The sequence below is a fragment of the Tachyglossus aculeatus genome, chromosome 6 (assembly GCF_015852505.1).
Source record: "Tachyglossus aculeatus isolate mTacAcu1 chromosome 6, mTacAcu1.pri, whole genome shotgun sequence".
NCBI classification, from domain to species: domain Eukaryota; kingdom Metazoa; phylum Chordata; class Mammalia; order Monotremata; family Tachyglossidae; genus Tachyglossus; species Tachyglossus aculeatus.
The window spans coordinates 21,459,993-21,598,314 of record NC_052071.1 but is presented as its reverse complement, the minus strand read 5'-3'; the positions used below and the strand labels follow the sequence as shown (position 1 = coordinate 21,598,314).

The following is a 138,322-nucleotide window of genomic DNA, read 5'->3' as shown; positions in this document are numbered from 1 at the left end:
GGAACTGAGGCCCAGAGAAGTGAAGTGGCTTGCCCGGAGTCACCCAGGTGACAAGTGGCGGAGCTGGGATTTGAACCCATGACCTCGGACTCCAAAGCCCGGGCTCTTTCCACTGTGCCACGCTACTTCTCGTAATAGAGACTCTCCCAAGCGCTTAGTACAGTGCGCTGCACGCAGTAAGCGCTCAGTAGATATGATTAGTTGATTGCATTGCGGCCCAGTGGAAAGAGCCCAGGCTTGGGAGTCAGAGGTCATAATAGCGGCCCTGCCACTTGCCAGCTGTGTGACCGTGGGCAAGTCACTTCACTTCTCTGGGCCTCAGTTCCCTCATCTGGAAAATGGGGATTAAGATTGTGAGCCCCATGTGGGACAACCTGATCACCTTGTATCCTCCTCAGCGCTTACTTAGAACAGTGCTTTGCACATAGTAAGCGCTTAACAAATGCCATTATTATTATTATTGTTTCGTTTTGGTCCGTCTCCCCCCTTCTAGATTGTGAGTCCGTTGTTGGGTAGGGACCGTCTCTCTACGTTGTCAATTTGTACTTTGCATAGTAATCGCTTAACAAATGCCATTATTATTATCGCTTCGTTTTGGTCCGTCTCCCCCCTTCTAGACTGTGAGCCCGTTGTTGGGTAGGGACTGTCTCTCAACGTAACCGATTTGTACTTCCCAAGCGCTTAGTCCAGTGCTCTGCACACAGTAAGTGCTCAATAAATACGATTGAATAAATGAATGACCCAAATGGGCCCAGAACTCAAACAAGGAATGTGCCTACCAACTTGGTTGATTGTACTCTTCCAAGCGCTTAGTACAGTGCTCTGCCCACATTAAGTGCTCAGTAAATATGGTTAATTGATTGATTACCCAAATGGGCCCAGAAATCAAACAGCGGATGAGGAACGTGCCTACCAACTTAGTTTAGTGTATTCTTCCAAATGCTTAGTGCAGCGCTCTGCCCACAGTAAACGCTCAATAAATACCATTGATGATGATGATGATGACTATAAAGGGATACGTTTCTAAGTTTGGAAATCCTGTCCACTTGATGCAGCAGGTATCAGCGGAGGGCCCGGTCCCCATCTCCCTACAGCCCGGCCGGTGAATCCGCCCACTCTTCCAGATCACCCGGCCATGACACTCTTCATGGTGGCTGTGGAGATCTGGTCACTCGCCGCAGAGGAGAAGGAACACTCAATCGAGGACTTACTATGTGCAGAGCGCTGCATTAAGCGCTTGGGAGAATTGGCAGACACGTTCCCTGCCCATAATGAGCCTATATCAGTGGGGAGCCTCCCCACAGCGCTGGGTAAACCGCTTAGGGGCAGGTGGAAGGAAGGGACCTAAATGCTTCAGACCTAAACATCTCGTGGCTCAGTGGAAAGAGCCCGGGCTTTGGAGTCGGAGGTCATGGGTTCGAATCCCAGCTCCGCCACATGTCTGCTGTGTGACCCTGGGCAAATCACTTAACTTCTCGGAGCCTCAGTTACCTCATCTGTAAACTGGGGATGAAGACTTTGAGCCCCACGTGGGACAACCTGATCACCTTGTATCCCCCCCCCAGCGCTTAGAACAGTGCTTTGTACATAGTAAGAGCTCAACAAATGCCATTATTATTATTATTATTATCAAAACCCAAAGAGAAACAGCCAAGCACCAGAAGATGGGGCAGTGTGGCCTAAGGCTGCTCATTCCACGGCAGGGCAAGCAGCTTTTCATGTAGTGGGTGAGTAGCTCTAGCAGGGCAATCCCCCACACACCCTGCCGACGGGAGGACAAAGATCATCCCAGCTTTCAGGTCTTCGCCGGGGCTGAGTCTGAACTTTCTCACGCCCTTTCGCTCTTCCCCTGAAGCCCTCCCACCTCACCCCTACCCAATCTGCTCCATATGTTTGTACATATTTATTACTCTATTTATTTATTTTACTTGTACATATCTATTCTATTTATTTTATTTTGTTCGTATGTTTGGTTTTGTTCTCTGTCTCCCCCTTTTAGACTGTGAGCCCACTGTTGGGTAGGGACTGTCTCTATATGTTGCCAATTTGTACTTCCCAAGCGCTTAGTACAGTGCTCTGCACATAGTAAGCGCTCAATAAATACGATTGATTGATTGATTGATCTGCTCAGGGTACCTGGGGGTACCCCAGAGAAGGGCCGGGGGGTCGTAGCTTTGGACCCCACCACGCGGCAGAAGCCCCCACGGGGCACCCGAGTACTTCAACTTTGGAGTCGGGATCTGGACTACTCCTCTCCCCCTCGTCCCCCTCTCCATCCCCCCATCTTACCTCCTTCCCTTCCCCACAGCACCTGTATATATGTATATATGGTTGTACATATTTATTACTCTATTTATTTATTTATTTATTTATTTTACTTGTACATTTCTATCCTATTTATTTTATTTTGTTGGTACGTTTGGTTCTGTTCTCTGTCTCCCCCTTCTAGACTGTGAGCCCACTGTTGGGTAGGGACTGTCTCTATGTGTTGCCAATTTGTACTTCCCAAGCGCTTAGTACAGTGCTCTGCACATAGTAAGCGCTCAATAAATACAATTGATTGATTGATTGATTGATTCAGTCAGCGCTCTGCACACTGAAAGCGCTTAATAAATAGCATCGACGGGGATGATCTGAGCCTGTGGCAATGAGGCTGGGTTGCTTCTGCAGCTACAGCGGCCCCAGATAGGGCCGGCGGAGCTGACTGGAAAGCAGACAACTCGAGGCACAAGTGGCGTGGACAGCTGCTGGAGGCCCCGTGGCTCTGCCTCCATCCTGTCATGGGCAGGTCGGGTCAGGTGAACGAAGAGGAATGGCTCAGGACAGCTCTGATGAGACAGGAACCACTCACGCTCAGCCCTGGGGCCTGGCAAGAGCAAGGAAAGCAGAGGTGAAGGAGCAGGGGCAATATGTGAGTAGCCCTTTTTCCTTTTCTTTCTCTTCTTCCCTTTATCTCTCTCATCTCCCCCGCCTCTTCCAAGTCCCATCCCCAAGTTCACCTCCATGCTCACAGTGAAAAATTGGCACCCTTGGTGTACAAGGGGAGAACAGGACTGGAGAATGATAATATTTATTAAGCACTTACTACATGCAAAGCACTGGTTCTAAGCGCTGGGGAGGTTACAAGGTGATCAGGTTGTCCCATAAGGGGCTCACAATCTTAATCCCCATATTAGATGAGGGAACTGAGGCCCAGAGAAGTCAAATGACTTGCCCAAAGTCACACAGCTGACAGGTGGCAGAGGTGGCATTTGAACCCACGACCTCTGACTCCAAAGCCCGTGCTGTTTCCACTGAGCCACGGTGAAAGAGAGGAAACAGAAGGAAAGACAGAAAAGGCTACAGAATGAGAAGTACATTATAATTGTAAGCTGGGCCAAGGACTGTTGGTTTCAGTTAGGAATCTCCCCCCCCAAAAAAAGCTGGCTAATACGGGTACCAAAGAGCACAGCAGCTGCTTAAGGAGACTGTCTGCTCAGTTATGATGCTCTAGGGTAGCTCAGTGGAAAGAGCAAAGCACTAGCGAGTCAGGAGATGCAGGTTAGAGTCCCGGCTCCACCAATGAGCTCCTGTTTAAAACCTTGGGCAAGTCACTGAACCTCTCTGGGCTCTTCTTTCCTCATCTGTAATACTGAGGATGAGATTGTGAGCCCTGTCTGGGTCAGAGGCTGGATCCTCTCATCACCTTATATCTACTCCCACACTCGGCAGTCTTCGATAAATGACATTCTCACACAGCGATCACGTTAGCTGTAAATGGGTCCTACATCTAATACCTCTCCAAGCACTGCAAAATACGCTGCACCCTTGCCTACCTGTTGACTCGCTCAATGCATTCCATGCCCCAGCGGGAACACGACTGGCAGGGACGAGAGAGTGCAAGTAGGCTGCACAAACCACCGTCCCTATAAACCGATCCCTTCGGGTAGGTTCGGTCCCCAAACTTCGGGACTGAGGTTCGTCCGTCACTCTCAATGGGAGAACGCATCCGTTTCTGCTAGTACTTTGAGAGTTTTATAGCTGCGGCCCGAGTATTCACCATTTCACCTCGTAGGACGGTAACCCTTAAAAACGGCAGGCTAGCCCTTACGGTTCGATTTTTCCAGACCTGCCCTAGTCCCCGTGCCGGTTCATCCTGTCCGATTCTCCCGCTTACGCTTTTCTTATCTGTAAACGGGCAATCTGCCCTTCTTCGGAGTCCACCCGCAACTACCGAAGGGGACGTAACGTAATAATAGGATTGGGATGGTCTGGTGGATTGGGGAGTCAAAGCTGCCAGTTAAGCCGCGATGACCAAGAAGCACTCGATGCTTCGGCGCTTCCTTTTACCGGAGAAGGGCTGGCTTTCTGACTCGGAACGATGGGCCGAGAAGGGGGCCACGTACATACACCCCGGGGGACTTTAGTCTGCTTCAGCACCGCTAAACGCCGCCATACGGTGCGAGCACCCCACCGGCTGAGGTGAAGCCAGCCATTCTGGTGTGGATTCCTTCACGCGGCCCCCACCCCAAAGCACCGGCAGCTTTGGCTCCTTTCCCTCTTCCTCAGGAGCCGCAGACGGGGGGGGCTGCCTCTTCATCACCCCTGGCCGGCGGTTCTAACACCTTCGAGGCCATAGTTTAGGGCGCCGCATCCCGCCCGGGCTCTGAGTTCCCAGGGTGAGTTCCTTGGATTGGAAACCCGGGGCGGTTTCCCGAAAATGGGTTTATTGGCTAACGGGAAAAAAAGGCTCTCAAGTGAAGGGTCCGGGCCCCCCGCCGGGGCCGTCTGAGGGCCCCGGCTCCCACGGGCCCCGTCCCTCGGATTGGAAACCCGAGGCGGTTTTCCGGAAACGGGTTTATTGGCGAAGGGGAAACAAGGGCTCTCAAGCGAAGGATTCGGGTCCCCCACCGGGGCCGTCCAAGGGCCCCGTCACTCGGATCGGAAACCCGAGGCAGTTTTCTGAAAACGGGTTTATCGGCGAATGGGAAAACAAGGGTCTCAAGTGAAGGGTCCGGACCCCCGGCCGGGGCCGTCCGAGGGCCCTGTCCCTTGGATCGGAAACCCGAGGCGGTTTTCCGAAAACAGGTTTATTGGCGAATGGGAAAAAAAAGGCTCTCAAGTTAAGGGTCCGGGCCCTTAGCTAGGGCTGTCTGAGGGCCCTGGCTCCCCAGGGCCCCATCCCTCGGATCGGAAACCTGAGGCGGTTTTCCGAAAACGGGTTTATTGGTGAAGGGGTAAAAAAAGGGTCTCAAGCAAAGGGTCCGGACCCCTCGCCGGGGCCGTCCGAGGGCCCCGTCGCTCGGATCGGAAACCCGAGGTGGTTTTCCGAAAACGGGTTTATCGGCGAAGGGGAAACAAGGGCTCTCAAGCGAAGGGCCTGGGCCCCGTCCCTCAGATCGGAAACCCGAGGCGGTTTTCCGAAAACGGTTTCATCGGCGAAGGGGGAAAAGAGGGTCTCAAGCGAAGGGTCCGGGGGGCCCCCCGGCGGGGCCGTCCGAGGGGCCCGGCTCCCCCCGGGCCCGGCGCTTCTCCAGCTTGGCGATCAGCTCCTTGGCCGGGTTGAAGACGCCGTTGGTCTGCCGGTCGCAGACGTAGCAGCGCTGGGAGGCGCGGTAGTGGCCCAAGGCGCAGGCCTCGCAGAAGTAGTGGCGGCACTTGGTGACCACGGGGTCACGGAAGGGCCGGCGGCAGATGAAGCACTTGAAGGGCAGGCGGTCGTCGCCGTCGTCGCCGTCGTCGTCGTCGTCGTCGCTGGGCACGCGGTAGTCCCGGTCGTCGTCGAGGCCGTAGCGGCCCTCGTCCAGCTCGCGCTCGATCTGCCACCCGTGCTTGTAGTCGGAGCGGTCGTGCAGGAACTTGCAGCTGTCGCCGAAGCCGCAGAAGCCGGTCTCCTTGTAGTCCTTGCAGATGTCGGGCTGGTAGTCCCAGCGGACGGTGGCCCGCAGGTGGTCCGGGGCGCGGATGGGGCCCTTGCGCCCCATGCCGGAGGCGGCGTTGCCCGCGGACGTGTCCTTGGGCGGGACGAAGCGCGGGTAGCCGTTGAGGCCGCGGTAGATGCCGTCGGGCTCCTTGCCGCGCAGCTCCTCCCGGATCCGCTGGCCGCGCTCGAAGACGGCCCGCGCGTCGCGCTCCTTGTCCGTGTCCAGCTCGTAGCGGGCCGTGGCCCCCATGTCCTCGGGGCCCGCGGGCTTGGCGGACCGGGTGGAGCGGTACGACACCCCCAGCCCCGCCGATGGCGGCGGCTCCTCCTCCTCCTCCTCGTCGTCGTCGTCGTCGTCGTGGTGACGGCGGCCCGCGGCGGCCCAGGCCCTCGCCCGGGTGCGCTGGATCATGGGGTTGGGCCCCGCCGGGCGCTTCTGCCGCCGGACCACGGCGCTCCCCTCCTCCTCCTCCTCCTCCTCCTCGTCCTGGTGGTCGTCCTGGTCGTCGTCGTCGGGGGCTCGGCGCTTCCTGCGGCCCGCGGGGCCCTTCCGCCCGGGCTTCTTGAAGAGGAAGGTGCAGACCGGGGCGGCCGGGGCGTCCGCCATCGCCTTCGGGGCTCGGCTTCTCACCCGAGGAGTCCCCTTCGGAGGCCCGTTGAGGCGACAATCGGAAGTGACCCCGTTTCCGCCCCAATAGACATGGCGGCGGCGCAGGCGCAGTGGGTACCCGCTGAGGCCCCCTGCGACAACCGGAAGTGCCCCGTTTCCGCCCCAATAAACATGGCGGCCTCGCGCGGCGGCGCAGGCGCAGCGGGTACACGCTGAGGCCCCAGCGCCAACCGGAAATGCCCGTTTCCGCCCCAATAAACATGGCGGCCGAGCTGGGGGAATGGCCTCAAGCGGCGGCGCAGGCGCAGTGGGTTCCCGCTAAGCCCCCCCCACCCGCGCCAACCGGAAGTGCCCCTGTTTTCGCCCCAGTAAACATGGCGGCCGACCAGCGGGCGGCCTCAAGCGGCGGCGCAGGCGCAGTGGGTGCCCGCTGAGGCGCCTTCAGAGGCCCGCTAAGGCCCAAGCACCAACCAGAAGTGCCCCGTTTCCGCCCCAATAAACATGGCGGCCGAGCCGGGGGCGGCCTCACGCGGAGGCGCAGGCGCAGTGGGTGCCCTCTGAGGCGCCTTCAGAGGCCCGCTAAGGCCTAGCACCAACCAGAAGTGACTCCGTTTTCGCCCCAATAAACATGGCGGCCGAGCCGGGGGCGGCCTCTCGCCTGTCCCGTCATCGACCCCCGGGCCTGGAGTGCCCTCCCTCTGCCCATCCGCCAGGCTGGCTCTCTTCCTCCCTTCAAGGCCCTACTGAGAGCTCACCTCCTCCAGGAGGCCTTCCCAGACTGAGCCCCCTCCTTCCTCTCCCCCTCGTCCCCCTCTCCGTCCCCCTCATCTTACCTCCTTCCCTTCCCCACAGCACCTGTATACATGTATATATGTTTGTACATATTTATTACTCTATTTATCTTGTACCTAGCTATTCTATTTATTTTATTTTGTTAGTACGTTTGGTTTCGTTCTCTGTCTCCCCCTTCTAGACTGTGAGCCCACTGTTGGGTAGGGACTGTCTCTCTATGTTGCCAACTTGTACTTCCCAAGCGCTTAGTACAGTGCTCTGCACATAGTAAGCGCTCAATAAATATGATGATGACTGTCTCTATATGTTGCCAACCTGTACTTCCCAAGCGCTTATACAGTGCTCTGCACACAGTAAGCGCTCAATAAATGCGATTGATTGACTGCGGCGGCCTCCCGCGGCGGCGCAGGCGCAGTGGGCGCCCGCTGAGGCCCCAGCGCCAACCGGAAGTGCCCCCGTTTCCGCCCCCAACAAGCATGGCGGCCGAGGCGTGGGGCGGCCTGACGCGGCGGCGCAGGCGCAGTGGGTGCCTGGACCGACCCGGGTGACCTCGGCGGCCTTCTGCAGGCCGCTCGGCTCGGCTCGGCTCGGCCCGGCCCGGTTCGTCCGCGATGTGGTTTGAAATCTTACCCGGTTTCTCGGTGATGGCCGCCTGCCTGACCGTGCCCGGCGTGGCCACCGCCTACATCCAGAAGTACTCCAACGGGGGCAAGGTAACTCGGGGCCCTCGACCGCACGGCGGACGCTTCATTCAATCAGCCGTATCTATTAATGATAACAATAATAATAATTATAATGACATTTATTAATCGCCTACTATGTGCCAAGCACTGATCTAACCGCCGGGGAGGTTCCAAGGTGATCGGGTTGTCCCACGGGGGGCTCACAGTCTTCACCCCCGTTTGACAGATGAGGGAACTGAGGCCCAGAGAATAATAATAATGGTATTTATTAAGCGCTTACTACGTGCCAAGCACTGTTCTAAGCGCTGGGGAGGTTACAAGGTGATCAGGTTGTCCCACGGGGGGCTCACAGTCTTCACCCCCGTTTGACAGATGAGGGAACTGAGGCACAGAGAATGATAATAATGGCATTTATTAAGCGCTTAGTATGTGCCAAGCACTGTTCTAACAGCTGGGGAGGTTCCAAGGTGATCGGGTTTTCCCACGGGGCGCTCACAGTCTTCACCCCCGTTTGACAGCTGAGGGAACTGAGGCCCAGAGAATAATAATAATGGTATTTATTAAGCGCTTACTACGTGCCAAGCACTGTTCTAAGCGTTGGGGAGGCTACAAGGTGATCAGGTTGTCCCACGGGGGGCTCACAGTCTTCACCCCCGTTTGACAGGTGAGGGAACTGAGGCCCAGAGAATGATAATAATGGCATTTATTAAGCGCTTACTACGTGCCAAGCACTGTTCTAAGCACTGGGGAGGTTACAAGGTGATCAGGTTTTCCCACGGGGGGGTCACACTCTTAATCCCCATTTTACAGATGAGGGAACTGAGGCCCAGAGAATAATAATAATAATGATAATAATGGCATTTATTAAGCGCTTACTATGTGCCAAGCACTGTTCTAAGCACCAGGGAGGTTACAAGGTGATCGGGTTGTCCCACGGGGGGCTCACAGTCTTAACCCCCATTTGACAGACGAGGTCACTGAGGCCCAGAGAAGTGACTTGCCCCAAATCACCCGGCTGACAATCGGCGGAGCCGGGATTTGAACCCATGACCTCTGACTCCAAAGCCCGGGCTGTTTCCAGTGAGCCGTCTATTGAGCGCTTACTGTGTGCGGAGCACTGGACTAAGCGCTTGGGAAGTCCAAGTTGGCAACATGTAGAGACGGTCCCTACCCAACAGCGGGCTCACACAATCTAGAAGGGGGAGCACTCCATCCCTACCCCATCCTCCCATCCCTGCCAGCTCTGTCCCGCCTAGGCTTGATCGGTCAACCAGGCAGGAAGCCTTCCCAGACTGAGCCCCCTCCTTCCTCTCCCCCCTCCATTCATTCAAGCATTCATTCAATCGTATTTATTGAACGCTTACTGTGTGCAGAGCACTGGACTAAGCGCTTGGGAAGTACAAGTTGAATCCCCCCCACCTTACCTCCTTCCCTTCCCCACAGCACCTGTATATACGTTTGTTTATTACTCTATTTTACTTGTACATATTTATTCTGTTCATTTTATTTTGTTAATGTGTTTTGTTCTCTGTCTCCCCCTTCTAGGCTGTGAGCCCACTGTTGGGTAGGGACCGTTTCTATATGTTGCCAACTTGGACTTCCCAAGTGCTTAGTCCAGTGCTCTGCACACAGTAAGCGCTCAATAAATACGAATGAATGAATGAACCTGTCAGGAAAGCGGCGTTGCCTAGTGGGGAGAGCTCGGGCCTGAGCTTCTCAATAACTTGGCCTCTAACCCCATCCGCTCCCATTTGCCGGCCTCGTGTAAGCCACTTCGCTTCTCCGGGCCTCCCTTACCTCATCTGCCAAATGGGGATGATGAGGATGCCGTTGGTTAAGCGCTTACTACACGCCAAACACCATTCTAAGCACTGGCGGGGATACGAGGTCATCAGGTTGACCCACGCGGGGCTCGCGGTCATTCATTCAATCGTATTTGAGCGCTTACTGTGTGCGGAGCACTGGACTAAGCGCTTGGGAAGTCCAAGTTGGCAACATAGAGAGACGGTCCCTACCCAACAACGGGCTCAGAGGCTAGAAGGGGGAGACAGACAACAAAACAAAACATATTAACAAAACTAAATAGTAAATATGTACAAGTAAAATAGAGTAATAAATCTGTACAAACATATATACAGGTGCTGTGGGGAGGGGAAGGAGGTATGGCGGGGTTGGGGGGGATGGGGAGGGGGTGTTGTGCAGATGAGATAACTGAGGCCCGGAGAAGTGAAGTGACTTACCCAAGGTCACACGGCAGACAAGCGGCGGAGCGGGAATTAGAACCCACGAACTCTGACTCCCGAGCCCGGGCTCTTGCCACTGAGGCATGCTGCTTCTCTGCGTGAAGACCGTGAGGCCTATGTGGGACATGGGCTGGTTCCGACCTCGTTAGCTTGTATCCATAATAATAATAATGATAGCATTTATTAAGCACTTACTATGTGCAGAGCACTGTTCTAAGCGCCGGGGAGGATACAAGGTGATCAGGTTGTCCCACGGGGGTAACTGAGGCCCAGAGAAGTGAAGTGACTTGCCCAAAGTCACACAGCTGACAAGTGGCGGAGCAGGGATTTGAACCCCTGATCTCTGACTCTAAAGCCCATGCTCTTTCCACTGAGCCACGCTGCTCTTACCCGGCGCTTTAATATAGGGCCTGGCACATAACATCTTCACAAATGTAAAAAAAAATTACTGCCTGCTTCCCGCGTGCGAAACACTGTACTAAGCGCTTGGGAGAGTGCGCTATAACCGTTGGGAGGCACGTTCCCTGCCCTCAACCAGCTAGTCTCAACCTCGAGCCCCTCCAGTTTAGCACGTTGGCTCTGGCCTGCCCCGAGGCGGCTCTGGGCCACACCAGCTTTTTTCCATCATTTTTCTCCTTCTGAGTGACCGATATGGCCGCTTGCTTTCATTTACAGCAAAAGAGGTTTGCCCGCCACCGCTACGCTTGGGCTCTGATGGAGAGGGACAGGCGGATTTCCGGAGTTAACCGTTACTATGTTTCCAAGGTAAGCTCTGCTGTGCAAGCGCTTAGTACAGTGCTCTGCACACAGTAAGCGCTCAGTAAATACGAGTGAATGAGTCCGCCCAAGTTGGGGTGGAAGTTCCGTTCTTCAAGTTGTCTTTGGGTTCTCGTTTGAATGGGTTTAATTTGCCATGACTGATGTGAAAGCCTTTTTAATTGTAGACTGTGGCCCAGACTATGAGTGGAAACGTGGCATAATGAAAAGCGTGGGCCAGCGAAGCAGGGCACTGGGGTTCCAAACCCAGTCAGCTGCTGTGAGACCATGGCCAAGTCACCTAACTTTCCTGTGGCTCAGTTTCCTCATCTGTCAAATGGGGATTCAGTACCTGTTCTCCATCCTACTTAGTGAGCCCTATGTGGGACAGGGGTTGTGCCAGGCCTGATTATCTTATTCCATGCTTAGTATAATTCTTTGCACTAAGCAAATGCCACAATCATTATTGTCATTATGGGTCCCAAGATGGCCTTGTCAGACATACATTCACGGGTGAATTTGACCTTTATTGGCACCTTCAGGTACTTTTTTTTTTTAATAGTATTTGTTAAGTGCTGCTGTAGATACAAATTACTCAGGTTGTACGCAACACCTGTCCCATATAGGGCTCACAGCCGTAATCCCCATTTTACAGATGAGGTGACTGAGCCACAAAGAAGTTAAATGACTTGCCCAAGGTCACCCAGCAGATTTTACTCCAAAGATCTAATTATTGAATCCCGTAAGTGGCAGAGCCAGGATTAGGAACCAGGTCGTTTTGAATTACCAATCGTATTTATTGAGCGCTTACTATGTGCAGAGCACTGTACTAAGCGTTTTGAATCTCAGGTCCCAGTTCTCTCCACTAGGCCACGGCTGATTCTTTATTTAGGACAACTCTATACATCTGTCGATTAACTTTTGGCTTAATTGGACCACGCTGGGTGTTTTTGTAGTTGACTACTTTACATGTGTGTTATATATTGTTGGTATCCTTAGTTTTGATTGATTCATATTACTAATCTTGTCAATAGTTAACTACATCTTATCTTTGTTTAGAGTCACTTGCCTACCCAGAGTGCAAAAGTCCTCATTTTTAATGTTTATGTTCAAATTATTTTCCCATTCGCCAGAAGAGCAACACTTATCTAATACCAAAAGACCGGTTATAGGGGTTCGCATTACGAAAGATCGTTTCAAAGCTATGCGGCTTCTTCCTGAGGCCAAGTGGAACTATTTTATATTTTTTTTATAATGCATAATAGACTTCTCCTTTAAAATTTAAGTGTCTCAACGATTACTGGAAGTCTAAGTGTAGACGAACAGTGGTAAAACCCCAGGGAATTTTTTAATGTAAAGAGATGGAGGGACCTTCTCTTACTGGAGATGTGTAAGGTAAATATATGAATGTAAATGGCTGCGGTTGTGGACAGCCTGCCATTGGGTCACTGTGACAAGAGAGGTTTCTGGCCGAGAAACCTTTATCAGTATGTTTGGTTTTGTCTCCCCCTTTTAGACTGTGAGCCCACTGTTGGGTGGGGACTGTCTCTATATGTTGCCAGTTTGTACTTCCCAAGCGCTTAGTACAGTGCTCTGCACACAGTAAGCGCTCAATAAATACGATTGATGATGATGATGATGAGTCAGGGATGGGAAGGGAGGCCTGACAGGCTGCTTTGTTTGGAGGGCAGTTGGACCCTACATCCCTAACAGCCATCAAGCAGGGGGTCTCCGGGTACAAGAGTGGGTGCCTCATCGCAAACCCTCACCGCTACGCAAAAGCAGCCGACGCACACGGCTGTTGGCGTTCCTTTCCCCTCTTAACCATCGGTGTCCCAACGATGCTCTCCTGAAAGGAAGCCCGGCTACGTTCACGGACAAAGTCTGCAAGACTTTCATCACTTACAGTTGCACTCGTGGCTGCAGTGTGACACTGTAAGCGGTACTAAGCGAAATGAAGTGAAGCTGTGATCGCTCTGGCGGGATGGGCTAGATCCTGGCGAGAGGTTGGGCATTTGCAGGCTTTTCCTATGTCACTGACTTACTGCTTGATGTTGAGACGTGAGACGTTGCCCGTTTGTGCCCTCAAATGCTTGTGGGAGCTGAATCCTGGAACTCTTCAGCACTGAGGATCTGGCATTCCTGAGAATTTAGCACGTCCCAAAGAATCACTGGGAAAATCATTATTCACCACCGTTCTGGCCAAGTGACGACGCGCGCTGCATGGGACTAGAAAGAAAAAGTATCGTCTTGTGCCACTGAAAAGAATGGAATCCTCACTTTCCCCTTTTAAACTGTTTTTCAGGGTTTGGAGAACATTGATTAAGAAACCAGCCTCCCGAGTTCTGCTCGACCACATGTCTGTCAAAAGTCAACCCGGTGCATTGTACAGTACTCCTTAAATAAAAATAAAACCACATACATTCACCTAGACAAGTCTTTTTCTTCCTCTCCACTTTTCAATCCTTAAATACCATAGAAAGAATCCACTACATAGAGCACTGCGTGCAGCTAGAAAACTTAGAAGAATTAGGGAGTCATTTCCCAGATGTAGGTGTTTTTGAAATCACAGGAAAAAATCAAGGTGTCTTGAAAAGAGTTGGCAGAAGCTACAACAAAACTAATCCTGGTTTGATTACTTTTCGAAAGGGCTTTACCACTCTTCACATTAGAATTCAAATTACTTGGCTGTGAGAGCTGCAAGTATAAAATGGTCAAACTCATTTCGCCCCGACTGTATTCAAAATGAGGGATTATTTCTCGGAGGGAAAATAAGTGGAGTGATGATTATTTCAAGATCTAACTTTTCAAAATACCTTTATCGGTCACTTTAGTGTTTTCCTTTAAGAACATCGTATTTGTAAGCGGGGGAGACACGTGGATGGTTCACAGCACATAAACTCCTTGAAAATAAGGGACTTCTTATGTTCTAAACAGTGCATATGACTCTACATGCCCTTTGTATATGAAGGTAATGCTAACGACGGCAGGAGCTTATTGAAGAACATGGTTGAATACCTTGCCCATTGGGTTCTTACACGTTAAATCTTCTGGAGTAAAGCAGCAGTCGGTACCACTTCATTCACATAACTCAGGGTGATAACTAAATGTCACTGAAAGTAGGCAAATGAAATTATCCAATGTACAGGTAGAACTGTGAAGACAGTGACCCTCCAGCTGAACCTCTTGGCACCACAAGTGGCATCAGGATCTATAAAAAAGAAAATGTGATGTATCAAGTTTTATGAAGTCTCTTCTTACCCACCCCCGTAAGTCATTTTCAAAGGCAGCTCGATCCATCTGAGGTGGAACTTTAGGCCTGAGTGAAATATTTGCTCGCTGCAGGCAGGGAAACCCTGTTGGGACTCATCAAAAATACTGCTTACTCCCCTCTGGTCTCATTATCCCTTCTGTGACTCTGGAATCACAGCGACGTCAAAGATCCAGTACCGTTCAAGAGAAGTCTGAGCAGGACAGGATAAGCTTTTAAGAGGGTGTTGAGCAGAGTGGGTTCCCAGTTCTAGGTCTCTGTGGTACAGGAGTTTTGGACAAACGTGGGGCATTGGGGAAGATTGGTCCAGACCTTGCCAGTAGATGGGTGTGGGGCAAGAATATATAAGACTCTAAAAAAAAACATGATCATACAGTCCTCTGCTTCTGAACGTTGTGGGAGCTAATAGGTAAAATGGAGTAAGGTAATGACTTTTAGGTGGGCAATGGAAGTTGGAGAAGAAATAAATGACTGCCACAGGTTCCTTGGGTTTACCAGTGGCTGAACTGGCCTTGGTTCCTACACCTCCACACCTCCCTCTGGCTCCTCTTCTGCCAGGCTGGCTCTGCCTCTAAGGGGCCTAGTTTAAATGAATGAAATCATGTATTTATGCCTGCACAGATTTTTAAAAATTTTTTTATGGTATTTAAGCACTTAACTACGAACAGTAAGAGCTCAATAAATCCCATTCATTCATTCATTCAATAGTATTTATTGAGCACTTTGTGCAGAGCACTGTGCTTGGAAAGTACCATTTGGTGATACGTGCCAGGCACCGTATTAAGCGCTGGGGTAGATACAAGAAAATCAAGATACAAGATTTCCCTTCTAGTCTGTGAGCCCACTATTGGGTCGGGACCGTCTCTCTATGTTGCCAACTTGGACTTCCCAAGCGCTTAGTACAGTGCTCGGCACACAGTAAGCGCTCAATAAATACGAATGAATCAATCAATCAATCAATCGTATTTATTGAGCGCTTACTATGTGCAGAGCACTGTACTAAGCGCTTGGGAAGTACAAATTGGCATCACATAGAGACAGTCCCTACCCAACAGTGGGCTCACAGTCTAAAAGGGGGAGACAGAGAACAGAACCAAACATACCAACAAAATAAAATAAGTAGGATAGGAATGTACAAGTAAAATAAATAAATAAATAAATAAATAAATAGAGTAATAAATATGTACAACCATATATACATATATACAGGTGCTGTGGGGAAGGGAAGGAGGTAAGACGGGGGGATGGAGAGGGGGACGAGGGGGAGAGGAAAGAAGGGGCTCAATGAATGAATGAATGATCAGGTTTGGACACACTTCGTGTCCCACACGGGGTGCTCAGTCTTAATCCCCATTTTACAGATGAGGTAACTGAAGCACAGAGAGGTGACTTACCCAAGGTCACACTGACTGCAGACAAGTGGCAGAGCCTGGATTAGAACCCAGGTCCTCTGACTCCCAAGCCTGTGGTCTTTACACTAGGTCGTGGTATTCTAATGGCTGAATGAAGTCAATATATATTCACTAATTTGCTTCCTTTCTGAACCATCTCTTGGGAGGCTGTTTCTCTGGAAAAAGCCGTACATACCTGCTGTGAAATTAGGACTACTTGAGCCTTTTATCTTTAAGCGAGTCTGGGAGGTTTTGAAATAAATAGACTACGTTGACAACTATCCTGCTGCTACTTGAAAACCTTTTTTACTGTAGTGGCCCAACAGTTGTTAAAAACTAAAAGGAATGTGTATATCCCAGCTGACTTTCTTGCACCTTCCTCAGCTTCGATGGGAATGAAATGTCTTCTGGGCTCAACAGATGCCGCTGATGATAATGATAAATACAATCAATCAATCGATGGTATTTGAGTGCTTACTGTGTGCAGAGCACTGTACTAAGCACTTGGGAGAGTTGGAAGACACATTCCCTACCCACAACAAGTCTACAGTCTAGACCAATCCATAGGACGCCTTTATTATCCGTTTTTCTATATGCCAAAAAGAGGAAAGTGATCTGTTTATACGGAAACACCGTTTTGGTTTCCCTTTGGTAATGACCGGGTTAGGACCAGTGGAAATCGGGAGCCCTTACTTCTCTGCCCTCATTGGCATGGCGAGGAAAAGGTACGTTACGGAACGGTTGATATACACACCTTTTGGAAGGTATCTGGATTTTATCCTGAGCCAGTAGACGGAACATTCCTGAGCCACAGTTGCGCTAAATAACAAAAACGTAAGTTAAGACTTGCTCGGAACGGTAATTCTCTCTCCAGCCAGAATTAAATGTTACCTAGATCAAGTTATTCTGACTTCGGGGAAGCAGGGGTTTTTCTTTCCCACAGTACTTTGAGTTAAAGGGTGAATAAATACACCGGCCTCTGTGATGGAAGGTCCTAGGTTCTGAGTGGCCCTGACAGCGCAGACCCATTTCCTTTGGGTGACGGGTGTCTTCAAGGTGATCAATCAATGATTTGGAAACATCCAACACTGACTGCCAATTAAGCCTTGGTTACAGAGGGACCTTAAACGAAAACAGAAGTGAGTCCAGCCTGCTGCCTCCGGGGTTACCACAGTCAACCTGGTGAGCAGAGCACCGAACTTGGGTTCACTCCAAGGACGGCGGTTGGGGCTAAAGGCAATGTGCTTGGTTCCCTCTGGCTCTGGGACACCGCTTCCTTATTTGAGGACTCCAAAACGTCACGCAAGACTGCACTGTGGTAAGCCTGTGTGCCCGGACCAGGCTCCGAAAAAAACTGAAAATGCAATCCACAGCCCCAGTGCTCTCCTGCAGCCGCTGCCAGCCCCCGAGGAGGACGGATGGCAATTTTGCAGAGCTGACATATTCAGCGGGGCTATCCGGCAAGGCTGAATTCTGCAAATTGCCACCCAGGATTTCCAAGTGCTTTACAAGCGCACTCCTGCCTGCCTTCTTTCCATTTGGCAGAAGGGGAAAACTAAATCCAAGGAAGTAAAAGGACCCCCAAGAGGCGTCGGGACGAGGAATAAGAATTCTGTCCCTGAGCCCACTGTTGGGGACTGTCTCTATGTGTTCCCAACTTGTACTTCCCAAGCACTTAGTACAGTGCTCTGCACACAGCAAGCGCTCAATAAGTACGATTGATGATGATAAGGCCATGTTTCCTTTTCAACAGAAATATCTTCATTAATCGATTGTATTTATTGAGCGCTTACTGTGTGCACAACACCGTGATAACTGCTTGGGAGAGTACGATGTAACAGAGTTTCTAGGCACGTTCCCTGACTACAACAAGCGTAGTCTAGAGAAGACCTCTAGCAAGCCTCCCTCCAATATACGTGTTTTTCTTTGGAACAAAATGACTGAAGTTCAAAAACCATTTCTTTTTTTCTTCAGTAATGGAAATCTCCGTGACACCAGGACTTCCAACCCCGAGGAACATATGGAAGACTAGGAATCTCTGGTTAACGGGCTACGGTTGGAGAGATAGAGCTCGTTTCCTTAAGAAAGCGTCCAGTCTACCACCATAAGTCTAGGGTTGCCTGTCTCTGACCCACATAGTAAGCGTTCAATAAATACCACTGATTGACTTCCCTTGTTGAAGCTCAGGACTCTGTTTCTCCCTCAGCTCGATGGCTGGCTATTGGGACACTCATATTCCTGGGGCCTGCCCTGATTCACGTGACCAGTCAGTCCTTTCAACAGTGGTCTTCAGCGAGTGCTTACTCTGTACTAAGAGCTTGGGAAAGTCCTTGAAGGTGAAGAGCACAACCAAGGGACCTGTCCCACCCTCCCTATTTAAAGGAAAGCGACCCCTCCAAAGAAGACACTTACACAAATGTCACATTGGCCGGGCACTCGGATCCAGTGTATAACCAGGAAAAGGTGGTGGCGGAGGTTTTGATCTCCGTGTTGGAATGAGTTATTGCGCCTTGGGAATTTTCAGACCACTGCACATAAATGTAAAGAAATCCTGAGAGAGAACCAATCACCTTGGGTTTTTGAGAGAGAGGGGACAGAATCAGCAGAAGCAGCTTGGCTTCTGCTTGGCTGAACAGCGTGGCTCAGTGGAAGGAGCCCGGGCTTTGGAGTCAGAGGTCATGGGTTCAAATTCCAGCTCCGCTGTCAGCTGTGTGACTTTGGGCAAGTCACTTCACTTCTCTGGGCCTCAGTTACCTCATCTGTAAAATGGGGATTAAAAACTGTGAGCCCCCCGTGGGACAACCTGATCACCTTGTAACCTCCCCAGTGCTTAGAACAGTGCTTTGCACATAGTAAGTGCTTAATAAATGCCATCATCAATCAGCTGAATAAAGGCTTCGGTACCCACGGTGTTGGTGAGAAGCAGCATTTCCTAGTGGACAGAGCATGGGCCTGGGAGCCAAAGGGACCTGGGTTCTAATCCTGGCTCTGCCACGTGTCTTTTATGTGACCTCACGTGAGTCACTTAACTTCTTTGTGCCTCAGTTACCTCATCTGTAAAATGGGGATTAAGACAGTGAGCCCCATGGGTGATATGGACTGTGGCCAACCTGATTAGCTTGTATCTACCGCAGCGCTTGTGCTTAGCAGTTACTTCAACCAAACAAAAAACCTCAGGGTGAGTGAACATCACCTCTGCTTCTAGCACTCGCCACAGATGAGAAATTGTGAAACAAATTATCACCACTAGAAACCATCCTGCTGACTGGAAGACCTAATACTAATCGAATGGTTTTCTTGAAAAAATGAAAGATGGGGTGGTTGGGTGGCATCTGGCCTAATAGTCTTTTCAATCTCTCTTTTAGTCTCCGATGTGATTTCCAGAGCCTCAGACACCACCAGATAAGCCATTACGGAAGAGGGACACCTGAAATGATTATCCGATTTTTCAATCAGCACTTTACTGAGCAATTACTTGATGCAGAGCACTGTATGGGAAAGAGAGGGTATGACTAAGTCGTACTCTATTACTCTATTAGGGTAGAGTACTCTATTACTCTATTTATTTATTACTCTATTTATTTATTACTCTATTTATTTATTACTCTATTTATTTATTTATTTTACTTGTACCTATCTATTCTATTTATTTTATTTTGTTAGTATGTTTGGTTTTGTTCTCTGTCTCCCCCTTCTAGACTGTGAGCCCACTGTTGGGCTGTCTCTATATGTTGCCAGCTTGTACTTCCCAAGCGCTTAGTACAGTGCTCTGCACACAGTAAGCGCTCAATAAATACGATTGATTAAGTAGACCTGATCCTTGACTTCAGAGAGTGACAATTTTGCTTTCCCATTTAAATAGATTTGGGGATTACCTATGCTAGTCATTGAGCACTTACAAGATGATAAGTTTTTGGGGTAGAAACAAGTTAATCAAGCCAGACTGTCCCTCTGCCACATGGGGCTCATAATCTAAGAAGTACGGGGAGGGGGTATTTTAACCCCATTTCTGAGATGAGGAAACAGAGACCCAGAGAGGGTAAGTGACTTGCTCAAAGACACACAGCAGGTCTGGAACCCGAGACGCCTGACTCCCTATCCCACGCTCTTCCATTTAGCCTTGCTGCCAGGATCAGTGTTTGAGCTAATCAGCGCTCATGTCTTGAAAGTCTAATATATGACCTTAGCTATGGCCCTAGAGAAGTTTATATAGGAAGGAGAACAGCAACACGTCAGCCGTGCAGGTAAGCCTCATGGCGTTCTCTCCTGGACCCGTCCCCCTCCATTTCAAACTTGGCTGGAGCTTAAGAAAAGCACATTCCCTTGGCAACTATCTCGGACAATCCTGGTATTTACCTGCTTTGCAACAGGCGGTTAAAGCATGTGACCCTTCGGGGTTTCCAAACTGTCAATATCAATGCAACGAATTTGTTTTTCCTTCTTGGCCCAGTTATTCCGCTGAGGGACAGAGACCAAAGCGGCCCCCGCGCTGCCCCCCACTTCCGGCCGGCTTACCTCTAGGAACTTGGTGCCTGCGGGCGGGTGCTGCCAGGTGCCCACGGCGGCAGAGGAGTCTTCTGCTTGTGCCATCAACAGCAGTCCCTTGTACCCAGGACCCACGATCCTAACTGCAATCCATCAACGGTATTTATTAATGGGAGACCTCTTACCCTCCCTCCCTCTACAGTCATTCCTTCCCCACCCCAGGACCCTAGGAACCAGGGGGTCGATCCAAGCCGCGGGACTCGGCAGCGGCTGCCGAGGCGGGCCACGGCACTGCAGAACTGGACAGAGAAGGGGCCGCTGCCATAGCCTGAGTGGAAAGGGGCCGGACCAGCTGAAAATCGGACTGTCGGGTATAAAGCCGGAAGAATGGGCTTCCGACTCCAGGCCGGTACCGGCAATCCTGGACCTGCGGATCCGGGTTCTGGAGGCTGGCTCCATCGCTCTCCTTTGCCACATCCTCTCCTACGACCCTTCCCTTTCCCTATGGGGATAGGTAGCCATGTCCCTCCACGATCCCTCCAGTGGCTGAGATGTGTGTCTAGCTCAGTTGACCATTTGTTTCTCTTGACTTTGTTTGGGAAATGGATTTGTCACCACATCACCCAAGGGAGCGGTATTTTATAAACGTCAGGGACCGCCCTACCTAAAGTGGGAGGCCTGATCGCCTTCTTTTTTTTACAGGCCCCTTCCGATCAGCGTTCACACACGACCTATTTCCAGACAGATCCTCAAAGCACACTTTTCTAAGAGCCCTTCCCTAACGCCTTCTCCCACCGTCTCTTTAAGATCGGGTGGGGATGGGTGATGTCCGGCCCCCTTTTTCAGGTGGAGAAAACAAGGCACGGGCCATGGCAAGCCATTTGCCCCAGGTGATCCAACCTCTGAGGAACAGATAGAGAAGCAGCACAGCTCAGTGGAAGGAGGTCATGGGTTCAAATCCCGGCTCCGCCACTTGTCAGCTGTGTGACTTTGGGCAAGTCACTTAACTTCTCTGTGCCTCAGTTGCCTCATCTGGAAAATGGGGATTAAGTCTGTGAGCCCCACGTGGGACAACTTGATTACCTTGTCTCTACCCCAGCGCTTAGAACAGTGCTTTGCACATAGTAAGCGCTTAATAAATGCCATCATCATCATCAACAGGGGTGGGAATGGGGACCCGCATAACCTGACTCCTGGCCTAAAATCCCTAATGCACTCTCCCCTGCTGCTTCCCTCACACATCCCCTCAAGGAAAGAGTCAGGCTTACCATGGATGGACTTCCATGGCGTGTAGGAGGTCTCCTGGACCTCGATCCGGAAGGGGGACGGAGTGGACTGGGGCAGGGTATTGTTATGCACCGGCTGCATATCCTCGCAGGTAGACGGGGGTGTCCCGGTGCCCCAGGAAAATCACGGTTCCCAGGGCCGGGTGGAAAATCACGGTTCCCAGGGCCGACAAAACCAAGAACAGCCAGGAGCCCCCAAGAACCATGGCTGGGAGGAGGAAGTGGCAGCGACGGCTGGGAATGCGCTCACCTGTCCAGGGGCAGATCTTGAAAGAGACTTTCTTCCAGAGTTCATATATCTCTCTACTGTAGAAGGAGGGGCCTGGCCCAGCATACACATCACCTGGCTCCTCCTTTTTCTCCTCTGCCCTCCCCAGCACGCAGGCGGCGAGCTACGTTGGGGGGCTTGGGGTGCACCTCTGAATAAGACCTTCCCACAGGGAGCACTTCCTCCAGGCAGCTCAAAGGGCTTGTCAGCAGTGAGTTTCCCTGGAGGAAGGAAAAGCATACAAGGAATTGAGAAAATTGCCCAGGGCTGGGTGGAGAGCAACAAAAAATCTGTTCCTCTAAGCTAAAGTGAGGCTTCAAAGTTTCTGCCTTGTCAGTAGCTGGTGGGTGATCTTTCAACACAATGTAAAACATCCCCCTTGCCACTTGCTTTCTTAATCTGAAGTGCATTCGGGACTCCATCTCCTAAATCACCCCCATCTTCTCCTCCTAGTCTGACTCCTCTCCCCTACCTGAATTATCTCTTATGCCCACTCATTCATAATTTCACATACAGTGACTTTCAGTTCAGCTCCTTAAGAACAGCACAGTCAGGTCTTTAAGAATCCAGTTAAGGATCTGCTATTCATTTTCAGCTCCCTTTTGTGCTGTAAATATAATTGGAAAATATTGTATGTATAATTAGGATGCTTTGGTGAGCTTAGTCCCTATTTAGGAGACCATAAAACTACACTCTCAGTGCAGAGTAAGGATGAATATACTTCATTTTCAAAGATGATGCTACAAACAGTGAGGCACTGTCATGTCAATTTCTCAAGCTACGTACTGCTGGTTTCTGCTATTGGGAGCACTATGAAAATAGCTCCTTAAACCTTTTTTTCCTCTGTCTCTGTGATCAAAGGAAAGATCGTTCTCAAATTCTTCACATTGCTCTTTTCAATGTTAAAAGCTGTTTGAATTTGTGCAGTTGAGCTGACAGTGGCTTCTTAGGTATTAAAATCTGCCACTTTGGTCTTCTGCTTTCTCAAAAGGTAACTCATTAGTCCATAGCAGAGGAAAGCACCTTTATGTTTACTTTTTGAGTGTACACAATTAAAAACCTTTGGGAAAAAAACCTACTGTTTTAGATTAGATATGTGTGTGTATACACACACACACACTTTTCCTCCCCCGCCCTACCTCCTTCCCCTCCCCACAGCACTTGCGTATATTTGTACAGATTTATTACTCTATTTTACTTGTACATATTTACTATTCTATTTATTTTGTCATTGATGTGCATATAGCTATAATTCTACTTGTTCCGACGATTTTGACACCCGTCTACATGTTTGGTTTTGTTTTCTGTCTCCCCTTTCTAAACTGTGAGCCCGTTGTTGGGTAGGGACCGTCTCTATACGTGCCGATTTGTACTTCCCAAGCACTTAGTACAGTGCTCTGCACACAGTAAGCGCTCAATATGATTGAATGATTGAATGAATCCCTTATTTCTCCAGCCTCCTCCCAACTGCCTCCCATTCCTTTCCATTCCTTCACTCCTCCCAGTCAACTAGGGATTTATGCTATTGATAAAAGCTTTTACTCTGTGTAAAAGCTGATCAGATCAGACGCTGTTCCCGTCCCAACTGGGACTCTCAAACTGTAGGGGGAGCGGCTCTTTGAGGACAGGGACTGTGTATATACTAAACTCTACAAACACTTAATACACTGCTCTGCCCAGAGGAAGCGCTCAATAAATACAACTGAGTGATTGATCATATCCCCTCTCTGCAGATGAGGAAACTGAGGAACAGAGAAGTTAAGTGGCCTGTCCCAGCCCATGTGGCAGCCCAGCCCCATGTTCTTTTCACCAGGACTCGCTGCCGGGAAGGATGATTACTTCTCAATTACACTTAGAAGTGAACTTTCGTCATCCGGCTGAAGACACTGTCAAGCCTCAGGACTCTGATCCTGGGCTTCCCTCGCTCCACCCCAACTCACCCCTCCAGAACGTGGGGCGATACTCACCATTTCTGGGAGCCTGCATCAAAGTGAGAAGCCTAGTGGAAACACAGGCCTGGGGGTCAGAGGATCTGGCTTCTAACCCCGGCTCTACCACTTGCCCGCTGGGTAACCTTGGGCAAATCACTTTACTTCTCGGTACCTCAGTTCCCTTATCCACAAAATGGGACCTAAAAACCTGTTCTCCCTCCTGCTTAGACCACGAGCCCCATGAGGGGCATGGACTGTTTGCGACCTGAAACTCGGCATAGTGCTGGACATATAGCAAGCTCTTAAAAAATACCAGTTTTGACCGGGCCTCCCATGTGGTATCATTCCACATATCACCCCATAGTAGGTTTGGCACAGGCGTGCGCATGTGTAAGTGTGCATTTGCGTGTTATTTGTTAAGCAGTTACTATGTTCCAGGCACGTACTAAGTGCTGGGGTAGAGACAAAATAATCGGGTTGGACACACGGGGCCCTTAATCCCACATGGATTCATAGTCTTAATCCCCATTTTACAGATGAGGTAAAGTCACTTACCCAAAATCACCCAGCAGACAAGCAATGGAGCCGGGATTCCTCTGACGCCCAGGCCCTTGCTCTTTCCGTTAAACCATGCTGCTTAACTGCTCAGCTCAGTTTGTGAGGGATTGAACCCCACAAAAAGCCTGAGCTGGCTCATCTGGTCCCTATGGCAGCTGATCCCTCCTTGGTGAGCGTTTGGGTAGCCGAAAGACAAAGTTGTCTTGGTTCTCTTCCTGCTCCACCTCTGCTCCCGATACTCACTCCAGGTAGTTCCAGTGAAGGTGGATCTCTGCTGAGAAAGTCACCAGCAAACGTCTAAATGGACAACACAGAGTGGTGACGGCAGTTGTAGGCTCCTCAAATTGGATCCTTTTTTTGCCCTTTCCTCCCACCTATTTCTGGAGAGAAGACATTTGGTTTTTGGGAGAACAGGGATTTCTGAGGCTGAGATCCGAGGGAAATTTCCATTTTCCCTTTCTCGGGTCCAGACCGGCAACTCTCCAGCAGGGAGCTGTCTTGGGGAAAAAGGAATCTCTGTGAAAGGGACTCCTAATTGCAATTAGGACATTTGGGAAGTGGAAGGAATGAGGAAGATCAGAAAAACCCCCGAGGAGTGTAAGTTCTAGGTAAAGCAGTTGGGCAGCCTCCAGCCATTTTCCAGGAAAGGAGACAGCTCGAAAGAGGCAAGACTTAGGGTGCAGGTTTGCAGGGGGAGCTGGCGGAGGTGGGTGCCTGGAATTTCTGGAATTTCTATAGTCACCTTTCCTCCACACGATGAAAGGTGACCATCCCTCCCCATCCCTGTAGAAGGCTAAGTGCACTGGCTAGCAGGACAAACCCAGGGCGTCCGTTCTTGGAAGGAACCAGGATCGATTGTTTGCAGGGTTTGAGAGAGGAGGTGAAAACTTGTGGGAGCGGGACAGGCGAATGGGACCGAGGCCAGAACGGCAGCAAGCAGAGTAAGCACACTTTATCTGAGCTTCCAGTCGAGACTTCACGTGGCCAAGCTGGGGGCAGTGAATATTTCTATCTGGGCCCAGTCTCTGCTGCTTGAAAGAAACGCCAGGGTCAGTAATCCCAGCCTACAGGGTTACAGGGCTGAGCAGGGGCAGGTATAGGAGAGCCCTTCTGGGGCCCCAACGGACAACCTTTCTGGGGAATCGGGTTCCGGAAATCCCTAGGGCGCCAGCGGTGTTGTAAGGCTCTGCTTTACCAACATTCTTATTATGTGTCAAGCACCATTCTAAGCACTGGAATAGAAACAAGTTAACCAACATGCTAAAGCCTCGGGGCCTTCCCGGTTCCCTACTTTGGCGGCCCAGTCACCATCCAGAACCCAGTCCTGCCATTCCCAGCTGGCTTGCGGCTTCCCGTTTGGAGCCTCGCCCAATCTCTTCCTCTGCCAGTCTCCACCATGGAGCTACCAGACTTTCAGGGAGTCCGCCATTGCTTGAGACCGGCTCCCCTTCCGAGTGAGCCAACTTTGGGGCACCCACTTATGCTTCCACCTCCATTAGAGGTAGCCAAGACCGCTTCTCATCAGCAACACCATCAGCTAAAAACCACTCTAAGTGCTCCCTGAGTCTGCTCTCCTCACCAGTCCATTCACCTCCTTGCTTCTTTGTCTATGCTTCTGAGGCCTTCCCATCTCCCGGCTAACACTCTTTCCATATCCCAGTGCTGTCGGGTTTTTTGCGGTATCTCTAAAAATAAGGGGGGCCTATCCGATCCTCTAGGCATGAGGCTGGAGCTATTTCCCACTCTTCATTACCCATCACACAGCAGCTTCAACAGGACAGTGCAATGCCTCTAGACTGTAAGCTCACTGTGGGCAGAGAATTTGTCTGTTACATTGTTATGTGTACTCTCCCAAGGGCTTAGGACAGTGCTCTGCACACAATAAGGTTGATTGAGGGGGCCTGGGATGCATTTTGCATGTGCTGCTTTGTGGTGAAATCCACTGGGAGCTGTGCAAACTAATGCTCAGTAATTCTGTCAGAAAGGCTCGGGGACGGTCCCTCTCTCCAGCCAGAAAATATCACCATCTCAGCCTCCAGAAACTGAATTCGAACACGGTGGGTGTGCTGAGGTGGGTTAGGACAGTGGGGTCAGAAATCAGAAAATTCCTATCATTGACTGTACACAGAGCAACATATGTCCCGGTCCTCAAAGAGCTTCAGGGCAAATTTCATTTTAGAGCCACAGAGACCAGAGTCCAGTTCCGCCACGGCCTATCATCTCTCACTAATGAAAACCAAAAGGAATACAGCCTGATTCTCACGGGGAGTTATACTCGCTGCTCCAGGGTACAGCTTGCTGAAAAACTTCACAGCTGCAATGGAGCAAGACTGACCATTTGCCCTGAGATTTCCCACAAAGAGACTCTTCCAGAAACTTGAGTGGCAATCATGCCACCTTTCAACTTTTTGGGTTTTTTTTTTTCAAATATTCCTGCCCCTACAGACAGCCATACTGTCCACAGTTAAGTGAGGCAGATCTTTGTATTTGAAGGATAATGGAACATAATCATCATCATCATCATCATCATTAAATGGTCTCCACAGGTCCCCCTTGCCTGGCCTCTGCAGCTGTCTGAAAACTTGGAAGTTTAATGAGGAAACACCCAACGCTTTAAGAATTTGAATTCCCTCCCTGATGGAATCATAGGAGCCAATTTTTCCATGTGCATTCCCTCACTGCCCAAGGTAACGGAGACAGAATGTGGAAGTTGTTTAAGAATTCTGCCCACCAACCCTGACATCACACTGCAGCTGAAGCCCGATATTCTGTTCTCTCTGTTTGAATGAATGTAACAACCGTATTCTTGTGGTCATGTTGGGCTACTCTACTGGCTGGAGGCGGCGTTTCCAAGGTGACATCCCTCCACAAACATTCCTCCAAGGAACCTGCAAAAGAGCTGCTGAATGAGCTCCGGGAGAGCCCTGCTCCCCCAGAGCCCCAACAGCTGCTCCTGGGCCAGGAGAGGAGAGGTCCCCCAGGTAGGTGCAGCACATGAGTCGGATTTCTCCGGATTTCCCCTAGCACTCCGACGACCGGCTGGCTCATTCCCTCTGTATTCCATGAGGGACGGGTGAATGTGGGAACGGCTGAGGGGGGGAGCTTTGTGGTTGAATAAGATTATTTTTTTGAGCTTACCTTCAAAGCTCATCTAGGAGCAGTAAATGTCTTGGCCCAGGGATTATCGGCTAGGTTGCCTAGAGGAAAAATCACCTTTACAGGATACAGCAAGAGGGATTCTTGAGTTCGACTGAGAACCCCAGCCGTTGAGGTTCTGCCACTTTGAAGGGGACCGAACAACAGAACAACCAGAGAAAGAACCACAATGGGAACAGTGCTCTTGCAGGGAGTTCTAAGCCACCTGGACTCTTTTCACCACCGTTTCAAATTCCCAGTAATGGCAAAGTTAATACCCCAGAAAAGAAGAATGCCAAAATAGAGATCTATGGGTCACAGTTTCAGTTTTGATATACATTCATACTTGACTTGCCCCAAGGCTGATTACTTTGAGTTTCAGATTAATGTCCTTCAGACTTTAGGTTAATTAGCCTGGATGACGGAGTTTCCAGGCACTGAGTTGGATGAAATTCTGTGACTCGGAAGACCTGGAGTCCGGGTCTTTCTGGCAAAGAATTGTTCAGAACAACTGAACAAGACAACACAACTAAGCAGCAAGCACAAACTAGATCCTGCTTTCCCCCCCAATCCTCAAAAGAGCTCTTCTCATCTTTTCCTTACAGCCTTTCAGCAGCAAGATAGTTTCAACATAGAAGGGGCGCACAGGACCGAAGAATCAATAAGCCATCACTTAACTTGATAATAAGGCAAAGTAAACTGGGAAATGACTGGAACAGGTGACTGAACCATTGGCTAACAATTTTCTGTTCAGAGCAGTCTAAACCTTTTTACAGTAACAAAATTTTGCACACTCCCAGATGTGCTATAAACTAGACCACATGACGTCTAAACCATCGTGCCAGCGGGACCTGAGCCTAACGTTTGCCATTTTTGTCCCTTTCAGTATATAATAACTAATTCCTTTTGGAAAAAAATAAGTCTCACGTATTTTCTCATATTGGAATTAACTCCGAGGCTCCACGCAAACAACGGACAGTGCTGAGGAAGGGTGAGGGAGCAGCTGCTCACACACCCATTCCTTGCCTGGAAAATTTAATTCCAGGTGGGGAAGGGTCCTTTCTACTGCGGTCTCCATCATGATCCGGTCAGAAGGTTTGACTTTCAAATCCCACATCATAACAGGGTCCCAATGTATGGCCAGCTGAGGCCTGCAAACCATGAATAAGACTTTTATGTTCAAACTTTCTCACAGGTTCCCAGCCCTCCTCTCCCTGATGTGAAATGACTTTCTTATTGGTGGAAAGGGAGGATCAACTACCCGGACCGTAATTACATACATCCTTCCCCATTTCTTCCACTGCATTTATCGCTGAAGCCCTCCCTCAGGAGAAAGACTCCCTCAGTAAACCATGAAGGTGTCCAGCATATCTTCCCAAAAGATTATACAGTAATTCCTATTGGTAGACTGCAAACCCCAGGACCCTAAACTCTCAACTCTTTTGGAAAGAAGAAGATATTCAGGTCTCCTACTTTCCCTGAGTATCACACACCTAGCCAGAGAGGAGCAGAAAAGGAAGGAGAACCATAATTTAGGATTGCCGATTCCCGGTTCAACATCTACACCCAAACTCTCAGTGGGTGTTATTGCTGGGCCAGCCGTCGAATGACTGATTCTGATTGTATCACCTTCCCAAAAAACGTAAAATAAACTTGGGTAAAAGCAAGAAAGATCAAACAGTAGCTTCCATTTTTACCATAAGTAGGTAATCGGGGCCCAGATGGACTAATGCTGTAAAATCAGCAGAATACACCCTTTAGTCTAAGGAGACGTGAAGTTTCAATACCTGCAGCAAGTGGTGACTTTGGGAATTTTCTTTCCAAGGCTAAAAGTGATGGAAGCAAACGGTACGGATACCAGAGAGATCGAGGAGATAGCTGGAAAGTTAACTGAAAGCGCAATCAAGGCTGTCATTAAGCACCAGAGAGGTAATAATACTGGAGGTCATCCAAAGAATTGCCAATTTCCCAACCCCATTGCTCCCATTAACCAACTGACAATTTGTTTTTAGAAGCTGAATTTATAGTCAAAAATATTCAATGGGCCACTTGCCAGGACTTTACAGTGGATCTGGGACGGCAGCAGATCGAAGAGTACATTTTAGTAAGTTAAGGAGTTCAGCGACCCTTGGACACTGTTTCGAGTCTAACTTTGGCCCCGTATGTGATTTCTTCCCACATCTCCAGGAAGAAATGGGCTGATGAGGTGATCTCTCTTTCAGATGAGAAAGATGACACTCAGATCAAATAAGAGAGTCATTAGTTAATATATGTAAGGTGGCCAAAGTATCATTTTCCACTCTGGAACATCCACCCTGCTTCCTGGGAACCTGGCCCACCTCCGCATTAAGCCGCCCCAGGACGCTAGCGTGACTCTCCTCGACTGATATAGTTGATGCTCTTCTCAAGCTTCCTTTCAATTCTTCCATTAGAGAGAAGTCCCCAGGGTATGAAGAGCAGCCTCCGGGATGAGGGACCATGGGCCCAGTGTCTCGAGGTCTGCTCCATCCTTAAATTCTTCCTATCTCCCCTTCCCACCTGGAGTGTACATATGCCCCAGTTTGAAGAGAACCCTTCTTTCTCGGCTAATACTGAGGGTATTTTTAGACGAGAGAGGGTTGGTGTGGAGATCAGAGTTGGGAGGGTGCTACTGAGTCAGACGCAGTGGGCCCCCTGATAGGGATGGGCCCAGAAAAATGTCCAAATGGCCCAATGGGTAAAGTGGCCTTGACTGCCCCAGGACTGTGAATCCCGGCGCCCACTTGGATTCAGTGGTTGGTGATAGCTTCGAAGATTAAAAGTGCAATTGATACTTCCCACTGTCCTCCTATTCTTTAAGCCCATCTCTCTGGGGCTGTGAGCAGAGGGACCCGGGACGATCCCCGGTTGCCAGGATCAGATTGCCCGGGGCTCTGGGAAAGCGCGTATTTATTTACCCAGCGTCTTCCTGCTGAATCAGCTCTACATGGGCTAGTTTTTTTTCCCTCCAGTTGACCTATTCCCTCCTCTTCAGATAAACTGATCTCTACCTTTAAATACACTTGGGTAAGAAAGGTCCTTCTAGTGTCCTGAACCAGGGTTCGGAAATGCCTATACCCGTCCCAGGGACCCCAGGTGAGCTGCTGCTACTCTGGCCGCCTTTCCCCTTCCCCGCTACAGTTCATTTTCTCTTGGACTGCAGCTCCCGAATGAGTACCCCATGTTTACCAGTACCCCCATACTAGCTCACCACACGTCCCAGGAATTATCTAGGGACTGAAGGCGATGACAGCAGCCAGGTCACATCCCCCTCCCACCTTGCTGAAAAGCACATGGGTTATTAGAAGCAGCGTGGTTCAGTGGAAAGAGCACAGACTTTGGAGTCACGGGTTCAAATCCCAGCTCCGCCAACTGTCAGCTGTGTGACTTTGCGCAAGTCACTTCACTTCTCTGTGCCTCAGTTACCTCATCTGTAAAATGGGGATTAAGACTGTAAGCCCCTTGTGGGACAACCTGATCACCTTGTAACCTCCCGGCACTTAGAACAGTGTTTTGCACATAGTAAGCGCTTAACAAATATCGTCATAATTATTATTATTATTATTTGCAAAGCTGGGGTGGAGAATCCTTCAAAGCCAGTTCTGTCCGTCTGTCTGTCTGTATCTGCCTGTCTCTCTTGGTGGGTTGAGCAGACATGGGAGATGCACGAGAGCTGGTTACACTGGTCAGAGTACCTTCACGAGGAAGAGCTGGAATACATCGTTCGCTACTGCTACCGGGTGAAGTGGAGCATCCCTACCTGCCGGAAGCCCATCCCGCGGGCCACTGCCTGCGTCTACTTCTTCATCGATATCTCCAAAATCAAACCTGCTGTAAGCTCTGCCCAAACCTTCATCGCTTCTCTCACACACCTGAGTTTTTCTGCCCGTTTTGAGCTGGTAACCTGGAAGAACAACAGGAAAGGAGGGGCCCTGGGCATAAGCCAGTTGTGGACCTCACCGCTTCACGGAGGTAGACTCCTCTGTTCCCGACAGGCTGGCACTGTTGCCGGGACTTGCCTGGGTGGGAAGAGAAGCGGGGAGCCGTCCAGGGAGCTCCCGGAGGCTGGACCAGCCAAGCTGGAACAAACAGATGCAGAGCACGCATCTCCCTTTCCCCTCTGAGAAGTACACCAAGCCAAAATAGGTTAAGGGCCTGCCAACTGCTTCCCTCCTCCAGGGTGGTTTCAATTTTTGCCCGTTTCAACAAAACTTGGCTGATCTCTGAAGGGATCTCATGGTTCTAGAAAACAGAAATGTAGATTCTGCCTGCGGTCCCTTGGGCCATAAATGTAAAACACCTTCGTGCCCGCTTCAAACAAGCCGCACTCCTACCTACTTTCTGATGACATCCCGGGCCCCGGCAGGAATACGACTGGCAGGGACAGACAGTACGGGTGTGTGTGGCACCGTGTGAGCCACTGGCACTGAACTCCTCTGCCCAGATTCTCGATCCTGAAGTCTCTGGACCGAGACTCAGGTCGTTCCTGATGAGAGACCCTATCGATGCCTCTCTCAGAGTGGAGGCCTATTTATAAGCACACTGATTCCCCCTGTAGTTCGAGAAACAGGTACAGAGCAAACTGAATGGCTTGTACTGGCTCGCAATCAAACGGCAATGTCCAAATTTGGAAAGCAAAACCGAAATTGTTACTTAAGAGAAAAAGATGAATTGATAGTAAATACTGTGAAACAAAGTTGGGTAGGGAGAGCGAAAAGGAGAGACTACAGAAACACTGTTTGTGTCGAGGTGTGCTAGGCTAACGCCTGAACTACTTTTCTTCACAGTGGCTACCCGTTGAAGTATTTTTCATTCTGGAGTCCAGCAAATACATTCACAGGTACTGCAGGCTTAGCGGCTGCTTTGAAGTATAGGGGCCAAATGTAACCCCTTTGAAAAATCGCTCATCATCTGCTCTCCCTCAGAACATCTCCCCTGACTAGGGGATGGATGGGGGTAAAATTGTGACTGTGGGTCAAGTCCTACAGAGCCCAACTTCCCAAGGAATAAATTTGCCAAGAAAACCCACCAAACTCCAGGAAACTTGTTGGTTCACTTCATTATGAGATCCTTAACCAGCCAAAATTATACTCGATCTAGTGGGACCTAAGTTTGGAGAGAAGAAGAAAATAACGAACAGGTGTGATCTTTCACCGTGTACATTAACTCTTTAGGGCAAGACTGCTCCTGCCATAGTCAAGGGATGACAGTAGTGAAACCAGGAAAAAAGGGGGAACAAAAATGCCTTGAGGAATTTAAAGGGCAGTCTGAATCCTAACTAGTCCAGTAACCTGCTCTATTTCCGGCCTAACTGGACTCGCTTACTATTCTTGAGCCAATTTCTCAGACATCAGGAAGCTGGAGAGGGACTTGGGAGTCTCTCCTCAATCCCCGAACCAAGTCCTGGCAGATAATCCTTGTCTATTCAGGGGTGTGCAGGATAGTACAGCTATAAGGGGATTGGGGAAGGACTGCGGTAGGGGTTACAGAAGGGAGAGAAACAGGTACAGGCAGAGATCATAGAAAGCTCCCAACTTCCCCTCTCCTGCATTTTTTTTTCCAACGCTGCACTTGAACTTTTAAAAGGTTTCTATTTTTATTTTAAAAATCTGAGCCTGAGCCTTAACATAAGCAATTTAAGACTTGACATTATATAAGACAGTACCAACAGTACTATGTGAAGTTTTCCCTTGCGGTCTAGTGGATAAAGCACGGGACAGGGAGTCGGAGATCCGGGTGCTAGCCTCGGCCCTGCCACTGGCCTGTGACTTGGACAAGTCACATACCTTCTCACTGCCTCCGTTTCTTCATCTGTAAAATGGAGATATAATACCTGCTCTCCCTCCCTTTAAGACTGTGGGCTCTGGGTGGCCAATTTGATGATCTTGTCCTACCCCTGCGCCTGTAAGTCACAGTGCTTGACACATAATAAGCACCAGATAGATGCCATCATCATTATTTTTTTCCCATTAGAATCAAATCCTGCTGAATCCCTGAACGCAGGACACATACTATTTTCCAGATTTCATTCTCTGTCCTTCCAGTGACATAACTTTAGATTGGTTTTTTGAGGCAGCAGTCAGAATGATGGATGTCATTCTTATTTAACTAGTCTAGTTGCAGCTCACTCTGGAAAAAATAAGAATCACATTCACTTTGAAAACTGCCTAAGAGCAATGTTCTCCAAAGAGTAGCACATGGCTTACCCACATGCAGTTAATTTTTATGGGTGCCTGGGTGAAGGGAAAGCAGATGAGAGCCTTTATGTTCACCAGGAATGCAAAGAATGATTCAGTTGAGGTTTTCCAGTTTCACAGATTTTAAAAATCACTCTTTTGGTTCCCCTCCCTTTCTAGACCGGGAAAGTCTCGTTTCAGAGAAAAGTGGCTGAAGGACGTTATTGAAAACAAAATCATCCTGATGAACGGCATCACCTTCTAAGAAACAATATCTGTCTACATTCTAAGTTCAGTTATATTTTGTGACTCGTCAGACTCCAGAGTGCACTACCCCAAATATTTTACCTCAAAGCACAAACCATTTCTTGGAAAATAAACTAATCAGTTTATAATCCAGCTATGGATTTTCTGAGTTCTTGTTCTTTCTTTTCCTAGCCTAGACCGTTGTATATAGCCACAGTTACAATGGTGTCTGGGAAAGGTTTGCTGTGATATCTAAAATTCCATTTCCCATCGAAGATCACTCAGTTATGAGAACTACTTAAAGCCTGCTGCTCCAACGATAGTTTGGTCCCTGTCTCACGCTTAGACACATACCTCCTCACGGTACCTAACAATAATAATAGAGTATTGGTTATGTGCTTATCATTCTCACCAAACAGGCAAGGGACACAGTGGTCTTACTAAAATCACATCTCCTCCAAGAGGCCTTCCATGACTAAGTTTCATTTCCCTGCTACCTCTCCCTTCTGGTTCGCCTTTACAATTGGATTGTACCCTTTACTTAGCCCGACAGCACTTAGGTACATATCCATAATTTGTTTTAACGTCCATCTCCCTCTCTAGCCTGTTGAACCCCTTCTCGAAAGGAATCTGTTATTCCTGTTATTACCATGCTCTTCCAAGGGCTTAGTAAAATGCTCTGCATGTAATAAGCACTCAATAAACATGACATTGATTGGCTTAGCCAGAAATAGCACCCACCTAATAGAAATTGAACAACCATCAATTACCCTGCAGTTGATAGTGTAATCCAAATTGTTTAATCTGTTAGAGACCTTCAGTTGACACAGTTATGTGATATATGGATTACGACATATAGACAGAGGTAACCCAACTTAAGTAAACAACATCCTACCCGGTGAAAACCAGGGGATGGCAAGGTCAGCAGGGGTATATTGAAGGGATACTAAATAAAGGTGAGTTTTTTCTGGCTGAGATAAGTGGGTTGGCATCCAGCTGCCTTCAGCAAACTAAGGGAGTCCCAGACAGGGGCAATTCTTGGGATGTTTGAGACTGGCACTCATGTGGAAGTGGAAAGAGGGAGCAACACTGATGCAGAACTGTCAATCCAGGGAGAGGAGAGGACCGGACTGGTCCTGGACCAGCATCAGAAGGTCATCCTCCTTTCCCACTCCCTACCCTCCATCTGAGAGCCTTTAAGTGAACGTAATACTAATGATTTTTGGTATTTGTTAAGCGCTTACTATGTGCCAAGCACTGTTCTAAGCACTGGGGTAGATACAAGGTAATCAGATCAGTCACAGTCCCTGTTCCAGATGGGGCTCACATTCTTAATCTCCATTTTACGGAGGAGGTAACTGAAGTACAGAGACGTTAAATGACTTGCTCAAGGTCACACAGCAGACATGTGGCAGAGGCAGAATTAGAACCCTTGTCCCCTTGACTTCCACTCATGCTCTTTCCAGTGGGCCACGCTGCTTCTCTGTCTTAACTGAGTCTGGACTACGGTTCATGGGCCCAACTGACTAGCAAATAACTAAATACGTTTGAAATTAAGCCTAAGCTCATTTCAAAGCCTCTTCTTCTTTCTCGAAAGCTGGGCCTGCCATTTTGCTGCTCTCCTCCCTTAATGCAGCCAGTGGAAGGAAATTACCAACTGACTGGATTTATTCCAAATACTAAATATATATTTATTGAGTGCTTGCTGTATGTTGAACACTGCACTTCGCAAAGTACAACAGAGTTGGCAGGCGCAATCCCTGTCCAAAAGGAGCTTACACTCTAAACAACATTTCAGGGAAATGACCTGGGCTGCAGCAGGGTGAGGAGCGGGCTGGAGATGAGAGAGACTGCAGGTAGGGAGATGCAGGCTGCTTTAGGATTCAGGTCAGGATATGACAGGTGCCTGGACCAGCACGCTGGCCTTTTTGGAGGGAGAGGATGGAGCAAATTCTAGGAATGTTGTGGAAGAACTACCAACCAGATTTGGTGAGTACAGGTTTGAAAGAGAGGGAGGAGCCATGGATAAGCCAAGGTTAGGGCTTGAGAGATGAGGAGGAGGGGACTTCCAACTGTGAATGGGAAACTGGGTAAAGGAAAGGATCTGGGAGGGAAGATGAAGAGTTCAGTTTTGGACATATTGAGGATGAGGTGCTGGACAGCTATCCTGGTAGAGATGGCTTGGGAGCAGGGGAAAATAATTTGCTTCTGTCTAGAACAGGGGTGAGGGAGCCTAAAACCATAGAATCTCCGGGTCAGAAGAGACCTCCAGGCAGAAAAAATGATTAAACCATCCAGTCCACAAAGTACATCTATTAGAGAAAATTCTTAGCCAATAGGAAAGCGCAGGGATGTGAGGGAACAGGGAAAGAAGGAAAGCTCGGCTCTGTGAATCCAGGGAATTTACCTTAGGTTTCAGAAGGGAAGCAGCGTGGCTCAACGGAAAGAGCACAGGCTTTGGAGTTGGAGGTCATGGGTTCGAATTCCAGCTCCGCCAATTGCCAGCTGTGTGACTCTGAGGAGGTCACAACTTCTCTGTGCCTCAGTTCCCTCATCTGTAAAATGGGGATTAAGACTGTGAGCCCCGCATGGGACAACTTGATCACCTTGTAACCTCCCCAGTGCTTAGAACAGTGCTGTGCACATAGTAAGCGCTTAATAAATGCCATTATTATCCAGAGCTTAGAACAGTGCTTTGCACATAGTAAGCGCTTAACAAATGCCATTATTATTATTATTATTCCTCACATTTTTAAATTATCTGGAGAAATTGCCTCCAGAAGCTGCCTCATGGAAAGTTGTACTGTAACTGGTTCCTTGCAGAGCTTGTTAATTAGCTATTTATTATACAATTGAGCAGTTAAGGGAACATCGAAGTCTTATAATGGTTGAATTCTCCAGATAATTCATATAATATTGGATAAGTGTGCATGAATTTTTTTACATAGAAACTATCACTAAGTCTGTATTCTTATATTAAGGGACCATTATTGATATCGACAAATTTTAAAAAGCAACTCATAATAATATCTATTAAGCACTTACTATGTATTGCACGCCGTGCTAGGCGCCGGAGTAGGCCCGGGATTATTGGATCGGACACGGTTCCTGTCCGCACGGGGCTGGCAGTTTGAGGGTGAGGGAGAATCCCATTTTATGGACGAGGAAATCCCCCAGCTGGCTGGGGGCAGAGTTGGGCCTGGACTCCGCATCTCATGAATCCCAGGCCTGTGCTCTTTTGCTGTAATGATTAAGTAGAGATCAGCATAATTATTGTATGATAATAGCAATTAGTATTTTTTTTAGACTTCCTCAGATAGGCTTTACCACCAGGTCTTCAGTTTCAACTGATTTTTACTAGTCCCCCTATCTGCAATTGATTTTAATGTCTGCTTTCCCTATAGGCTGTAAGCTCCTTGTGGGCAAGGATCAATTCTACCAACTTTATTGTATTTTCCCAAGCACTAACTACAGTCCTCCGCACACAGTAAGTGCTCAATAAATACCACTGACTGAATGACAAGCAAAGATGTTTATATTCTTGCACAGACAACGGCAATGGCTTGATCCTATCCTTCCAATTCCATCAAGAATCTAGAATCCTTCCTGCTTTACTGAACCTTCGGGCCAGTTCTTTTTGGAAATGGATTTTTAGATAAGGCTAGGCACAATTACCCTGACTCTAACAATTACTTACAATTCACTCAAAGTCAGCAGATCACATAGGTCACATCGTAATTGTTTTTAGAGGGAGAGCACATGCTCGGCAGATACTAAGAATGACTTTTGACCCCTATTCAGGACAAAAAAATGCCTCCTTACTACATGATTATAGAGAAATCATTCTTGAACAAACAACTGCGAAACAAAAGAGCTGACTGGAGAATTTCACTTTCCAGTGGCACATTCAAGACCCCCTCCCAAGGGTACTAACATCACTTTTATTTATATAAAAATAACCCAGTTCAAGATGTTAGCAAATATAGTCATTTCCTCGCTCCTTTAAATCTTATGGAAAAAAGGGAAGAAAAAAAAGACGTAGAACATAATTTACGCACGCATACAATCTTTCCCATTTTTGTTCCAAGCTAAGAGATTAAAAAAGCACCCCACCAACTATAAAAAAATACACTTTCATGAAATCTGAAGGAATATGTACACAATTATTCAGAGACTGCACTGAACAACTCATTACGAGATCAGCAAATATAGTCCAAGAGGTTCCTGTCAGCTTTTCTTCATGAAACCTCCTAAAGTCACAAGGTGTGGCCGAAACTTAAACCATTTTAAAATATCGGAATTTTTGCTTCATCCCTGCAAAAAGGGGAAGAATTCAGTATTAAAAGGGGTAAAACCTTCTGAGTTTTACCTTGGTCTAACAAATCTCAGAGAACTATTGCTCTCAATCGATCATCCTCAAAACATTTACCAATACCTATTACCTAGGGAGTTTGGACCGAGATAATGATTTTGCATTGGCAGGACACTAATCGATATTTTCAATGTCTTACAAGTTAAAAAATCGAACTCTTAAAATTACTGAAATCATTTTTTAAAGTTGAAGTTTGCTCAGTTTTGTGCCAAGAAAACAAAAAAAAGCGGAGGCTAAAGAAACTACTATTCCAGGAGCAAGCTAAACATCAAATACAATAAGCCCGTTTTCCAATTGAATACTATATTTTCATAAAACATTGTGGGTTTCGATTAAATCCATTCTCGGCGTTTCAAAATTCTGAAGATGACGTATTTTTCATACACCGAGCAAGGGGGTTAGCATCTTGCAGACAAATTTCACTTTCAAACCTTTCGCATTTCACCTTTCTCGCTAACTTTATGCATCCATCCTGATCTTATTTACGACTTTGTATTTCCATTAAATGGCAATTTCAACAGTGTTGAACCAATCAAGCCCACCTAAAGTGATCTAAAGAAAGTGTCAGAGTTATATCAATTTGATCAATACAAAGGATGCTTCTTGGAGAGCTGAAAATTACATAGAAGGCACAACAGCGCTGTAATGTTTTCTTATACAACAAAAAAAGATTTCAGTAAAAGGAAAGCGATTTTATATTACAACAAAAGAGGGATATTTAAATCTGTCCTGTACAACTCAAGCCAGTCTTCATTTCTCTTCCTTCCCCTTGGTTTTTCTGTACACCATCTCTCTGAAGCTGGCCAGGATCTTGTTTTCTCTCTTTCGTCTTTCTTCTTGGTTGAAAGACGCTAAGGCTCTCTTCTCATCAGCACTGTAGATCTGGTTCTCTTTACGTAGACGCACAGCCTCCATTCGGCGATGCCTAGAGATGAGGGGACTTTTTTTAGCTTAAAACTACCAAAACCAACACATAAATTTCACAGCTTCCTCTTGTCTTTCTCTAACGGATCGGTCCATCTGACATCTGCCCAAACGGTCATTTGGTTCGATCCCGAATCCTACAATTTTGAGTTTTTCAGAACTGCCAGACTTGTAAAAAAAAAAAAAAAACCTTACTTTCCTCAGGCTGGCCATTCTGTGAATAGAATATTGAACACTCAAGGCAGCTAGGTCACAACCCTAGCTTACAGTTCCTTCCCAAGAAAGGAAAATGGGTTAATTCTTCAAATGACCACGTTTTATCTACGAGCCTGACGTGAGTGAGCATAGTGAAGGAACAGAGAGGTTAATTCTGAATTAGGGCTGGAATGGCGGCAAACTTTAATTTATGAAAAAGTTATGTGGGGCACTGAATATTTCCAGGTTCAAATCTAGCTATGGGTTCTGGTTAGATAAGAAAAGGTAGCAGTGCTTCGCTATACACACTTTAATGTAGGATGTCAACATTTACTTCTGAAATGGCCAATTCTCTAGAGAAAAATTCTCAGAAATAAAATTGATGAGTTCATTTCAGTGATGGATAGGTTCGCTGTGAAGCAGTCCAGACATTCTTCATACCAACCTTCTCAACTCACCATCACAACTCTCCGATAGTTTTCACCTCGTCAAAAAACGACCTCCATCCGGGGACCTCATTTTGACAGTGCGGCAAGAAGGGAAGGACCAATTCCCCATCTCAACGACACTGCCCACGCGGTCAGGAACCTACCTGCTGCCACTCATCACGTAGCCCGAGCACTCAAACGAGGCGATCTCTTCACTCGTCAACCCGATCTCACCTCTGCGGGGGATGCGCTTTCCAGCCTTCACGTACTCGGCCATGGCTGCACCTTCACCCGGCAACAGAGCGTGGCCGTAGCTGGGAGGAAATTCAGAGGAGAATCTGTTTGGTCCCCTCCAGTGTAAAGAGAGATTTCCATCTTTTTTTCGGAACCACTTGGAATAGCACGCAATGGAAAAAAAATGTGCCTATCGGCAGCACGGAAAAGACCCCATGCGGATTATCCCACTTTGGATTATCTTCCACCTTAGAATCTGAGTCAGAGGAGCAGGCTCCAGAGGGCTGAAGGGGGCACGAGGAAGAGAAGGGGCTGCTGCTGCTCCAGTGGAGAAGCTCCCACTCTTTCCCTGCCCCTCATCCTGCCCCACCTGATGCTGCCGTCTGTGAACACCGGTACCTGCTTAGCGGTTCCCGCCAGATCCTGCAGGTAAGGGGCACCGGGGCCACCTCCTCTCCCAGCTTGGCAGGGAATACCGAAACCTGGAATCTTTTTATTTTCCAATAAAGTTAATCCAGTCCAACATTCAATCCAAGAAGGAAGACTATTACAGGTACTTACTTCAAAGGTCTATCATCTTGAGAAGCATGTGTTATAGGAGCCTCTGGTCCAATTAAATCCACGGCTTCTGCATTTTCTGCAATACGAGTCCACCAGAAATACAATTATATTACGATACTCTCAGTGCACTAGGCGGCATATGACAGTTGAACAGATAAAAAGTCTCTGCCTCGAGCAGCCCCAAATCTGGTGAAACGAAGCTGTGCAATCTGCTTTACACAATTCTCAATTTCTGTCTAAACCAAGTGGAATAATAATAATAATGGCATTTGTTAACCGTTTATTATGCGTCAAGCATTGTTCTAAGCGCTGGGGTCGATACAAGCTAGTCAGGTTGACACAGTCCCTTTCCCACATGGGGCTCACATTCTTAATTCCCATTTTACAGATGAGGGAACTGAGGCACAGAGAAGCAAAGCGACTTGCTCAAGGTCACACGGCAGACAAGTGGCAGAGCCGGAATTAGAATCCAGGTCCTTCTCACTCCCAGGCCGGACCCATGCTCTATCCGCTAGGCCCTGCTGCCACAGAGGACCTAGAACGCTAATGACCTATCTCTGCACTAGACAGCCTAAAACTTCACCCCTACAGCCTCCGGCCTCTTGCTCGTCCCCACTCGCCCTTCCGGGAATTTCCCCCAGATGTTCAAAGCCTTCCCGCGATCTCTTCTCCTCCAGGAATTATTCCCCCAAATCACATCTTCACAACTGGCACAGCCAACGGTCGCACTCTGGTACATATCCATTTATGTTCTCTACTGTTTAAGCACTTATTGATCCACCCATCTTCCACTCCTTTTCCCTAACTATAAATCACTTATTATCTTCCTACCTGGTAACACTGTGAACTCCCTGAAGGCGGGATTACACCCTCCCAAGTCTCAAGTGCTATGCTCTGCACCCAACAGGCACTCAATACAGAAGAACCCCTTAATTAGGACCAGCGGTTCCTGGCTAATTGACAATTCAGATGACTGACTGTTCAACTGAGAGGGAGAAAAAACGTCAGCCTCCTTGCAAGCCTATAATCTAACAGCCCCTATGCTACCCTCCTGTCTTACCCTCTCCATCTAGCAATCTTCTTTCATTTACGTTAAATGCTACCCTTCCAAAGGTAAGCTCAAGAGAAACCCAGGTCAGAATTACAGCTTACCTAGCCTTCTCTCCTCCTCTCCACCCTAATTTTTGGTTGCTATCTGCTCTTGGCTTGAAAATTCTTGCTTGTACTTTCTTAAATACTTCGTTTAGCAAGGGAAGCCCCGGGACCAAAATACCAAAAAAGTGGTCTTGGGCAGAGTACCAACTTATCATTTTGAATGCAAATCTGGGGAAGGTACTGTGGCGGATAGGACTGGGGGAAAAAAAACGATTCAGAAAGGGACCAGAAGAGGAACAACCACTTGTGCTTTTCCCAAGGACTAAGTACAGTGCTTTATACATGTGGAAGCTCAGGAAATACTACTGATCGATGAGTCGAGATAAAAGTTATGTTTAGGCTGGATGATGCCTATTCCCGGCTGGAGCAGGGGCCAGGAGAGGGTCTTGCTGTGGCCTTAATCCCCCAGTCCAGCTTCCAGTTTTCCCACATCGTACTCCAAGAGGCAGGCCAGGCCAGCTACAGCTGCCTCTCCTGTCCGCAAAGCTGCAGAACCAAAGCCACTGGATCTGTCTCTAAAGTCACATCTGCAAAGGGGCGATGTTCCTCATCCCCTCTCTCTCCCCCAGGCCCCACCCAGAGTTGGTGGTCTTGCTTCAGAACAAGGAGCGGGAGGGGGACAATGGTACGTGGACACCTTTACTTGGTTTGGAAGATGGGTATTTCAGGGGACTAGTTAAGTGGAGCCACTCTGGTATCAGAGGCAAATCAGATTCATACATAAAAAGAACTTACTGGAACGCTCAATCCAGAGATCTTCTCCCTGGAACTCTTCCTCTGAATCTTTACTGCTTGAATCACTAGATTCTCTCCTACTCTTCTTAGTCTTCTTTTTCTTGGATTTCCTTCTGTCACAGTCACAATTGGAAACACACATTAAAGATTTTTCAGGCCTGCTCCAAAGCTAAAGGACACCTGATTTTGAAAAATCAACTTTTGAAAGACAATTCCACTAAGGACTCAGCGGAAGCATATTTCCATATAACTGGGTTTGTTTCCAACTTTCTTCTTATCACTTCTATTGAAGGAAGTCACCAGAGTATAACCCAAAAAAGTCTAATATGCTCGTATTTATTTATATTACTGATTTATTCAGAGTATTTTCAGTTCAGCATTTAGTAAAGTTCTATGATTGCACTTGCACTGTATCAATTAGTGTCTTGTGGGTTCCAGGACTAACACCTGGTTTATGAAAAATTGTCTGAATTAATATTCTTTCACATGTCATGGTTATTCTGTTTCATCCTTGAATGGTGATGGAATCTATTTAAATGTCTCGCTGAATGATCTGGGTCAGTGATTATCCACATTATGTCCAGTTCACGGCATCCAGATAACTGCAGTTCAACCATATTTTTCTAGGATCCCAGATGTGCTTTCCCTTCCTTTGAAGCCCACACCTTCCGCCTCTACCACGCACTCCGGACTTCATTCTCAGTCTCTTTCTGGGACTCCTCCTCTGCCTCCCACAGGGTCCCTTCAAAGTTCAGCTCCGGGTCCTCTTCTATCCTCCATCTACACCCACTTCTTGGAGAACTCACTTGCTTCCAGGGCTTCAATTACCATCTCTTTGCGGATGATACCCAAACCTACATCTCCAGTCCTGATTTCTCTCCCTCTATGGAGTCTCGCATCTCCTCCTGCCTTCAAGACACCTCTATTTGCAAATCCTCCCATCACCTCAAACTTAACATGTCCAAAACAGACTCCCGTCCTTCCCATCACTATAGATGACACCACCATTTTTCCTGTCTCACAAGCCAGTAACCTTGGCATTATCCTTGAGTCCTCTGTCATTCAACCCACATATTCAATCCATCACTAAATCATGTTGGTCCCACCTTCACAATATCGCTAAAATCTTTCCCTTGCCTCTCCACCCAAACTGCTACCACATTAATACAGTCACTCATCCCATCCCGTCTGGATTATTGCATCAGCCTCCTTGCTGATCTCCCAGCCTCCTGTTTCTCTCCATTCCATACTTCACTCGGTTGCTCAGATCATTTTTCCACAAAAACGTTCAGGACACGTACCCCCCTCCTCAAAAGACTCCAGTGGTTTCCCATCTACCGCCACATCAAACAAAAACTCATCACTGGCTTTAAAGCATTCCACCACCTTGCCCGCTACTACCTCACTTCACATCTCTCCTTCTACAACCCCGCCTGCATGCTTTGCTTCTCTAGTGCCAGCCTTCTCACTGTGCCTCCATCTTGCCGCCAACCCCTAGCCCACGTCCTTCCTCTGGACAGGAATGCCCTCCTTCCTCAAATCCGACAGACAATGACTCTCCCCCACTTCAAAGCCTCAGTGAAGGCCCATCTCCTCCAAGAGGCCTTCCCAGACTAAGCCCCACCTTTCCTCATCTCCCACTCCCTTCTGCGGTGCGCTGGCCTGCTCCCTTTTCCCTTCCCTCCTCCCACCCCCACAGCACTTATGTCCATAGCTGTAATTTCTTTATTTGTATTGATGTCTGTCTCCCCTGCTCCCTTTTCTCTTCCTTCCTCCCACGCCCACAGCACTTATGTCCATATCTGTAACTTATTTATTTGTGTTGATGTCTGTCTCCCCTGCTCTACACTGTGAGCTTGTTGTGGGCAGACAATGTGTCTATTTATTGTGGTACTGTACTCTGCCAAGCACTTGGTATAGTCCTCTACACACAGTAAGCACTCAGTACATATGACTGACAATGAATAGAATTAGGGGCCCCTGTTGGGACAGCCATCTTTCCCGCCACCCCTACTGTTGTGCAGATTTTTTTGGGGGGGGCGGGGGACAGCGCTGGAGAAGGGAGGAGATGAAATTAGCGTGTGCTGCACTCTCTTTCCTCTCATTTTTGGCAACAAAAGCCCAGAGTCATTCAGTGCGGCGTTGGAATTACAATTCAGCTGGTGCCATAGACAACTAAAGGACTAAAACCAGCAGTCTTGTTATTCCTGAAAGGGGGTGAGTTCAAAAGAGGGGGGGGTTCCAAACAGATCTTCCAGGGGCCCTAAATGTGTCCCAGCCACATTAAAATATCTCCCCGGGCGATGGACTGATACTTGCTTGTTAAAGGGAGCCCACGAGAGGAACTAAAATCAGAAATTCAGACATAATCCCCCAGCCCAAATGTTTGGGGTTCTTTTGTTGCCAATGGTGGAAGGAGGGGCCTCTGTTCATAGGGGCCAGTTCCTTCTCCTCCCCGCTGACAAAGTCAGTTGGGGTGGGGGGCCTCCTCTCTACAACAATGGAACAGCTTTTCCTTTAGAATTTTCTAACCTGCTCAAATAAATTACAAAGCTTTTCCCTTCAAGTCAGAATCCCTACTGCAAACATAAAAAGGAACTCGCAAGCGGCCCAGAGATGACAGGAAGTAAATTTTGACTTACGATCTGTGTTTCTTCTCCTTTTTCTTTGTTTTCTTAGCTTTCTTTTTATTATCTTCATCTGCAAATGAAATGAGCCCATTACTGCACAGCAGAGAGGTCTACCTTTCAGGAGAGCGAAAATCTCCTGGGGTACTTTTAAAAACGACGCATGGAATAACAATGCTCCACCTGCCACGGGGAGGGTTTCCAACTCTCACACCTGAAGTGATCCCATCCATCCTGTCCCTCAGTACTCTTCACATCCATCCACCCACCCACCCTCCTGTCCCTCTCCGTCCATACAAACAGGCAGCTACTTATTGGCTAAGGCTAACCTCTACCAATACCCACACAGCACGGGCGGCCAGGGAAGGAAAGGACTCTGACCACTGCTACTGCTGTCACCACCACCACCGATTTCAGGCTTCTAGGGCAGTAAGGCTGCTTCTGACAGAGGCGTGAAAATCTGTGGAGCTGGTGGTGGCCAGAGCCATTTCTCTTCTCATCTGCAAACGGCCACTGCCGCTACATTTTTCTGCCATATTAGCCAGCGTGTTTCCTACGATATTTGGACATATCCAAGGCCTAAAAAGCCCTGCGCTTCGGGAAAGGCAACTTATGCCAAGTGGCTGATAAGTTGAATTAATGCAAAGGAAACAGAGAACTGACCATTTTAAAACAATCCTAGGACTTTATCTTGAATTGCTTTTAAATGTATTGCCCTGAACTGACTCCGGGGTGACTGAGTGAAGAGGGTGGGTTGCAGTTTGCGTTTTGTCATTTTGAGCGGAGGACAATAATAATAATAATAATGGCATTTATTAAGCGCTTACTATGTGCAAAGCACTGTTCTAAGCACTGGGGAGGTTACAAGGTGATCAGGTTGTTCCACGGGGCGGGCTCACAGTCTTAATCCCCATTTTACAGATGAGGTAACTGAGGCCCAGAGAAGTGAAGTGACTTGCCCAAAGTCACACAGCTGACAATTGGCGGGGCCGGGATTTGAACCCATGACCTCTGACTCCAAAGTCCATGCTCTGTCCACTGAGCCACACTGCTTCTCTAAAGCAGGAGGATGACTACCTGAATAGCTTAACTAGATAAGCATAATTTGAGAGAAACCAATGAGGCTCAATTCCGTACATATTGGCTTTCTTACCACTGGAGTCTGTATCTGTGTCTGAATCACTGTCCTCGGAATGCTTTTTGTGTTTTCTTTTGGACGCCTTTTTCTTTCTTTTCCTTTTAGAGTTTTCTTTGGAATGACTACCCTTCTTCTTCTTTTTCTTCTTTTTCTCTTCTACAATTTTTGAAAGAGAAAGAATAATTAATGGAAAAATAGTGAAGTTCTGCTTAAAGAAATATTTCTGGACCATGACTCCATGGTTTTCAGAACAGCGAAAAAGGCCTGATGAATCCCTCAGTGAGTAAAAGAAATCCACTCTTCAATTATTTTCAATAATTCTTCAATCTTCTAGACTGCCGGCACACTCTTCTAGACTGTGAGCCCACTGCTGGGTAGGGACCGTCTCTATATGTTGCCAACTTGTACTTCCCAAGCGCTTACTACAGTGCTCTGCACACAGTAAGCGCTCTATAAATATGATTGAATGAATGAATGAATGAATTTGCAAACACAGTAGAGGGAGTTTCCTATAACATGGGGGTTGTGTTCCTGAAGAACCTCATGTTACAGAAAAATGGTAATAGAGTAACCACCGGTTTATAGGAATTCAAAAGTTAGGGGGTAGAGTTTGAAGATTCCACCATACCTGATATATTTTTAGTCAAATCCCGGTTTTACTGTATGTCCGCATCTAGCGGAATGCTTTATACCTTTGCCAAGCATTGCTACGTTACTGCTCGAAATATGATAAAGTTAAAAAAAACACAAAGTATTGACCAGAAGGGTACATTAAGACTGTATCGGAAGCTGGAAAATCTAGCGGCATCAAGCTTTGACTGATGCCACTCATCTGGGCACACGACTTCTTCCTACATCGAATCTACCTGACTCAACTTGTGGACTGTGCTATATCAGAACACGCACGGTGGGAGACAAATGTTCCCTAATTCTTTCAACATTTTACACCAAAATCATGTAATGAAAACAAGTGCCAGAATGGAAATGGATATGGTGTTTAATTGTCTCCAAAGAGTTTTATTTCAAAACCAAGATACCTTCCGTGCTGGAATCTGAACTGCTGCTTTTCTTAGATTTTGCTTCTTCGTCTTCTGCGGGGGTATGTTCATCAGAACTGGATTTAGAGAAAAGAAAGTAGTCAGAGCCACGGAAACCAAGACTGTGGGGGAAAATCAACACTGGAACTGCAAGGCAATCTTCCCATTACCCTCAGCAGAAACCGTTACGAGAGTACTGCGCCCTGAGATGAGCTCTGTAACACTGTAGGTACTTGAAGAAATTAAAAAAGTCCCAAAGTTGATGACCGGAAAAGAGGACCCAGGTGGAAAGGGTGAAAGAACTGGAATTACTCAGAAGGATGAAGAGAAGGCTGAGGGCAGGAAACAATGGTTTTCAAGAACGAAAAATTAAAAGCTAAATTAAAGCTATCTCTTTCTCTCAGAGACAGGGAAGTGGACTGGGGGCTCTCATAAGGCTTTCAAACACCATTATTCTATTAACGTGTCTATCCTAGGCAGACGTACTATTCCCAATGGATTTCCCAGCAGGAAGTTACACTGCAGCAAGAGCTGTGGGGAAAAATCTGATGTCCAGGGCTGGTTGTCATTAGAGCTTCACACACCCCAAGTCCTGCTTCTGAGCCCATTCTCGAAAACCCGAGCCCGGCACATCACCAGATATACTGGTGTGGGCTACTGGAAAGAACACATGTCACATACTGAGAGGTCCCGGGTTCTAATCCCAGCTCTAACGCTTACCTGCTGCGTGACCTTGGGCAAGTCGCTTAACTTCTCTGGGCCTCCTCAGGAAAATGGGGGTTTTAATGCCTCTCTCCCTACCTCAAGTGGGTCAGGGGCTGTGTCTGGTATCTACCCTAGTGCTTGGCTCAGAGTAATCACTTAACTACCCATTATGGTTATTTTCCACTTCCAGTCTCAGGTTTCCTAGTCACTCAGCAGAGATGAAAAAAGTTCAGGCAGGTGGGCAGGGGGTTGCAGTGGTCCCCGTGCCCCTGAGCAATTTAACTCTATCCATCAGTTGTTCAGGCTCCCACAGGAATCAGAAAGCCCACACAAAGAAACACCCGTCACAACCTTGCAGCTTTATCTCCCTCATTTCACCCATTTGCTTGCCAAATGAGCTGAATCAAATCATGATCCAAAATACTAATTATCTAGTAGAACTTATCCTTTTGTTGGGTTGAAAATGGGGCTGGCATCAACTAGCCATCATTCTTTTTAATCTCCTGAAACATTTGCTGAGGGGTAGACATGATATGAGTTCACTACGAAGTCTTTGGAAAGCTGACATTTTTCATCTCTCTCTTCCCCTGAAAACGTTTTAGATAATGGAATATCATGTGGTAGGTTTCTCTCGCACACATTTTTCTTATCCCCTCAACCCAGCTGAAAGTAGGGCAGCAGTAGAGGACAGACACAGAAGAATCAGAAATTGACTTAAACAGAACTACAGTGCTTCTGAAGAGAAAGCAAATGGAGAAAGAGGAGAAATAGCTCAGGCGTCAGTGACAACGGGAAATGAGAAGACAAAAAATGGAGCAGAAATGAAATCAGCTCTGGGACTATCACTGATATTCAACAGCCTTTCACAAGGAAAAAATGAATGAAAACCAAAAAATGGGTTGTGAAAACCAGAGCACACTTGACTCCCTGCAGCTGCCTAAAATAAGCAGATTAGCTAAAATGACCTTGTCTTTTAGACTGTAAACTCCCTGTAGGCAGGGAATGTGCTGGGAAGGATACACACAGGGTGATCAGGTTGTCCCACGTGGGGCTCACAGTCTTAATCCCCATTTTACAGATGAGGGAACTGAGGCACAGAAGTTACGTGACTTGCCCAAGGCCACAAAGCAGACAAGGGGCAGAGTTGGGATTAGAACCCATGACCTCTGCGTCCCAAGCACGTGCTCTTTCCACCAAGCATGCAGGGAGCAGAATTTTCGATAAACTACTGACCGATAAGCCAAAAAGACTGATCGGGCAACAACGGTGTCAAAAACTAACTCCCAAACTGCCGGGACACCCAAATATCCATTTCTGGAGAATACACACATCGGCAAAGAGCTTTGGGCACGGCTAAATGGAAGTCTCCAAAATTGGTCTGTCACAACTACTCAGGTGAGAGAAAAAAAAAACTACTAAACCAGTGGCCAGTTAGTGATATCTGAGATTCAGACAGAAGCCAAGTTTACCAAAATCTGCACTGTGACATGCAATAATAATAACTGTAGTTTTTGTAAACTGCTTACTATGTGCCTATTTATTACTCTATTTATTTATTTTATTTGTACATATCTATTCTATTTATTTTATTTTGTTAGTATGTTTGGTTTTGTTCTCTGTCTCCCCCTTTTAGACTGTGAGCCCACTGTTGGGTAGGGACTGTCTCTATATGTTGCCAATTTGTACTGCCCAAACGCTTAGTACAGTGCTCTGCACACAGTAAGCGCTCAATAAATACGATTGATGATGATGATGATGTGTCATGCACTGTTTGCTGCAACTGGGGAGTTGCAAAATAGTCAGGTCCCACATGGGGCTCATAGTCCACGTGGGAGGGAGGACAGGTACCGAATCCCCATTCTGCAGATGAAGAAACGGAGGCACAGAGAAGAGAAGCGATTGACCTAGGTCCCAGGGAAGACAAGCGGGTCATTCCACTAGGCCACACTGCTTCTCTGGACCAAGTTAAGGAACACACCCAACAGCTGGGGAGGGGCCTAAGCGAAACAGAACCCGCGCAGTGTAGACTAACTTCTCCCGTCATCATCCCTAGGACTACGGATGCCAGAATCACCATCCGTATTTACTCGCGTCTAGCCCAGCGCTCAGAACCGGTTCTTAACAAACACCGCAATTACTGTTATTATTCAGCCCCATAGTGCTTATTACATATATGTAATTTATTTTAACATCTGTCTCCCCCTCTAGCCCCTTTCATCCCCAGCACCAGGTTTTACCACCTCTAGCTTTCCCTAGCTTAGGGAAAGTACAGCAAAAAAGAATTATGTGAAATGTACAGATATAAAAATGATTTCCTTTGACTATAACAAAAGTCACCAGTAAAATGAGTTCATGAAAACAACCTGATACTTAAAACACAGCACATCACAACCTAATATTTAAAACAGAACACATCTTTCACCGACAACTCAAAAACTTAACATGTCCAAAACAGAGCTCCTCACCTTCCCACCCAAATCCTGTCCTCCCCTTGATTTTCCCATCACTGTAGACAGCACTACCATCCTCCTTGTCTCACACATCTGAAACCTTGGCAAAATTCTCGAATCATCTCTCTCATTCAACCCACATATTCGATTTATTACCAAATCCTGTCGGTTCAACCTTCACATCATCACTCATCTCCATAGCGCGCACACACACACACACACACATCTGTAATTTATCTAGTTATATATTTCTCTACATTAATGTCTGTCTCCCCCTCGACTGTGAGCTCGTTGTGGGGGGGAATTTGTTGTTATAGCGTACTCTCCCAAGTGCTTAGTACAGTGCTCTGCACACAGTAAGTGCTTGATAAATGCGATGGAATGAATCAATCACATCTATCTGTTCTTTTCCAAACAAACTGCTACCACGTTGATCCAAGTCCTTATCCTATCCCTTGATTATCGCATCAGCCTTCTTGCTGATCTCCCTGCCTCCTGCCTCTGGCCCATACTTCACTCTGCTGCCTGAATCTTTTTTTTTTTAATTCAGTCCATGTTTTCCCACTCCTCAATAATAATAAAAATGATGATAATGTAAGTATTTGTTAAGCTCTTACTACGTGCCGAGCACTGTTAAGAACCTCCACTGGTGGCCCATCCACTTCTCCATCTAACAGAAATGCCTTACTGACAGCTTGAAAGCAATCACCTTGCCCCCTCTTACTTTACTGGCTGCTCTATTACATTCCACCTGCACTCCCTTCTCAAATATATGTTGCCGACTTGTACTTCCCAAGTGCTTAGCACAGTGCTCTGCACACAGTAAGCGCTCAATACAATTGAATGAACGAATACCACTCTCCTTGCCTTCAAAGTCTTATTAAAATCACATCTCCTCCAAGACGCCTTCCCCAGCTAAGTCCTCATTTCCCCTAGTCCTCCCTTGTGCATCCCCCCCGCACTTTTCATTCAATTGTATTTATTGAGCGCTTACTGTGTGCAGCGCACTGGACTAAGCGCTTGGGAAGTACAAGTCGGCAACATACAGAAACGGTCCCTACCCAACAACAGGCTCACAGTCTAGAAGACTGCACTTGGGTTTGTTCTCTTTATTTCTACCCTTGGGAAGCAGTGTGGCCTAGTGGAAAAAATAAAGAGTCTGGAAGTCAAAGGATCTGGGTTCTGATGATTGCTTGCTGCGTGTCCGTGGGCAAGTCACTTAACTTCTCTGTGCCTCAGTTTTCTCAACTGTAAGATGGGGATTCAATACCTGTTCTCCCTCGTACTTTGGCCGTGAACCCCAAGCGGGAGAGGGACTCTATCCGACCTGATTCACCTGTATCTACACCGACGCTTAGAACAGTGCTTAACAAATACCATAATTATTATGATTATTCACCCCACCTTCGGACAAACAGCGCTTATTACATATCTGTAATTTATTTTATTGTCTGTCTCCCCCTCTAGACTGCAAGCTCCTTGTGGGCAGGGCACGTGTATATCAACTCTGTTGTATTGTACTCTCCCAAGCAATAAGTACAGGGCTCTGCCCACAGTAAGTGCTCGAGAAATAACATTGATTGACTGTATCTGTTCGGTGCTTACTATGTGCCGAGGACTGCACTAAGTGCTTGGGAGACTGCAATACAACAGAGTTGGAAGACACGTTCCTTGCCCACAACGATATTACAGGGGCCTTTTCTGCCTTTCCCCCACTGCCCCATGCCCCTCTCCATTCTACTCCTAAATGTGAGAAGCAGGGTAGCCTAATGGATGGGCTGGGATGATGAGGATCCTGTCTGCTGTGTGACAACGGGCAAGTCACTCAACTTCTCTGTACTGGTTACCTTATCTGTAAAGTGGGGTTAAGACTGTGAGCCCCATGTGGAACAGGAGCTGTGTCCAACCTAATTATCTTGTACCTATTCCACCACTTAGCACATAGTAAGTAAGGGCTCAACATATACCATTAAAAAAATGTCTCCACACTCCAACTTTCCTTTAAAATACCAATACTAATAACTCTTTCCCCTGTATTTCAAGGTCCCTCACAATTGCCCAAAAGTCTCTACCTACTCTGCATCCAGTTGGCAAGTCTCTTAGGTTTCCCTGTCTTGACACCCTTTTTTTGAGTGAACGGTCGCTGAACTTCACATTCTCTTAAAGTCTCTGTTTCCCAGACAATGGATATACTTTGTTAAAAAAAAAATATTTACTTACTCTGGGTCAGGAACCTTTGGAGAGAGTCCCCAGACTTCAGGCGCTCCTAATTCCCCAATTCTCTCTCTTTCATTTAATCTCCTAAAAAGGTATTAAAATGTGCATTAAAACCCAGTCAAACACTCCCAAAATATCTAGTACATCTGGAGCCACATGATGCGTATGCTGCTTTTTCATTACTTTTCATCCCGGATTTACTAACATGCTTGGCAGGGGTCTGGGAAATGGCTAGCAGATTCAATCGCACTTTACTCTGACCACCAAAATTATTTACCGTGCTTCCCCCCAGTGCATCCCCAGAGAAGGGCAAAGCCTAGCAAAACTTGCTCAAGAAACTTGAAATACAACAGACGTGCATGAGTCAAAATGCTACACAATAAAATATACAAAACTCTGCTTGCTTTCTTGGAAAAGAAAGAGAAGCAGCACGGCTTAGTAGATAGAGCAAAGGCCTGGGACTCAGCAGGACCTGGGTTCTAATCACAGCCCCGCCATTTGCCTCCTGTGACCTCGGGCAAGTCGCTTTGCTTCTCCGTGCCTCAGTTCCCTCATTCGAATGATGGGGATTAAGACTATGGGGAGAGAGCGTGGGGAGACAGGGAATTGACAGTGGGTGAAATGGGGGAACGGGATGGGAGAGAAGGGAGCCTGGAGGAGATGATAATAATAAGGGTATTTGTTAAGGTTTTAGTACGTGCCAGGGACTGTTCTAAGCGCTGGGGTAGCTACAAGATAATCAGGTTGGACACAGTCCCTGTTCCACATGGGGCTCACAGGGAGATACGGGGGACAGGATGGGAGGAGATGGGGAGGAAGGGGGGAGAAAGTGGGAGGGGAGGGGAGGTGGGAAGAAAGGGGAGAAGCTGGGAAGAGGGGGGAGAGGAAGGGGGGAGAAAGTGGGAGGGAAGGGGGTGAGGGTGGGAGGAAAGGGGTAGGAGGGAAGAAAGGGGAGAGAGTGGGAAGAACGGGGAGGAGGTGAGAGGAAGGGAGGAGAAAGTGGAAGGAAAGGGGGAGAGGGTGGGAGGGAAGGGGGACGTGGGAAGACGGGGAGAAGGTGAGAGAAGGGGGGGAGAAAGTGGTAGGGAAGGGGAAGGTGGGAAGAAAGGGGAGAAGGTGATAGGGATGGGGGAGAAAGTGGGAGGAAATGTGGAGAAGGTGGGAGGAAAGGGGGAGGTGGGAAGGGGAGACGGTGGGAAGAAAGGGGAGAAGGTGGGAGGAAGGGGGGGGTGGGGAGGGGAGAAGGTGGGAGGAAAGGGGGAGGTGGGGAGGGGAGAAGGTGGGAGGAAAGGGGGAGGTGGGGAGGGGAGAAGGTGGGAGAACAGGGGGAGGTGGGAAGAGGAGAAGGTGGGAGGAAAGGGGGAGGTGGGAAGGGGAGAAGGTGGGAGGAAAGGGGGAGGTGGGGAGGGGAGAAGGTGGGAGAACAGGGGGAGGTGGGAAGAGGAGAAGGTGGGAGGAAAGGGGGAGGTGGGAAGGGGAGAAGGTGACTTAGACCGTGAGCCCACTGTTGGGTAGGGACCGTCTCTATACGTTGCCAATCTGTACTTCCCAAGCGCCTTAGTCCAGTGCTCTGCACACAGTAAAGGCTCAATAAATACGACTGATTGATTGAGGGCGGCGGGTGGGGTGTGCCCCTGACCTCTGGCGGAGGGTCTCCTCCTTCTCCTTCTCCTTCTCATAGTAGTCGGGCCACGGCGGGCCGGCCCCGAAGCCCCCGAAGCCCCCGTCCTGATGCGGGGGCGGCGGCGGCTGGTAGTGGTGGTGATGGTGGTGGTGGTGGTGGTGGTGGTGGTTAGGGTGGTTGTGGTGGTTGTGGTGGCCGTGGGAGGCCGCCGAGCGGGAGCGGGAGCGGGAGCCCGAGCGGGAGCGGGAGCGGGAGCGGGAGGCCGCGGCCATGGCGGCCCCGCCTCGCGGGCGGCGGCGACGGGCGGCGATGGACGGCGAGCAGCTGAGGCGGCGACGACGACGACGAGGAGCTGAGGCGACGACGACGACGAGCTGAGGCGGCGCGGACGCGAAGGAAGACAGCGGCGCGCGCCGGCGCCAGGGACCGGAAGTGGGGGAGCGGGGAGGGGGGCGGCGCCGAAACCCTTCCCCGCCGCCGCCGCCGCCGCCGCGGCCGAGCGGGTGCGCCCCCCTAATGGCGCCGGCGGCCAACCGGACCCGGACCGGGCGGTTCCCACTCCGCCCGCTCCAGTAATCATAACGGTGGTCGGTGCTCAGCGCTTAGTAGGTGCCAAGCGCTCTTCTCAGCGCTGGGGAGGTGACAGGGCGATCAGGTTTTCCCCACGGTCCGCATCCCCATTTTACAGATGAGGGAACTGAGGCCCAGAGAAGGATAATCATAATAATGATGGCATTGATTAAGCGCTTACTATGTGCCTAGAACGGTGCTTTGTACATAGTAAGAGCTTAATAAATGCCATTATTATTATTATTATTATTTATTATTATTATTATGTGCCCAACACCGTTCCGAGCGCTGGGGAGGTGACAAGGTGATCAGGTTGTCCCACGGGGGGCTCACAGTCTTCGTCCCCATTTTACAGATGAGGGAACTGAGGCCCAGAGAATAACAATCATAATAATGATGGCATTTATTAAGCGCTTACTATGTGCCCAGCACCGTTCTAAGCGCTGGGGAGGTGACAAGGCGATCAGGTTGTCCCCACAGTCCGCCTCCCCATTTTACAGATGAGGGAACTGAGGCCCAGAGAAGAATAATCATAATAGTGATGGCATTGATTAAGCGCTTACTATGTGCCTAGAACAGTGCTTTGAACATAGTAAGCGCTTAATAAATGCCATTATTATTATTCATTATTATTATTATTATTGTTGTTATTATTATTATTATGTGCCAAGCACCGTTCTGAGCGCTGGGGAGGTGACAAGGCGATCGGGTTGTCCCCGCAGTCTACATCTCCATTTTACAGATGAGGGAACTGAGGCCCAGAGAATAATGATAATGTCATTTATTAAGCGCTTACTATGTGCCAAGCACTGGGGAAGTGACAAGGTGATCAGGTTGTCCCCACAGTCTTCATCTCCATTTTACAGATGAGGGAACTGAGGCCCAGAGAAGAATGATCATAATAATTATGGCATTGATTAAGCACTTACTATGTGCCTAGAACAGTGCTTTGCACATAGTAAGCGCTTAATAAATGTTATTATTGTTGTTGTTGTTATTATTATTATTATTATTATTATTATTATTATTATTATTATTATTATTATTATGTGCCAAGCACCGTTCCGAGCGCTGGGGAGGTGACAAGGCGATCGGGTTGTCCCCACGGTCCGCATCCCCATTTTACAGATGAGGGAACTGAGGCCCAGAGAATAATAATCATAATAATGGTGGCATTTTATTAAGCTCTTACTATGTGCCCAGCACCGTTCTGAGCGCTGGGGAGGTGACAGGGCAATCAGGTTGTCCCCACAGTCCGCATCCCCATTTTACAGGTGAGGGAACTGAGGCCCAGAGAATGATAATCATAATAATGATGGCATTGATTAAGCGCTTACTATGTGCCTAGAACACTGCTTTGAACATAGTAAGCGCTTAATAAATGCCATTATTATTATTATTATTATTATTAATTTATTATTATGTGCCAAGCACCGTTCTGAGCGCTGGGGAGGTGACAAGGCGATCAGGTTGTCCCCACAGTCCGCCTCCCCATTTTACAGATGAGGGAACTGAGGCCCAGAGAAGAATTATCATAATAATGATGGCATTGATTAACCACTTACTATGTGCCTAGAACAGTGCTTTGAGCATAGTAAGCGCTTAATAAATGCCATTATTATTATTATTATTATTATTATTATTATTATTATTAGCCAAGCGCCGTTCCGAGCACTGGGGAGGTGACAAGGCGATCAGGTTGTTCCCACAGTCCACATCCCCATTTTACAGAAGAGGGAGCTGAGGCCCAGAGAATAATAATCATAATAATGATGGTATTTTATTAAGCGCTTACTATGTGCCCAGCACCGTTCTGAGCGCTGGGGAGGTGACAAGGTGATCAGGTTGTCCCCACAGTCCACATCCCCATTTTACAGATGAGGGAACTGAGGCCCAGAGAATAATGATAATGTTATTTATTAAGCGCTTACTATGTGCCAAGCACTGGGGAAGTGACGAGGTGATCAGGTTTTCCCCACAGTCTTCATCTCCATTTTACAGATGAGGGAACTGAGACCCAGAGAATAATAATCATAATAATGATGGCATTTATTAAGCGCTTACTATGTGCCAAGCACCGTTCTAAGCGCTGGGGAGGTGACAAGGTGATCAGGTTGTCCCCACATTCTGCATCCCCATTTTACAGATGAGGGAACTGAGGCCCAGAGAATAATAATAATGATGATGGCATTTATTAAGCACTTACTATGTGCCAAGCACTGTTCTAAGCATCGGGAGGGAATACAAGGTAATCAAGGTTGTCCTGCGGGGGGCTCACAGTCTTCATCCCCATTCTACAGATGAGGGAACTGAGGCCCAGAGAATAATAATAATAATAATGATAATAATAATAATGGCATTTATTAAGCGCTTACTACGTGCCAAGCACCGTTCTAAGCGCTGGAGAGGTTACAAGGTGATCAGGTTGTCCCCACAGTCTTCATCCCCGCTTTACAGATGAGGGAACTGAAGTCCAGAAAATAATAATAATAATAATGATGGCATTTATTAAGCACTTACTATGGGCCAAGCACCGTTCTAAGCGCTGGGAAGGTTACGAGGTGATCAAGTTGTCCCACATGGGGCTCACAGTCTTCGTCCCCATTTTACAGATGAGGGAACTGAGGCCCAGAGAATAATAATAATAATAATGGTGATGATGATGATGGCATTTATTAAGCGCTGACTATGTGCCAAGTACTATTCCAAGCGCTGGAGAGGTTACAAGGTGATCAGGTTGTCCCACGGGGGGCTCACAGTCTTCATCCCCATTTTACAGAGGAGGTCACTGAGGCCCAGAGAATAATAATAATAATAAAAATAGCATTTATTAAGGGCTTACCATGTGCCAAGCACTGTTCTACGCGCTGTGGAGGTTGCAAGGTGATCAGGTTGTCCCATGGGGCGCTCACAGTCTTCATCCCCATTTTACAGATGAGGTCACGGAGGCACAGAGAAGGGAAGTGACTTGCCCAAAGTCACACAGCTAAGTGGCCGAGTCGGGATTTGAACCCACGACCTCTGACTCTAAAGCCCGGGCTCTTTCCACTGCGCCACACTGCTTCTCCTTTAAAAAAAAAAAAATAAACGCTCTCCGTTAAGTGCCTGCTGCGGGTCCAGTACTGTTCTGAGCGCCCGGGGAAATACATTCATTCAATCGTATTTATTGCGCTTTTACTGTGTGCAGAGCATTCATTCACTCATTCATTCATTCAATCGTATTTATTGAGCGCTTACTATGTGCAGAGCACTGTACTAAGCGTTTGGGAAGGACACTGTACTGAGCGCTTGGGAAGTACAAGTCGGCCACATCTAGAGACGGTCCCTACCCAACAACGGGCTCACATTCATTCATTCATTCAATCGTATTTATTGAGCGCTTCTTGTGTGCAGAGCACTGTACTGAGCGCTTGGGAAGTACAAATCATCAACACAGAGAGACGGTCCCTACCCACCAAAGGGCTCACAGTCTAGAAGGGGGAGACAGACAACGAAATAAAACAAGTACGTGTCAAAACCGTCAGAATAAACAGAATTATAGCTATCTGCACATCATTAATAAAATTAATAGAGTAGTAAACGTTGTCCACAGCGGACTTGACATGACTGGTTCCGTTTTGTATATGCTTGCTGACAGTGACCCTCCATTTCCGCAGGCTGAGAGAACAAGTCTGTATCAGATGCCTTCAAGGCCATCAACAAGTAACACCCGTCCGAAGAGAATTTACATCCCTATTACCTATCTAAGCAAGGCGTGGGAACGGAGAACAAAGATAATCTGTAACATCCAGCCGGTCCCAATTCCTGAAATTCCCAAATGCTCCACCCCCATGTTGCTGTAACTCAATAAAAGACACAGGGATATTGGGATGGAGGCTGCTTGTCACCCGCCCCTCTCCCGGGAGGCGAACGGGCTAAGGTAGCCACTTTCCTTCTTTGCTGCTCCATCTGAACTCATGTCTCCGAGTCATTTTTCCTATCTGCATCACCACCCTGGGTTCAAGAACCCTGCGGCCGATTTACACTGATTAACCTATTTTGCACCCAACTTGTCGATAACAGTAAATATGTACAAATATACTGCTGAGAGCTCACCTCCTCCAGGAGGCCTTCCCAGACTGAGCCCCTTCCTTCCTCTCCCCCTCGTCCCCCCTCCATCCCCCCATCTTACCTCCTTCCCTTCCCCACAGCACCTGTATATATGGATATATGTTTGTACATATTTATTACTCTATTTTACTTGTACATATCTATTCTATTTATTTTATTTTGTTAGTATGTTTGGTTTTGTTCTCTGTCTCCCCCTTTTAGACTGTGAGCCCGCTGTTGGGTAGGGACTGTCTCTAGATGTTGCCAATTTGTACTTCCCAAGCGCTTAGTCCAGTGCTCTGCACATAGTAAGCGCTCAATAAATACGATTGATGATGAAATATACACAAGTGCTGTGGGGAGGGGTGGGGAGAGGAAAAAGGGGGTTCAGTCTGGGAAGGCCTCATTACCTTAGGCAAGCAACGACCCCCCAGTCCTGTTTTCTCAAGCAGCGACCACCAGTTCCTTCTTTTTGTCATCTAGTCGACGGCCCTTTCCAGTTCGTGAAGTGGCTGACGCGAAAGGCCAGGTCCTGTACGTGAGGAGGATGCGTGGCCTCGCACAAGATGGAGTCGGCCTCGCTCTGCACCAAGTGGAGTCAGTTTTGCCCCCCGAACACCGTCCAGTTAAAAATAAATAAAATAAAAATCACGGGACTTGTAACGTACTTTCTATATTTCAAGCATTGGGATCAATACCTGGTAATCAAACCCCACGAGGGGCTCACGGTCTAAGGGGTAGGGAGAGAAGCGGCGTGGCCTAGTGAATAGAGCCGGGGCCCGGAAGTCTGAGGACCTGGGTTCTAATCCCGGCTCCGCTCCTTGCTCGCTGTGTGACATTGGGCACGTTACTTACCTTCTCTGTGCCTTTGTTACCTCATCAATCAATCAGTCTTTTTTACTGAGCGTTCACTGAGCCCCTTCCTTCCTCTCCCCCTCGTCCCCCTTCCATCCCCCCCATCTTACCTCCTTCCCTTCCCCACAGCACCTGTATATATGCATATATGTTTCTACGTATTTATTACTCTATTTATTTTACTTGTACATATCTATTCTATTTATTTTATTTTGTTAGGATGTTTGGTTTTGTTCTCTGTCTCCCCCTTTTAGACTGTGAGGCCACTGTTGGGTAGGGACTGTCTCTAGATGTTGCCACCTTGTACTTCCCAAGCGCTTAGTCCAATGCTCTGCACACAGTGAGCGCTCAATAAATACGATTGATTGATTGTAGAGCACTGTACTAAGCACCTGGGGGAGTACAGTACATCACAGAGTTGGTATTCCCTGCCTATGAGGTTACAGTCTAGAGGGGGAGGCAGGCATTAATATAAATCAGTAGATTAGGACTATGTACAGAAATGCTGTGAGCCCGCTGTTGGGTAGGGACTGTCTCTATGTGTTGCCGACTTGTCCTTCCCAAGCGCTTAGTACAGTGCTCTGCACACAATAAGCGCTCAATAAATACGATTGATTGAGGAAGGGGTGAATAAAGGGAGTAAATCGGGGTGACGCAAAAGGGGGTGGAAGAAGAGGAAATGAGGGCTTAGTCAAGGAAGGCCTTTTGGAGATAAGGCTTGGATAGTTCCCTCATCTGTAAAATGGGAATTAAGACTGTGAGCACTGTACTAAGCGCTTGGGAAGTCCAAGTTGGCAACATCTAGAGACGGTCGCCACCCAACAGTGGGCTCACAGTCTAGAGGGAATGAATGAATGAATGAATGTGTCGCCAACTTGGATTGCCCAAGCGCTTAGTCCAGTGCTCCGCGCACAGTAAGCGCTCAATAAATAGGATTGATTGAATGAATGAATACGATTGAATGAATGAATGGAAGGGCGGCTCAGGGCGGGGGCCGGCGCGCGCACGACGCTGGCTCCCGAGCCGGCCGCTCTCCGGGAGTAGCCGAGCGGTTCCGGGCGGAGCCGAGGGCCGGTTCCGGGCGGAGCCGAGCGGGTCCGAGGGCCAGGCTCGGGGCCGCTCCGGAGGGAGCCGATTGGTTCCGAGGGCAGGGCTCGGGGCCGTTCCGGAAGGAGCCGAGGGCCGGCTCGGGGCGGTTCCGGAAGGAGCCGAGGGCCGGGCTCGGGGCCGTTCCGGAAGGAGCCGAGAGGTTCCGAGGGCCGGCTCGGGGCGGTTCCGGAAGGAGCCGAGCGGGTCCGAGGGCCGAGTTCGGGGCCGTTCCGGAAGGAGCCGAGCGGGTCCGAGGGCCGGGCTCGGGGCCGCTCCGGAGGGCGCCGATTGGTTCCGAGGGCCGGGCTCGGGGCCGTTCCGGAGGGAGCCGAGAGGTTCCGAGGGCCGGGCTCGGGGCCGTTCCGGAAGGAGCCGAGAGGTTCCGAGGGCCGAGCGGTTCCGAGGGCCGGGCTCGGGGCCCGCTCCGGAGGGAGCCGATTGGTTCCGAGGGCCGGGCTCGGGGCGGCTCCGGAGGGCGCCGATTGGTTCCGAGGGCCGGCTCGGGGTGGTTCCGGAAGGAGCCGATTGGTTCCCAGGGCCGGGCTCGGGGCCGCTCCGGAGGGCGCCGATTGGTTCCGAGGGCCGGCTCGGGGCGGGTCCGGAGGGAGCCGATTGGTTCCGAGGGCCGGTTCGGAGCGGTTCCGGAAGGAGCCGAACGGGTCCGAGGGCCGGGCTCGGGGCCGCTCCGGAGGGCGCCGATTGGTTCCGAGGGCCGGGCTCGGGGCCGCTCCGGAGGGAGCCGATTGGTTCCGAGGGCCGGGCTCGGGGCCGTTCCGGAGGGAGCCGAGCGGGTCCGAGGGCCGGGCTCGGGGCGGCTCCGGAGGGCGCCGATTGGTTCCGAGGGCCGGCTCGGGGTGGTTCCGGAAGGAGCCGATTGGTTCCCAGGGCCGGGCTCGGGGCCGCTCCGGAAGGAGCCGAGAGGTTCCGAAGGCCGAGCGGGTCCGAGGGCCGGGCTCGGGGTCGCTCCGGAGGGAGCCGATTGGTTCCGAGGGCCGGCTCGGGCGGTTCCGGAAGGAGCCGAGCGGGTCCGAGGGCCGGGCTCGGGGCCGTTCCGAAGGGAGCCGAGCGGGTCCGAGGGCCGGGCTCGGGGCGGATCCGGAAGGAGCCGAGAGGTTCCGAGGGCCGAGCGGTTCCGAGGGCCGGGCTCGGGGCCCGCTCCGGAGGGAGCCGATTGGTTCCGAGGGCCGGGCTCGGGGCCGTTCCGGAGGGAGCCGATTGGTTCCGAGGGCCGGCTCGGGGTGGTTCCGGAAGGAGCCGATTGGTTCCCAGGGCCGGGCTCGGGGTGGTTCCGAAGGGAGCCGAGCGGTTCCGAGGGCCGGGCTCGGGGCCGTTCCGGAAGGAGCCGAGAGGTTCCGAGGGCCGAGCGGGTCCGAGGGCAGGGCTCGGGGACGCTCCGGAAGGAGCCGAGCGTCTGGCGGCCCGGCGCGGGCGCCTCCTGGCGGTTGTGGGGTTCATGTCGCCGCCGCGCCTGCGGAGGAGGAAGAAGGAGAAGGAGGAGGAGGAGACGGCGGCGTTGGCGTTGGGCCGGTTGTGTCGGGGCTCGGAGGCCCGGGCCGGCGGCTCGTGCTGTCCGCAGGGCCCCGGGGCGGCGGGGACCAGGTCAGGTCGGGAGGGGACGGGAAGGAGGGAGGGCCCGCCCGCCCGGGAGGATGCGCGGGTTCCCCCGGCCCCGTGGGGCGGCCGGCGCGGCCCTTTGTGCGGGGCCCCGGCCCGCCCCCCGACGCCCAGTACAGTCCCCTTCCCGCGGGCGGCGCCCAACAAACGGCCGCGCTGGAGCCCGGCCATCCGCTCAGCCCCTCCGTCCCGCTCACTTCGCTCATTGATGGAGCGCTTACCGCGTGCACGGCGCTGGACTGAGCGCTGGGGGAGGACAACTGACTATTTACTGAGCGCCGACCGGGCGCGGAGCGCTTGGAAGTCAAGCGATCAATCAGTTGTGTTTACTGAGCGCCTACTGTGTGCGGAGCGCTGTGCTGAGCGCTTGGAAATCAAGCGATCGATCGATTGTGTATATTGAGCGCTCACTGTGTGCAGAGCGCCGGACTGAGCGCTTGGAAATCAAGCGATCGGTCAATCGGTTGTATTTATTGAGCGCCTACTGTGTGCAGAGCACTGGACTGAGCGCAGTCAATCGATTGTATTTATCGAGCGCTCACTGTGTGCGGAGCACTGGGCTGAGCGCTTGGAAATCAAGCGATCAGTCAATCAGTTGTATTTATTGAGCGCCTACTGTGTGCAGAGCACTGGGCCGAGCGCTTGGAAATCAAGCGATCAGTCAATCAGTTGTATTTATTGAGCGCCTACTGTGTGCAGAGCACTGGACTGAGCGCAGTCAATCGATTGTATTTATTGAGCGCTCACTGTGTGCGGAGCACTGGGCTGAGCGCTTGGAAATCAAGCGATCAGTCAATCAATTGTGTTTATTGAGCGCTCACTGTGTGCAGAGCACTGTGCTGACCGCTTGGAAATCAAGCGATCAGTCAATCAATTGTATTTATTGAGCGCTCACTGTGTGCAGAGCACTGGGCTGAGCGCTTGGAAATCAAGCGATCAGTCAATCAATTGTATTGAGCGCTCACTGTGTGCAGAGCACTGGGCTGAGCGCTTGGAAATCAAGCGATCAGTCAATCAATTGGATTTATTGAGCGCCTACTGTGTGCAGAGCACTGGACTGAGCGCTTGGGAAGGACAAGTTGGCAACGCACAGAGACGGTCCCTCCCCAACAGTGGGCTCACAGTCTAAAAGGGGGGAAAGAAGTAGGGCCGTCTAGATCGGTTGCCGATTTCTCATTCATTCATTCATTCATTCATTCATTCACCTCCTCCAGGAGGCCTTCCCAGACTGAGCCCCTTCCTTCCTCTCCCCCTTGTCCCCCTCTCCATCCCCCCCATCTTCCCTCCTTCCCTTCCCCACAGCACCTGTATATATGGATATATGTTTGTACACATTTATTACTCTGTTTTCCTCGTACATATCTATTCTATTTATTTTATTTTGTTAGTATGTTTGGTTCTGTTCTCTGTCTCCCCCTTTTAGACTGTGAGCCCACTGTTGGGTAGGGACTGTCTCTATATGTTGCCAACTTGCACTTCCCGAGCGCTTAGTACAGTGCTCTGCACACAGTAAGCGCTCAATAAATACGATTGATGATGATGATGATTCATTCAATCGTATTTATTGAGCGCTTACCGTGTGCAGAGCGCTGGACTAAAAGCGCTTGGGGAGGACAAGTGACTATTTAGTGAGCACCGACCGTGCGCGGACCGCTTGGGAAGAAGTGGGACCGTCTCTATCTGTTGCCGATTTGTCAATCAATCGTAGTTATAGAGCGCTTACTGTGTGCGGAGCACTGTACTAAGCGCTTGGGAAGTCCAAGTTGGCAACATCTAGAGACGGTCCCTACCCAACAGTGGGCTCACAGTCTAGAAGAGTGGCCTTCCCAAGCGCTCAGTCCAGTGCCCTGCACACGGTAAGCACTCAATTCATTTATTCATTCAGTCGTATTTATTGAGCGCTTCCTGTAAGCACTCAATTCATTCATTCATTCAGTCGTATTTATTGAGCGCTTCCTGTAAGCGCTCCATTCATTCATTCAGTCATATTTATTGAGCGCTTCCTGTAAGCGCTCCATTCATTCACTCTTTTAATCGTATTTATTGAGCGCTTACTGTAAGCGCCCAATTCATTCACTCATTCAATGGTATTTATTGAGCGCTTACTGTGTGCAGAGCGCTGGACTAAGCGCTTGGGAAGGACAAATTACTATTCAGTGAGCACCGACCATGCGCGGAGCGCTTGGGAAGTGGGGCCGTCTCTATCCGTTGCCGATTTGCCCTTTCCAAGCGCTCAGTCCAGTGCCCTGCACACGGTAAGCGCCCAATTCATTCATTCATTCTATCGTATTGATTGAGCGCTTACTGTGTGCAGAGCACGGGACTAAGCGCTTGGGAAGTACAAGTTGGCAATGTATAGAGACGATCCCTACCCAACAGCGGGCTCACAGTTCAATACGATTGAATGAGGGAATGAATTGGACTTTCCCAAGCGCCTAGTCCAGTGCCCAGCACACAGTAAGCACCCAATGAATAAGGTGGAATGAATTGTACTTTCCCAAGTGCTTAGTCTAGTGCTCTGCACACAATAAGCGCTCAATCAATACGATTGAATGAATTGTACTTTCCCAAGCGCTTAGTCCAGTGCTCTGCGCACAGTAAGCGCTCAATCAATACGATTAAATGAATTATACTTTCCCAAGCACTTAGTCCAGTGCTCTGCACACAGTAAGCGCTCAATCAATACGATTAAATGAATTATACTTTCCCAAGCGCTTAGTCCAGTGTTCTGCACACAGTAAGCGCTCAATCAATACAATTGAATGAATTGTACTTCCCAAGCGCTTAGTCCAGTGCTCTGCACACAGTAAGCGCTCAATAAATACAATTAAGTACAGATCGACGGTCCCTACCCGCCAGCAGGCTCACAGTCTATCCCTGTCTCACCTCCTATATTCTCCCCCCACTTTTTTTAAAATGGTATTTTTTTTTGTATTTGTTAAGCGCTTACTGTGTGCCGAGCACTAAGCGCTGGGGTACAGGGTGATCAGGTTGTCCCACAAGGGGCTCGCAGTCTTCATCCCCATTTTACAGATGAGGGAACTGAGGCCCGGAGAAGCAAAGTGACTTGCCCAAAGTCACCCAGCTGACAAGTGGCGGAGCTAGAATTTGAACCCACGACCTCCAACTCCCCAGCCCCGGCTCTTTTCATTAAGCCATGCTGCTTCTCTATGCATCAGGCACCTTACTAAGCGCTGGGATAATAATGGTAACAATGAGGGTATTTGTTAAGCGCTTACTACGTGGTAAGCACTGTCATCAGCGCTGGGGTAGATACGGAGTGATCGGGTTGTCCCACGTGGAGCTCACAGACTGCACCCCCATTGCACAGATGAGGGAACTGAGGCCCAGCCAAGTGAAGCGACCCGAGTTGCACGCTGAGAAGCAGCGTGGCTCAGTGGAAAGAGCCCGGGCTTTGGAGTCAGAGGTCATGGGTTCGAATCCAGGCTCCGCCGCATGTCTGCTGTGTGACCTCAGGCAAGTCACTTCTCTTAGAAAGCATTATTATTATTATTATTATTATTATTATTATTATTACGGAGAAGCAGCGTGGCTCAGTGGAAAGAGCCCGGGCTTTGGAGTCAGAGTTCATGGGTTCAAATCCCAGCTACACCACTTGTCAGCTGTGTGACTTTGGGCGAGTCACTTCACTTCTCTGGGCCTCAGTTACCTCATCTGGAAAATGGGGGTTTGACTGCGAGCCCCCCGTGGGACAACCTGATCACGTTGCATCCCCCCGGCGCTTAGAACAGTGCTTTGCACATAGTAAGCGCTTAACAAATGCCATCATCATCATTATTATTATTATTAGACCCAGTCCCGGTGGGCCAACAGCCTTCATCCTCATTTTTCGGGTGAGGTCAGTGAGGCCCCGAGAAGACAGCGGGCCGCCTGAGGTCACCCAGCAGACGAGTGGCGCGGGTGCGACTCGAACTCGGGTCTTCCTGGCTTCCGCTGGGCCAGGCCGCTTCCTCCCTTTGAGGTCTCTAATCTTTTATCTCCCTCCCTCCCTGCTCCCCGGTTTACAGTCTCCCCGCATCCCCCAGGGCCCCCGCCTCGGCTTGCACCAACAGCTGCCTCCGGCTCAGGGAAATCAACGCAGGTTGAAACTTTGGGGGGCTGCCCGTGGCAGAGGGAGAGGGGGAGCTGAATTCACTTGCTGCCACCGCTCGCCCAGCAGACTGTTTCAACCCCGACCGATAAGTTTTATTTATTAAAGATCATAAAAAGATGGTATGTGCCAAGCACCGTTCTAAGCGCGAGGGGAGGTACAGAGTGATCAGGTTGTCCCACCCGTGGGGCTCACAGTCTTAACCCTCATTTTACAGATGAGGTAACGGAGGTATGGAGAAACGACTTACCCACAGAACCGATAAAAACCGGGATTAGAACCCAGACCTCTGACTCCCAACCTCTGCCCTTTCCACTAAGCCACGCTGCTGCTCCAATCCAAACCAACTGCCAGGATCGTGCGTCAGTGTCAGTTAGACTTCATATCCAGCTTGGTAAACCGCCCTTTTTGAGCCACTTCAAGCGTGGGCCCTTTTTGATAACGTTAGTTTCCACTGATGCAACATGAAGAGAGAGTGTTGCAATTCCCACATTTAATAATAATAATGATGTCGGTATTGGTTAAGCGCTGACAATGTGCCAAGCGCCGTCTCTGCTGGCCCAAAGCCCAGAGGTCACCCCCCTTCTGATGGATTAAAATGCCTATGTGTTAACCGGAAACTGCTTGCCGTCCTTAGTAGGCAGGAACTAATCTGTTACAGATGATGATTACATTTCTTTTTTTGGCCCTCGAAATTTGCATTTCGCTTATATTTTCTGTGGAAAACCTTGTCATTAAGAATTTGGATAACTTGTGTTCAGGCATCTCTAGAGACCCTGTACCACTTCAAGGCGTCAGGAAGGTGAAAATACTCATATCTAAATCTTCCTTACCAAATAATAATAATAATAATGGTATTTATTAAGCGCTTACTATGTGCAAAGCACTGTTCTAAGCGCTGGGGAGGTTACAAGGTGATCAGGTTGTCCCACGGGGGGCTCACAGTCTTAATCCCCATTTTCCAGATGAGGGAACTGAGGCCCAGAGAATTAAGTGACTCACCCAAAGTCACACAGCTGACAAGTGGCGGAGCTGGGATTTGAACCCATGAACTCTGACTCCAAAGCCCGGGCTCTTTCCACTGAGCCACGCTGCTTCTCCATAGTAATAATAATAATAATAATAATAATGCTTTCTAAGATTTTGACGTACCATTTCTTCCTAATATTGTTACTGGCATTATCGTTGTGTTTCATGTGGAGAAAAAAAAAAAGCCCAGATACGGGGGTAATTATCAGAATTTCTAGTGTCGACTGATATTCAAAATCAGCATGCCTGCAGGAGCCAACTCTGCAGAAGTTCTTGGAGCTCCAGTTCAAATCAGATACTTAGAACGGCAGCCATTGGTAAAGTGGTGTGATCTGTGCAGAGACTTCCAAGATGCTGCTCTCAGTTTCTGAGGAAATGTACCAGCTCGGCTTTGTCATTTGAAAATCTAGAAGCCTAAATGCCACTTTTACCGTTGCAGGGGTGCTCGTGGACGACGAAGGGCGATTCTATTAACTTTCAGAATCCCCAGGAGTGTAACTTGAAGCTTTCTTTTCCACACCTGTAGAGCCCTGAGCAAGCGGCAACGTCTCATTTTGAAGGAGACGTATCAGGAAAAATTGATAAATAAATAAGATAAATCGTAGCTTGCAGAAGTAGCCTAATCCCAGCTACCCTCAGGAGAAGGCTTCCGAAAATCGCCAGTAAAGAGAGGGGCTTAGACTCTCAGATATTTCAATAAAAGACCTAGAAGATCCGCACAGGGGCCCAAAGGTCGGAGCTGCCGATCTATATATTAGGACCCTAGAATGAAACCCGGGTCCAAACAACAACAGACCTCCTCTAATGGTTATACAATCTATGTACAGTACTTTGACGTCTTTCCCCTTTCTCCTGTAGGCATGGAGAGCAAAAAACTGATTTCTGCAACAGATGCACAGTATTCTGGTAATCTCCTGAAATCTTTGAATGAGCAACGTGGCCACGGACTGTTCTGTGACGTTACTGTTATTGTGGAAGATCGGAAATTTCGAGCCCATAGGAATATTCTTTCGGCCTCTAGTACCTATTTTCACCAGCTCTTCTCGGTCGCCGGGCAGGTGGTGGAACTGAGCTTTATCAGAGCCGAGATCTTTGCAGAAATACTCAACTTCATTTATAGTTCTAAAATTATACGGGTCAGATCGGATTTACTTGATGAATTAATTAAATCAGGGCAATTATTAGGAGTTAAATTCATAGCCGACCTTGGTGTACCTCTGTCACAGGTTGAAAGCATCTCAGGTGGAGCCAAGGACGGCACTTCGGAAACCTCATCTCCGGGCTCGGACGGCAAGGACCCTGAAATGCAGAAACCGAGGCACGGAGGCCACGAGGTCGGGGCGTCCGCGATGCCTGTCATAACGGAGTCGTTTTCCTTGTCCAGCGAAGATGACGAAACCAAAAAAATCATCGTGACCGATTCGGACTCTGACGACGACGACGATGTCATTTTCTGCTCAGAGATCCTGCCTCCCAAAGAGACTCTGCCAAGTAAGGACGCGTCGCCACAAGCGCAGCCAAGCCCATCCGAGCCGTCCGTCCGTGACGTGGCCCCTCGTGGCGGCTCCTCTCCGGCGAACGCCGTTACGCCCGCCCAGAAACTCTCCGGGAATCAATCGAGTCCAAGCCAAACGCAAGATAAGGGGGGATCCCTCGGGGCTCCGGCTCCCAAGCACCTGACTCCCAGCGTTATTTTGCTGAATCAGTCGCAGTCGAACTCGTCACCGAGCGACGGTTGCTCCCGCCCCAGCGGCCCGTCTCCTTCCATTCACCTGCGTGCGCTGAGCCAGCAGGCCCCAAACAGCGTTATCGCTCTGACGGGGAATGAGGCTGTTGAGGAGGAAGAGGAGGAGATCATAGAGGACGAAGACGACGACGACGTCATTAGCTCCAGTCCAGACTCGGCGGTCAGCAGCACCTCCTCGGTGCCACAGTCCGAGGTCCGTCGGGACGCCGCCGCTTTCGACGGGTCTGGGGTTCAGAAAAAACGGGTTTCCCCCCTTGAGCGAGAGCTCCCTTCCCACCCCGGGGGGTTCAAATTAAAAATTTCCGACGTTCTCGCCGGAAACCGCGGGGATCCGGGAGCGGTGTCGAAACACGCGACGGAAGGCCAGAAGATCATTACCTTAGACACGGCTACCGAGATCGAAGGCCTATCCACGGGTTGCAAGGTCTACGCGAACATCGGGGAGGACACCTACGACATAGTGATCCCCGTCAAAGACGACCCCGACGAAGGGGAGGCCACGCGCGCCGGCGAGGCCCCGAGAACCTCCGGCGACGATCCTTCCGGCCGGAAGCGAATGAAAGTGAAACACGACGATCACTACGAGCTGATTGTGGATGGGAGGGTTTATTACATTTGCATCGTGTGCAAGAGGTCTTACGTCTGTTTGACGAGCTTACGGAGACACTTTAACGTGCATTCTTGGGAGAAGAAGTATCCCTGCCGTTACTGTGAGAAAGTGTTTCCTCTGGCGGAATACCGCACGAAACACGAGATCCATCACACGGGGGAGCGACGGTATCAGTGTTTGACCTGCGGCAAGGCGTTCATCAACTATCAGGTCATGGCCTCCCACATACGGTCGGTTCACAGTCAGGACCCTTCGGGAGACACCAAGCTCTACCGCTTACTCCCCTGTAGGTCTTTGCAGATCAGACAATACGCGTACATTACCGATCGGTCAAGCAGCATCCCGGTCATCAACGAGGACGGAATTGTTTATCACGTGGATGCCGGGAAGGAACCTCCGGAAGGAACCACGTCCAACCCTCCCGCCAGACAGATGACCTGGGATGACATTTTTATTCCGCAGGGCAACGACCCCATTTTTAAACAGAACGTGACGGACGGCGGTACCGAGTTTGAATTTGTGATACCAGAGTCTTACTGAACCGCTTGGGATGGTTCAAAAGACCTTCAGTTCTTGGAAAGGGGGCAACCGCTTCAAGACCGGAGCGAAACTGAACCGGAAGACACGTGGTTTCAACGAAAACAAGTTCGCTTGCTCTGCCAAGTCAGCGGAATCTAGGCTGGTTAGATCACGTGAAGTTGCCGGGGATTTTTAGAAGCAGATGCTTATGAATGTTTACTTGAACACGGACTAAGGTATTTCCAAGGAGCTGTACTGTATAATTGGTTTCCCCTTCATTTTGAACATTTTAAGTTCATAGTTTGATAAAGTTGTTTCTGGAAAATAATACGAAACGGAATGAGGTTTTTTTTAAAAAAAGATTAGGGGGTCCATCCCTACAGAATTGAGACTTTGTACTTTTTCTTTGCTATTAGCACTTTACCGAGGAGTTCTGCTTAGACGTCATTAATGAATTTTACGTGAATTTGTATTTCTCTTGCCTGTGGCATAACGACAGAAAGCCGAGGAGCTTTTGAACTATTTCTGAAGATTGAAAGATTAATTTGTACTTCCCAAGCGCTTAGTACAGTGCTCTGCACATAGTAAGCGCTCAATAAATACGACTGATGATGATGATTGAAAATAACTGTTTTGCCAGCCTGGGTGGTGTATTTTGGTCTCGGCATTTTTTTTTGCTGGTCCAGTCCGAATCAACTGATTAAGTTTGGTCAAAATGCCCTTACCGATAAATCTTTAACCTGGAAAGAGAATGAATTTTTTTGCAGACATCCGAATAAGTTTTGTTTTATGCCTAGCAATAACTAAGACTGTTCAGTGGCTGGGCAACTGCTGTATCCTTCTGCAGTGAGGGGGATACACTGGGGAAATTCTGATGAGGAAAACTAATCTGATGCCAAAAGGGAAAAAATAAAAAAGTTCTGTGGTGTTTATTGAAAATTCTGAGGATTTAATGCCATAAACTCTTAAATTGTAGAAAGAGTGAGAGTGGGGTAAAATGGCATAAAATGGCAAAATTTCCCATTTTGCTTTATAGGACTAAAATGCTTGATTGTGTGAGAAATGATTTTTAGTTTTTTAATCTAAAAGCTGCAAAGGTGGGCCTTTAAAGTGATGTGGTGGTGACATAATCCCCTTCCTGAGAATTATGATGCTAGTGCGGATTTTACTGGCCTATTTGTATGAATTTTTAAAGGAAACACAAGTACCCAGAACTTTTCTTTTTTTTCCATTAGAGAGGTTTCGGTTGAAACGATTAAAATCAATGATGTGATATTTTTCTTTCCCAATGATCTTAGGTGTTTACCATCTCTTTAACGTACACTCCATTCCATCTGTAAATCATCGTGTGGAATGATGTAGGGCCTCTTGGTTTATGTTCAGATTTAGGTTTATAAATCCTGCCCCTATTCCCTTGCAACTGGTATATATTTTGGTACTTGGGAAACGTTAGTAAAATCCTAGCTTGCAACAGAAGCTGCTGATCCTGAAAAGTGAACAGGTTGAAAAAACATTTAGCCTAGCAATTCTAAGAAAAAAAACCCACCATTGAATTTCGTCAATGGTATGTCAAAAGAAAAAATGAAAAATGAGTTTATAGAGCCCGACAGGTTTGTTGTGCATAGTATTAGCTTGTATGCTTTCCTTAAATATTTCTTTCCCAATTCAGTTAGGAAGTTTTCTTCTTCTTTTCATGTGTTTGATAGAAAACCACTTATTTCCTGACTTTGAGCCTCAGGCTTTTACCCTTCAGTTTCTCAGGCATCCATTATTTTTGCCAAGAAGTTAGAACTGATGGTGATGGCTTCAGAGCCACGTAGACTCTAACCAAGGGTATCAGAAATCAGTATTTTTAGGAAGGGGGAGAGGGAAACGGAAAAAAATAACTCTTGCCAATCAGGCGCAGTGTGCTTGCACCTCTGTTTTCTAGATAACGAATACACTCTGAATAGAATTTGAAAATCATTTTGTAAACTAACCCTTTAAAATTGGCAGCTAGCATTTAACTAAATCTGTGAACTCTGAAATCACAAAGTAGTTGAATGGCTTTTATGTAGGTGTGGCTAAAACTACTCTTTGGCCATAGGGGTGTATCTTGAAATATTCTAGATTTGAGTGGCGTTTGTATGTTTGAGTTTCATTAACGATACCTTCAGCAGTTAGCCACGGTTATTGCAACCAGTGTGAACAATGCCTATTCCAGCACAATTTGCAAAATGAACTGGCTCCGTGCTAGGTAAAATTCCTTTGTCATTCACAATGTGGGCGTTTTTAGGATCTGGTTGTGAGACACCTAGAATTTTACCAGCAAAGTGATCTCGTTACAGTACTGTAACATAGAACTAATAATGTGCAGCTGGTGGTGGCCTATGGAAGTTCTGAGCCGTAAATTTCAACTCTGTGCCTACTTTAGGGGATTTTTGTTTGTTTAGGAAAAACTGGAAAAGAGCATTTTGTATTTCTACCAGAAGACTCAGATTTGTTTGTGCCTCAGGATCTTCGGTTTTCCTTTGAGGAAAAATTCAATATCCAAAGCCCAGAGGTCATGTGAAATAAATCTGGGGGGATGAAAACCCATGGCTTCCAGTATTTTTATTGGTGTGGACATGGGTAGGCCCTCAGGTGTAACTTTTCATTGTCCCCTAGGCTTTGGTATTTATGTTTCTGGCTATCGCACTTCTTCTGGGCCCTAATCCCAGCTCTGCTGGTTGCCTGCTATATGCCTCAGGCAAGTCACTTCGCTGTGCCTCAGTTTCCTCATCTGCACAATGGGAATTCAATACCTGTTCTCCCTCCTACTTACACTGTGAGCCCCGTGTGAGGCCTGATTGTCTCGTATCTGCTCCAGTGCTTGGTAGAGTACTTGGTACATAGTAAGCGCTTAACAAATACTACAGTTATTACTTGCTTTTTCGAGCTGGCTTCCAGTCCCATTACAAGAGGTTGGCCGTTTGAATTTTTGGTTCTTAAAGGTGAAAATCTGAATCTGAAAAATGAATTCGACCATGTGCTAGACTTTTTAACATGATTAGCAAAAATGCCCGAGCAAACCCGAACAACACTTTAAGACCATTTTAAAATACTTTAAAGGAAACGACCAGTTCTGTGGCACAGCGGTTCTGATTCTACAGTGCTCTGCACACAGTAAGTGCTCAATAAATACGATTGCTTGATTCTACATACACTGCTACTCTGGGGCTCTTATGCCACATGATCCCAGGCCACCCAACAGAACAGAACTTTAGAGGAAATATTTGATCTAGATTGCTTATTTATTTTGAAGTGTTAAGGCATGCAGGTTACAAAAATACAAAAGCTGACCACCACACACGTGGAAGAACAAAGGCTTTTACAGTTCTTCGTTTCACTAAAACTGTCTACTGTGTGAAACGTTATCTGTTTTTGTTCGTTTTCACCAATACTGTATATATCCTTGTACAGTCCTTTCCTTAACATACCTTTTTTAAGTTGTGCTCTTCTTTCATTAACCAATACTTGCTATTCTTAGAGCTTCCTAAGGTCAAAATAAAAAAAAAAAGTTAATTCTCATTTTGTCGAATGCGCTTCATTTCATCGTTCAGTAAGTATTGGGACATTTGTAGCCAGAAAGAAACCATTTGCGTGGAAGCGCGTGTCGGAGGTAGACAACTTGGCTTTGGAGGGTCTGTGTCTCTCTGAGTTCTTTTGAAGACCCAGTGTGGCTCCCAGGGAACAAACACTTGACCCATCGACTGACGTCTCCCTATAGTGAGGGCCCAGGTCAGTACGCGAGACAGGTTACAGAGAGGCGGGTGGTCGTCGTCATCAACAGCATTTATCGAGCGGGGACCTACTCCGGCAGAGCACTGGACTTTATTTGGGAACACTCCATAGATATAGAAGACCCAGGTCCCTGACTAGCCCCTTTCTTATCCTCTTAGCCCTCCCTGGACCGGGAGAAACTGAGGCTGTCTCGCAGGCACAGTGGTGGTGTCGCTTGCGTGGTAAGGCTGATCTGCTGGAAAGTCCACCCCTGTGTGCCTGCTGGGACAACCGTGAATTCCACATTTCTAAGGTGGCAGCTTCGTCTCTCTACTCTTTGCTTTCCCTCCCTCCCAAGGCCCCGTCGAACATATTTCGCTTCTAATGGCGTTTGTTGAGCACTGTGTGCCACGTCCCGCACTAGGCGCTGGAATAGATACGAGTTCATCAGGTTGGACGGACGCAGTCCCTGTCCTACATCGGGCTCACGGTCTTAATCCCTCCTTTTTGAGATGAGAGAACTGAGGCACAGAGAAGTGACTTGCCCAAGGTCACACAGAAGACGTGGCAAAGCAGGTATCAGAATCCAAGTCCTCTGACTCCCAGCCTTACGCGCTGTCCACTAGGCCCCTCTGTGTTCTACCTCGGCTCAGATGAGCCTGGGCCCCAAATTTCCAGCCTAGGCAAAACTTTAGCCCCTTAAACCTATATTTATAGAAAATACATAAAATTAAGTGGTAACAAAATAGATGTGATGTCTGGCGGGGGGGGGCCACTTGATAAGCACATATTTATTAGCTATCTTAGGAGCTCTGTGTCAGTATACTCGGCCTAGCTCATATATAATTAGAATATAGGGAAAAACCCCTCAATACTGCATATTTAAAATGAACAGATGCAAATATTTGGCAACTAGACTGCATATTGAGTTCATGAGCCCGCTCTTCTAGACTGTGAGCCCACTCTTCTAGACTGTGAGCCCACTGTTGGGTAGGTACTGTCTATATGTTGCCAACTTGTACTTCCCAAGCGCTTAGTACAGTGCTCTGCACACAGTAAGCGCTCAATAAATACGACTGAATGAAAAGAGGGGCTGTGAGCCTGATAAACAGAAGCCACACTGCTTCCAAAATATAGTAAAGCACACATGGAATGACTGGGTATATAAAATAGGATGGGCAATGCAGAAATTTCAGTGAGACATCTGAACCTGAATTTTACACAGTGAAATTATTCCAAGGATGAATTTCTTTCCTCTCCCAAAAGCTTTTCACTCCAGCAGAGTAACACTGAGAATGGTGTTTACTGAGCATGGACCGAATGCAACGGGAACCGTTTGGGAATGTGTAGTGATTGTTCTGAATCGGCATCACGGCAGTGAGAAAATTTCTAATTTATCAGGCTTTGCCATCGGCTTACTCTTCTCTCCTGTGTTTCCCTTAAGCCACAATCAATTTTTGGTGGACAGGAGCCCTAGACGCTTAGTACAGTGCTCTGCACACATTAAAAACTCAATACTGTCCTTACTGCTACAATCTAGCACGATCAACCTGTTGGCCGATCTTCACAGAAATGCTTCTCAAAGGAGGCACTAGAAGATCCACACAGTCAGACATGAGTTTTCAGAGACCATGAGGCACACGGACTGGCCACTGTTTTAAAATATAGCCTAAAATATACAATTTCTAATTTTTCATTAGAAAAATTAGCCTAGGTGAAGATGCCTTCATGTATCACCTCAATAAAATTTTTTGAATCACTGTGTTAGGAAGCGAGTTAAAAAAAATCTGGGGTTATGTAAATAGGTGTGAGGAGGAAAAATGAATGTAGGTTTTAATTACTTGATGAGGTGAAAGGCTGAGTTTAAATTGGTTATTCTTGGAACATCACAACACAGTCTGCAATTTGAACATGCTCATACTATATTCAGGAACACCCTGTGGATAGAGGTGCCCAGAGAATATTTTGACTTTTTCATGCTTGGTTCATTACACTGATGCAGATTTAGGAAGAGAGTATCTACTCTGCAAAATGCATTCAGGATGTGGAAATAAAAAAAAGTAAAACAGCAAATGGCAACATTTTATAGAAAGAGATCTGCTGTATGAAGTTAGTTACAAATAAAATTTGTACATTTTATGACAAATTAATGTTAAAAAATCAGAACTGTTTTATTTTCCGGGTCTGATACACAGAAGTACAGTTCCTGAAAACATAATAGTTCTACCAGAAACATGACCAATAACTTAAATGTTGCGTTTTTTTGGTGACTAAAGCTGGAGAAATGCTTGAAACAAATACCCCAATGACTCTATTCTACACTGTCATTTTGAGTTTAAGGGTGGTGAATCAACGTGTCCCTAGTTAAAATCCAGTGGAATCTTCCCCACCTCCTTTAATTATGATTAGAAATTGAGAGGGAAAAAAATGAGTGGTTTTCTTTCAGGATTACTGCTTTTCAGATCTCAATGTGGACTGGGACAGACACATGAGGCTGACAGTTCATCCTGGCATTTTCTAGCTTTCATTAGAATTGTATATATGTTTAGCATAATGATGAATCCCAAGGGCCTACAAATCTCCACTAATATATATATACATATATATATATTTCCACTTGGACTTTAAGCCTGCCTCTCCACTTAACACTGATGTTAGTTCTGTGCATCTCTGACTTGGTTTAAAAAGAAAAAAAAAATCCGCCCAAAAGCCTTCCAGGGTGTTTCCTGCTGGAGCCACTCACTACCAAGTCCTTGTGTATTTTTAATGTGACACACAGAAAACTTAGTAACGTAGGACTCTCAATTTATTCCTTTAGACCAGGTTATTTACATTAAATGATATATAATGGAGACGAGTGGGATAGATGCTATAATACATTTGATGCATTTGGAAATGTTGAAACATTCTTAATGGAAGAGGATCATTCTGACACTTTACAGAGCTCAGGTGGGATCTCTGACACTTTCATAACATCTAATGAGACAGAGGGATGACTGGTTTTTAAAAACAAGCTTCTATATAATACTGAAAGGCATCTGGTGTGAGGCTGCATGCAACATCTCTTGAGGTTCTAGATTCACTAACGATTTGGGACAATTAAATAGTCACAAAGGTCACTAACGAGTCATACCACAACTTCAGGACCTAATCTAGCACTTAGGCCACCGCACAGAGATTCATCCACATACGAACTGAATGTCAACGAGGGGCAGATCCTGTGTTAATCTAACATGTATCCCCATCAGCAGGTGGGCCCTCAGGACCCACTCAGGAAATCCCCCACAGGGCTAAAATGGGTTTTTGTGTGTGTGTGTGTGTGTGTGTGTGTGTGTGTGTGTGTGTGTGTGTTGATGTCCCGATTCCCTGCTGTGAGAAGGAATATTGCACTTTTCCCTTTGGCAGAAACCACAATGGGATCCAACCTGTTACGCTCACAGGGACCACTTCGCCAACCCTCTCTGAAGTCAGGCCGGGGCTCTTTTCGCCGGCTGCCTTCAGCGTCCTGAAACAAGATACCCAAGCCGGACCCTGGCTGTCAATTCCGGGTGGAAAAGCATCCAGCCCAGGGCCTCCTGGGTCTCTCCCGCCCCTCGGCTGGAGAGTTGGCCTCGGGGTCTGGCCGCGGTAGCTGGGGGACTGGCAGACTGTGCACCAGGTGTTTCAGCCGAGGGGTTAGGGTGGCAATTTGCCAGTTGCCTAAGGCTCCGCCCAATTTGCACAAAATGAAACAGATGGCAACCAGGCAGATGCTGAATACAGAAGTAGAGCCAGAGGATAATAGAGGCCGCAGCATGCGAAGCTCCTACTTGATTCCAGCCCTCGCGGGTAGAAAGCATGAGCTAGCAAGAGTGAGAGGGGCGGGCACCCCATCTCTGCCCTGAGGCGAACCAGCCTCCGCCTAAACTGCTAGGCGGCTGTTAGCCTCTTCGACCGTGGGTAGGGATCATCCTTTCGAGCCTACTCTGTCCCCGCCTCCAACAAAATAGATAAATGGAAATGTCCACAGGGAGCTCGACGGCAGGTGTTTTTCTTTATGGGGTGTAAGGTGGCGGCTTTTCAAAAGGTGGAAAATATGGGGGAGAGTACCGTGGAGGAGCATTCGCTGACCACATGTAGCTATGCGTTGGTGACGTGGACTGGGGCTCGTCTGAGAGGCCGGATGGAGTGGAGGCTGGAAAGACACTGGAATGCTGAATAGAAAGAAACAAAACATTAGTCTGCAGGGACGTGGCTAGCAGGAAAGCATCTTCATTCTCCTTACTCGCTTATATACTTCAAACAAGGGAGGGAATGAGTTCTGTGGAACATCCTTGTTAGAAGACCAAGAATGACAATCTTAACGCCTGCTTTTTAACTTGAACTACGAGACTGTAAGCTCAGCCTGGGCAGGGAGCTTGTCTGCCGACTCTGTTATATTGTTCTCTCCCAAGCGCTTAGCACAGTCCTCTCCACACAGCAATCACTAAATAAATACGACTGATTGAACCTATATAGGAAGGATTAGCTCTTTATAATGGAGCGTTCTGCCAGGCAAGATGCAATATCAGCAGTGATCAAGACCCGGAGTGTCAAGAGACTGTATCTATATGTTGCCAACTTGTACTTCCCAAGCGCTCTGCACACAGTAAGCGCTCAATAAATACGATTGATTGATTGAGATACCTTTCTTTGGGCAGTAACTCATATGAATCATTATCTAAACCACAAATTTCAGGGTTTCTTCCCTCAGCACAACTGACTTTAAAAGATACACACATACCAAACTGGGTTCCCTTTGGCATTAGGATAAAAGGCTGAGGGGAAATGTGGGGAAGCATAGAGAAAAACTATAAGTTTGAGGGTAAATATTTGATAAGTCTTCTTCTGGATGACAGGGGAAAGCCAAAAGCCCTGGTGGGAAAGGATGAGCAGAGGCGGCCCTTCTTGGAGGCAGGATGCTACCAACAGTCTCCCTCCGCCCTTCATTAGTTCAAAGGCCTGTAGGAATTGCTCTGAGCAATTACCAAATGAAGAATTAAGGTTTGATTCCTGCCCTTAAAGGAATTCACATTCAAGGTTTGGGAGAGGCACGGGGCAAAGGCAGAAAGCTGGAGTAATTGATTTAAAAAAGCGCTAGTGCCAAGGACAGAAATAGACACAGGAGATTTACAGAGATTGGAAAAAAAAAGAAGAGTACAAGCCAGGTGAGAAAAGGCAGCTAGTGAAGAACCTTAAAAGACATGGTCAGCAGATTTAGTTGACTTTGTCTGCAACAGAGTCCCTATTGGCCTTCGAGCAGTGGAGCGTCCTGAGTATCTGACCTTAGATAATATGAATAATGGTATTTGCTAAGCGCTTAACTGTGTGTCGGGCACTGTGGTAAGCGCTGGAGAGGATACAAGCAGATCATTCATTCATTCAATCGTATTTATTGAGCTCTTACTTTGGGCAGAGCACTCTACTAAGCGCTTGGGAGTCCATTGTTGGATGGGGACCATGTCTATATGTTGCCGATTTGTACTTCCCGGGTTGTCATTCACTCAATCGTATTTATTGAGCACTTACTGTGTGCAGAGCACTGTACTAAGCGCTTGGGAAGTACAAGTTGGCAAGCTGTAAGCCCACGTGGGGCTCACAGTCTCAATCCCCATTTTAGAGATGAGGTCATTGTGGCCCAGAAAAGTGAAGTGACTTGCCTGAGGTCACACAGCAGACAGGTACTGGAGCCAGGATTAGAACCCATGACCTTCTGATTCCCAGGCCTGTGCTTATCCACTACACCATGTGCTCTAGGTAGAGAGATGCTTCTTGCGGCAAATGTCTCTGTGCTCTCTGTTATCTAAGCTTGGCCACTCGTTGTCCCCACTCAATATATCTCCACCGCTGTGGGTGTGAAAAATCAGGGAGGGAATTTAAGTGGATGAGAAAATGATTTAAAAAGCCTTGGAGCAGCGATAAGTTTATCCTGGCGCGCAGCAAAGATTACTGATTTATTTTGTTGCTACTGATAGCACAAACTGGGCAAGTTGTGGAAGTTAAGAGGAGACTAATAAAAACTACTTGTCGATTGGTATGGCTTTTCGATTTATCTGCACGACTATTTAATTTTTCTCATCAACTACTTCATTTTCAAATGGATCAGCGGAGTTTAAAATGAGACCCCCTTCTAAAGGGTAAAACACCCTCCCACATCCTGCTGAAGATACTGGGGTTAAATAGGAAGGCTAATGTACGGTTTGTGTTCTATATTTTGGGGCCTGCAAGGGGAGCGTGCTTGGTTAAGAGGGAGGGAGAGAGGGTGGTCGGAAGAGCCACTAGAACCTGCTTCTTTCCCTCGGTCCCCCATGAAGAAGGACATGGACACTGGTGGTAAAAGACCTACGGGAGAGAGAGCGATTCCAGGTCCATTCGCCAGGAGACCCGGAGGTGAGAAGTTTCCAGGGAATGTTTATGGTACCTGAAGTCCTCTCCCCTAAAACCCGGACAATCTCACTTCCTCTTCAGGGTCTGGAGGGGCTGATAGCTTAATACCGGGCCCCAGCTGGCTTATGTCCCGCCTCCCCCATGCCCCATCTCCCCTGGCCTCCAGAGTCCCGGCTTCAGCAACTGTTATCAAAGACCGTGATTGAGAATTAAAGTCAGGGGAGGAGGAGGAGATCTGGCTGAGAGCCTGAACTCTCTTGTCGCAAATTCCCAGGGAAGAGACGACAGCAGGGAAAGTAGCCCTCATCTTTCCTAGAGGAGTTCTTCAAATGTTACACTTGAACCTTTCAGGAGCTTCACATAGCTACTCTAATTCAGGTGCAGGAATAGCAAAGGCCCGGGCTATTTGCCCACAGGCAGTTTTACCGGTCCAAAAGTGGAATGAAGAAGCTTACTGGGGAAAGCCTGGAGGTAATTTCTTATCCCTAGGAGTATGAGTGAGGGCTTTTGCGGAGAGCAGTAAACTGTGGATGAGGGCCCAACACTCTCACGTAATTGCTCTGTTCCTTTGACATATATTTCCTTGCCAGTTTTACATTTTAGGAAGTGGAGGACACCTCCCCGTCCTCTCCTCCCCACTTTTTCACTAACTGCTACAAGTTTTAAGGGGCAATGTGTGATTCAGGCTCTTGGCCTTCCTATCCCGTTTTTCTTCTCTCTGTCATTTATTTTGTCATCTGTCTACCCCAGTAGATTTTAAGTTCTTTGGCAGCAGGGATCACGTCTACTAATTCCGAACTGTAAGCTCATTGTGAGGAGGGAACGTGTTTACCAACTCTGTTGTACTGTACTCTCCCAAGGGCTTAGTACAGTGCTCTGCACACAGTAAGTGCTCCATAAATACCACTGACTGCTACTGATTCCATTTTCCCTTCCCAAGTGCTTAGTTCAGTGCTCTGGACACAGTAGGCTCTCAATAAACACTACTGATTGAACAACTGGGCTCTACCACCTTTATTTAAGAACGGGGAAGCATCCACGAGTGACACCCTGGCAGTGGGTGGATATTGTGGAAGAGATATTGCTTGGTTGCAGCTGGAGAGAAGGCCTGGTGTGCCTTGGCTCCCGCAAAAAAGTCTGATTTTATTAATGGGACAAGTGATGAGGGAGGCTGAGGCTTTGCCTCCTCATTGCTCCAACTAGCTTGAAATACACCTTAAAATCCACTCCTGGGACCAGCCAACCCACTGGCATAGTCTGTTCCTGAGATTTCTTCTCAGTGGACATCGTGGCTGGCAACCCAGTGATGGAGGAGACACAGCACTGAAGATATCCAAAGTCTTCTTCTACCTTTACTTCCCAATTCAATCAATCAGTGGTATTTACTGAGCTCTGTGTCCGGAACACTGTGTTCCTCACTTTTGTCTCTCCTCTTTCACCCCTATCAATGAATAAGCAGCATGATCTGAAGGCTGCTTTTTTCTTGAAACGTTGGCCACTTTCCCACCAGCACTGTTGCCTGATTAAGCCTGCTTCCAAGGCAACACGGAGGACTGGATTGTCACTGACGGCACTTATCCCTTGTGCCACGGTGTTAGGGAGTGACGGTCTATCCCCGAGCTGTGGAGGGAGAGGTAACTGCCGTGTTTCCAGAGAGTCTTGCTTAAAATCCTTACACAGTATCTATTTTTAGTGGGCCTCTCCCGATAGCCATGACAAGGCCAATACCCAAAAACATGAGATAACGTAGGAATTCTGTCCAACCCAATAAGTTCCTTTAGTACTAGGTTAACGTTTAACAGTTCGCTATAGGAACTGTTAGGAAGGAAGCAGATACTGATTAAAAGAGGGAATCTGAATTTTCTGGCGGTGGGACGTGTGGCCAGGATCACAAAAGGCTCTGTGAAGAGGACTGCAATCTCGTTCCTGGGGAAAAATGGAAATTAAGGCCCAGAAAAGTTGAAGTAAGCAACCCCAAGGTGAACTCAGAACTGCAGTGATAAGAGAAGAGAACTCAGGCAGCTCAAATACCCAGTCTCCGAGAATCAGGTGTTCGTGCGGTGATCTCTGCAGAAAAAGGCTCCTGGTAGCTGTACAGTCCTTCTGCCTCTCTGGCAGAAGTGGAGAGGGGTGAATCTAGAGGTCAGGAAAACTCCAGAAAATCTTGCACCCAAAGATCAAAAAAAGAATGCACGAGCCAGGAGTCAGGCTCATGAGGACAATGATGGGGCTACTACGTCTCTGATCGCCTGAAAAGCAGCTTCGATGTAGGATCACAACCAGAATCTGGCCCAAGCGAAATGGTCAGTCAGAAGAAAACTCAGACGGTCAAAACTTCTGAACTGAAGAATTGTCCAAGGGGGACCTAAGGGGTTGCAGACTAGCAAGAGAGGCTACTTTTGTGGAAGATAATAATAATAATAATGTTGGCATTTGTTAAGCGCTTACTACGTGCAAAGCACTGTTCTAAGCACTGGCACTTGTTTCTGCTTCCTTCCACCTGGGCCAAGGGAAAAAAAGCCAAACCTTGCCCCACAAAAATAAAAGCTCTCATTTGAAAATAACAAAAGACAGCAAACAGTTAAAGCCAAAATCTAGAAGGAGCCACCTTTTGGTTACAACAACAACACGGACAATAATAATAACTGTCATATTTGTTAAGCACTTACTATATCCCAAGCATTGTAATAAGTGCCGGGCAGATAGAAGATAATCAGTACCCATATGGGGCTCACAATCTAAGTCAGGGGGAGAACAAGTATATTGAATCCCATTTTGCAGATGATGAAACCGAAGCACAGAGAAGTTAAGTGAATGGTATCTGGCAGAGCTGGGATTACAAATACCATCATTTATTAATCACTAATTAATTGAAGCCCTTTTGCAATCAGAGCAAAGCGGAACCATCCAGCATGGGGAGAGTGCTGGCGCTCTGGTCCCGAGGCTGTCTTTCTGAAAGTTAGGGCTGGGGAGCCTCAAGCAGGGGTTTGACAGATAACTACTTGGGAACAAAAGCAGATTTGGTTCTTCCCTGTCCCCTACACCCCAACCTACCTTTGACGGAAAGATCAACAATTTCTGCTTTTAAAAATGTGATGGGAACAGAATCTTGGTAACCAAACACACTCAGCAGGTGCGGTTTAAAAAAAGGGATCTCCAGTTAGACTTTAAGGGAGAAACCCCTTAAACATACCTGGTGATTACAAAGTCAGACAATCACAAAAGACCTATATCTCCTTGCATCTGGGTGAGGCTACTGAAGGGAGGTGTTTGGATGGGCGATTTCTCTGGCGGGGTGGACTCACAGGGCTCAAGGAGAGAATTGAGAATTGAGAAGCAGTGTGGCCAAGAGGCTAGACCACGGGCCTGGGACTCGGAAGGACCTGGGTTCGAATCCTGACTCTGCCACATGCCTGCTGTGCGACCGTGGGCAAGTCACTTCACTTCCCTCATCTGTAAAATGGGGATTGAGACTACCAGCCCCATGTGGGACAAGGACTGTGTCCAACCTGATTAGCTTATATCTACCCCAACACTCAGCACAGTGCCTGGCACACAGTACGTGCTTAAATACCATTGAAAAAAAAAATTCTAGCCTCCCCCGTGGCAAGCAGCCTTCACAGAAGCCCATGTCCCTGGCAGGCTGCTCTGCCTGAAGTGACTCATCCCATCCAAGCGAGTTTTGACAAAGCAACCCTACACCTCTGACTCTACACTCTCCCAGCTCAGACTTAGTCTTTCCTTAGGCTCAGACCTCTCCTCTTGGAAAATGCTCAGCGTGGGAAGAGGAAAAAGCCCCAGGTCTGCTCCCTGTATGGCAGTCCTCCCAATCCATCAAAAAAAAAACCCCCAAATCAACTCTTCCTCAACTGGTGAAAGACTCAATCGAGACCACCGGACAAAAGAGCACAGGCTTGGGAGCCAGAGGTCATGGGTTCTAATCCCGGCTCCGCCACTTGTCAGCTGTGTGACTTTGGACAAGTCACTTCACTTCTCTGGGCCTCAGTTACCTCATCTGTAAAATGGGGATTAAAACTGTGAGCCCCACGTGGGACAACCTGATCGCCTTGCATCCTCCCCAGCGCTTAGAACGGTGCTTTGCACATAGTAAGCCTTAACAAATGCCATCATTATTATTATAATGGTAGAACCCAATGGTTTTGTTTCCAAAGCTTTGTCACGACTCTTGTTTCCTCCTGGTCTCACAGCATTTTTACGGGAAGGAGGTCGAGGGGAGGAGCTGGAATGCCTCTCCCATATTCCCACTGGGGAAACTCAGTGTGGTTCAGTAGTTCAGGGAGACAGTGGTAGATTTAGGACCAGAACCTAGGTCTCCTGACTCCCAATTTACAGCTCAACGGACTACGCCCATCGCAAACAATGCAGTGCCACGTTGCCTGTGAAAACACCACCTGAGCTATCATGTACCCTGCCAGGAAACATTATTTATTGATGTCAAAGTGCCTTGATTGAACCCAATTTCATTTAATTTTAGAGGTTAAGCAGGCCCAGGCCTGGGTACAGCTCAGCTGGGCAATCAACTGAAAAATGGAAGCAGCATGGCCTAGTGGATAGAGAGCAAGGGCCTGGGGTTCAGAAGGACCTGGATCCTGAACCCAGCTCTGCCACTTGTCTGTGGCGCAAATCACTTAACTTCTCTAGGCCTAAGTTACTTCATCTGTAAAATGGGGACTGAGACCATGTGCCCCATGTGGGACGCGGACTGCGTCCAATCTGATTACCCCGGCACGTAGTTCGGCGTCTGGCACATGGTAAGTGCTTCAACAAATATCATTAAAAAAATAAAACCAACTTGGTGAGTCACCTAATGCCTTTGGATGTGTAGCTTTAAGCTCTTGATACTCACCTTACCCTTAGCTCTACAGCACTTACATACACATGTCTTATTTTAATGTCCATCTCCCCATCTAGATTATAAGATCCTTGTGGGCGGGGGACCTATCAACAATTCTGTAGTACTATACTCTCCCAAGCACTTACTACAACGCTTTGCACACAGAAACAGCTCAATAAATAACACTATTTAAATAACAATAGCCCACTGTTGGGTAGGGACTGTCTCTATACGTTGCCAATTTGTACTTCCCAAGTGCTTAGTCCAGTGCTCTGCACATAGTAAGCGCTCAATAAATACGATTGATGATGATGATTCATCTCTTCCAAGTCGATGCTATTGCAGGTCTGGAGATGCATCTACCCTGACCAACAGCTAAGCGAAATTTCCTAAGCTTTCCATTGCAAATGGGTTCACAGAGAAACCAGTGGTTTTCTGCCCATTCTGCATTGGATCGAGCAGTTTCCAAGCTAAAGGCGGCTTCACAGGGGTCTAAAAGCGGCTGTGACTTTTACAGCAGGGGTGGGAGGGAGACTGGTAAACACTGGCCATCTACTACCTTGTAAACAGCATTTGCTGACACTGTCTCATGCAAACTCAGTCTAATTCTGAGGAAGTACTACTTCCCACAAACTAATTGGGCTTGCCTACTTTAAAGTTGGATACTTTGCATTCCTAATTTCAAATACACCACCAATTGATTGCAGTCAATGCAAATCAGCCACTGATCGATGAAGTTGCCTCTGGGGAGAGGATGAGGCTGATTGGAAACAATACATTTTTAGAATAGTTTTCAGAAGAAGTAAACTTCTTGGAGGCTGTTCTCCTGAAAAACTAATTCCAGCCCTTGATCCCATTCTCATTCTCAGAGCTTTTCAAAAGGTGTCTATTTAGACTCCAGTTTTCTCTGCACTGGTGCAAATTTCTGACCCAGTTATGTGATGATGGAGAAAGTGCTTGAACATTAAAAGCCACCTCTACAGTGAGCCTTGGCAGACATCGACTTCTAGGGAGATTGGGGTAAAATAAGGAGCAAAGCACTTCCACTCTACAGCACTGTTAAAATACTGTTTTGGGATATGCACGACCCGGAGTTTCACATCCAGAACTAAAGCTGAAAGTCATGCCTCACCTCCCGTGGGAATCCCACAGAGATAAAATTTCATCTTTGGCTAGTGGCAGAGTGTGACTTGGTGTAATTATGCCCCTGGAAGCAAGCAGCGCCATTTTTCTTTGCAGAGCAAAGCTGTTCTTAAAGAAACTCTGATGTTACCAAAGTTTTTTTTAAAAAAATGGTACTTGTTAATAATAATAATAATAATAATGGCATTTATTAAGCGCTTACTATGGGGAGGTTACAAGGTGATCAGGTTGCTCCACGTGGGGCTCACAGTCTAAATCCCCATTATACAGATGAGGTAACTGAGGCCCAGAGAAGTTAAGTGACTTGTCCAAAGTCACAGAGCTGACAAGTGGTGGTGCCAGGATTTGAACCCACGACCTCTGATCCCAAAGCCCGTGCTCTTTCCACTGAGCCACGCTGCTTCTCTGTTAGGTGCTTACTATGTTGATGATGATAATGGCATTTGTTAATCGCTTACTATATGCAAAGCAGTGCTCTAAGCGCTGAATCCAGGCACTGTATTAAGCATTGGGGTAGATACAAGCTAATCAATCAATCAATCAATCAATCGTATTTATTGAGCGCTTACTATGTGCAGAGCACTGTACTAAGCGCTTGGGAAGTACAAATTGGCATCACATAGAGACAGTCCCTACCCAACAGTGGGCTCACAGTCTAAATCAGGTTGCACACAGTCCATGTCCCACGTGGGACTCACGGTCGTAATTCCCTTTAGACAGATGAGGTAATTGAGGACTAGAGAAATGAATAATAATAATAATGATGACATTTATTAAGCGCTTACTATATGCCCAGCACTGTTCTAAGCGCTGGGCAGGTTAACAAGGTGATCAGGTTGTCCCACGGGGGGCTCACAGTCTTCATCCCCATTTTACAGATGAGGTGACTGAGGCCCGGAGAAGTTAAGTGACTTGCCCACAGTCACACAGCTGATAAGTGGTGGGGCCGGGATTTGAACCCATGACCTCTGACTCCAAAATCCGGGCTCTTTCCACTGAGCCACGCTGCTTCTCCAAGTGAAGTGACTTGCCCAAGATCACCTAGCAGACAAGTGGCCAGCCTGGATGAGAACCCAGGTTTTCTGATTCCCCACTAGGCCCCGCTGCCTCTCTACCCAAACTCAGGAAACACACAACTTAATGGAATCAAAACAACTTTGACTCACTGACCTTCCCAAGAGTAACTTCAAAATGAACTAGGTTTGTGTTAAGACAACAGCCATAAGGCAACACTATCAGAGCGTTAGAAATTCGGTTTTACACACCGTGCAGAGTTTCCTGGAATTCCGTCTTCTCAAAGAAATTAACTACCCACAGCATCTCGAGAGACACAGCCCCAAGCAAGAAACAGTCAATTTTCTTTTTGCAACCTACCTGGAAATCATAAGCTGAATATGGTGGCAGGTGAGGAGTGCTGTGATAGTAGGTGTTATATGATGCCACCTGCGGCCTTGAATAATAAGATACTGTAGGATGGGCATTTTCAACTGTACAGTTCAATGTCGGCAGAGAGGGAGTCTGGTAAAAAGGAAACACAAAATATTGCTGGCACAAAGCTGAACACACCGGCCTCGACAGTAGCAGTAGAAAAATGTGCACTGGGAAATTGCTATGCTTCCTATTTATATTAACATCTGCTTCCCCCTCTAGACTGTAAGTTCGTTACGGGCAGGGAATGTGTCTGCTAACTCTGTCGCACTGTACTCTCCTAAGTGCTTAGTACAGTGTGCTGTCCATAGCGCTCAATAAAACCACTGATTGATTGATTAAAACAAACCACATTTCAGATTCCAATCCTGGAGAAAGGTGACCTACACTTTGGAGGGCATGAAGGTTATATCTTTCAATCAATCAATCAATCGTATTTATTGAGCGCTTACTATGTGCAGAGCACTGTACTAAGCGCTTGGGAAGTACAAATTGGCATCTCATAGAGACAGTCCCTACCCAACAGTGGGCTCACAGTCTAAAAGGGGGAGACAGAGAACAGAACCAAACATACCAACAAAATAAAATAAGTAGGATAGAAATGTACAAGTAAAATAAATAAATGAATAAATAAATAGAGTAATAAATATGTACAACCATATATACATATATACAGGTGCTGTGGGGAAGGGAAGGAGGTAAGACGGGGGGATGGAGAGGGGGACGAGGGGGAGAGGAAAGAAGGGGCTCAGTCTGGGAAGGCCTCCTGGAGGAGGTGAGCTCTCAGCAGGGCCTTGAAGGGAAAGACCCCTCAGACAAAGGAAGACCCCTCAGACAAAGGAGCTGTCATCTTGACCCCACTAAAGGTCGAGCAGGATTCATTCATTCGTTCATTCAATCGTATTTATTGAGCGCTTACTGTGTGCTTGGGAAGTACAATTTGGCAACATATAGAGACGGTCCCTACCCAACAGAGGATATGTGGTGATCCTGTGAGGTTTTTTTTAGCAGGGATAAATGTTCAGATTAAATGTGTGCAGCAGCTTCGGAGAAGCAGCGTGACTCAGTGGAAAGAGCCCGGGCTTTGGAGTCAGAGATCATAGGTTCGAATCCCGGCTCTGCCACATGTCTGCTGTGTGACCTTGGGTAAGTCACTTAACTTCTCTGAGCCTCAGTTCCTTCATCTGTAAAATGGGGGTGAAGACTGTGAGCCCCACATGGGACAACCTCATTACCTTGTTTCCCCTCCCCAGCGCTTAGAACAGGGCTTTGCACATAGTAAGTGCTTAACAAATGCCGCCATTATTATCATTATTATTATTATTATTATTATTATTCTGAACTGTGGCGTGGGTAACCCCCCCAGACGGCATCCTGGGAGGAAGTCGGCCAGGAGAAGAAATTAGTCACCTCTGTGGCATGTATGAACAGCTCTCTTGTGGACAGAGAGAACAACATTTGCATCGGATGGGGCGAGCGGAGGTTACAGACCTCAGGTGTTGCAATACAGGCATCGAACTAGAACCAAATACAGGCCAGTGACTGTAGTAAAGAATGTAGAAAAGTCTGTATCCCCGAACCTCTCCATTCCTCACCGCCCCCCAATACTCTTTAGAACCTAGTCCTCATCTGCTCTAATTCCATATAAATGAAGGTCTGCTGGTTTGGGGGCTGAGGGAATATTATTATTATTATTATGGTTAATATTATAAATAGCAGTAATAATTGTGGCATTTATTTAGAGCTCACTTTGTGCCAAGCACTGTACTAAAGCACTACGGTAGCCACAAAATAATCAGGTCAGACACAATCCTTATCCCACCTGGGACTCAAAGTCTAAGGGGGAGGGAGACCTGGTACTGACTCCCCATTTTCCAGATGAGCAAACAGAGGCACAGAGAAATGACGTGACTTGCCCAAGGTCACACAGCAGGCAAGAGATGGAGTCAGAATTAGAATCCAGGTCCTCGGACCCCTGCTGTTTGTACTAGGCCACGCTGCTTCTCAATGGTAAGCATAGAGGAGCCTACATTTGGCAACAAGCTGGATGCCTCCTGTGTGACTCATGGCCCGCGAATAATAATAATAATAGTAATAACTGTGATATTTGTTAAGCACTTACTATGTTGCAGGCATTGTACTAAGCGCTGGGGATGTTGGGGCAGGGGTAAAAACTTATCAGGTTGGGTACAGTCCCATGTGGGGCTCACAGTCTTAATCCCCATTTTACAGACGAGGTAACTGAGACACAGAGAAGTGAACTGACTTAGCCCAGGTCACACGGCAAACAAGTGATGGAGACAGCACTAGAACCCAGGTCCTTCTGTCTTCCAGGCCGGTGCTCTAGCCACAAGGCCATGCTGCTTCTCATGGGCTCCTTCTCATTAATAACAGGATAATAAGCGCTTAGTACAGTGCTCTGCACACAGTAAGCACTCAATAAATATGATTGAATGAATAACAGGATGACAGAAAGACGAGATCCCGGACTTGAATGAGCAGTGCAGCGATCCCTACGCCCCTGAAAGCCTCCCCAGACTCTGCTCCAGCTGAGCTGTGCTTCCTGTTTCAGAAAGCACACGTCCAGTCCTGCCCAGGACTGTGGGATGCTTATGAAGTCTCTCTCTCTTAACCTGGCTCCTAAACTGGAAGCGTGGGACACCACCAGCTCCATCCCTCAACGATTTCAAAGCAGCAACCATGAGAAATTACCTCAGGCCGGGGCCACGAAACTGGCTGGGAACCCACAGGGAAAGAGCGAGGCAGTTTGTGGAGCCACTGCCTTCCACTGAGGAGTGTCCGCCAGGGCATACGAATTTTTCGGATAAGTGGAGGTAATAGTGGATGACGACTGCCATTATTATTATTATTATTAACTGAAGCCCAGAGATGTTAAGTGACTCGCCCAGGCCACACAGCTGACAATTGGCCCCTTTTCCTCTCCTCCTCCCCATCCCCCCTGCCCTATCTCCTTCCCCTCCCCACAGCACCTGTATATAATAATATTTATTACTCTATTTATTTTTCTTGTACATATCTATTCTATTTATTTTGTTAGTATGTTTGGTTTTGTTCTCTGTCTCCCCCTTTTAGACTGTGAGCCCACTGTTGGGTAGGGACTGTCTCTATATGTTGCCAATTTGTACTACCCAAGTGCTTAGTACAGTGCTCTGCACATAGTAAGCGCTCAATAAATACGATTGATGATGATAATGATGATTGGGCCGGGCCAATGGTGTGTCCCCACCAAGCTCAAGGGGAGGGATGCAGACCAGCTGCCCTTGACTCATTCTGCCAACTGTTAGTCGGGGAGAGTTTGTGGTGGGTGGGTAAACCACCATCCCTTTACCTCAGTGAGTGCTGCTACTTAACTGGGAGAGGGCCCTGAAGAAGATCTATTTATAATGACGGCATTTATTAAGCGCTTACTATGTTCAGAGCACTGTTCTAAGCGCTGATTTGACAGAGTGGAAGGGAGAATGAGTGTGAGCGGAAAAAAAGGACGGAGAAGCACTTACGTTTTTCACTACAAAGTACAATTCTATATTCCCAACAAAGTTTCAAACCCTTACCCGACCTGGCTTACCATCATAATTTTGCCAAAATAGCCAACAGGGAATGCCTCATCCTGCCAACTAATCAGCTTGTGAGGTAGGGCACAATGTTAAAACCAAACGCGGCTTTGATTCAACCAGCGCTTTTGGGCTCCTAATGTAAAATTTAGGATTTGGAAGCGATAGAGGTAGTCAAGCAAAAAAAGCCCCCCAATTTCCCTGAATTGGATTTTAAGGAGAGACACACAGTCATAAATCAAAATCACTCTTCTAGACTGTGAGCTCGTTCTTGGGTAGGGACCGTCTATGTTGCCGACTTGTACTTCCCAAGGGCTTAGTACCGTGCTCTGCACACAGTAAGCGCTCAATAAATACAATTGAATGAATGAATGAATGAAATCAGAAAAAAGCCTCAAAGAATTTTCATTAAGAGGCAATCCCAGGGTAAGATTTCAATTTTAGACTATTGTGTTATCATTGCCACCAAAAAGTAAAGGATGAAAATACCGGGAAAAGAAATCTACTTCACTTGGCTTCGCAACACTGGTCTCCTTGACCTTAAACGCTTATCAATTCTGGCACTTCAGTTTGGTAACAGTAATCCCCCCTTGCCCCCATAAATCGTTCAGATCCCTTCTCACCATGTCTTTAAAGCCTCCGAGGATTGCAGCAGTGATGATTCCCAGAAACAGTCCCACTATATTCAAAATGGTGGCGGACCAGAGCAAGTGGTAAAGATGGATGATGTCTTGGCAGCTACTGACGTCAATATATTCATAATACCCTCCAGAAATCTCCACACGACTGAATGGGGAAGAGAGGAGCACACGAGTATCATTCCCATGCAGAAGGGGAACGTTCCTGTTTACACCGGAGTGGAATGTGAGATTCAAGGTAATGGCAGCGATTCAGAAACACCCTGAATGAGTGCGTACATGTATCAGCAAGTGCACACAACTCTGAAAAAGTCTAGACGCTTTTATTATTTAAGTATTCTGCGGTATTGTCCGTGTAATACTGTGAGGGTTGGTGTTTTCATATGCAGCCTTAACTGAGCAATGAAAAAGTAGAAAGGGGTGCTTTTATTTGGGGCCTCCCCATAGTATAGCTGACTAAAAATTACAGAGTAAAGCAGTACAAGCAAAAGCACTTTGGTAAAAAGAAAGCTGTTACATAAAGTCAGCGTGTTATTCAAAAACAGAATTTGTTCGGAGAAACCCTTATTATAATCAACCAATGTTTTTTTGAGCACCTACTGATCCCAAACAGAACATAAAATCAGTTCCAGGCCACTGGGGCCTGGTTTAATCAGCTCAAAGTTAGGGCATTGATAGACCTTATTAGAGAAGCAGCACGGCTCAGTGGAAAGAGCCCGGGCTTTGGAGTCAGAGGTCATGGGTTCAAATCCCGGCTCCGCCACTTGTCAGCTGTGTGACTTTGGGCAAGTCACTTCACTTCTCTGGGCCTCAGTTCCCTCATCTGTAAAATGGGGATGAAGACTGTGAGCCCCACGTGGGACAACCTGATCACCTTGTATCCCCCCAGCGCTTAGAACAGTGCTTTGCACATAGTAAGTGCTTAACAAATACCATCATTATTATTATTATCTATCAGGGGGAGGTGACTCAGAATGTGCTATGGAAATCCAGAATATCTCTCCCTCTCCTTCTCTCTCTCTCTCTCACACACACACATACAGACACACACATACAGCTTAATGTTCTTTAGAGTCAATCCAATTTATAAAGAAAAATCCACTTCTAAAAAATGAAAACGAAACATGAGTTCCAGCAGGTAGCACTTTCATTCTGATGAAGGAATTTGCCACTTCCCATGAAAACAGCCAAAAAAAATATGTCAGGGCTTCTGAGTTCAGCACTCAATGTTCTGAACGGAAAGCTACTTAGTTGTCTATCTAAACAGACATCTGAGCAGCTAACTTCTAGCCTGTTTCTGAGCGCCCGCCTTGCCGGGTGTCTGTGGACAGATAATACTGCTTCTTCTCTGTGCTTCAGCTGTTCCCCATAAAGGCAGTAGCATTAACTTCTGAGCTACCAGTTATGATTTAGGGAAGAGATCTCAAAGTCGTGATCTACTATAACACTGGTTTGATGAGTGGGAGAAGGCAAAAATAGCAACAAAATGCTGCGGATGATCAGGAAAGGTCTCAGATAAGATAAAATGCATACAGTTTTGCCACTACATAAAATCATAAGGCACTCACACCTGGAACACTGTGGGTGGCTCTGGTCATTCACCCTAAGAAGGACAAAACAGGAGAGGAGAAGGAAACCAAAATGATCAGGGGAATGGAGAAGCTTTTGCATGAAGAATGACTGAAACAGCAGGGCCCTTCAGTCTGGAAAGAACTCCTGAAGAGAGACATACCTGAAGCTTACAAAATCATGAAAGGTGTTCTTGTTTTTTTAATGGTATTTGTTAAGCACTTACTAAGTGCCAGGCACTATACTAAGCGCTGAGGCAGATTCAAGCCAATAATAATAATAGTGGTATTTCTTAAGAGCTTACTATGTGCCAGGCACTGTACTAAGCACTGGGGTGGATACAAGCAAATTGAGTTGGACACAGTCCCTGTCCCACATGGGGCTCACAGTCTTAATCCCCATTTTACAGATAAGGGGACATCCACTGAAAACAGAAAGGGATAAATTCAGAATGACCCACAGGAAACACTTCTTCACCCAGTGGGAAAAAGCATATGGAATTAATTGCCACAGAAAACTGTGGGACCTCAGAATATCAACAGGTTCAATAAGGGTTTTGATGAGAGCTACTCAATCGCTAGATACAGTGAAGTTGGGGATTTGAGAGGACAGACTGGGGATGGTAGATTATTTTTACGAAACTTATTAAGTGCCTTTTACATGTCAAGCACTGTTCCAAGTGTTGGGACATGTACAGGTGGATGATACATCTCTATTATGTCTGACAAAAAAAAAGGAAGCAGATATTGTTTGTCACAGATGGAGACAGAGGCCTAGAAGAGCCGTCACCAGTAGGAATTTTTTTTCCTATTTTTACAAACTATAATAACCACAAACGCTTTATTTTAAAAAAATTTAAATGGTATTTGTTAAACGTTTAACTGTGAGCCAGGCACTGTACTAAACGCTGGGGGAGATACAAGCTAACGAGATTGGACACAATCCATGTCCCACATGGGCCTCACTGTCTTTCTCCCCATTTTACAGAAGAGGTAACAGGCACAGAGAAGTTAATTGACTTGTCCAAGGTTATGCAACAGACAAGTGGTAGAGCCAGGATTATAACCCAGCTGGAGGGAGATAAGAGGTTTAACTCTTAACTAACAAATACTCCCAGTTTTTTTTTCCACAATGAAAGTTTTGATTGAACATTTTAGATAAGCCATGATAGGGAACCAGAGAACACTCTTCTGACAACGTGCACTTATCTGGATAGAATGCAATTGCAATGTTGGAAGAAATGGTGTGTGCGTGCCCTTGAATGTCGGTCAAAGCACGCACAATCACGTGAGTTTGCCTTAACATGGGGATTGTCAGAAAACTGACTCCTGTGTCATCATCATCAATCGTATTTATTGAGCGCTTACTATGTGCAGAGCACTGAACTAAGCGCTTGGGAAGTACAAATTGGGTGTCAAACATACACAGGGCTGCCAGAGAAATTAGGTCCTAAGGAAAGGTCCAGCTAAATTAAATTGTATTTATTGGGCGCTTACTGTGTGCAGAGCACTGTACTAAGCACTTATGGAGGACTATATTCTATGTTTACGGTTCACCAAACTCTGAAGTTAAGGAGCATTTCTTTGGGCAAGAAGACAATGTTACCCTGTCTTTTAACCCTGAAAACATGATTGCCCAATCCCTTGGCTTCCACTCTTCTCTTCTGAACCTCCATTCCAGGAAACAGAACAGAGGAGCTGATAAGTGATTAAAAATAGGCTTTCGTGAAAAGAAAAGAAATACCCATTAGGCACAATTGAAGTCCCTGGGTCACCCTCATGTTCATCGCCAACTATATTTAGATCTTGTGGTCTTGTCTGTATTCTGCTGGCTGGAAATGGATTCTGGTTCACTAAGAAAATGTTCAACTCAAAATTTTCCTCTTTTACGGTATTTCAATGTCCCGACTCTCATGGACTTGGATGTGGAACTTGGTGGGCTCTATCTACTCAAACACTGGATTGAATTGAGAGTTTCCTGCCTTGCTAGACTCAGTCCGGGAAGCACGGCTAAACCCACTCATTGTCTGTGTACATGGTGGCTCAGGGGAGCAGGGATAAATACAGTTCAAAAATAACAGTTAAAAACCCCACTTTAGTCGGTAATTTTCACAAAAAAATTTTTTCTGAGCTATCAAAAACCCAAATCAATGTTTTGCCACCTCTCCCTTCCCATTTGGCATTTAAAGTGCTAAACCAAGGAGAGGGGCAAATCCTGAAGTGGCAAGAAGGAGGGACAAGGGATCAAGAAACTCATAAACTATATATTTTTCCCCAAATAATGCAGAGTTGATTGTGTTACAGCCAGGTGAACTGCTCCATACACCTAGCCCAGGAAGTGAGAATCCGCGTGTCCTAGTAGAAATGGGCCGGGAAATCAGAAATCCTGGGTCCTAATCCCAGCTCCATCACTTGCCTGTTGCGTGACCTTGAGCAAGTCATTTAACAGGTCTGGGCCTCAGTCTTCTCATCTATAAGTAACCTTTTCTCTCCTACTTGGATGCCGAGCCCCATGAAGGACGGGGACCGTGTCTGACCTGATTTCCTTGTATCTTCCCTACACCTAATGCAGCGCTTGGCACATAGTAAGTACTTCACAAATACCGCATTTGTTACTGGGCCCCCTGAATAATCCTCAGATAACTCTCCTCTCCACAGAGACACCACAAACCCCTCCCCTCCGCACCCAGCTTTTGTCCAATACTCACTTGCCACAGTTGTAGAGGTCACAGCAGAAGCAGGTATTGCCCTTTATTTTGGGGGTGCATGCACCCCGGGTGGGTAATGGGCAAAACACCTGAAGACAAAGAACAAGAGCAGCTGTTATTGCACTGAGAAGGAGCCGACTAAGCTGAACGCGTGTGTGTTCTCGTGTGTACACCAAACAGGGACCATTCCTTATATTTTCCATTTGCAAAGCACTAAAATTTGCCTCCCTGTAATTTATTTTGGGTCCGTCTCCCCCACTAGATCATAAGCTCCTTGATGCCAGGAATCATGTCTACTAACTCTGTTGTACTCCCCCAAGCAATTAATACAGTGCTCTGTGCAGAGTAAGCACTGAATAAATGCTACTGACTGATTGATGTGCACAGCCGTGCTTCAGCTCCCAGAGGATCGATCAGGAGGTTATGTTTGCTGAGGCGGAAAAGTTCTCTCTGGGCCTTCATCGGGGTTCAGATCCCTCTCACCACCACCGGCCGGGGACAGCACGGATCCGGAGCCTAGAATGACTAAACTGTCAAGGCACCATGACCTGGGAGAAAGAGCATGGGGCTGGGAGTCCAAACACCTGGGTTCTAATTCCCGCTCTGCCACTTGCCTGCTGTCAATTCACTTCACTTCTCTGTGCCCCCGTTTCCTCATCTGTAAGACGGGGACTGGACACCTGTACTCCCTCTCCTTTAGACTCTGAGCCCCATATGGGACAGGGATTTGTGTCCAACCTGATTATTTTATACTAGTCCCAGCACTCAGTACAGTGCTTGGCATAGAGTAAACGCTTAACAAATACTACAAGGGAGTAAATGTGGACATGCCCCATGACTCAAAACCAAAATTCAACTTCAGGAAGGGATGACTGGGGATGGGCAGGGAGGGCAGGCAGTGAAGACAAGATCTACTGAGACTACATCCAGGCTGGGACACTATTTTCCAAAACCTGGATAGAGCCAGTGTGTGCAACACAAGGAGAGTTCTCTAAGGGAGAGGGAAGGGAAAAGAGCCCCATCCCCTCTTTAGTAACACTGAACTATCTCTCAGGGATACATCTACCTCAACTGGCTGTGAGGAAAGATGGCTACAATGGAAGAGGCCAAATAGCAGTTCGTGTACCCCAGTGACTCCTCATTGTGTTTGGGAAAGAAGGGAAAGCAGCAAGCTTCTCCATCTCTGATTCCACGGCACCAGGAGGGAAGGTTTATGGCAATCCCTTTGGCCCCGCCACCTGCACCCTCCTAACGCTTTCTCTTCTTCTCCCTATCCTGATCTCAGCTAATTTGGCTCTCCATTCCTTGGGAATCCTTCTTCTGGTCTTCCTAGTTTCACATATCCTATCCTTATCAGCCTATTACCATCACCATCTTCCTACCCAGTGTTCGCTGCTTCCAGCGTGACATACCAACCTTGCTTGACAACAACCAAATCGCCTACGTCTCCAAAAGGAAATGAACATTCCTGGCTTTACGCTTGTTGGAAGGAGAGGGGGAGAAGGGAGGGTGGCTAGGGAGGCACTTCCCAGCGTCTAGAGCAGCGATACCACCTCACCTCTTCTATTTCCTTTTGGGGGGTCTTGGGGTAGTAGCGGCATCGGTTTGCATACAGAGGTTTAAGGTCCTGGAGAAGGGAGGGAGGAAAAAAGAAGATAGACAAGGCATTTGTGTTGGAACACACACATCCCACCAGCATTTTACATAGTATGGGATAGTTTTCCACTGCTTTTTGGGAAAAAAAAGGCAGGATGAGGAGGGGGATTTTTTCCTTAGTAGATGGAAAGAAAATGACAGAGGGAGCCAAAGGTGTGTGGGAAACCAAAGATATCTGTCAAGAACAACCTATTAAGTAGAGCCAAGGGTCACAGACAATGGTAACTACTACAGTGCAACTTTTATTCCCACACCTCCAACCTACAAATTCAGGATTATCCCCCTATTTTAGTGTCCTGTCCCATTTTGGGGGAAAAGTCTGCTAGGAGCGCATGCATGTCCTATGTTGGACTGTCACACGTCAAGCATATGACTGAAGCTGAAATCCCCTGTCCTCAAACCTGAAGTCTGTCCACCCTGGCCCAAATGCCAGCCCACAATGACGAAAGAGTATTAAATCAGCCTTGCACATAGCACTCCGAGACGCTCTGGGTGCCCACTCCGATTGCCATGTATATCCTCCCCAAGAGACCTCCAAGAGTCATCTCATCCCTCACGGGATGAGAGACAAGCTTGCCACTGCATTCTGGAACTGTCTGTCATCCAAGGGGCCCGGGTCTAGTCTCTTCCCTTCAAGGACTGCCCTGACTTTCTGGACCACGGCCAGGACTGGAGAGTTCGTCAAAGTCACCCGGAGCCATGCGACGTCCCCTCGGTGTTGGATGACTGCACCCCGGCCATCCGTCTCGGACCTCCCAGGTGTGACTTACACTAGGGCAGTCACTTCCCTGGGCTGCTCTCCTACGGAACACCACTCCCCCGTGAAGTTTGCAACAACCACTTCCTTGGCACCCCCAGTGCTGAGAACCAAATAAGCTTCCTGGCCCCCTGAGCACTACGTCCTTGGTGGGAACTCTCCTAGGTTTGCTCTCAAGGAGACCCTCCGCACCACAGAGAAACCCTACTCTCTACCAGCGCTCTGGTCTCACCCCCAGGAGTCTGAACCTGACTCTACCAAGGGGCACTCTTCAGATTGAGGAAGTGAGGATCGTTACCGAGATTATAAATTCAAAGGCGGGGCTCGTGCCTACCGACTCTGTGGCGCTCTACTTACCCAAGCACTTAGTACAGTGCTCTGCTCACAAAAAGCCCTCCGTAAAAACCACTGATCGATTAATGCAGAAAAGGAGGACCAAAGACAAGATACACTCCAAAAGCCCGAAGTGTGAGTTGTAGCTGGATCCCTTGGTAGAATTATTTCCCTTCTCCTGCTTCTTTTATTCCCACACTGTGTTACTAGGAAACACACAGCTATGGGAAGGGTGGGGAGATAGGGAGGAGGGGATTCAAAGGGCTTCCAGTTTTTTCTCAGGGTCATTCTGCCAATGCCTGTGAGAGGAAAACGGATGACCAGTAGTGAGCCCTTTAGGTGGTAATTGGATTTTCATGAACATTAATGGCCTAGGCCAACTGACTTTAAAGGTGGGATGGGGAAAAAGGGAAAGACATTTCAGCAAAGAAGTGCTATTAAAAGCAACCTCAGACTCCTTCCCCAGGCCCAGGTTGCTATGGAAACCACTTCAGCCAGAGAGCGCGCTGCTTGCGTCGGCAGGGATGTGGCATAAAGATGGTTGCCTACAAAGCCGGCTCTACAGATGAGACCCTGACCTCGGCTGCTCCCTAGAGAATCTAGACCTCCAATTCTCTCAGCATGTTAGAGGACAGGGTTCGAAGGTCAGAACCTTGTCAGTCTCTATGTCCCTAGGTCCATTTAGTCTCTGGCTATTTACCTGATCACCCTGTAACCTCCCCAGCGCTTAGAACAGTGCTTTGCACATAGTAAGGGCTTAATAAATGCCATTATTGTTATTATTATATTTAGGTGTCCCAATGCAGCCTGAGAGGACTGATAATTTAGTGCTGCTTTTATGGGCCAAACCCCAGGTCTCGCCACAAAGTCCAATACGTACCATTCAAATTTTAGTAAACATGAGAAATGCCTTAAACTCAAGACATATTTGAGAGGCAGCATATTTCCTGGCCCATGAAGCTCTCAGAGCCTGGTTTTTGGCACCTGGACTTACTGAAGAGAAGGTTCTGCTTCTATTCATTTCTCCTGTGTGGTTCCGGACACTTCGCTGTCTCCCCTCACCACTCCCGGGAATGCCAAGTTCACAGCGCCGACTGGTCCTGGCCTAAGGTGGCTTTCTCCCCCTCTCCGCTTTCCCCATGTAGCTGAGGGAAGAGTCAGCCTTGGAAATCATGCCCGGAGAACTTACGTGAGCAGTGTACTTACTATATGCCTGGCAGCAAACACACCATCCACAATGGCACAGCAAAATGCAGCGATCACCCCAAAACTGATGAAGACGATGGAAGCCACCAGCTGGGGAAGTGAAACAGAGATGACTTTAAACCTTCAACATGTTGGTCCTGGAAAGGGGGCTCTGCCTGAGCCCAAATCTGCCCAGTGTATTTATCCTTCCTTCTTCCTTTTGTCTTGACTGTGCCAGGGCATTCAGCTGGCAAGATTGCCTGGCTGGGACTGAGCCTAAGACCTGCGTAGGCCTTTCTTCACTGCCAACTCTCAGGAACTTCTACTGATAGAGCTGCTGTGCCCTTGACTGCTTTTTATGTCCATGTTGAGTGTGGAACTCATCATCATCATCATCAATCGTATTTATTGAGCACTTACTGTGTGCAGAGCACTGTACTAACCGCTTGGGAAGTACAAATTGGCAACATACAGAGACAGTCCCTACCCAACAGTGGGCTCACAGTCTAAAAGGGGGAGACAGAGAACAAAACCAAACATACTAACAAAATAAAATAAACTCCTATCTACTTTTTGAAACATATGTCCATACTGATTCTAAAACCATGTCCTATTCATTTAGCTACTTACTGTAAAAGGAGCCTATTAAATAACACACAGCCACAGAGATGAGAGGGTGGCAGGTTAATTGGAAAGGGCAAGGGGGAAAGAACAGCTACAGGTCATTTGAAGACATGGAAATTTAGAGGTCTCTTGCTACAGAGGGCACAGAGGATCCATGGCCAGAGACTGCATTTCTAAACCTGATTCACCCGCATGCAAGACTGCCACTGATCATGGGAGAACTGAGACAGTGTGGATGGTTCGGTGCAAACCTTCACGGCTACTGAAAAAAAAACAAGTCCTCTTGATGATGGTGGGCTTCCCCATCCCTTTCTCCTACACTAAAGTCCCGCGTGGGAAGGGAGCTCAAGGTAGGGTCATTAGTTGATTGATTACACAGCAGTAACATCTGGTGACACCCTGAGAATTGAATAAGTTCAATTTAGGGATCCGCTGCTTGCCCTAAAAGGGCTGGGGCTAGAAAAATGCCCCAAGCACCGGCTGCTTCACCAGATACAAATCAGGCTCATCAGAGGCTCACACTTGCGAAACCTTTCTCTTGTCTGTAGCATCATCCTCAAGAACAGCTACAGAAAACATATTCATAGTCCTCAGGAGGAGGAATGGAATAAACGCTGACCTGGAGGGTTCGATTATGGGGCCGGCTCTCAACGGGTGACCTTAGGCAAAAACACGGCCTCTCTGGATCTCAGTTTTCTCAAATTTAAGTATTAATTATGACATTTGTTAAGTGCCTGCTACCTGCTAAAGACTGGTGTCCGTACAAAGTTACAGGATACGAGCTCGTTCCCACATGAGGCTCACGATCTCTCTTAACCCATGTCACAGATGAGGAAACTGAGGCCCAGAAAGGTTAAGGGATTTGTATAACGTTATACAGTAGGTCAGTGGAAGGGCTGGTTTTACAACTGGTATCTCCTGACCCCCGCCACAGTCCTGTGTTCTTTCCTTTAGATCAATGAATATAATAACACCTGCCCTCTTCTACCTTACCTAGGCATTATGAGAATGACAAATACGAGGGAGAACGCTAAGAAAGTACCATACAGATCCTCACTATTATTTTATTACGTTAATTCAGCTTGGCAGATAAACTAAAGAAGTTCTCCTAGCCATTTGTAGTAATGTCCTAGTGATGTTAATCTAAGGGGGCAGTGAGAATAAGGTGCTTAAAGAGCATTATTCATTCAATCGTATTTATTGAGCGTTTACTGTGTGCAGAACACGGTACTAAGCGCTTGGAAAGTACAATTCGGCAGTAAAGAGAGGCAATCCCTGCCCACACCGGGCTTACAGTCTGCTGTAGCATGATTTTCAGTTTTGATTTCAATTCTTCCTTGTCCACAGCTGGTATTCTTTAAGGAGTCCCCTCATTTTTCAGCAGCATGGCCTAGTGGAAAGTGCACAGGCACGTAACAGATCTTCTCTGTGCCTCTGTTTCTTCTGTAAAATGGGGATTCAATACCTGTACTCCCTCAAACTGTGAGCTCCACATGGAACAGGGACCGTGTCTGATCTGACTGCACTGTATCTACCCCAGTACTTCCAACAGTGCTTGGTACAAAGTTATTCCTTTTCAAACGGCATTATTATTATTAGGCTCTGGACCTGGTGTGTCCCCGGCCAAGGGCACTGCCACAGCTGAAAGACAGTGCAGAGAATTGCCAGCACTTCCTTTTCTTATCCGCTCTGGAACTGATCGGCACGGAAAATAAAAAAGAAAGCTCTCAGGAGCCTGATACTATGTAACGTTTGGCCCCAGTTAATCACCAGCTCAATCGCCTAGATCTTCAGAGGGCTCTTTACCACAAGCAGCTCTGCTCTTTAAAGTGAGACTATACTAGGGGTAACGTATATGGCACAGTGAGTCTTCAGAGTGCTTCAGAAACGTGATGAAACACTAGAAGGCAGGGAAGCAAAATATCCCCTGTAGGAGCAGCAAAAATGCAAAGGAGCAACCTTGAAGAACTAGCCTTGGACCTGCAAGGAATTACAGAGGGCCTTAGAAGAGCCATGCTGGGCGTAAGGAAGAATTTGGATCAACAGTGGAAACATAAATCTCCCAGCACTCAAAATGATCCACCATTATGACACAGGGAAGGGCTGGTGAAAGCTGGTAGGCTGAGGGAAATGCTTGTGACCTGATGGATTTGAAAACACCCTTCTGCAAGGCTGACAAAATTAAGCTCTCCTGGGGGGATATAGGTAAGAGGAAAGCCAAAGGGAAGACTCGGGAGTCTGTTCAGTTAGGTTGAAAACAAGGCTGCTTTACTTCTTTCAAGCACCCATTAAACCATCGTATTTCATCTATCCCCATTTTTTTTCAGGTTGGAAAATGGAAAGATGCATAAAACTGACATGAAGTAACAGAACCTAACTTTTCCAGTTATTCCCAGTTCTTCGATAACGCGCGTTTTTGCTATATGTTTTGGGTATTTGGGAATAACTTTGTTAGTGAATTACAGAGGCTATGCTGGGGTGTAAAGAAAAGGTGAAGGTTAAAAAAATCAGTCAAATCAGGGACGGATTATCAGTTCTATAAAAGGTGTGGTGGGAGGGAAGGATGAAGCCACTGCTAAAAATGAAGACGTGGGGCTCATTTCTGGGATGTTACTATTCAGTTATCCACGCTCTTCCTACTCTCCTGGACCCTCCCCTCCCCTTAGTATAGGCCAGCTGGGGCGGTCAAGCCTCACAAATTTAAGATCAACAAACCAAAAATAAAATTTGGATGAGAGCTCCAGATGAAAAAAACTCGCAGGGCTGGCGAGTGGTGGAGAACAGGCGTTCAAAGGGGCCGCAGCCATGGCACACTGCTGCCCGCTGCGGGGAAACAATAAACAATAAAATGCCCGGTACCTAGCCCTTGACTGAGAACCTGATGGCAAGGGAAGAGCCACAGTATGGCCCCCCGGCAGAGATTCCTGGGCGTTGGTGGTACTCAGCTTAGTCCAGTGCTCTGCACACAGTAAGCGCTCAATAAATACGACTGAATGAATGAATTTACTTTACTTGTACATATTTATTCTATTTATTTTCTTTGGTTAATATGTTTTGTTTTGTTGTCTGTCCCCCCCTTCTAGACTGTGAGCCCGCTGTTGGGTAGGGACCATCTCTATATGTTGCCAGCTTGTACTTCCCAAGCGCTTAGTACGGTGCTCTGCACACAGTAAGCGCTCAATAAATACGATTGAATGAATGAAGGCTCAGAGCCCACCTCCTCCAGTTCCCAGACTGAGCCCCCTCCTTCCTCTCCCCCTCCTTCCCCTCCGCATCCCGGCCGCCTTACCTCCTTCCCCTCCCCACAGCACCTGTACGTATGTATATATGTTTGTACGTATTGATTACTCCATTTATTTATTTTACTTGTACATATTTAATCTATTTATTTTATTTTGTTAATATGCTTTCTTTTGTTGTCTGTCTCCCCCTTCTAGACTGTGAGTCCGCTGTTGGGTAGGGACCATCTCTATATGTTGCCAACTTGTACTTCTCAAGCGCTTAGTCCAGTGCTCTGCACGCAGTAAGCGCTCAATAAATACGATTGAATGAATGAATGAACTAGCCCTGGGAAAGTTCCACTATGCTACAAGCAGACCGAGAGAGTCCGGTTCACCTGAGATACTGCATTCTCCCTAGTCTCCACATGCACGGCGTGAGCGAGGCACGTTCGGCAACAAAGAATTGGCTAGCAACTGGACACACTGGCTTAGGGCCACTATAAGCTGGCCGGGAGAGAGAAAGACAGAAAATGTAGCAAGAAAGTGTGAAAGTACCCTCTCTTGGCCACAGTAAGGGGCTTAAGGAAGTCCAAGAAGGGCATCATCCGGAAGGTTTTCCGCTTTATTACACAGGAGTGGCCTGTGGAAGACTTTAGAGGAAGTCAGTGCACATCTCAAATACCTCTCGCCTCAATTCCTGGCTTCCCTAGAGCACTACACCCTTTAGCACGAAACTAACAGAAAACCAGCAGAAACAACCATCACTTTTGCTTGTTGATCAATCAATCGTATTTATTGAGCGCTTACTGTGTGCAGAGCACTGGACTAAGCACTTGGGAAGTACAAGTTGGCAACAATATAGAGACGGTCCCTAAAGATTATGGCTGTTGCTACCCAGTTTCAGTCCCTTATAAAAATCTTTGTTGCCTTTTCTTTTTTTCAGCAGCAGTCTTAAGAATGCAGAATGCCAAAGCATCAGCCCCACGCCCTTCTGTGTCCCTGGCCTGCCTACGCAATTTCTGAGCAGCCACTAAGCAGTTTTTACAGCGTTACTTCAATAACATTTTCCTATGAGCCCGTTGTTAGGTAGGGACCGTCTCTATATGTTGCCGGCTTGTACTTCCTAAGCACTTAGTACAGTGCTCTGCACACAGGAAGCGCTCAATAAATACGACTGAATGAATGAATGAAGGGGAAGTTTGGATGTCACATAAGAAAATAAGGTAGGGTCTGAAAAGAATCTTGAATTAACATAAGCGATTAGATCGCAGACTTTGTATCCTCAGTCCAAAAAAAATAAGGAAAAGTAATATACACTATAATAAAGCAGGCAGGTTATTTTTAATGCTACTGCTTCATTGTAGAATTTCAGGTTGGTCATGACAAGTGCATATCACTTCCTCAAATCCTTTCCATTCGCACCCCTCTTTGCCCCCATCTCATTCCCACGGGGCAATGGCCTCACACTGAAATTCTTTTCTTCAAGGTACTTTTAAAGGCGTAAGGGGGTTGGAACTGGTGTTGATGTGCTTGGAGATGTGGAACGGATTTAACTTTCTTTCCATGGACTCCAACATCAAGACGGAGGAGAACCACACGGACCAGCACACGATCAGAATCTACCCCAAGTTGGACGGTAGGCTCGCCGTCCCCAACAGAAGTTCCAAAACTCTTCCCCTTAAATCGTGCTGCACGGCATGCAAATAATCTGTGAATAATTAATGAAAGATTTCATGCAATACTCATTATTAGCTCTGGCTGCGATCTGCTGGACAATGAATACTTCCCATTAACTTTGAATAATTTAAGCGGAAAAGTGCAACTACTACTCCCGGCAGAGAGAGTCTGGGTGTAATGGAAGCTCAGGACTATTATATCTCCCTGGAGAGGTATTCCTGTCATTGCTAGGGAAGAATATCCATCTAGAGGGCTCTGTCCCTAGAGCCAACACATTATCAGGGTAAATCTGCCGTTAAATACCGCACGTTCCATTATCTAACTTATGATGTCACATTCCTGGCTACGGCGATTCTCTCTCAGCCATCAGAGGGGGAATGATTTACAGCTCCCAGAGAATTCCCTACCCTTGCAGTCGTCCCTCAATCTGCCACTCAGGAGATGCATTTAGAGGGAGCTGGGCTCAATGGTGATAGCAAAAAGACAGTGTCAGAGACAAGAGAGGGAGGTTCTCTCTGGGGTCTTGAGCAATTTCAGCTGAGACACTTTGCTTGTGAATAGCGGTGGGTCTTCCCCTGCCTGTGGGAGAATTCATGAGAGCAATTAAGAATGGGCCACTGTCCTCATGGTATCATTACTTGAGGCTTAACAATCGACTCCTGGATAAATTAAAGACCCCGCAAGAGTCAGATAGAGCAGATCGTTTGGACTAGATTAAGGTTGGGTATCCGGTATAATTCATTACGCTAGCTCCCTGGCTTTCCCCTTTCATGCGAGGTAAGGTACCGAGCAGACCTCTATTTTACTATTTATTATTATTTCATTGCTAATCCCGATATTTGGGTATATTAAAATTGGCCCAGGGTTTGAGGTTGCTCGTGTCCTTTTTTTATAAACTGACCCAAAGTCGGTCTAGGTCTAGTCTAGAAAGTCTAGGTCTCCTAGATTTGAGAGAATTTCCATCAGACTTCCGAAACAGACCCATAATCAAAATCTCTGGGTAAAAAGGCACCTCGAAGACGAAGATGTTCCTGTTTCGAAAACCGGTGCCCAATAATTTGAATTCTCGGTTTTTAGCTATGTTCTGCCTCATCTTGATGGCTCCGGGCCAAGCTCAGTGTGAAGCTGTGGCCACATGTTAGATTTCCTGGCACTGGGGCTGGAGACAACACGCTCCCTGTGGTTAAGAGCCAATGCAGACAGTAAGCATACGCTGATCAGGCTCGGTGTGGTGTGGAATGGCATTTTCAAAGAGGCTGCAAAGTACTAGGCTACGGGGTCACAACACTGCTGCTTAGAGGCCAGATGCACTTGGCTCAGGTCTCTGCAGCTTTAAAGGAAAGTATGTTTGCTTGTGTAATACTCGATGATCTCAGTATCCTGGGTCTGGATTTCCAACCCACCCCGGCACTTAGGAACAGATCTTTAACACACCAAAGCTTCCCTGAAATTTATTTTGGTGTCTGTCTCTCCGGCTGGATTGTCCGCGCCACGAGGGTAGGGATCATGTCCGCTAACAACATCTGAACTCTCCCGAGTGCTAAGTACAGTGGTACCAATGGTAGGTGCTCAATACGGCACACACGGTAGACGCTCAATAGATGCTATTAATTTAGACTCAGTATGCCTTGAGCCTCCAACGAGAAGCAGGAGCCACCAACGAGAAGCACTAGAGGCACATTGCCTTTTTGACCTCTATGCCAAAGGCAGCAGTGGCAAATCAGAATGACCCCAAACTTGAGCCAAGTGACCCAGCCAACTCAAACAAATGCCAGTCTAGCTGTCTGGCAGTAGCCACTTATACAGTCAATCGATCAAGAGTATTTATCGAGCGTTTCTGTGCTCACCTCCTCGGTTGGATTGAAGCACAAAAGGTGCCCCCTCTCACCCGTCTCCTTCCCTTTGTGAACAAAACTCCGGTAAAGTCCTAGCTCTGTCACCCAGAAGGAAGCAGGCAAGGCTCCGGCCCCCTACCCAGCCCAGAGAGTTTAGGAGAAGGAATTCTGCTTGCTCTTTTAAATCTGAAATGTCTGGATACATGTCTCAATTCTCCTCTTGGTTTTGGGAGCGGAGCACTATGTTCTTGGTGCTCCCTGAGGATGCGACTCGAGGGTCCTATCCCAAGAACTGGGAGAGCCACTCTTGGGCAGAGGTTCCCGAAATGAGAACTTGGCCTTCCAGGAGATTCGCCACACTGATTTGTCATTTATAATTCAACACTTCATTAAAAGGTAAGGCTACGTCAGGCACTTGTGAGCAGCTCCAGGGAGAAAAATCAAAGTTGTTTTTTCCTACAAAGTCCATTTTGGGCAGTCTCGAAGAGCACATTACTATTTGGTTTACTTGCTCATTTGACTGAAAAACATTTGTAACTTTGTATTAACTGAACTTACCATTTGCCTTTTATTTTCAATCAGGTTTGATCCAATGATTCCAAGAAATGATCCAAAACCAAGCTGAAAAACAAAATTACAGAAGACCTCAAAGGAAACAGTTGGAACGTCTTAATGAAAAAGTCGATTCACAATGTACAGCCAGTATGTAAATTCATATCTCTACCGATCTACTGACCATCAGTAAAACCGATCTCCATACAGTAAATAGGAGAGAGGCATATCTGTCCCATTTCTAAAAATACCACTCTGAGGAAAAGTACACTTAAAATCTCATGCACCTGAACATAAAAAGATACAGCCATTATATTTCAGTGAGCAGCGCACCTATTTTTAAACACACAGGTTTCTTAGCATCTTAACTCCCAATCAGTACGAATCCAAATCTCTGAAAAGCTCGAGTCACATTTCAACTTTCCCCTTTTCAAAGATAATCTTTTCAGCCTGAAAAATGGGCTGCAAAATAAAGGTTTGTAAATGCCCCCTCATTAAACACATTTGCAAACCCACTAAAGTATCTTAATAATCAGCAAACTTTGAATGAGAAAATAAAAGATGGAACATTTTGGGAAAGCAGATCATTGTGGTTGGGTCATTGCAATTTATGCCGGCAATTATCCACAACAGCTCCCATTTCTCCTTTATTTAAATGCTGAAGGCATTTATTAAGGGGTGATTGGAGATGGATAAGTAACTCATAAAAAACCCAAACAGTTTCACTGTACAAGTAGCGCCGGGGTGGGTACTTGGCAGAGCAGATATTACTGCCCCCTCAGTGAAGTCCTTGGCCGACCTTTTCTGCCGGGCTAGCTGCAGATGAAAACACACAGAAATAAGCACATCTTGACTCGGCTGAGGCAGGAGGCGGAAAAATAAAAAGTGGTGGGTATTGCCTAGCCAACCATAACACAAGGAGAGGCCCTAAAAATGTTGATTTCATTTTTCCCTTTTCCTCTACTTCCGAAATTCTGAACCAAACCGCCCAGGAGCAGGGGCGTTTCCTCAGGGCAGAAAGTATTCACGGAATTCAAAGCCAGCAAACAGGGAAGGGACAAGCTGGGAACCTCATGGTTGTGACGTGCCTACTCCACAACAAGCGGCATCAGAAAAATCTCATCTTTAAACCCCCACCGATATCCTCCACCTGAGCTTTTCCCTGGGCGTTTGCTCTCCATGATGAACACATTTTTCTGTTTTCGTTGTTTGATTTTTTTTTATGGTATTTCTGTGCCAAGTACCAAGCGCTCTTGAGGTTGGGACACTCATTTGAAATTGTCTCTGAAATTTAACTGGATAAAAGGTCAGCCAAGGCAAGGGCGATCCTTGGTCGGGACAAAAAATCTTAGGTCAAGCCCCCATCTGACCCAATGCAACCCTGAACCAAGCTTTGGCACTGTGATATCCCAATCTGGCTCGGGTCACATTACTTCCGAGGGGGCATCGTCTTGGATGGCCATGCGGGCTTACACTCGTAGTGTCCCGGAGAAGGCTGAAATGTGGTCAGACATCAAGTCCTACCAACCCTTGGGAACTATGGATGCCTAGTTGCTGTCCTGTGGCCGATTCACATGTGTCCTTTCCTTCCTCTCCCCAAGTACGGGAAAGATCACTGGAGAAGATATGAGTGCAGCCAGGACTCCCTGCGGACTAGGTAGCCTCGGGCCTTGAACAATACAAACAATACAAACCATACAACACGAATGCAAAACTATCTCCTTTGAAGATGTTCTTGGGGAAACTTTATTTTTTTTTTTAAATACGGTATGTGCCAGGCACTGTATTAAGCGCTGGGTTGGGACACGCTAATCAGGTAGGACACGGTCCATGTCCATGCCCCACAGATTAAAGTTCACAGTCTTAATCTCCATTTTACCCTTTAATGGGGTTCAAGCAAGCGTGAGCTGCAGAACCTGCCAGAGAGCGAGAGACTGAAGGAATATTTTCACAAGATTCCTGTCGCTCCTCCGATCCAGGTCCCCCAAACTTCTCGGGCATCTTCTCTGGCAGCCAACCTACAGCACCACATCTCCCCTCTCGCCCCATTTCCTTACCAAGATGGGGCATAAAACCCCTGGCAGACAGGGACAATTCCCTCAGCGAGGGAGACAAAGAATTTCAGTCCAAACAACTCAGACACAACACAAGAAGAAACACGGGCACTGTTGAGGAAGCACAGATACTAAGTGACAGGAGTCACTTCATCATCGCCCAGTGCCAAAGGCTCTGAAGTTGGAGCCAAATGAAAAGGATGCTACTAGCAGCTTCAGCCTCATTTCTGAGAGCGGAGGAACTCGCCGGTGGTCATCCAATTACGGCAGATCTCAAACTCCACTGCAAGGAGGAAGCTAAAGGCAAGAGAGGGAAGGCTTAGAGGGCTGAGCAACTCAGACACTTGGAAGTCTGGAACTTTTAGGGTTTACTCTGACTCTGCCCTATGCAAATCTTTTAAGTTCAGTTTTCTCATTTTTAAAAATCGTATTTGTTAAGTGTTATGTGCCAGGCACGGTATTAAGCACTGGGTTGATAATGTAGTCTTGCAAATGGGCCCTTATCTATTTGCCCAGGGCAAACCCCAATTTATTCTGTGTGAGTACCAAAGAATGATAAATTCATTGTACTTTGGAATTACTTTCCGGGGGCACTGAGGATGGGGAGAGGGAGGGAGGGGCTAGTTAAAAAATGCTTATATGGCCTGGCAATTTTTGTTTTTACTTGCAGATGTAGAATAATTTTGTCTTGGGATCAGAGACTCCAACGTTGCAGGTCAACCATCTCACAGGTGGGGCTGCATTCAACACCAAGCACGATGATCTCCGTCCCTGTCAGAAGCCTGAAGAAATACACTTAGCCCCAAGCCAGAGATTTTTAGAACTCCTAACCATTCATTTTCACAGACAGTGTACATGGATCCTTTTTTTCCCATGGATCCAGAGTGCTGCAGACAGTCACCCAGCACCAATGAGGCTTCTTTTATCAATACTAGGATATTTCTGCATGTTAGCTCATTGCTCAGCACTGTATTAGGCATCTTAGGAGAGTACAATACAGTAGAGATGGTACCCAAAATCCCTGCCCACAAGGAATTTAGCCTGGAGGGGGTGATAGATAATTTACAGATAGAGGCAGAGCATAAAGATATTCACTTAAGCACTGTGGGGCTGGGGACGGGGTGAAGATCAAAAGCTTAAGGGGTACAACTCCAAGAACATAAGTCACTCAAGGAAACACAGAGAGGAGAAATGAGGGCCTAGTCAGAGAAGACCTCTTGGAGGAGATGTGATTTTAGGAAGGCTCTGAAGGAGGAGGGATTGATGATCTGTCATATATGAAGGGGAGGGAGTTCCAGAGGAAGGATGTGGGCAAGGGATCGGCAGAGAGACGGACGAGACGGGGGTACAGTAAGTAGGCTGGCATCGGAGGAGTGCAGCGTGCAGGTTGACTTGTAGCAGATGAGCGAGCTACGGTGGGAGGGGAGTGGTGATTATGCACTGATAAGCATTGATGAGGAAACTGATGCATGGAGAGGTTAAGTGACTTGTCTGAAGTCACACAGCAGACAAATGGCAGAGCTGGGATTAGAACTCAGGTCCTCTGACTCCCGGGCCTGGGATCTTTCCACTAGGCCATACTGCTTCACAATCTACCAGCTTTGAGTGCTTCTATGTCTACTTCAGAGGGTTGAGCACATTCAGAGTTTGGCTTGGTCCAGAATCCCCAGGGTCACCTCTGTCCCTTCTTGGAGGGGACCAGAGCTCCCAGGTCAGCCTCAGAACTCCTTTGGATTCTTAGAGTGGGACCCCAAAAATTTCAGTTCATTAATTTCAGGTTTAATATAACTTCTTGGGATTCACAATACTATGAAATCGGCTTGACAGGGGTATCTTGGGAATATAACTCCTTTCCAGTATTGCAGGTGGCTAAATGAACATGACATCTCTACTCCTGACAAAACATGATGATGTGTCTTCACCTATCTACATGTTTTGTTTTGTCGTCTGTCTCCCCCTTCTAGACTGTGAGCCCGTTGTTGGGTAGGGACCATCTCTATATGTTGCCGACTTGTCCTTCCCAAGCACTTAGTACAGTGCTCTGCACACAGTAAGTGCTCAATAAATACGACTGAATGAACGAATGAATGATAAACAAAGATGTAGGAAACAATCTGGTCTCTATCCATGAGTCTGGGAGTCAGAAGGACCTGGGTTCTGATGCCAGTTCCACCACTTGTCTGTGACCTTTGGCAAGTCACTTAACTTCTCTGTGCCTCAGTTACCTCACCTGTAAAATGGGGATTAAGACTGTGAGCTCCGTGTAGGACATGGACCATGTCCAACTTGATGATCTTATAGCTACCCGAGCGCTTACCACAGTAAGCACTTAACAAATACCATTTAAAAAAAAAGACCTCGTTCTTTAGAAAACGGATAAACTGAGGTAATAACATGGCTTCAGACCAAACTCACGGACCCCAGAGAAACGGCAAGATCTGTACCTTCCAAAAGCATCACATTTAGCTTCTCGAACAGTTTCGTCAGCATCACCTCAAGCCGTATTAGCAACCGGTGATAAGTATCATGCACAGCCACTGTCAATCTACTTGCATCAACATTCGACTCAACCCACCCTCGCTGGGAAGGTCGTGTGAGGAGAATGGATGACAAACGGATTCCCAAATAGCTGCTGTGTGGGGAGCTTAGATGGGACGGTTGCAAGCAGGGAGTAGAGAAAAATGATTACGAATGACGGAATGCAGTGAAATCGATCAATGACTGGCATTTACTGTGTTCAGAGCACTGTACCAAGCACATGAATCTTAAATGATGTAGTTATGGCTGCAGACAACTGGAACCACAGCTGAGCGGCTCTTCGACAATGGGCTCGGGGAAGATCCTGACACCCAGATGGAAAACTGCAAGCAGGGTAAATGGCAACTGAAAAACTGAAGCAAAGGGCCATTTCCATCCCTTCGTCCGCCTGGATTGCGAGCGGCATCACCTTCGAACCCACAAGGCCATCCTAAATCAGTACCTTGTCCAGTGGCATCAAGCAAAGAAGCTCCAAGCATTGGCGTGGGGCGTTCCAACACTGTGGTACATTTTTTTTGTGTGTTTTTTTATTTTAATGGGGCTTACTTTGTGCCAGGCACTGTACTAACCACTGGATAGATACAAGCTAATGAGGTGGACAAAGTCCATATCCCACATGGGGCTCACAGTCTTAATCCCCATTTTACAGACGGGGTAACTGAGACCTAGAGAAGTTAAGTGATTTGCTCAAGGTCAACACAGCAGACAATAATAATAGTAATAATGATAGCATTTGTTAAGCGCTTACTATGTGCAAAGCACTGTTCTAAGCGCTGGGCACTGACAAGCGGCAGTCCTTCTGATTCTCAGGCCTGTGCTCTATCCACTAAGGCCACGCTGCTTCTTGGGGAAAAATTTAGTATTCCCTGAAGGGAGGAGCCAGCCCTTTTTGACTCTCAAACCCTCCAGCTTTTATTAAGCTCCAAGGGCCCTTCTGTTGGTGTCTTTTCAACTTGCGGAAGGTGCTGGGAGGTGACTGTTCAGGAAGCCGAAGTGGTCTGCCTTAAAAAGCTGCAGGAGCCGAACCAATTTGATCAGTGGTATTTGTTGAACGTTTACTGTGTGCAGAGCATGGTACTCGGTCCTTGGGAAAGTACGGTATAATAGTCAGGAAATGTGACCCCTGCTCCCAAGGAGCTTACTGAGGAAGACAGACATTAAAAAAATATTACAGACAGGACTCGAGAATTGTAGTTTATAGTCACCCTGTCCCTTTCTGCTGGAACAACCACCAAGGATCCCTACAGATTTCTGATGCTGATCATTTTTTTTAACACAGTACATTTGAGACGAGGAGGCAGAGACCAGGTAGAGGGACACCTCAGATCACCCATTTCCCTCTCGGGCAATGGTTCCCTGATTTGAGGGAAATCACAGCAGCTCCTGAGAACACTGTTTTTTTTTTTTTTTTAATTTGTTCCCACTGTTGGGGATGTGTGAGAGAGAAGCCCAAACAAAGTTCCATCAGTGATCCAGGAGAAGCAGCGTGGCTCAGTAGGAAAGAGCCCGGGCTTTGGAGTCAGAGGTCATGGGTTCAAATCCCGGCTCCGCCAATTGTCAGCTGTGGGACTTTGGGCAAGTCACTTCGCTTCTCTGGGCCTCAGTTACCTCATCTGTAAAATGGGGATTAAGACTGTGAGCCCCACGAGGGACAACCTGATCAACCTGTAACCTCCCCAGCGCTTAGAACAGGGCTTTGCACATAGTAAGCGCTTAATAAATGCCATCATTCTTCTTCTTATTATTATCCAGGGACGCAGCTGGGCCCAAACCCAAGCCCTAGCAACACGCGACTTGGTGTGCCGCAGTTGGCTCGTCCTCCCGGACCCCGAGGTGGCCAGTCGGCTGGTCTGCCAGCCTGCCAACCATCCCCACTCAGCTTTGGGGAGCGATAATGAACAAAGCCCTTCTTCTCCCGCATCTCTACGAACCACAGTACTGAGCACAGGAGATGCGCCAAACTACCGGGAGCTGAATTTTTGTTCTACCTCCGGAGGCTGATGGAAAGAATCAACGCCAAATAACAATGGGCTGGATCCCATCAGGGTAAGGCGACTTTCCCGACTCTTTCAGACTCTGATGGTTTTGACCTGGGACGTAAAGGCAGTATTGCCACGTGGGTAGAGCACGGCAGTCAGAAGGACCTGGGTTCTAATCCCTACCCTGCTACCTTGTCTGCGGTGTGACCTTGGAAAAGTCACTTAACTTCTCTGTGCGTCAGTTACTTCATCTGTAAAATAAGGATGAAGACTGTGAGCCTCGTGTGGGACATGGACTGTGTCCAACCTGACTAGTGCCTAGGACATAGTAAGCACTTAACCAATACCATAAAAAAATATAAGAAAAGGTTGACCAATTGGTAGTCTGTGAGGGCTATGGAAGTTTATCAACTAAATGTCCTTGTGGCTAGGGAACTTATGTACCAACTCTGTTATAGTGTATTGTCTCCCAAGTGGCTAGTATAATGCTCTGCAAACATTCAGCGCTTAGAACAGTGCTTTACACATAGTAAGCGCTTAACAAATGCCATTATTATTATTTCTAGACTGTGAGCACATTGTTGGGTAGGGACCATCCTTATATGTTGCCAACTTGTACTTCCCAAGCGCTTAGTACAGTGCTCTGCACACAGTAAGTGCTCAATAAATATGATTTAATGAATTAAACGCTCAATAAACACTACTGATTGATTGATTGACCTAAAGTTCAGATAACTAACCCAAGCGAGATTAAGCTCTCAGACACTGGCACCAAATTTTATTTGTTATACCAAGTCTTTGATTTATTTTTTATGGTATTTGTTAAGCGCTTATTATGTGCCATGCACTGTACTAAGGTTGGAGTAGATACAAGCTAATCAGATTAGATTCAGTCCCTGACTCACATAGGGTTCACAGTCTTAAGTCCCATTTTTCAGATAAGGTAACTGAGGCACAGAGGAGTTGAGTGACAAATGGTGAACCCGGGAGTAGAACACAAGTGAGGGAAGGGGAGGAGAATTAGCTGATCTAGCATTTATTTGGATAACCAGTGACTTTTTTAAACCAGTGTATTTTTTAAAATCTACACTGGGCATATACTTAAGTACATTAGTTTCATTATCTGTATCATTGAAACTTTTCTTTATCATAACAATGAGTTACTTGCAAACTCACTTTTTCATTAAGCTACAACAATTACTACCGTGAACTCTTCATCATTTAGGATCCCATCAACCAGTCTTTGGTGGGCTGGAGATATGAAAGCTCTCTCAACCCCTTCCATTTTGCTACTAATAGCTAAAGATTTTGTGAATACGGAGCTGAAACTATTGGCCAAATAGAATTTCAGTCTCTTGATTTGAACTACAATAGGAGCAGGCTGTAGTGCTATTTAAAGGACTGAGAAATTAATGTCACCGTAATCAAATGTTGTATAAAAGGAGGTGGCCACTGCCAGTATTTGGGGGTTTTTTTGATGTTAGTTGTTAAGCAATTTGTTAAAAGAGAATCTGGTTGGACACAGTCTGTGTCTCATAAGGGGCTCACAGGTTTAATCTCCATTTTACAGATGAGGGAACCGAGGCGCGAAGAAGTTAAGTGACTTGCTCAAGGTCATGGAGCAGACAAGTGGCAGAACCAGATTCTCCAACTCCGAGGCTCAAGCTCTTTCCACTAGGCCACGCAGCTTCTTAAACTTTCTGTCTCTTTCACAGTCATACCCAGGACAAGTTGAATCATGTCTGCTGTGTGACCCTGGGCAAATCACTTCTCTGTGCCTCAGTTACTTCATCTGTAAAACGGGGATTAAGACTGTGGGCCCCACATGGAACATGGGCTTTGTCCAACCTGATTAGCTTGTTTCTTCCTCCAGGGCTTAGCACAGTGCCTGGCACAAAGAAAGTGCTTAACAAATACCATTTTAAAAAAACAATCCCCCTCCTTCCCTGCCAAAACAACTTAGGGCATTCAGAATGTGTGCCCCTTAAGCACTCCGATACCCTATTGCCACAGCACTTATATGCATATCCTTATACTCTACTATTCTCCCTGCCCATTATTTATTTTTATGTCTGTCTCCCACTGTAGACTGAGCACTTTGATACCCTAGTCCCACAGCATTTATATGCATATCCTTATACTCTACTATTCTCCCTGCCCATTATTTATTTTTACGTCTGTCTCCCACTGTAGACTGTAAACTCTTTGTGGCCAGGGATCGTGCCAACCAACTCTGTTACACTCCACATTTCCAAGTGCTTAGTACTGTGTTCACAGTAACCACTCTATAAATGCCACTGAGACTGATCAATTGAAAATTGGATTCCTCTTCACTGCAAATTATTTTTGTCCGGCTTTTTTTCCCCTCCAAGTTTCACTGCTCTCTTTTGGCCTGAGGCTACAATGCTCCTTGCCACCTTCAAAATTTTTTCATTCCCTCAATATCAGTGATATTCTGGAAAAACTATTAATACTGAGAAGGCCTGTCCCGGCCTCCAATTCCCACCAGCAGCTATGGTGGCATCTCTTCTCTGTCCAGTTCTGAGACTACTTGTTTTGACAGCAATGCTCCTCAGGGACAGAGATTCTCACCTGGCTAAGATTTTCTTATCTGAGAGAGAAAGGAGGTAGGGAATCAGCTGACTAATGGGCCAGAGAGGAAAGCTTTCTTTTTTTAGGGACAGGGCTATCTATGGATGCAATGTGATTTTTTTAAAAAAATTACTAGAAGATGCTATATAGGTAGGGAATCAGCTGATTGGTGGAACAGGGAGGAAGGCGTTCTTTTTTTAGGGACGGGGCTAACCGTGGATGCAATGTGATTTTTTCCTTTTTTCTTTTTCTTTTTTTTTTTTTTTTACTAGAAGATGCTATAAGCAGAGAATCAGCTGATTGGTGGAAACGAGAGAAAGGCTTTCTTTTTTTAGGGACAGGGCCATCCATGGAGGCAATGTGATTTTTTTTTCCACTAGAAGATATAGCTATGCAGAGAATATATCGAGTCCAATGTCAGGAACAAGGTGACCTCCTAAATGAGGTCAATGAAATGGGGTGTAGTTCTGAGTCATGCCTGTCCCTGTTCCCCACTGCCAAGACTATTTGAATGTTGGGTGCGCTATGTTTTTTTTCCTAATGAATTTATTGTTCTGAAATGTTATCCATTTTTTAAAAAAAGGTTCTCTAATCTAGATAGGGACAAAAAATGTTGGCCTCCAGTTTTTCCAAAGTTGGACTCCCCAAACCCTTGTGGTCCGAAAGGGTGAAAAGCCCCTCGAAAGTTACCTCTTTAGAGAAAAGGCTCTTGCCCAGCAGGCTCTGGACCAAGACCAGTAAATGAGCTGAGGAAACTGGGGAACAGGAACACGAAATCCCATGTCCCAGTTAGCTGAAGTGCTCACCTCGATTTCTGTGCTGGGGAAAAGGGCCATTTTCCAGGCAACCCCACCCCCAAATCATATAAAAAGGCTCCTCTCTCCCAAGTGTCTAACCGTAAACATCTCTAACCGTAAACATCTACGTGCGAGTCGCGAGCCGATAAAAGGACCCTGCAGTTTTCATCGTCTCCGGCGTTTGGAGCCTTTGCACACAATAACGGCTCCCGTTTTTCCGGGTCATCTCTCTCACCGGTCGAATGGAAGGTAGACTGCCGAGCAAAAGTCTTTTGTGCGAAATGAATGATCTTGTTCCTCCTGGGGCAGAAGGACAGACATTAATTCTGCCTCGTTAGCAGCCCTCTCTCGGAGATTCATACGCCTGGCCTGTGCCGAGTTATTTTAGACGGAGGAACCAACAAACGAAGGTGGAAGCGTGTGAGAAGGCCGCCGATCCGGGCCCTCGGCTGACCTGTCTGGTCCCTGGCGTGCTCACAGCTCACGCGGACACGGGCAAGATTTCGATCGGCCGTGCTGAAACTTAGCTCAAGGCCGTCTGGCTCTTCAGCCCACATCCTGGGGCCAAGGTCGGGTCTGAGTCAGGGAATGGACTTTTGAAATGAGGAGGGCTCTCGTGACCTTGCTCGGAAAGACTTCTGGATCTTTTCCAGTTAAAAATAATGCCTGTGGGATTCGTTAAATGCTTACCGTATGCCAAGCACTATACTAAACTCTGGGATAGATTAAGAGATCATCAGATTGGACACGGTGCCTGTCCCACAAGGGGCTCACAGTCTAAGTGGATGGTGAACAGGTATCGAATCCTTATTCTACACATGAGGAAACTAAGGCACAGAGAGGTTAAATGACTTGCCCAAGGTCATAAAGTAGCATAGAGAAGGAGCGTGGCCTACTGGAAAGAGCTCGGCCCCGGGAGTCAGAGGACCTGGGTTTGAATCCCAGCTCTGCCGACTGCTTGCTGTGTGACCTTGGGCAAGTCACTTAACTACTCTGTGCCTCAGTTTCCTCGACTGTAAAATGGGGGTTAAATCCTACTCTCTCCTACTTAGACTGTGAGCCTCTTGTGGGACAGCGACCGTGCCCAATCTGATAAACTTGTGGGTACACTAGGGTTTAGAACAGCGCTTGACACGTAGTGTTTAACAAATACCAATAAAAAACAAAAAAGAGTGGCAAAGCTGGGACATCAGCCCAGGTCCCTTAACTTCCAGGCCAATAACCTTTCTACTAAGTCATGCTGCTTCTCCTTGTTCACTTTGTCGTTAGAGGCAGGTTTTCATTTAAAAGAAAACCTATGTGGAATTCTATCAAAAAAAGAGAAAACAAACGGAGGCTTTGATAGCATCCAACCGTCCCCATATTTCGGAATAGCATACAAAATGACTTGCTCTGGAATTAAGAACCCAGGTGTTCAAATACACTTAAATCACAGGAACTTTGCAGGTATAGCACATGAAAAAAAAAACCTCCACCTCATGCTCAGAGGTTTGGAATTCTAGCTTCCAGATATGCTCCTTAGTTGGAAGTTTTAGTAATTCATTCACTCAATCGTATTTATTGAGCGCTTACTGTGTGAGGAGCACTGTACTAAGCGCTTGGGAAGTACAAGTTGGCAACATATACACAAGATAAACAAAATCACCTCAATCACTGCTATTTTGATGAGCGTTTACTGGGTGCAGAGCACTGTGCTAAGCACACGTATTCAATCATTTGTTTTCAGCCCACCAGAATTTCCACTTTAAGTGAATATCCTTCCTCTCCCCCTCGTCCCCCTCTCCATCCCCCCCATCTTACCTCCTTCCCTTCCCCACAGCACCTGTGTATATGTATATATGTTTGTACATATTTATTACTCTATTTATTTATTTTACTTGTACATATCTATTCTATTTATTTTATTTTGTTAGTATGTTTGGTTTTGTTCTCTGTCTCCCCCTTTTAGACTGTGAGCCCACTGTTGGGTAGGGACTGTCTCTATATGTTGCCAATTTGTACTTCCCAAGCGCTTAGTACAGTGCTCTGCACACAGTAAGTGCTCAATAAATACGATTGATGATGATGATGATTTACCCCTCCTGTTGGTCAAGTGGAAAGAGGGCCCGTAGACCTCCCCAGCTGAAGATGGATGTGAGTGTGGACCCACCTGGATGAAGGAGATAGCCCTTTCTCTAAAAGAAGATGAAGACATCAACTCCGAAGGGTCTTCCCCAACCAGATTCCCAAAATCCAGTACACAAAGCACCCCAAAAGTCCTATTAACACCTTGGGAGCTCTGAGGGAACTAGTCAATGTTTGGGGAGAGGGTCCCGGGAGTCAAGAGGAGCAGGGGCTCAGGGAGCGCTGGGGATCGATGGGAAAAACCAATGACTCGATCATTCCTGGGATCTCCTGCAAGAAGGGTTCAGGGCCGTCTACAACTGAGCTGAGATGCTTTTGAGCGTCAGGATCCACCCAGGGAGTGACACCAGGACCATTTGCACTAAATAAAAGATCCAAGGTGCACGTGACCAAGTGCTTGGGCTCATCAAGAAACTGACAAAGGACTGGCTGGTTACGAATGCCCATGCGTCTGGAAGAGGGCGGGTGCCGTTCAGGAGCCTGGTGTGATTTGAGGCCCTCGTGGTCTTTGAGGTTGCTTCTCCCCGAAACATAATAATAATAATAATGGTATGTGTTGAGCGCTTACTATGTGTCAAACACTGTTCTAAGCGCTGGGGTAGATACAAACTAATCACACAGTCCACGTCCCACATGTTGCTCTACAGTCTTAATGCCCATTTTACAGGTGAGGGAACTGAGGCACAGAGGAGTTAAATGGCTTGCCCAGGGTCAAACGGCAGGCAAGTGACAGGGCCGAGATTAGGACCCAGGTCCTTCTAACTCCCAGGCCTGTGCTATTTCCACTACGGCGAAACTGTTTCTCAGTGACACGATATACCCACTCAGCCTCCTTGTCTGTTGTTCTTCTAGACTGTGAGCCCACTGTTGGGTAGGGATTGTCTCTATATGTTGCCAACTTGTACTTCCCAAGCGCTTAGTACAGTGCTCTGCACACAGTAAGCGCTCAATAAATACGATTGATTGATTGACTGATTGTTCTCTGCTCCGACAAACGCGACAGACAGGGAAGAGAGAATGTGAGTGGCTCTAGGCAAACCACTACAACCTCCAGACTTTCAGCTCCTCGTGGGCAGGGAACACGTCTAACAACTCTACTGTATTGTACTCTTCCAAGCACTTAGTACAGCACTCTGAACGCAGTTAGTACTTAATAAATGCCATCGACTGACAAATCAATTCCTTCACCCAGGTTCTTGGTCTTAAAGTCTTTAGACCGAGGCTCGTCTGCCATTCTCGACGGGAGAATCGATGGCATCATTTTAACCCCATTTCTGTATACAGAAAGAAATATTATTGCTAATAATCTCCCAACGACTTGTTTTCTTGCTGAGAGAATTGGACCATATAGCTTTATCCATCGTTTGCTTGGGAAGATGAATGTGGAATCAGAGGAAAGACTGGGCCAGTAACAGAAAACTACGACAGTCACAAGCTTCCCTTTCAAAGTCACGAAAGGTGTACACACTCCCTTGCTTCACTCTCGGTCTTTCTTCAGCAATTCTTGGCCCCTTGGGGCCCAACGAACCCCAAATTAATAATTGTGGTATTTGTTCAGCGCTTACTATGTGCCAAGCACTGTCCTAAGGGTGTTGGATGAGTTTGAATATTTTTGCAAATAACCACCCCCTATTTCTTCCCTTGCAAACTTTCTTCCCTCTGGTTTTTCTAGAGCTGTCTGTCTGATACAATCAAACAACAATGATCCGACCCCAGACTTTCATTCCGAGAGCCAGATGACTTTGGATATGGAACAATAAAAGAAATGGAAATAAAAGAAAATCAAACGTGCGTACATTAGGAAATTATAACACACTCATTTCTTATCAAACCGGGCAACAGGGATCATGTTAGTCAACGAAGTTATCTAGACCTACCTACCTAAGGGTTCTATACTTACAATAACCCCGGGGTAATAACCTCCGACAGTCACATTTTGGGTTCTTGTTGTCGCCGCGAGCCCCACTGTTAGTATTAACACTGACACAATGAGCAGAGTCACAGTTACGTAGAGGGAGTTTCGTTTTCTTCTATTGAATGATCCTAAAACACAGATAACAGAATCTGCTAATTTCATCCAGGGACACTGTTCACGCTACATTTGGTTATTCAAAATGCAAAATGAAATTCTGCACACTTCCACAGCCATAGCAAGCACCGTATTGCAGAGTAAATCCTCTATAACCTTGGCCTCAGATACGGTTATATGATATACCCACTCCGCTACGCTGTTGACTCTTTATAAGATAAGAAGGGATTATTAAATGCATCCACGAAAACATTCTAAAAGACTATACCCAGAGAAGAAATTGTGTTATTTTCATTCAAAATTACAGCAGCATTTTCAACATAAAAGCAGGCTTCGTGAACTGGATATATTTTTGGGTCTCACATTTCCTATCTTGATACGCTGCGTAAGGTAATGAGACACCCTGTGTGTTGGGAATGTTTCGGATGGTTGATAAGTGCAGACGGAATCGGTCTCAAGTGGTTTATAATCGCTATCACATGAAAATACAGACAGGGATTTCTTTCTGATGTTTCGATGGGCGTTACTTGTTGTGGGCAGGGACGCCTGGCCCACGTCCTCCCCCTGGCCTGGAATGCCCTCCCTCCACACATCTGCCAAACTGGCTCTCTTCCTCCCTTCAAAGCCCTACTGAGAGCTCACCTCCTCCAGGAGGCCTTCCCAGACTGAACCCCCTATTTCCTCTCCTCCTCCCCATCACCCCCGTCCTACCCCTTTCCCCTCCCCACAGCACTTGTATATATTTGTACAGATTTATTACTCTATTTTACTTGTACATATTTACAACTCTATTTTGTTAAAGATGTGCCTATAGCTGTAATTCTATTTATCCTGACGGTTTTGACACGTTTTGTTTTGTTGTCTGTCTCCCCCTTCTAGACCATGAGCCCGTTGTTGGGTAGGGTATATGTTGCCGACTTGTACTTCCCAAGCGCTTAGTATGGTGCTCTGCACACAGTAAGCGCTCAATAAATACGATTGATTGAATGAATGAATGTGTCTGTTATATTGTTAGATGGTACTCTCCTAAGCACTAAGTACAGTGCTCTATATACAGTAAGCACTTAATAAATCTGACTGATTGACAGAGGGGTTTTATCAACCTTACTCACATTTAGTCTTATCAAAGTTAGTGTACATAAAGAGGCGGAGGAACAGCACAAACTAATACTTTTAGAAAACTTTGTAAAACGGGCTTATTGTATTGTGTGTAAAAGAGTGAAACCATTCCGAAATCAGACTGCAGATTTCGCTTGAAAACCAAACTGGAAATCATCTCCAACACCACTCCGAGTGGCTCTGCTGGATAGGAAAACATCATTCTTTTTTCTGCTAGGTTAATGTAGTTCTTGTGGCCAATGCAAAAGTCCAGTGGCTTTGGGAAATAACGAATAAAGTCACTATAGATTCATTAGACTTGAACTCACTAGAGGAACTTCAGAGGAGACCGGTCGGGCGATACCTACTTATTCATACGTGCTTCGATCCAACTTTCGGAGCACGATTAAATGTGCTTAAAAGATCACTTTGGATGTGATCTGGGGTCCCTGTGATGGTTGAAGTTTATAATCTGCTGCTATCCTTAACAATTTCTTCCTGTTTTCTACGTGCCTTCCCTGTCCCGCTTAGATAGTGAGTGTCTCGTGGGACGGGGAAGGCAACTTTAATGTTTATCTTGTACCTACCCTAGAGCATAATACACTTCTTGGCACGAGGTGAGGCCTTAATACGGTACTAATAATTATGAGGGCAATCATCCGAGAGCCTTTTGTCAAAATGCCATGAAGTTGGTCGGGGTCCTGAGAGATCACTTCGTCCAGCTCTCTGTCTCCGGGCTACGTAGCGGCAGCAGCACCTGGATTCCCCAGAGACACTGTCAACAAGGGGTCTAGAGGCCAGACCCAAATCGGAGAAGCAGCGTGGCTCAGTGGAAAGAGCCCGGGCTTTGGAGTCAGAGGTCTGGGGTTCAAATCCCGGCTCCACCAACTGTCAGCTGTGTGACTTTGGGCGAGTCACTTCACTTCTCTGTGCCCCAGTTACCTCACCTGCAAAATGGGGATTAAGACTGTGAGCCCAATCGTGGGACAACCTGATCACCCTGTAACCTCCCCAGCGCTTAGAACAGTGCTTTGCACATGGTAAGCACTTAATAAATGCCAGTATTATTGTGATTATTATTGTTCTTAAACCTGCAACTCAGCCCGCCTCAGGATTGGCTCCTGATCTGCCCAGCCTGACCTAAAACTCTCAAACCTTGGCACCCTTGGCTTGGGGCCATTTGGAACCTTTATGGATCCCTGATCTCATTCTTGGGGGAGAAGAGTTCATTAATTCAATCGTATTTATTCATTCATTCATTCAATCGTATTTATTGAGCACTTACCCTGTGCAGAGCAGTGTACTAAGCACTTTCCAGCACTTAGAACTGTGCTTTGCACATAGTAAGTGCTTAACGAATGCCATCATTATTATTATTATTGGGAAGTACAAGTTGTCAACATATAGAGACGGTCCCTACCCAACAGCAGGTTCACAGTCCAGAAGGGGGGAGACAGACAACAAAACGAAATATATTAACAAAATAAAATAAATAGAATAAATATGTACAAGTAAAATAGAGTAATAAATAGGTATAAACATATATAGATATACACAGGTGGGGAGAGGAAGGAGGGGGCTCAGTGTGGGAAGGCCTCCTGGAGGAGGCGAGCTCTCAGTAGGGCTTTGTGGGTGTGCCGTGGGTGTTTTACTGAGCACTTATTGTGTGCAGAGCACTGTACTAAGCGCTTGGGAAGTACAAGTCGGCAACATATAGAGACGGTCCCTACCCAACAGCGGGTTCACAGTCTGTAAGGGGGAGACAGACAATAAAAGAAAACATGTGGACGGGTGTGGAGTCATCAGAATAAGAAGAGTTGTGGGCATACGTGTTGCGTTTGGTCCGTCGAGTCTCAACAGCCCATGGGGCCACCTGGCTCGAAACAAGATTTGGTAGCCTAGGGGTTCTGCGGGGGTACTGGCTTAGGGGTTGACTCTTGCAGGGCTCTACCAACCAGGCCTGATGAGCATCTGGGGAGCCGGCGAGACGGGTTCATTCAGGTCCAATACGAGCACCAGGAAGGAGACAAGAGCTCAGATGAGCTGCCTGGCGAAAGAAAGCCGCTACAACCACGAAATGAGCTTGTGGGGATATCTAACATCCAGTGAGGGCAGTGCTGCCGCTCTTTCTTGGATTAGCGTGTACCTAGTACCCACTGGGTCATTTCTTTAAAAAGGGTAATGATAAAAAAAAAACTTCTCATTACCTGAATGAATGGAGCTTATCTCCTCACCACCTGAGAGGCGGTGGAAAGTTGGGAACAACCAACCAACCGCCCTTCATCAGAACAGTGCCTGGCTGAGGTCGGCTGACGTATTTGGTGAAAACAGTGGGGTCAGGGACTCTAATCTTTCCTAACCATTTTTGTCCTCCCTCATCCTCTGGAAACGCCCGCTTCATCAGAGACCCAACTGTCAGTTTTGGACCCGCGTCAAAGATCATTCACACCGTTAAGTGAGTTTCGATCCTTTTCTAATAATAAAAACAGAATCCACGTGGCACCTGGGAAGGACATCCGTAAATCCCCTCATCAAGGCTGATTCTGGAATCCTTAAAAAGGACCCATTATCCCCATTAACCCTTGCTGCTGAGCTGGGCCCTACCCCTAATCTTCACCTCTACACCCCAAACTCCTAGTGTTCTCCGGGGAGGCGGTACCACCTAGCCCACCACCCAGGGCCCCATCTGGCCAGGTTTCGCAGCAGGTCGACTGGCCTCGATCCTGTTTATCCTACTCTTCTTGGCAAATAACTCTTTAACGAATGCTTAAAAGCTCAGGAGCAGCCGGAAAAGTGACTCAGCAAACCACACCGTGTCATTTGAAAATCTATTTTCTCCCCTAGGCTTTGCATGGAAAATTCAGTCTGATTAAAGACCCAGGGAGCTTTGGCCAATTGTTCCATGGGCAAGGTTCTCTATGCTGGCTGGGGAAACCTATCAACTTTTAGGTCAGATCATCTGTCCACTTACTCACCGTTACAGACTCTTCTGGCAATTGGGAAGGAAAATGAAATCCGTCTTGAACATTACCCGCCCTCCCGGCACCCCCGGAACACATCTTTTTTAGATTCTGTAAACCTCCTGTGGCTTCGGGCTGTCTGATTCCTTTTCCCAGAACTAGATACACATATCTAGCACAAAGTATGCCCTTAACAATTACCAGAAGTAATAATAATAAAGATCTTAGATCTCAGGGCTTAACGAGAGCTATCCTGAAGTTTTCATCCATCTTTGAGGCAGATCACAATCCACCTTACTCTCCTAAATTTGTACAGAACAGGGAGGGCTAAATGTGGCAGCGAGGACATCGGGTTAGGATCGGGAGCGGAGATGGATCAGGCTCCCACAGAGCCAGTTCGTCAAGCCTGAAAACGCCATCGTCACTAAGCAGCTTCTCTGGCAGGCCCCCTTCCTTTAAGGGGACAAGGAGAGGTTCTCTTCTTCCCCACTGCATTCAGATGAAATAAACTGGATCTTTATCACCTCAGTTTTAAGCCAACCAATCAGTGGCATTTTTTGAGCACCTACTGTGTGCGGGGGACTGCACTAAGCACTGAGGAGAGTACAAGAGAAGTGGTAGAGCCAACAGTCAAAAAGAGCTAACAGTCAGACTGGGGAGACAAGCACTAAAATAAATGACAGACTGGAAAAAGTGATAGAGCATGAAAGTACTTACATTAGTGTTGGGAAGGGGAATAAGTACTTAAGTGCTTAGGTGAAGCAGAAGTTCTGAACTAGAGTTGGGGGGGAAAGGCAATTAATCGGAGAGGGTCGTCTGGAGGAGATATAATAATTGTGGTATTTGATAAGGGCTTACTATGTGCCGACCACTGTACCGGGTGCTGGGATAGGTACAGGATAATCAGATCAGACACAGTCCCTGACCCACACTGGCCTAAGTAAGAGGGAGAACAGGTACTGAGTCCCCATTTTACAGATGAAGAAGCTGAGGCACAGAGCAGTTAAGCGACTTGCCTAAGGTCACACGGCAGGCAAGCGGCAGAGCCAGGATTAGAATCCAAGCATGATTTCAGAAAGTTCCAAGGCTAGATTTTTTTCCCCCCTCAGTTTACCATCCTCTCCCAGCAAGGGACCTGTAACGCAGAAGGAAAATTTAGCTCCAGGTTTGTGGTGTTAATCAACCTGCTTTTTTTTTTCCGCTAGAAGACTAGCAGATGGGGTAATGGTCACAGTTCAAAACTAACAAGAAATTCAGAATCGGCATTTCTGGAAAGGTGTCTAAGACTAATACTGACACCAATCAATCAATCAATCAAATCATATTTACTGAGCGCTTACTGTGTGCAGAGCACTGTACTAAGCCCTTGGGAAGTACAAGCTGGCAACATATAGAGACAGTCCCTACCCAACAGTCGGCTCACAGTCTAGAGGGGGGAGACAGAGAATAAAAGCAAACATACTAACAAAATAAAATAGAATAGATAGGTACAAGTAAAATTAATAGAGTAATAAATATGTACAAACATATATACATATATACAGGTGCTATGGGGAAGGGAAGGAGGTAAGATGCGGGGGATGGAGAGGGGGACTGATCATTTGCCAAATAATCACCTCCCCTCTGCCTTAGTGAGTGAAAGATACATCAGACAGCGTATCAACAATGCCATCTGTTACGGGAATGAAGAGAACGAGCTCTTCTAGCTAGAATGGGAATACCCTCTCACTGTCTACAATAGGGGAAATTTCTTCCTGAAATTCCACGTGGACGTTTTTAGGACCCCTTTACTCAACTTCAAAGATCAGTGACTTGGAGACGCTCTTCGGACAAGTTTTACCCAGTAACACTGAACTACTCACCAAAGTCCAAGAAACATCCCAAAGGGATTCCAGGAAGTTTAATAATGAGTAGAATGTGATTCATCCCCACCAATCCTGCCACTGACGGAAGGCAGCCCAGACCCCGGCGGGGAAAGGGGCCAGCCAGCCCCTAAGTGGAATGAAACAAAGCCGTTTGGAAAAGACGGCAATGCTATTATCTGTAATCCTTTATTACATTTCCTTCTATCAGTTCCTAGTCATTTTCCTTCGCAGCCGACTTGCAGATCGCCATTCTTTTCAGAACTGCCTTCGATGAGTTGTAGAACCTAATCTTCTCCCTGCACTCTCCTGTATTCCCCCACCCCCAACCACCTCAAAATTTCTGGTGGGCCGTTGCTGCAGCATTTAAAGAGCGATCGGGACAACCAGTCTCCGCTTCCGTATGTGCTGAATTTTTGGAACGAATCAATAACAACACCGCCCGAGCCTGCCACGGACAGGAAAAGGAGCGCTTGACGTTTGAAAAGATTTAGTAAATAAACCAAGCCCGTTCTTGGACTTTTTCCTCTTCTCCCTAGCGACGCCTTCAAGGGTGTCATCACTGAATAGGAAGGATGATTATCTGTCTGTAGAGAGGTAGAAATAACGGCCTCCGTTTTCCCTTCTGACAGATCCAGCTGCAGTCCCGTGACGTGCCCCTCAAACCTAGGCATGGCAACAGAGTGGTCTTCACGCCATCCTATCCATTAGCCAAAACTCCTCTGAGAGTCTTGCCACAATTCTCCGGCTGCTGCCCTCACGGCTCTCTGACGAGGAAACCCGGTTTCGCACCGTGGCTGAATCTTTGGGCTGGGTGTAAGCGTAAGACAGAGGTGGGCCCCTTTCAGAAACATCTTACCAGGGACTTCTTTTTGGAACCTGCCCTGCACCTAAGTCCCAAATCTCTTGGAGCTTCTTGATAAATCCGAGGACACGGGACATCTCTAGGCAACTAAGAGAAGTCTTTGGCAGCGCTAACGGATTCCTCAGCTCCACCGTGGTCCCCGATGCTTTTTCGTTTTAACCCGGGGGCGGGGGAGAGGGGGGTTCCTCCCGCTGGACGGGAACCCCCTGAGAAATCCCGAGTTTGAAGGCTGAATCGCTAAACCGCCTCACTGGTACGTCGTAGGGGTGCTGCCGGAACCCCAAGCTGAGTTCTGCAGACGTAGTTTCTCTATAGTCTGGATGCTTAGTCAGTATGAGACTCTGTGGGAGCACAGCCAGGGAACTCCAGGAGCCTGCCCGGTCCAACAAGGGAAATCCAGCATTCACAGAACTTGGGCATGAAGTCTGAAGAACATTTGAATCAGCCACACCGATTTCTGACATGGGTATTGGTCTGGGCCTTCATTACTTCTAAAGCTCATAGTGGGCTATATACTTTACTCTCCCAAGCACTTAGTACAGTGCTCCACCCACAGTAACCGATCGAGCCCGTGGCTAAGTGAAGGGTCGGACAAGTTCCCCACAGAGCACCCAGAGGCTTCTCCTTCTTCTCATCCCTTCTTCCCCCAACTCAAACTGAAGTAGACACGCTTTTCAGAGTCCACTGACCTCTGGCCTGGGGCTTCATTTAAAAATTAATAAAGGGCATCCTGGGGCTTCTATTTGTTTTGACGATTTTGACACCCATCTACATGCTCTGTTTTGTTGTCTGTCTCCCCCTTCTAGACTGTGAGCCCGTTGTTGGGTAGGGACGGTCTCTCTATGGTGCCGACTTGTACTTCCCAGGCTCTGCACAAAATAAGCGCTCAATAAATAACGACTGAGTGAATGAGTGAATCCAAGAACAGGAGAAGCAGCATCGCATAGTGGATACAGCACGGGCCTGGGAGTCGGTGGGTTATGGGTTCTAATCCCGGCTCCGCGACTCGTCTGCTGCGTGACCCTGGGCATGTCATTTCACTTCTCTCAGCCTCAGTTCCTTCATCTGTAAAATGGGGATTGAGACCGTGAGCCCCACGTGGGACAGGGACTGTGTCCAACCCGATTTATTTGGATCCACCCCTGCACTTAATACAGTGCCTGGCACATAGTAAGCGCTTAACAAATACCATCATTATTATTATTAAGTTCCAGATCTCCAGTTTTCAGAGCCTGGAAAAAGTAAGCATGCAAGTACTTTTTCTGCTGTCAAATGTTTTCCTACACTTGAAATCTTTCCACTTATACAATGACGAGATTCCACAACCTGGCCAGAAAAGGTCAAACCACGCAAAAATAATACGTTATACTTGAACAGTTTATTTTTCCTCATCACCACTCCCAAATTCCATGGACTACTGACTGAATTTTCCAACCACGGTGAGAAGAGAAATGACGACATTTGGGGAGCTGGGAAAGGATTTGGGTTTAAAAGAAATACGAAAGGTGATTTCAATCGTGAGCTGAAATCGTTGCTTCGAAAGAGGCAACGCCGAGATACGGAAGCTGGGGTTGTGGTGTGTTCTCGGGGAGAAAATGCATACTCCAGTGGACAATCTCACATTCATTCAATCGTATTTACTGAGCGCTTACTGCGTGCAGAGCACCGTACTAAGCGCTTGGGAAGTACGGTCTTTTCCCACATTGGGAGAGGTTCGCTTTGGGCGGGAAGAGGCATCGGGTTAATGATAATACTGGTGCTGCTGCTGCTGCTATCATTATTCCTTCAGAACTGGTGTTTGCTCGCGGGCACTGTTTCCCTTGCCTCGGCATCCCGGCAAATCCCATCCAGGACGCGTGGCCGGGGACCGGGACGCTGCAGGCGTGAATTCCCGGACACCCGCGTGGAAAGAGCCGGTGGGGGAGAGAGGGGACCGACCCTGAGGATGCTCCGTTAGGTTGGCTTGTTGTTGTTCATTCATTCAGTCGTACTGACTGAGCGCTTCCCGTTTGCAGAGCACTGGACTAAGCGCTTGGGAAGTACAAGTCGGCAGTAGCAGCATGGCTCGGTGGAAAGAGCAGGGGCTTTGGAGTCGGAGGTCCTGGGTTCAAATCCCACTCTGCCAGTTGTCGGCTGGATGACCTTGGGCAAGTCACTTCACTTCTCTGTGCCTCAGTTCCCTCATCTGTAAAATGGGGATGACCATGAGCCCCCACCGTGGGACAATCTGATCACCTTGTAACCTCCCCAGCACTTAGAACGGTGCTTTGCACATAGTAAGCGCTTAATAAATGCCATCATCATCATCATCATGTGGCTTAATAAATGCACTATTATTATTATTATGATAGAGACGGTGTCTACCTAAGAACGGGCTCACACGTTCATTCATTCATTCATTCAATCGTATTTATTGAGCGCTTACTGTGTGCAGAGCTCTCTACTAAGCGCTTGGGAAGGACAAGTTGCCAACATATAGAGACGGTCCCTACCCAACAGCGGGTTCACAGTCTGGAAGGGGGGAGACAGACGACAAAACAAAATATATTAACAAAATAAAATAAAAGGAATAAATATGTACAAGTAAAATAGAATAATAAATATGTACAAACATATATTCATTCATTCAATCGTATTTATTGAGCGCTTACTGTGTGCAGAGCACTGTACTAAGTGCTTCGGAAGTACAAGTTGGCAACACATAGAGACGGTCCCTACCCAACAGTGGGTTCACAGTCTAGAGGGGGTGAGACAGACAGCAAAACAAAATATGTTAACAAAATAAAATAAACAGAATAAATATGTACAAGTAAAATAGAGTAATAAATATGTACAAACATATATTCATTCATTCAATTGTATTTATTGAGTGCTTACTGTGTGCAGAGCACTGGACTAAGCGCTTGGGAAGTACAAGTGGGCAACATATAGAGACGGTCCCTACCCAACAGCGGGCTCACAGTCTAGAAGGGGGAGACAGAGAATAAAACAAAACATATTAACAAAATAAAATAAATAGAATAAATATGTACAAGTAAAATAAGTAGAGTAATAAATATGTAGAAACATATAAGTCACTTAATTTCTCTGTGCCTCAGTTCCCTCATCTGTAAAATGGAGCTTAAGACTGTGAGCCCCCCGGTGGGACAACCTGATCACCTTGCAACCTCCCCAGTGCTTAGAACAGTGCTTTGCACATAGTAAGCGCTTAATAAATGCCATCATTATTATTATTCATTCATTCAATCATATGTATTGAGCGCTTACTGGGTGCAGAGCACTGTATTAAGCGCTTGGGAAGTCCAAGTTGGCAACATCTAGAGATGGTCCCTACCCAACAGCGGGCTCCCAGTCTGGAAGGGGGAGACAGACAACAAAACAAAATATATTAGCCAAATAAAATAAACAGAATAAATATGAACAAGTAAAATAGAGTAATATGTAGAAACATATAAGTCACTTAACTTCTCTGTGCCTCAGTGACCTCATCTGTAAAATGGGGATGAAGACTGTGAGCCCCCTGTGGGACAACCTGATCACCTTGTAATCAACCCAGTGCTTGGAACAGTGCTTTGCATATAGTAAGCACTTAATAAATGCCATTATTATTCTCTGTGCCTCAGTTACCTCATCTGTAAAACGGGGATGAAGACTGTGAGCCCCCCCGTGGGACAACCTGATCACCTCGTAACCTCCCCAGCGGTCAGAACAGTGCTTTGCACATAGGAAGCGCTTAATAAATGCCATTATTATTATTATTATTCTCTGTGACTCAGTTACCTCATCTGTAAAACGGGGGTGAAGACTGTGAGCTCACCGTGGGACAACCTCATCACCTTGTAACCTCCCCAGCGCTTAGAACAGTGCTTTGCACATAGTAAGCGCTGAATAAATGCCATTATTATTATTCTCTGTCCCTCAGTTCCCTCATCATCTGTAAAATGGGGATGAAGACTGTGAGCCCCCGTGGGACAACCTGATCCCCTTGTCACCCCCCCAGCATTTAGAACAGTGCTTTGCACATAGTAATTGCTTAATAAATGCCACTGTTATTATTATTTCCTGGGCCTCAGTTCCCTCATCTGTAAAACGGGGATGAAGGCTGTGAGCCCCCGTGGGACAACCCGATCACCTTGCAAGCTCCCCAGTGCTTTGCACATGGTGAGCGCTTAACTAATACCATCATTATTATTAACAAATACCATCATTATGATTATTATATATCCAGGTGATATACCTATGACGCTTAGAACAGTGCCCAGTGCTTAGAACAGTTAGAACCATGCCCAGCATTTAGAACAGTGCTTTGCACATAGTAATCGCTTAATAAATGCCATTATTATTATTATTCTCTGTGCCTCAGTTTCTCATCTGTAAAACGGGGATGAGGACTGTGAGCCCCCGTGGGACAACCTGATCACCTTGTAACCTCCCCAGCGCTTTGCACATGGTGAGCGCTTAACAAATACCATCATTATTATTATTATACATCCAGGTGATATACATATGACGTTTAGAACAGTGCTTTGCACATAGTAAGCGCTTAACAAATACCATCATTATCATAATTATACATCCAGGTGATATACATATGACGCTTAGAACAGTGCTTTGCACATAGTAAGTGCTTAACAAATACTATCATTATTATTATTATACATCCAGGTGATATACATATGACGCTTAGAACAGGGTCCAGCGCTTAGAACAGTGCTTTGCACATAGTAAGCGCTTAACAAATACCATCACTATTATTATTATACATCCAGGTGATATACATATGATGCTTAGAACAGTGCTTTGCACATAGTAAGCGCTTAACAAATACCATCATTATTATTATTATACCTACTGGTGATATACATATGACGCTTAGAACAGTGCCCAGCGCTTAGAACAGTGCTTTGCACATAGATAAGCGCTTAACAAATACCATCATTATTATTATTATACATGCAGGTGATATACATATGATGCTTAGAACTGTGCTTTGCACATAGTAAGCACTTAACAAATACCATCATTATTATTATTATACATGCAGGTGATATACATATGACGCTTAGAACTGTGCTTTGCACATAGTAAGCGCTTAACAAATACCATCATTATTATTATTATACATACAGGTGATATACATATGACAATTAGAACAGTGCCGAGTGCTTAGAACAGTGCTTTGCACATAGTAAGCGCTTAACAAGTACCATCATTATTATTATTATACATCCAGGTGATATACATATGATGCTTAGAACAGTGCTTTGCACATAGTAAGCTCTTAACAAATACCATCATTATTATTATTAATCCAGGTGACATACATATGACGCTTAGAACAGTGCCCAGCACTTACAATAGTGCTTTGCACATAGTAAGCGCTTAATAAATGCCATTATTATACGACAGCGCCAGGCCCATAGGAAGTGCCTACCAACTGCCGTGGTGATGATTATTAGTGATAAGTCATCACAAGTATTATTGCTTAATCAATCAATCAATCGCATTTATTGAGCGCTTACTGTGTGCAGAGCACTGTACTAAGCGCTTGGGAAGTCCAAGTTGGCAACATCTAGAGGTGGTCCCTACCCAACAGTGGGCTCAATATGATCAATCAATCAATCAATCGTATTTATTGAGCGCTTACTGTGTGCAGAGCACTGTACTGAGCGCTTGGGAAGTCCAAGTCGGCAACATATAGAGACGGCCCCTACCCAACAGCGGGCTCAATATGATCAGGTTCATTCATTCAATCGTATGTATTGAGCGCTTACTGTGTGCAGAGCACTGGACTAAGCGCTTGGAAAGTCCAAGTCGGCAACATATGGAGGCGGCCCCTACCCAACAGCGGGCTCAATATGATCTGGTTCATTCATTCAATCGTATTTATTGAGCGCTTACTGTGTGCAGAGCACTGTACTAAGCGCTTGGGAAGGACAAGTCGGCAACATCTAGAGACGGACCCTACCCAACAGCGGGCTCGCAGTCTAGAAGGGGGAGACAGAGAACAAGACAAAACACATTAACAAAATAAAATCAATAGAATCGATATGTACAAGCAAAATAAATAGAGTAATCAATATGTACAAACATATATAGAGGCTTAAACCTTCTCTTAGAATAGATATGTACAAGGTAAATAAATAGAGTAATATATCTGTACAAATATATATACAGGTGCTGTGGGGAAGGGATGGAGGTAAGATGGGGGGATGGAGAGGAAGGAGGGGGCTCAGTGTGGGAAGGCCTCCTGGAGGAGGTGAGCTCTCAGTAGGGTCTTGACGGCAGGAAGAGAGCTAGCTTGGCGGATGGGCAGAGGGAGGGCATTCCCTCCCCACCAACTGCCAGCTGTGTGACTTTGGGCGAGTCACTTCACTTCTCTGGGCCTCAGTTCCCTCATCTGTAAAATGGGGATGAAGACTGTGAGCCCCCCGTGGGACCACCTGATCACCTTGTAGCCTTCCCGGCGTTTAGAACGGTGCTTTGCACATAGTAAGCGCTTAATAGATGCCATCATCATTATTATTATTATTATTCCAGTGTTGCCGACTTGTACTTCTGTAAAATGGGGATGAAGACTGTGAGCCCCCCGTGGGACCCCCTGATCACCTTGCAGCCTTCCCAGCGCTTAGAACGGTGCTTTGCACATAGTAAGCGCTTAATAGACGCCATCATCATTATTATTATTATTATTATTCCAGTGTTGCCGACTTGCACTTCTGTAAAATGGGGATGAAGACTGTGAGCCTCCCGTGGGACCACCTGATCACCTTGTAGCCTTCCCAGCGCTTAGAACGGTGCTTTGCACATAGTAAGCGCTTAATAAACGCCATCATTATTATTATTCCAGTGTTGCCGACTTGTCCTTCCCAAGCGCTCAGTCCAGTGCTCCGCAGTCAGCGCTCAATAAATACGATTGATGATGATGATGATGATTCCAGTGTTGCCGACTTGTACTTCCCCAGCGCTTAGCACAGTGCTCCGCACACAGTCAGCGCTCAATAAATACGACTGACGATGATGATGATTCCAGTGTTGCCGACTTGTACTTCCCCAGCGCTTAGCACAGTGCTCCGCACACAGTCAGCGCTCAATAAATACGATTGATGATGATGATTTCAGTGTTGCCGACTTGTACTTCCCCAGCGCTTAGCACAGTGCTCCGCACATGGTAAGCGCTCAATAAATACGATTGATGATGATGATGATTCCAGTGTTGCCGACTTGTACTTCCCCAGCGCTTAGCACAGTGCTCCGCACAGTCAGCGCTCAATAAATACGATTGATGACGATGATGATGATTCCAGTGTTGCCGACTTGTACTTCCCCAGCGCTTAGCACAGTGCTCCGCACACAGTCAGCGCTCAATAAATACGATTGATGACGATGATGATGATTCCAGTGTTGCCGACTTGTCCTTCCCCAGCGCTTAGCACAGTGCTCCGCACACGGTAAGCGCTCAATCAATACGATTGATGATGATGATTCCAGTGTTGCCGACTTGTCCTTCCCCAGCGCTTAGCACAGTGGTCCGCACACGGTAAGCGCTCAATAAATACGATTGATGATGATGATGATGATTCCAGTGTTGCCGACTTGTCCTTCCCCAGCGCTTAGCACAGTGCTCCGCACACAGTCAGCGCTCAATAAATACGACTGATGATGATGATGATGATTCCAGTGTTGCCGACTTGTCCTTCCCCAGCGCTTAGCACAGTGCTCCGCACACAGTAAGCACTCAATACGATTGATGATGATTCCAGTGTTGCCGACTTGTACTTCCCCAGCGCTTAGCACAGTGCTCCGCACACGGTGAGCGCTCAATAAATACGATTGATTGATTGCAGGCGTATCCCAGCCCCCTCACCCCAGCTCCCTCAGGGGGGGGAAACTGAGGCGCGGTTGCCCAAGGTCGGTCAGGCGGCAGAGTTAGGAGCCGGGCTCCCGCAAGGATGGGGGGTGTGTGGGGGGGTGTGTCCCCCCGTGTGTCCCCGTGTCCCCCCCCGTGTCCCCCGGTCCCCGGGAGCGGCTACTCACCGCCGGAGTCGGCCAAGGAGGCGTCGCTGGAGCGCGGCGGGGTGAGCGGCCGGTGCATGGCGGCCGCCGCCGCTCCTTCCCGCTCCCTCACGCTCGGCCTGAGGAGACGAGGCGCGCGCCGCTCGGCGCATGCGCCAGCCCCAGCCGCTCGGCGCCGGGGCGCGCGCCGCTCGGCGCATGCGCCAGCCGCTTGGCGCCGGGGCGCGCGCCGCCCGGCGCATGCGCCAGCCGCTCGGCGCCGGGGCGCGCGCCGCCCGGCGCATGCGCCAGCCGCTCGGCGCCGGGGCGCGCGCCGCCCGGCGCATGCGCCAGCCCCAGCCGCTCGGCGCCGGGGCGCGCGCCGCCCTGCGCATGCGCCAGCCCCCACCGCCTCCTGCCAATCACCCGCCTCACCCCTCCCATTCATCCATCCGTCCATCCATCATTCATTCATTCAGTCGCGTTTCCTCAGCGCTTACCGAGTGCGGAGCACCGGACTAAGCGCTTGGGAGAGCCGCACCGGTCAATCAATCCATCAATCAATCAATCGTATTTATCGAGCGCTTACTGCGTGCAGAGCACTGGACTAAGCGCTTAGGAAGTCCAAGTTGGCAACACCTAGAGACGGTCCCTCCCCAACAATCAATCAATCAATCAATCGTATTGATTGAGCGCTTACTATGTGCAGAGCACGGGACTAAGCGCTTGGGAAGTCCAAATTGGCAACCTATAGAGACGGTCCCTACCCAACAGCGGGCTCACAGTCTAAAAGGGGGGAGACGGAGAACAAAACCAAACGTACTAACAAAATAAAATAAATAGGATAGATATGTACAAGTAAAATAAATAGAGTAATAAATATGTACAAATATATAGACATATATACAGGTGCTGGGGGGAAGGGAAGGAGGTAAGATGGGGGGATGGAGAGGGGGACGAGGGGGAGAGGAAGGAAGGGGCTCAGTCTGGGAAGGCCTCCTGGAGGAGGTGAGCTCTCAGTAGGGCCTTGGAGGGAGGAAGAGAGCTTATTGAGCGCTTACTGTGTGCAGAGCACCGTACTAAGCGCTTGGGAAGTACAAATTGGCAACATCTAGAGACAGTCCCTACCCAACCGTGGGCTCACA

At 47.4% G+C, this 138,322-nt stretch overlaps 6 protein-coding genes across 15 annotated transcripts; 3 read left to right on the top strand and 3 right to left on the bottom strand.

Annotated features, from left to right (window-relative positions):
- Window positions 1–3,270: 3,270 nt before the first annotated feature.
- Window positions 3,271–6,590, bottom strand: RNF113A (ring finger protein 113A). The gene has a single exon (XM_038748511.1). The coding sequence runs from the start codon at window positions 6,507–6,509 to the stop codon at window positions 5,439–5,441; it is 1,071 nt and encodes a 356-aa protein (XP_038604439.1). The 5' UTR covers window positions 6,510–6,590; the 3' UTR covers window positions 3,271–5,438.
- A 1,251-nt stretch (window positions 6,591–7,841) lies between these two features.
- Window positions 7,842–13,417, top strand: NDUFA1 (NADH:ubiquinone oxidoreductase subunit A1). The gene is made up of 3 exons (XM_038748604.1): window positions 7,842–8,017; window positions 10,906–10,995; window positions 13,292–13,417. The coding sequence occupies exons 1-3, from the start codon at window positions 7,916–7,918 to the stop codon at window positions 13,310–13,312; spliced, it is 213 nt and encodes a 70-aa protein (XP_038604532.1). The 5' UTR covers window positions 7,842–7,915; the 3' UTR covers window positions 13,313–13,417.
- On the bottom strand, window positions 12,602–24,200 carry LOC119930117 (ferric-chelate reductase 1-like). Its single transcript, XM_038748605.1, is given in 8 exon segments — window positions 12,602–13,215; window positions 14,005–14,197; window positions 16,403–16,467; window positions 18,061–18,176; window positions 20,164–20,276; window positions 21,402–21,552; window positions 21,554–21,908; window positions 24,174–24,200. Coding segments are annotated over 6 exon segments (618 nt in total). The 5' UTR covers window positions 21,626–21,908; window positions 24,174–24,200; the 3' UTR covers window positions 12,602–13,215; window positions 14,005–14,096.
- Window positions 24,201–27,042: 2,842 nt separating this feature from the next.
- On the top strand, window positions 27,043–33,891 carry AKAP14 (A-kinase anchoring protein 14). Of its 4 annotated transcripts, XM_038748282.1 has the most exons (7): window positions 27,045–27,157; window positions 27,917–28,030; window positions 29,137–29,240; window positions 29,324–29,415; window positions 30,983–31,162; window positions 32,117–32,169; window positions 33,686–33,891. In XM_038748282.1, the coding sequence occupies exons 3-7, from the start codon at window positions 29,147–29,149 to the stop codon at window positions 33,768–33,770; spliced, it is 504 nt and encodes a 167-aa protein (XP_038604210.1). In that variant the 5' UTR covers window positions 27,045–27,157; window positions 27,917–28,030; window positions 29,137–29,146; the 3' UTR covers window positions 33,771–33,891. The 4 variants fall into 4 exon arrangements, with proteins under 4 accessions (XP_038604211.1, XP_038604210.1, XP_038604213.1 ...); XM_038748283.1 differs by lacking the exon at window positions 27,917–28,030 and having other exon boundaries at window positions 27,043–27,157; XM_038748284.1 differs by lacking the exons at window positions 27,045–27,157; window positions 27,917–28,030; window positions 29,137–29,240 and adding an exon at window positions 29,744–29,808.
- Window positions 33,892–61,956: 28,065 nt separating this feature from the next.
- Window positions 61,957–73,208, top strand: ZBTB33 (zinc finger and BTB domain containing 33). Of its 3 annotated transcripts, XM_038747903.1 has the most exons (3): window positions 61,958–62,355; window positions 68,369–68,416; window positions 68,737–73,207. In XM_038747903.1, the coding sequence occupies exons 2-3, from the start codon at window positions 68,402–68,404 to the stop codon at window positions 70,405–70,407; spliced, it is 1,686 nt and encodes a 561-aa protein (XP_038603831.1). In that variant the 5' UTR covers window positions 61,958–62,355; window positions 68,369–68,401; the 3' UTR covers window positions 70,408–73,207. The 3 variants fall into 3 exon arrangements, with proteins under 3 accessions (XP_038603830.1, XP_038603831.1, XP_038603829.1); XM_038747902.1 differs by having other exon boundaries at window positions 61,957–62,355; window positions 68,369–73,208; XM_038747901.1 differs by lacking the exon at window positions 61,958–62,355 and having other exon boundaries at window positions 67,675–68,646; window positions 68,737–73,208.
- Window positions 73,209–73,564: 356 nt separating this feature from the next.
- TMEM255A (transmembrane protein 255A) lies at window positions 73,565–137,316 on the bottom strand. Of its 5 annotated transcripts, XM_038747906.1 has the most exons (11): window positions 137,220–137,316; window positions 122,269–122,411; window positions 108,291–108,353; window positions 100,397–100,486; window positions 98,003–98,071; window positions 96,445–96,533; window positions 92,154–92,316; window positions 87,905–88,048; window positions 78,217–78,320; window positions 77,553–77,632; window positions 73,565–73,900 (listed from the first exon to the last, which is right to left on the bottom strand). In XM_038747906.1, the coding sequence occupies exons 1-11, from the start codon at window positions 137,275–137,277 to the stop codon at window positions 73,836–73,838; spliced, it is 1,068 nt and encodes a 355-aa protein (XP_038603834.1). In that variant the 5' UTR covers window positions 137,278–137,316; the 3' UTR covers window positions 73,565–73,835. The 5 variants fall into 5 exon arrangements, with proteins under 5 accessions (XP_038603834.1, XP_038603836.1, XP_038603832.1 ...); XM_038747908.1 differs by lacking the exon at window positions 77,553–77,632 and having other exon boundaries at window positions 73,818–73,900; XM_038747904.1 differs by lacking the exon at window positions 73,565–73,900 and having other exon boundaries at window positions 76,912–77,632.
- Between the last annotated feature and the right edge of the window lie 1,006 nt (window positions 137,317–138,322).

Coding starts and splice junctions, on each gene's coding strand:
- RNF113A (XM_038748511.1), bottom strand. CDS start 6,509: ATGGCGGACGCCCCGGCCGCCCCGGTCTGCACCTTCCTCTTCAAGAAG.
- TMEM255A (XM_038747904.1), bottom strand. CDS start 137,277: ATGCACCGGCCGCTCACCCCGCCGCGCTCCAGCGACGCCTCCTTGGCC. Junction 98,072..100,396: donor TGTTTGCTGCCAGGCATATA/GTAAGTACACTG, acceptor TCCCTTCTCCAG/GACCTTAAACCTCTGTATGC. Junction 88,049..92,153: donor TCGGAGGCTTTAAAGACATG/GTGAGAAGGGAT, acceptor CCTTTTTACCAG/ACTCCCTCTCTGCCGACATT.
- NDUFA1 (XM_038748604.1), top strand. CDS start 7,916: ATGTGGTTTGAAATCTTACCCGGTTTCTCGGTGATGGCCGCCTGCCTG. Junction 8,018..10,905: donor AGTACTCCAACGGGGGCAAG/GTAACTCGGGGC, acceptor TTTCATTTACAG/CAAAAGAGGTTTGCCCGCCA. Junction 10,996..13,291: donor ACCGTTACTATGTTTCCAAG/GTAAGCTCTGCT, acceptor ACTGTTTTTCAG/GGTTTGGAGAACATTGATTA.
- ZBTB33 (XM_038747901.1), top strand. CDS start 68,278: ATGAAACCCGGGTCCAAACAACAACAGACCTCCTCTAATGGTTATACA. Junction 68,647..68,736: donor ATAGTTCTAAAATTATACGG/GTCAGATCGGAT, acceptor CCTCTGTCACAG/GTTGAAAGCATCTCAGGTGG.
- AKAP14 (XM_038748283.1), top strand. CDS start 29,147: ATGGAAGCAAACGGTACGGATACCAGAGAGATCGAGGAGATAGCTGGA. Junction 29,241..29,323: donor TGTCATTAAGCACCAGAGAG/GTAATAATACTG, acceptor ATTTGTTTTTAG/AAGCTGAATTTATAGTCAAA. Junction 29,416..30,982: donor AGATCGAAGAGTACATTTTA/GTAAGTTAAGGA, acceptor TGGGTTGAGCAG/ACATGGGAGATGCACGAGAG.